The 134,416-nt window shown below is 59.8% G+C and overlaps 7 protein-coding genes across 18 annotated transcripts; 4 read left to right on the forward strand and 3 right to left on the reverse strand.

The window, feature by feature from the left end:
- Positions 1 to 6,711: 6,711 nt before the first annotated feature.
- Positions 6,712 to 7,781, reverse strand: LOC123933916 (hemoglobin subunit zeta). The gene is made up of 3 exons (XM_045993658.1): positions 7,668 to 7,781; positions 6,976 to 7,180; positions 6,712 to 6,840 (listed from the first exon to the last, which is right to left on the reverse strand). Exons 1-3 carry the CDS (start codon positions 7,760 to 7,762, stop codon positions 6,712 to 6,714), a joined length of 429 nt encoding a protein of 142 aa, XP_045849614.1. The 5' UTR covers positions 7,763 to 7,781.
- Positions 7,782 to 15,793: 8,012 nt separating this feature from the next.
- Positions 15,794 to 52,513, forward strand: NPRL3 (NPR3 like, GATOR1 complex subunit). Of its 4 annotated transcripts, none has more exons than XM_045994048.1 (13): positions 15,794 to 15,993; positions 21,187 to 21,256; positions 29,281 to 29,410; positions 30,633 to 30,707; positions 35,147 to 35,300; positions 37,041 to 37,122; positions 43,679 to 43,816; positions 44,527 to 44,683; positions 47,525 to 47,631; positions 48,036 to 48,165; positions 49,713 to 49,902; positions 50,577 to 50,769; positions 51,590 to 52,513. In XM_045994048.1, the coding sequence occupies exons 3-13, from the start codon at positions 29,327 to 29,329 to the stop codon at positions 51,753 to 51,755; spliced, it is 1,476 nt and encodes a 491-aa protein (XP_045850004.1). In that variant the 5' UTR covers positions 15,794 to 15,993; positions 21,187 to 21,256; positions 29,281 to 29,326; the 3' UTR covers positions 51,756 to 52,513. The 4 variants fall into 4 exon arrangements, 3 of the variants coding, with proteins under 3 accessions (XP_045850004.1, XP_045850002.1, XP_045850003.1); XR_006816738.1 differs by lacking the exon at positions 15,794 to 15,993 and adding an exon at positions 16,281 to 16,449 and having other exon boundaries at positions 50,605 to 50,769; positions 51,590 to 51,724; XM_045994046.1 differs by lacking the exon at positions 15,794 to 15,993 and adding an exon at positions 16,281 to 16,449.
- MPG (N-methylpurine DNA glycosylase) lies at positions 52,433 to 58,333 on the reverse strand. The gene is made up of 4 exons (XM_045994049.1): positions 58,246 to 58,333; positions 56,399 to 56,629; positions 55,417 to 55,621; positions 52,433 to 52,883 (listed from the first exon to the last, which is right to left on the reverse strand). Exons 1-4 carry the CDS (start codon positions 58,267 to 58,269, stop codon positions 52,471 to 52,473), a joined length of 873 nt encoding a protein of 290 aa, XP_045850005.1. The 5' UTR covers positions 58,270 to 58,333; the 3' UTR covers positions 52,433 to 52,470.
- Positions 58,334 to 59,110: 777 nt separating this feature from the next.
- RHBDF1 (rhomboid 5 homolog 1) lies at positions 59,111 to 77,061 on the forward strand. Of its 6 annotated transcripts, none has more exons than XM_045992612.1 (18): positions 59,111 to 60,215; positions 70,218 to 70,360; positions 70,430 to 70,560; positions 71,441 to 71,654; positions 72,071 to 72,280; positions 72,356 to 72,478; positions 72,550 to 72,707; positions 73,169 to 73,426; positions 73,548 to 73,659; positions 73,776 to 73,850; positions 73,939 to 74,100; positions 74,789 to 74,889; positions 75,020 to 75,083; positions 75,457 to 75,551; positions 75,682 to 75,757; positions 75,831 to 75,964; positions 76,063 to 76,216; positions 76,428 to 77,061. In XM_045992612.1, the coding sequence occupies exons 1-18, from the start codon at positions 60,197 to 60,199 to the stop codon at positions 76,845 to 76,847; spliced, it is 2,649 nt and encodes an 882-aa protein (XP_045848568.1). In that variant the 5' UTR covers positions 59,111 to 60,196; the 3' UTR covers positions 76,848 to 77,061. The 6 variants fall into 6 exon arrangements, with proteins under 6 accessions (XP_045848568.1, XP_045848569.1, XP_045848565.1 ...); XM_045992613.1 differs by having other exon boundaries at positions 75,831 to 75,931; XM_045992609.1 differs by having other exon boundaries at positions 70,218 to 70,560.
- A 635-nt stretch (positions 77,062 to 77,696) lies between these two features.
- Positions 77,697 to 80,314, reverse strand: SNRNP25 (small nuclear ribonucleoprotein U11/U12 subunit 25). Of its 2 annotated transcripts, none has more exons than XM_045992617.1 (5): positions 80,125 to 80,314; positions 79,206 to 79,296; positions 78,873 to 78,978; positions 78,325 to 78,399; positions 77,697 to 77,887 (listed from the first exon to the last, which is right to left on the reverse strand). In XM_045992617.1, exons 1-5 carry the CDS (start codon positions 80,164 to 80,166, stop codon positions 77,830 to 77,832), a joined length of 372 nt encoding a protein of 123 aa, XP_045848573.1. In that variant the 5' UTR covers positions 80,167 to 80,314; the 3' UTR covers positions 77,697 to 77,829. The 2 variants fall into 2 exon arrangements, with proteins under 2 accessions (XP_045848573.1, XP_045848572.1); XM_045992616.1 differs by having other exon boundaries at positions 78,909 to 78,978; positions 80,125 to 80,306.
- A 128-nt stretch (positions 80,315 to 80,442) lies between these two features.
- Positions 80,443 to 84,110, forward strand: POLR3K (RNA polymerase III subunit K). Its single transcript, XM_045992615.1, has 3 exons — positions 80,443 to 80,663; positions 82,368 to 82,455; positions 83,558 to 84,110. Exons 1-3 carry the CDS (start codon positions 80,553 to 80,555, stop codon positions 83,683 to 83,685), a joined length of 327 nt encoding a protein of 108 aa, XP_045848571.1. The 5' UTR covers positions 80,443 to 80,552; the 3' UTR covers positions 83,686 to 84,110.
- A 4,969-nt stretch (positions 84,111 to 89,079) lies between these two features.
- On the forward strand, positions 89,080 to 101,002 carry IL9R (interleukin 9 receptor). Of its 3 annotated transcripts, none has more exons than XM_045994301.1 (9): positions 89,080 to 89,195; positions 92,607 to 92,720; positions 93,009 to 93,120; positions 93,217 to 93,395; positions 93,883 to 94,028; positions 94,320 to 94,527; positions 95,003 to 95,111; positions 96,242 to 96,326; positions 97,496 to 101,002. In XM_045994301.1, the coding sequence occupies exons 1-9, from the start codon at positions 89,168 to 89,170 to the stop codon at positions 97,991 to 97,993; spliced, it is 1,479 nt and encodes a 492-aa protein (XP_045850257.1). In that variant the 5' UTR covers positions 89,080 to 89,167; the 3' UTR covers positions 97,994 to 101,002. The 3 variants fall into 3 exon arrangements, with proteins under 3 accessions (XP_045850257.1, XP_045850258.1, XP_045850259.1); XM_045994302.1 differs by having other exon boundaries at positions 94,323 to 94,527; XM_045994303.1 differs by lacking the exon at positions 89,080 to 89,195 and adding an exon at positions 89,450 to 92,344.
- The last annotated feature ends 33,414 nt before the right edge of the window (positions 101,003 to 134,416 follow it).

A 134,416-nucleotide genomic window follows, 5' to 3' on the forward strand; every position in this document is an offset into this window, starting at 1 on the left:
ACAGAAACCCTGCTGGCCAGAGCCTCTGTCCTAGAGCAGAAGCCCTACAGTACAGAGTGAGCGCGCAGGCAAGCGCAGCAGCGAGGACCCTGCCTGCTGCCCCACAGCCCGCGTCCTCCTGTGACGGAGAAAACCCAAACCCCAGGTGGGCACGGAGGAACCGCCGGGGAACCCGGCATCCCTGTCCTGGAGAGAGGGCTTTCAGGTAAGGAGTTCAAGCTACGGGGTCATAGGGCTATTCCCACGTCTCGGCAGCATCCCATTGAGGGCAGAGCCCCGCTTCTTCGGGCCCTGATCGCTAGACACCAGGACCAGCTCTCCAGCTCAGAGGCCCACCATGTCCCGTGCTGGGTGGTCCCCTTCCAGCCAAGGAGCTGCCGAAACCAGCTTTGGTGACAGGAGTGTCCCCGCGGTCTCCATCTGGACGGCATTGACGTTAGGAATGAAGAGACGGGAACGTGGTAGGCGATGTCGAGAGGTTGCAGTTTTATTTATTTTTTATTATTTTTTAAAGATTTTATGTATTTATTAGAGAGAGGCAGAGAGCACGGAGGGAGAGGGAGAAGCCGGCTCCCCGCTGAGCAGGGAGCCCGACGGGGTGCTCGTCCCAGGACTCTGGGACCATGACCTGAGCCGAAGGCAGACGCCCACCCCACGGAGGCCCCCCCAGACACCGCGAGGGTTTGCAGTTTTATTTTATTTTAAATTATTTATTTACTTGACATACAGAGATCACAAGTAGGCAGAGAGGCAGGCAGAGAGAGAGGAGGAAGCAGGCTCTGCGCTGAGCAGAGAGCCTGATGCGGGGCTCGATCCCAGAACCCTGGGATCATGACCCGAGCCAAAGGCAGAGGCTTAAACCCACTGAGCCACCCAGGTGCCCCGGGTTTGCAGTTTGAGATGGAGTAGCCGGGGAAGACATCACCGGGAAGGCAAACTTAAGCATTATTGAGCAGCTGGAGAGTAAGCCAGGAGACCTGGGGGGGCTGGGCCTGCCTTGCTGGAGAGAAGCAAGCCGGGGCAGGGCGCCTGGGGCAGAGGGAGGGAGGGTCTTCCCGCCGGCACCGCACACATCCCTCCGTGGTCCCCTGTCCTGCACCGCCTGCGTCCCGCGGTGGGGAACATTTGCTTTGTCGGTCTCCATAGGGATCTGCCAGGACGCGCCTCACTTTTCTTCTGAACCTCATGGCCGTGTGCGGCAGGCATCCCGCAGCCCCGTCCCGTCCGCCTCAGCGGGCGTCTCCCAGGATGCGATGTCCTTGCAGAAACGGCCGCACGCTTACTGCGGGGTGCCGTGAACCCACATTCTTCTGTGCCAGATTTCCTCAGTCGCCCCCGGATTTGTCCAAACTGAGATCGGAGCGGTTCACTCCTGGCGGTCCGCTGTCCCTTCATTCTCTTATCCCGAAAGCGCTCTGCCTGTCACCCCAGCTTTTCTCCAAATCAGTGAATTTTTGAACAGCCCAGGCAAGGTGTCATGTAGGACACGGTCTATTTTGGGTTGGTCTGCTGGTTTGCCTGAAGTGGGTTTTTTTTTTTTTTTTTTTAAGTTGGGTCCTTTATCCGTATATTTCCAGTACAACTAGGAGTCAGAGCTAAAGGCCCGAAGTCAGGGCTTCTGGGTGGCTTGGTTGGTTGAGCGTCTGATTTTGGCTCAGGTCATGATCCTGGAGCCCCAGGACTGAGTCCCCTACAGGCTCCCTGCTCAGCAGGGGGTCTGCTTCTCCCTCTGACCCTCCCCCCTCTCCGGCTCTCTGTCTCTCAAATAAATAAATGAAATCTTTAGAAAAATAAAGTCTCGAAGTCAAGTTAAAATTTATTGGCCGTAAAAAGGCAACCCACAGAATGGGAGGGAATATTTGCAAACTACATGTATGATATGTATGATAAGGAACTTGTATCCAGAATACAGAAATGACGGTTGCAGCTCAACGACACAGACAACCCAAGTTACGGACGAAGGACATGAAGAGACCTTTCTCTAACAAAGACATCCAAAGAGTGCATGAGGAGATGCTCTGTCTCAGTACTCGTTAGGGAAATAAACATCGAAACCACAGTGATGTACCCTTTCACACCCGGTGGGATAGATAAATTAAAAAAAGCAAAATAGCAAGGTTTGTTGGGGAAGGGGAGAAGCCGACCCCCTCACGCCCTGCGGCTGGGACTGTGAAAGGGCCAGCCAGTCTGTAAACAGCCTGGTGCTTCCTCGACCGGTTAGACACGGTCAGCAGGAGCCCCAAGCCAAGGGAGGACGTCCGTCCACACAAAGCTTGTGCGAGATTGTTCATGGCTTCCCCGGGTCACACGGCCGAAACGTGGAGACACCCTCGCCGTCCGTCAGCAGACAGGCAGAGAATCTGGACGGTTCTCCAGCCACGAGGGAGATGCTGATCCCGCTGCAGCAGAGATCGATGTAGGCACGTGACACGGAGCGAAGGAAGCCGCACACGAAAGCCGAGTACGCAGGACTCCCTCTCGATGTGATACCAAGAACATAAAAATTCGCCGGGACAGAACGCAGAGTGGCTCCGGGGGCTGAGGGACTCGGAGCTTCGGTCTGGGGTGATGCCAAGTTCTGGAATGGACAGAAGCGACTGCAGGGCAGCACCGCGAACGGACCAAAGGCCACCCCGTTTCTCACTTTCAGATAGCTGAGGTGGTAAATGTGGCTTCTGTGTGTTTTATCACAAGAAAACGAGAGCCGACTGGCCAGCGTCCTCGTGGACGCTGAGGGCCTGCCTGGCTCCAGGAGGCATGCGACACCAGATCGCCCAGTGTTGGTGACGCCAGGCATGATCACTCGGTTGGGGGTCCCACCAGGTGTCTCCACAGTAGGGGTACATCTGACCCCTTTGCACTTAGCTAGTAATTTTGGAGCGACGGTTTTGGCACCGTGGAAATAGCCTATTCCTTCCATGGCTTGAGCAACCGTTATCTCATCGAGGACCGGAGGCTTGTGATTCCTTCTGGGTCGAAGCGCGGGTGTTCCTTTGCACAGGAGCTCCCCTCATCAGCGGACAACGAAGGACAGTTGCTCTGAAAGGTAGGATTTATGCCCCGTTATTTTCCTTACCCGCTTTTACAGTCAGCTGTCAGTGGGGGCAGATCCCTACTCTACCGGTGACCAATCTGCGTCTCTCTCTCTCTTTTGATCATGCTGTGTGATCGTGGATTTTTCATCTATCCAGTGCTTTCAGCAGTTAGAGTTGGTTTGTGATGCTCAGACCGTCCCGACGTGGCTGGCGGGAGCCCTTCTTCCACGCCCTGGCGCTCTGGGAGTATTTTCTTGCTTCCTGGAACCACAGTCTATTCCACACTTACAATTACCTTCTCTGTCCTGGCCCTGGAACCAGGTGTTTCTTCAAGGAAGTCTGGAGCTCCTTTCTGTGAGGGATGGTGTTTACAGCCAGGATCTGGGTGCCACGTGACTTGTGACTGCTGGGTGTCCTTTCTTCTAGGATCTCAGTCGTGGGCAGAACTATGAACTACAGGGGTGCCTGGGTGGCTCAGTCATTGGGCATCTGCCTTCGGTTCAGGTCATGATCCCGGGGTCCTGGGATCAAGCCCCACATTGGGCTTCCTTCTCAGCAGGAGCCTGCTTCTCCCTCTCCCACTCCCCCTGCTTGTGTTCCCTCTCTCGCTGTGTCTCTGTCAAATAAATAAGATAAAAATCTAAAAAAAAAATACTTAAAAAAGAACTATGAAATATGTATGTAAAACATGAGTTTACAATATGTCCAATTCAGACTTTATGTAGTTTTTCGTAAAGAAAGTTTAAAGCATATAAAAAACATTTTAACCTTAAAAAGAAGATGTATTTAGTTATTTTAGTAGGGGAGGGAAGAGGAGACAAGCAGATTCCTGCTGAGCGGGAAGCCGGACATGGGGCTTGACCCCTGGACCCTGAGATCATGACCGGAGCCAAAACCAAGCATCAGATGTTTAACTGACTGACCCACCCAGGGGCCCCTAACCCTTCTTCAAAGTAAACTTGTGGGACTGGAACTCCTGAGATGAAGAGTTTCATGCCCTACAGACTGAGCCGACCAGGCACCCCAATCATAAAAAAATGTTTTAAAACAAAAAAAAGTCATTGTTTTTATATTTGCATCTGTTTTCACCTAGGCTGAAAATAGCGGTTCCCCGTGGCATCGTACTTTCCCTTATTTGCTTTTATCCTACAAAATCATGATGTGGTTCCCAGATTGTGATGTCAGCCACTGGCGTCAGCTTGGCACACGCTGACTCAGCTGGGTCCTGGCAACATACAGGACCCTGAGCAAGTAACTCACTGTTTGACATCAGCCAGAGCCAGGTTTCTCACTGGCGTGGGAGGGAGGCACGGACAGGGACAGGGAGGAGACCAGAAGAATCCGTGTGGTCTTGGACTGTAACTAGAGATGCTGGTGTGAGGTTAGGGCTTCTAACACGCTTGGACCGATTTAGGAAAGACGTTCATGTGTGCATGTGTGTATATAAATGTCAACGTGTCGCGTAATCCCTCCCACTGAGGGGGACCGGAAGCAGGGACACCCCAGGAGCAGGGAGCCCATCCAGCCCCCACACCCTGCTTTCCGAATTTCACTCTCCGGTGGGAAGAAACAGAACTGCGTGGGCTATGGCCGGTGTCAGGCTGCTGCAGGGAAAGGGAAAGCACAAGGTGATTCTGGAACAGCTTAGGGCGGAAGTAAGGAGCGTACCCAAAGGATGGCCAGAGCACATCGCAGGACGCGTGAGTCAGTTTGTCCGAATCTGGGACACTTTGGGGATCAAACTAAGTAATGATTCGTTGTAGACCATAAGCCCCTGGATAAAATGGGAATTAATGAGTTAATGTGATATATATTCAGAAAGATAATGGGAAGTGAAAGCTTCTCCTTGCAGGAGAATGCCTTCTGACAACTGCAGAGGGAACGACGGAGAACCACCGTCGTAGCAACAGCTCAGCAGTGGATGCTGGGAGCGGCGCACGGAATTGTAAAGTAACCGGGTATTTTCATAGTCTCAACGCATCCCTTTGTAAAAATTTGGGGGTGCCTGGGTGGCTCAGTGGGTTAAGCCTCTGCCTTCAGCTCAGGTCATGATCTCAGGGTCCTGGGATCGAGCCCCGCATCAGGCTCTCTGCTCGCTGGGGAGCCTGCTTCCTCCTCTCTCTCTCTGCCTGCCTCTCTGCCTACTTGTGATCTCTGTCTGTCAAATAAATAAATAAAATCTTTTTAAAAATTTGTTATCCATGAGAAAACATAAAATACGAATTTGCTTTGTCGTGGAGAAACTTGGCAGGCCCTGTTTCAACAAGGTGATCGAGGGGAACATCACCAGTAAAGGACAAATCAGTGTTATGGGCATAGGGGATGCCTCGAGGGGGACACGGCTTTGCTTCTGCAGGGTTCTTGCCAGAAATGAATCACCAAAGTCTCGTCATGACGAAAGTGACCGGCAAGTGCTCTTCAAAATCACGGTCGGGCAAGGAAAGACTGAAGAGTGGACCAAAGGAGAGTACGGTAATGTTTTGTTCTCTTTTAATTTTTACTGAAATTCCAGTTCGTTAACAGCAAGGTTTGATTGCAGACGGGGAAAGGACGTTGCTGGAACGGACACGTGTGGATGAGGTCTCTGGGTTAGTGGGTTCGGATCAGTGTTAGTCTCCTAATTTGGGTGGTTACTCTCTGGCTCTGCCGTCCGGTGCTCTTGCTGACCTGAGGAAACTCACCAAGTGTTTAGGGATATTAAGGGTATTAAAGGGGAACCATGTCTGTATCATACTTGCAACCGGCTCAGAAAGAAAGAGTGAAGCCAGCCGTGGTGAATGCTAACGATTAGGGAGTCTTGGTGAAGCGTATCTGAGAGTGTTTGTCTGCTGTCGTTTTATTTTACAGACTCATTGAGCTATAATTCACATGCCGTACAGTTCACCCACTTAAGGTGGACAGTTCAGTGGTTCTTACGTTTATGGAATTGTGCAGTTATCACTGCAATCAATTTTAGAATATTTTCATCCCCCCCAAATAAACCCTGTGCTCACTAGCAGTCACCCTTATTTCTCCATCTTTGTCTTTTTTTTTTTTTAAGGTTTTATTTATTTGACAGAGACAGAGAGACAGACAGTAGGGGGAGAGGGAGAAGCAGATGCCCCGCTGAGCAGAGAGCCCGATGCAGGGCTCGATCCCAGGACCCTGAGATCACGACCTGAGCTGAAAGCAGAGGCTTAACCCACTGAGCCCCCCAGGCGCCCCCAATTTTTAATTTTTATTCTGCCTGTTGTACTAGAGCCGGACAAACACTGGGGCGGCTGAGGTACCAACAAATGTCCTGCAGCGGAAAGGGAAGGGAACCGGGCACCGGACACACTCATTTCGCCCTTCCCGCCACGACCAGCGTCCACCAGGGAGTGGCAGGAACGCCAGAGTCAGAAGCACAGAGCGCGGGGCCCGCCGCGGCCAGTCAACCCCGAGACCCTCGCGCCTGCTCCGCCCTGCGCCCTGCGCTCTGAGAGGCCCGGGTGGGCGCGCAGGATTCCCGCCCCCGGCCTGGTGACCCCGTGCGGCCCCGACGTGCCCGCCACCACCACCCCCCGCCGCCCCGACCCGACCCGAGTGACTACAGAGGCGAGGCGGACGTGCGTTCGTTTATTGGCCTGTCGTGGGACGCTGGGGCTCGGGAAGGGCCGGCGCCGCGGAGGCGCCCCAGTCGGTCGGGCGGCTGCGCTCAGCGGTACTTCTCGGTCAGGACGCACGACACGATGGACAGGAACTTGTCCCAGGCGGTGTGGGCGTCGGCCGTGAAGTCGGCGGGGAAGTGCGAGGCCACGGTGACCAGCAGACAGTGCGACAGGAGCTGAGCGGCGGGAGCGGCCCCGTGAGCCGCCGGCGCGGGTGGGGGTGCTGGGGGGGACGGAGCCCCCGCAGCCCTCCCCGCGGCTCCCCGCGCCCCTCGCCCCCCCCCCCCCGGGGACCCCAGCCCCGAGCCCACCTTGAAGTTGACCGGGTCCACGCGCAGAATGTAGGCGTGCAGCTCGCTCAGCTTGGCCAGGGCGCCCCCGATGTTGTCGATGCTCTTGACCGCCTCGCCCAGGGCGGCCACCACCTTGGCGCCGTGCATGCGCAGGTGCGCGGAGCCGGGGTGCAGGTCGAAGTGCGGGAAGTAGGTCTTGGTCTGGGGGAAGCTGGCGAAGAGCCTGCGGGCGGGGACAGCCCCACCTGGTGAGGCCCGCGCGCGCGTCCTCCTCGGGCGCAAAACTTCCCCGGGTTGAAAGGCCAGCGGCCACCGTAAGTCATACTTGAAGGCAGCGTTTCAAGACATGAACATCAACGCAAACCATCACGGTGAACACGATGTTGTAATTTTACACAAGGACGGGATCCCCATGGCCGATTCCCCTTACCCCAGGCTCAGACAGGGCACGGTGGAATCCCACCCTCGCGGGCCCCTCGCTGGGCGACCCGTTCATTCCTTCACTGATTCCTTCCAGCGATGTCTGTGGAGACCCGGGCGCTGGGCCCAGCGCAAAAGACAGTCACAGCCACGCGCCCTCTCCGTCCCCTCCTCTTCCTGCTCCCCGAGTGTCCCCCGCCTCCCTGGTCCCTCCGTGCTGGGCCCTGTGCTCCCTAACCCCACGCTGTGCCGTGCCTGGCTCCGTGCCAGCCCACGGGGCACCCACTCACCTCTCCAGGGCCTGGGTGCCAATGGCATCGGCCTGGGTGGAGATCTTGTCCCACATGGACAGGATGACGGTCCTCTCGGCCTTGGTCAGAGACATGGTCGTAGCGGAGCTGGGCGTGCTCAGGACTAGCCTCTGTGGGGCTCACCCCCCGGGATCCCTTTATACACAGGGAGGCAGGGTGGGGGCCGGGCTGTGGCCGTTGGTCTGGAGAGGGGACAGGGCTGTGGGGGTGGGGTCTCTTATCAGACCCAGCGGGGGTGGGTGGTCAGGGCCTGGTGGGCTGGCGGGGTGAGGGGCTCTCGCTGCGCCTAACCACACCTAGCCAGGGCCTTGGAAGGGGTGTTGGCCACAACCTGACCAGCGTCCTGGAGACATAGGGGCCCCACTAGCCCAGAGTCTCGGCTTGTGTTTGTAGCCCAGCTCTGACCACCCCCCTTTGTTCCAGAATCACAGGATGGGGGAAGCCGGGATCAGCTCAGCACACACCACATGGGCTGGGACATGCGGTTTCTGGTGGCGAGAAACCTGAGCCGCCCTGGTGTCTGTGGCAGCGGCGACCTGCTCCCATACGCAGTGTAGAAGGGCCCGCTGGCAGAGTGAGGTCAAAGGCTTGGAACTGCATACTTCATTTTATTTTATTTATTTATTTTTTAAGATTTTATTTATTTATTGGACAGACAGAGATCACAAGTAGGCAGAGAGGCAGGCAGAGAGAGAGAGAGGAGAAAGCAGGCTCCCTGCTGAGCAGAGAGCCCAATGCGGAACTCGATCCCAGGACCCCGAGATCATGACCTGAGCCGAAGGCAGAGGCTTTAATCCACTGAGCCACCCAGGTGCCCGCATACTTTATTTTAAAAAAGATTTTATGTATTTTAGAGAGAGAGGGTGCACATATGTGAACAGGGTTGGCGGAGGGAGGGCGGAGGGAGGGGGCAAGCAGAGGGACAAGCAGAGGGACGAGCAGACTGCACGCTGAGTGTGGAGCCCGTCTCGGGGCTCCATCCCACAGCCCTGAGATCAGGACCTGAGCCGAAATCAAGAGTCAGTCGCCCAGCGCCGGAGCCCTGTAGAGGAGTAAAGGAGCGAAGGTGTGCGGTGCCTGCCATGCGGAGCACGTGGGATGTCCCACCTCCCACCTGACTCCACAGTTCTACAACAGTTCCGGTCACTCTAGTCCCTTCGCCTTTCCATGGGGATTTCAGAGGCAGCCCGAGAGCGATGCGCACAAAGTCCCGCTGGACCGTTTGAGCCTCCGAAGCCAGCGTTTCCTCTGCGGGGCATTTTGATCAGGTTTGATCGCTGAACTCTTCTGAGAGATGGTTTGGCTTAGACAAGCCTCTGAAACGTCAGCCAGTGTCCGACACCTGGCGTTGTGGTGCTCCTTTCCTCTGTGCCTGAGATGGGAGCTGGTGAGGTCGTGGGGCGGGGGAGCCCGGCGGACGCCTCCTCTCAGCTCGGCAGACAAGGTCACCACCTCTGTCCCTGCAGGCCGTACCCGAGTGGGTCCCGGAGGTGGAGGCGCCCTTCCCAGAAGCCCCTTCCGGCACTGCCTGGGTCCTTCTCCGTCCTGCTGTCTTGCTTACGTCTCACAGCTGCCTCCTCTCCCTGTGAGATGGGCTCCCTCTGCTAGGGGTGTGCCCCCCTCCCCCGGCTTTATGACTGTTGCCTGACAGTCCCAGGATGTCTGTGCGGCTGGGCCCTGTGGGTTCACTCCAGGTGGAATGAGCCCGGCCCTCCTTGGCCTACTCTTGCTGTCACTGGGTTCAGGAGGAAACTCTAGGACCACCTCAGGCCTGTGGGCCTTCAGGGAGGGTGGTGGCTGTGCCCACGGCTTCTGCTTCTAGAAGGGACACAGGCAGGGAGAGGCAAGGAGAGAGACAGAGATAAGCAGACAGACTGGCCCAGAAAACAGAGTGAGTGAGTGAGATAGACAGAGGGTCAGAGGGAAGGGCGGGCAGAGGCAGGGAGTCTGGAGGCCCAGAGAAGCCTCAGGGAGGGATGTGCCTGGGGGAATCCCTCCTGCCATGGCAATTGGGGAACCGGTGGCCAGAACACACCGCAGGGCTGCCCTGTCTCCTAACAGCAGGTAACGACCGGATTCTGGGATCCTGCTCCCAGGAAACTGCCTCCCAGAGGGGGATGGTCCTCACCTCCCTCAGGCCTCCAGGGCGTCCTCCTCTCCAGGCAGAAACTCCACCTCATCCTTGACCTCCACAAGGAGATGGAGGCCCTGGAGGCCTCTTTGTTCCAGAAACGTCCAATCCCCACAAACCATTGTGGGCAAACATCCCATTATTATTTTTTATTTTTAATTTTTTACTTCTTTTCCTTGTGAAATGCAGTACAGGTCACCAAATAAAATAAAGATTTTATTTATTTATTTGAGAGAGAGAGCAAATGAGAGAGCAAGCAGGAGCCTGGGCACGTGGGGCGGGGGAGGGGCAGAGGGAGGGAGGGAAACGGGCTCCCTCTGAGCAGGGAGCCCAAAGCCAGACTCGATCCCAGGACCCTGGGACCATGGCCGGAGCCAAAGGCAGACGCTCAGCTGACTGAGCCACCCAGGCGCCCTTGCCTCCACTCTCTTAATGCTCTTTTTGGCTGAACAGAAGTTTGTCATTTAATGTCAAATTCAATTATTTTAAATATTTATTTAAATATTCAAACATTTATTTAAATAAATGTAATATTTATACAATTTTATTTAAATATTTATTTAAACAATTTTAAAATGTTGGGGCACCTGGGGTGGCTCGGTCGTTAAGCATCTGCCTTCAGTTCAGGTCATGATCCCAGGGTCCTGGGATCAAGCCCCTCATTGGGCTCCCTGCTTGGTGGGGAGCCTGGTTCCCTTCCTCTCTCTCTGCCTGCGTGTGATCTCTCTCTGTGTCAAATAAATAAGTAAAATCTTTTAAAAAACAAATAAATAAAAATTAAAAAACATTAAAAGGTTGCACCTTCTGTTTATGAATGCTGAATGTCCGTCAGTGGATGAGTGACTGAACCAATCATGGTGTTTCCGTTCAGCGAGACCGTGTTCGGCTGCACGTGCCCTGGCGCCCGGCAGGGCGGCCCGAACCTCGAGAGCATTGCACCACGGGACGGCAGTCAGATGCCAAAGACCACAGTCTGAGTCCGTTTGTGTGGCGCGTGCAGAGGGAAAGCAGACGAGTGGGCGCCGGGGGCTGGGGTGCGGGGAGCGATTGCGTGAAGGTCCTGAGTTTCCTTTGCGGACGACGGAAGTAACTCTGGAACTAGACAGTGAGGACTCTTGCACACCCCCGTGAATATACAAAATTATACAAAATGCCGCTGAATTGTTCACTTTCGAATGATTAACTCTGCATTATGTGAATTTTACCTCAATTTTTTTTTTAAAGATTTTATCTGTGTATTTGACGCAGAGAGAGGCACAGGGAGAGAGGGAACACAAGCAGGGGGAGTGGGAGAGGGAGAAGCAGGTTTCCCGCGAGCAGGGAGCCTGATGTGGGCTCGATCTCAGGACCCCGGGATCATGACCTGACCCGAAGGCAGACGCTTAACGACTGAGCCCCCCGGGTGCCCCTTTGCCTTAATTTTCTGAAAAGTGAAATAAGTGCTGAATCCCGAGGTGACATGGAACCCTTCCCTGTTAGCTCTCTAAGAACGTCAGTGTCTGGTCTTTCGAGTGGGACAACAGTCCACCTGGGGCTGGCGGTGTGTGTGAGGGGAGGCGAGCCGTGCGGGGTCTAGTGACATCTGTCACGGGTACAGCACCCGACCGTCTCCGAGCTGGGTGTCTGGTCCTCGCAGCTCTCCGTGGGAGACGTTTTCCCCATTGTTATGTGCTTTAAGATGAGGAAATCAAGGGGTGCCTGGGTGGCTCAGTGGGTTAAAGCCTCAGCCTTCGGGTCAGGTCATGAGCTCAGGGTCCTGGGATCCAGCCCCGCATCGGGCTCTCTGCTCGGCAGTGAGCCTGCTTCCCCTTCTCTCTCTCTGCCTGCCTCTGCCTACTTGTGATCTCTGTCTGTCAAATAAATAAATAAAATCTTAAAAAAAAAAAAAAAAAGAAAAAAAAAGATGAGGAAATTGAGGCTCCGGAGGGTTAGGAAGTGTTCACGGTTTCGGTGAAGGAAGGAAGCAGGTGAGGAGACCTGGGTTTGGTGTGGTGTAGATTGCTGGCTCTTTGGGGGCTCAGGCAAGTCTCTTCTGTCTCTGGGCCCGGGCTTCCCGTGACACAAGGAGCCTGAGCCCAGGCCGTGCTGCGGGACCCTGAGACCTGCTGAACTTGGCTGAACTCCAAGCCCCAGGCTCACGCAGAGCTCGTATCGCTGAGCTCAGAGGGACCCTGGAGACTCAGCAGAAGGCCGTGAGGGGTCCACAGACCCTCCCCCGAGAGCAGCTCCTGGGTGGCCCCGGCCAGGCTAGTTAGTCTTGGAAAGCGCAGTTCCACATTAGCAACCTCTCTGTTCCAACAGCCCCCACCTCACTGCTAGGAGCGGTAACCTATCGCCGTAGGACCTCAGGACAGGGCAGTGTGGGTTCAAGAGGACTGCGGTACTGTGGTGAGTGGGTGATTCCTTCTGGGCAGCAACACTGCAGCTGAGGCGGCGGAGAGGTCAGGGTGGACCCAAGATAGGGAAGGTGAGCCCCGCCTGGCCCTCTGCCAGGCAGTGGCCGCTCTCCTGGGCCCAGAACGAGTGGCACGACTGATAAGGCCTGACTACGTGGCCTCGGGGACCCGGGCTGGGCGGAAGGGTCAGGAATTTTGGTTTCCGAGAATCCGGTTACCTTCATAAAAGTAGGTTACTAAACAGAGTGATTTAAATAAAAAATGAGGATGTAGAGGTATGGGGTGTTAGCAGGGAAACAAGACCGTGAGCGAAGGCCGGCCCTGGGCACCTCGTTGCCTGGGAGCCTGGGAGGGCTTTGAGCTAGGGCCGCAGCTAGAGGCCACCCGCTCCCAATCCTGGAATCCCAAAAGAGGGCCACTACCCTCCGGTCCCTCCAGCCGCCGGCGCCAGACTGGACTGGCCGGGGAGCGACCGTGAGCTCTGACTTCGGTAACAGCCCACTGATGCAGACTGGCGGGGCGGTGTGGGATTCAGACCGCTGCTCTCTCCGGTCCAGCCCTGGAGAGCCCCGGCCCTAAGCCCCGCTAAGGCAGCCTGGGAGGGGACGCATCCGGGATCTCCGTGGCCCGAGTCCTGGTGGTTTACCTGCCACGGATTCCAGTGTTGTTACAGTGATATTAACCATATAGCCAGAAAAAGAAACAACAGATGCTCTTGTGAAGGTTGCTAGCAGGAAGCGGACCCCGAGGAGAATGGTGGGTGCGGCTTCCTGAGAGTGCCTGGGAGAAGAACGAGGCACCAAGAGGTCCGCTGCAAGAGACAGGGAACCGGGGACGACAGGAGAAAAGACTGTTGCCCCGAACCACCCCTAGTTCCCGTAGTTATTAGATACAGACAGTAATCAGCAAAGGAGCCTAAGAAGGCTGCACATTAATCATACACCTTGTAGATAAACAAGGAATAGGGGAGATACACTGATTATAAGTCTTACAGATGAGCTAGAAGAAAAGCAGGACATGTCTGGTCAAGCAGAATGAAGTTCATAGTTGAGCAGCACAAAGGGCTCATCTAATTAGCCACAGGTGCTCTCCGGGGAAGGCGAGATACCGGGAAAACCAAGCAGGCGGTGTCCCGCCCTGAGCCAGCCGGGCATCCCCAGCTGCTGGGCTCCGAGGACGCACATCGTCCTCTCCCCCAGAGGCCTGTTGCCAGTACATGTCTTTCTTAACCCCATATCTAAACGTGCTTGACGGCTAGTACAATTCCTTGCAGGTTATATTTTAAGTAAGACACTATTCTGAGAGTCAGTTACAGTGGGTTCCTCCAAGTCTGGGCCTTCTCCCAGCCAGGGACAGCCCCTGGATTTCAGACGTCCTCCCCAAGGTCTGGGGTCATGAGACTGCTCAGTGGGGTAGCAGCCTGGGCGGAGAAATTGGAGGAAGGAGACCTGTGCCAGGGTCCTGGGCCTCACATGTGGGTACACGCAGGTTCGCAGTGCCCCTTCGACAGACCCCCTGAATCACAGCTGGCGGTTCCCCCAGACAGAGGTTTCCCCTTCCCCATTGTCCCAGCTCCCTCCAGCTCACCTCCGGCTGCTGTGCCCTTATTTCCTTCTAGGCACACTCCTAGTGACTGTAGGAGAACTCAGAAACCTTTTGATTACACATAAAACCAAAAGACAGGAGACCAGGAAAAAGGCTCGTGGAATCTGTAATGGAGGGTGAGTATTCCTCCAAAAGAAGACACCCAGATCGCCAAAGAGGGACGAACAGCTCACAGGGAAGGCAAGAAGGTGCTTCTCAGACGCCGGCAAATAGTCTAGCGATGCCGTTCTCTACCGCGGTAATAATCAGAGACATGCAACGTAAAATAAGACACGTGTTTCTTTTTGGAAATTTTGGAAAAAATAAAATCCGTGCTATGCACCCCACACTGGGCTATTTGTTTGTTGGCGATGTCCGAGTCATTCCCAGTGTGTGCCCACGCATAGGCCTGCCAGGCATCGGGTTTGGTGCAAGCTGAGCTCACCAGCAAGTCAAGGGGTGAGGAACTTGAGAAGGATTTCACTACGGTCACTTCCTGGGGAAGCCAGGAACGGGGTCTCTGGGTGCTTTCGTTGATTTCTTAGGGAAAGCTGTGATGAGGTATAATGCACATGACGTATGCTTCACTCATTCGAAGGGGGCAGTGGGGTTGTTTGCACGTGTGGCTACTCTGAACCATGTTGCTGTGAACAGACGAGTTCTTGCGTGACCTCGGGTTGACCTTTCTCCTGGGTTGACATCTAGTGGTGGCATGGTTGTGTCATATGGGAACAGCCGGTCCGGCCTTTCTCAGCAGCTGCCTGTTTCCCACAGGGGCTGCACCATGTCCTGTTCTCGCCAACAGGGTGTCCAGATTCCAGTTCCACATGCTCGCCAGCACTGCTTGTCTTTCTGACTGTAGCTGTCCCAGTGGGCGTGGAGTGGGGTCTGCTTTTGGTTCTGATGTGCATTTCCCCCGCGAGGAATGATGTGGAGCATCTTTTCATGAGTTCAGGGGCCATTTGGCTAGATTCTCTGGAGAAATGGCCTTTCACATTCTTTGCCCACTTTTCTCTCTACATATGCACCTGGGTGCCTTCGACTCCTGGGATCAAGCCCTGCATTGGGCTCCCTGCTTCTGGGGCTCCCACTCCCCCTGCTTGTGCTCCCTCTCTCGCTGTGTCTCTGACAACTAAATAAAATATGGAAAAAGAAAAAGTAAAGTGTACACACACAGGATCTCCACACTCGAGGTGAGACTCAGACGCGCACACAGGATCTCCACACTTGAGGTGTGGCTGGGAATCACGACCCGACTGCGCGAGGACGTGCACGAGCCAGGGCCTCCTTGTCCTAGCGCTCGTGTCGGGGTTGAGCTCTAGGTTTGCTTTTTAACACGTGCTGGATATGGCTCCCTGCACGGTCCGCAGGTGTTTCCCCCCTCCCGCGGGCGCATGTGCTCTCCGCCTCCCTGGGTGGCGCCCTCCAGCCCCAGGCTCTGATCTGGGGGTCCCCTGACTTCCTTCTCGTCTGAGAAACCCTCGCCTAGTCCAAGCACAGGAGGGTGTACGCCTGTGTGTTCTTGTAGGAATTTTGTAGTGTTGGCCCTGGCATTTAGGTCTATGCTTCATCTGTGCTCCACTTAAGAGTTTCTGTTTTACTTTCTTTTTTTTTTAAGATTTTATTTATTTATTTGACAGATCACAAGTAAGCAAAGAGTAAGGCGGGGGTGGGGGGGAAGCAGGCTCCAGGCTGAGCAGAGAGCCCGATGCGGGGCTCCATCCCAGGACCCTGAGATCATGACCTGAGCCGAAGGCAGAGGCTTAACCCACGGAGCCACCCAGGGGCCGCGTCTCTTACTTTCTTACTGCGGTGAAGTCTGGGCTTTCTGCTCTGCGCGAAGGAGACCGGCCCAGCCCTGCAGGTGTGCGGGTCCCTCCGCTTGCAGCCCCGCGCATGCGCCCAGTTTCCGGGAGCCCGCCCCGCCCCCGCGCGCGCGCACAGACCGCCTGCGCCTGCGCCTGCGCCGAGGCCCCTCCCGCGCGCAGGCGCGTTCTGCGCCGGCGCTTGGCCCTGCCGCCGACGTCCTGCGGAGTCGGCGGGGCTGCGTGGGGGTTCGTGGGTTTGCAAGGTCGGGGGTCGCGTCCGCCCGGCTCCTGGCGCCGCGGTCCCACGGCCTCGGGCGCGTCCTCGTCAGCCCCGCCCTGGGCGCGCCGTCCCCCGAGCCTCCCGCCCTCCGGCCCGTCCTCCTCAGGTTGTGACCCTGCCGGCCCGGGCGCGTCCTCCCCCCCGCCCCGTCCCCCTCCCGGTCCCCAGCGTCCCCGCCTCCAGCGTCCGTCCCCCCGTCTGCCCCCGTCCCCCAGCGTCCCCGTCCCCCCCCCGTCACTGACCCTCCCCCACCCCGGTTCCCCGCCGTCCCGTCCCTTCGCCGTCCCCCCCGTCCCCCCCCCCGTCCCCCCGTCACTGACCCTCCCCCACCCCGGTTCCCCTTACCGCCCCCCCCACTCCCCCCCGTCCCCCAGCGTCCCGGTCGCTCCCCCCCCCGGCCCCGCCCCCAGCGCCCCCCCCCCGGGTCCCCGGGTCCCCGGCACCATGGGCGACAACACCAGCCCCATCAGCGTGATTCTGGTGAGCTCGGGCAGCAGGGGCAATAAGCTGCTGTTCAGGTACCCCTTCCAGAGGAGCCAGGAGCACCCGGCGTCCCAGACAAGTAAGTGAGCGCCGGGAGCTGCCCGCCCGCGCTCAGACGCACGTCCCGTCCGTGACTTGGTGTCCCCGAGGATGGAGGCGCCGCCTGCCGCGTCCCGAGCGGTCGGGGAGGACCCGGAGTCAGAGAAAATCCGCTCGGAATTCCGCCCTGCCTCCAGCCTCGCAAGGACGCGCTTGGCCCTGCGTGAACGACCCAAGCGCAGGCTCAGGGCAGGTGCTCTTCGAGCCCCTCCCGGCAGGTCTCCTTCGCCCCGCCGGGGTGACCGCATGCCCCTCTGGGCCGCGCCGCTCCCGCACAGCCGTGTGTCCCAGCGGTTCCCCCACTTACTGCATCGCCCTGCAGGCGCCCCTTTCCGTGGAGCCCCCTTCCCTGGAACCCTCGCTCCCGGAGCGCCCCCAAGAACATACCCTCTCCCTGGGGATGGAAGCTTAGGGTACATACAATGTTTCACTGTCCCGAATGTACTCACGGATACTTTGTTTCAACGACACTTTTACACTGTCAGCATGGTACCGAGTCTTAGAGTGCACAGGGGTATAGATGACAGGAGGGTCCTTGCTGCGTGGAACCCCAGCCCCTGGGCTCCCCATCTGTGGGCAGCTGCTGTTGCCATGTCCCTGTGCCTTTTCCCAGAACCTTCCGTGGTAGTACACCATGTGCACACCTTTTCTTTCCTTTTTGAAATTACGTGCTTTTTAAGATTTTTAAAAAAAATTTCTTTGACAGACAGATCACAAATAGGCAGAGAGGCAGGCAGAGAGAGGGGGGGACGCAGGCTTCCCGCCCAGCAGAGAGCTGGATGCGGAGCTCCATCCCAGGACTCTGGGATCACCACTTGAGCCGAAGGCAGAGGCTTTAACCCACTGAGCCACCCAGGCGCCCCTATGTGCTTTTTAAAAGGTTTTATTTTAGTAGTTGCTACACCCCGTGTGGGGCTTGAACTCAGGACCCTGAGGTCCAGAGTCCCATGCTCTTCTGACTGAGCCAGGGGCACCCAGGTGGCTTCTTTTCCAAGCAGAAGCGAGCGCACTACATACTCGGTTTTGCCCTGTTGTTTCCGTATTCACTTTACATCTTGGGTGTAGATTTGGAATATGACCAGAGTCGTGGGATGAACGCACTCTGTGGATGGGCATTTCAGTTGCTTCCAAACTTGGGCTAATACAGACAGTGCGAGCGTCTTCTCTGTATACAGGATCATTTCTCAGAATGTAGGATCCGCTCCCTGAAGTGGGGAGGTTGGATCTAGAAGATAATGAACATTTATTTTTAGCAAGTCAGATTTCTGTATCTTTGTTAATGAGATGGGTGAAAAGTGGTATCTGAAAGTGGTTTTCTGGGTTTTGTGTTTTATTTTTCTATATTTTGAAGATTTGATTTTATTTTATTCATGAGAGACAGAGTGACAGGCAGAGGTAGAGGGAGAAACAGGCTCCCTGCTCAGGAAGCCTGATGTGAGACTCGATCCAGGATGCTGGGATCATGACTGGAGCCGAAGGCAGACACTTGACGGACAGCCACGCAGGCTCCGCAAGGGTTTTGTGTTTTAGAGAGCATGGGTGAGCACGTGCGCATGCATCGGGGGTACGGGGAGGGGGGGCGAGAGAGAATCCCAAGCAGGCTTCGTGCTCAGCGCAGAGCCCAACGCGGGGCTCGATCTCACGACCCTGAGACCATGACCCGGCTAAGATCAAGAGTTGGATGTTTAACGGATTGAGCCCCCCAGGTGTCCTGATAGTGGTTTTGAGGTGCGTTTGTCTTATGATTGAGAGTGTGCCTGTTTCCCTCCTTTCAAAGCCATTTGGGTTTCCTTTTTAGCGTACAGCTTACTCTTCACCCTTCCCTAATTTCATTTTGGGTTGAGTTTTCCCTGTAGATCTGAAAGTGCTCTTCATACATTTAGGGTAAAAATGGGCCTTTGTTACAAAGCCGTATGTTCTTAGTTTGCCTCTGTGTAGTTCTGGCTGCAGAGTTCTGATTTTATGGAGGCAAGTTTTCATTCTGTCTTTTGTGGTTTCTGAGTTTTGTTCAATATAGAAAGGCCTTCTGCTCTCCAAGATTATTAACAAAAACAAACGAGTTTTCCTTTCTCATATTTATTAACTTTTTAAAAAAATATTTTATTTATTAATTGTCAGAGAGAGAGTGAGAAGCGAGCACAGGCAGACAGAGAGGCAGGCAGAGACAGAGAGAAGCAGGTTCCCCGCCGAGCAAGGAGCCCGATGTGAGACTCGATCCCAGGACGCTGGGATCATGACCTGAGCTGAAGGCAGCCACTCAACCGACTGAGCCACCCAGGCGTCCCAGCTTTTTTTTTTTTTTAAGTGTTTCTCTTGGTGTAAGTGGAGGCTCCTGGTAGGAGTGGGTGTCTTCTGCACACTTTGCCAAGAGTTTGCGTGTGTCCGGGAGTGCTGTGGAGCAGGTGCAGCGATGGGTGAGGGTGGTTGAGAGACTCTGGGGTCCCACGGCTGCAGACCCGTTGGTTCAGGAGCCGCCGTAATTTTCTCTTCCCTCCCTGGTTGGTTCCGCTGCTGTTATCACATAGTGAATTCCATGTTTCTTTGAATTTATTTTTGACCTTTCTTATTTCTCCCCATGAGGTGCTTTCTACATGGATGAACTGTTGTGACTTTATGCCATCACACTTTCAGATGGGACTGGTCACTTACCACGACGTCTCTATTTATTTCAGCATTATCCAGGCTGTTTGTGCTCCTGTTCACTTGGAATGTCACTAGTACTGAAGTATTGGGTCCTACTCCCAAACTGCTGATGGCGTTGTGGGGGTCAGGTTAAATGGGTGGGTTAACGGGGAAGAAACGGTGTCTTCGCTGCTACCGGGGCATGTTCGTTTGCATCTATCTCCCTTGCTAGTATCGCTGGTTTCCTCACGGACCTCTTGCCTGGGGTGAGCTTCCCACATTCATCCCAATGTCTTTAAGCTCTGGTGCTCTGGTAAGGTATGTGAAGGATATGGCACAGGGACATTTAAAAATTCTTTCTTTTGGGGCGCTTGGGTGACTCAGTGGGTTTAAGCCTCTGCCTTCGGCTCAGGTCATGATCCCAGGGTTCTGGGATCGAGCCCCGCATGGGGCGCTCTGCTCAGCAGGGAGCCTGCTTCCTCCTCTCTCTCTGCCTGCCTCTCTGCCTACTTGTGATCACTGTCAAATAAATAAATAAAATCTTCAAAAAAAAAAAAATTCTTTCTTTTGCCCATGCATTTTCCCACCCAGCTGTCATCATGCACAGAGAGGGTCCGTGTGTGTGGTTTTTTTTTTAAACTAAATATAGTAGCAAAAACATTTGCTGTTATTGTAACTTTTTGGAAAGTACAACTTTAAAAAAAATATTTATTTATTTATTTGCTGGGATGCCTGGGTGGCTCAGTTGGTTAAGCCTTTGCCTTCTGCTTTGGTCATGATCCTGGGGTCCCAGGATCAAGGCCCGCGGCTGTGGTGCTCCCTGCTCAGTGGAGATCCTGCTTCCCCCTCTCCCGCTGCCCCTCCCCCTGCTTGTGCGCTTTTTCTCGCTCACTTTTTTTTTTTTTAAGATTTTATTTATTTGACAGAGATAACAAGTAGGCAGAGAGGCATGTGAGGGGGGCAGGGAGCAGGCTCCCTGCTGAGCAGAGAGCCCTATGCGGAGTGGCCCTCACTCACTCTTTCTCTCAAGTAAATAAATAAAGTCTTTAAAAAGATTATTTGGGGGCGCCTGGGTAGATCAGTGGGTTAAGCCTCTGCCTTCAACTTGGGTCGTGATCTCGGTATTCTGGGATCGAGTCCCACATCGGGCTCTCTGCTCGGCGGGGAGCCTGCTTTCCCATCTCTCTGCCTGCCTGCTTACTTGTGATCTCTCTTTCAAATAAATAAATAAAATCTTTAAAAAAAAAATAAAAAGATTATTTGCGTGAGAGAGAGAGAGAGAGAGAAGGGGGAGGGGCAGAGGGAGAGACTCCAAGTGGACTCCCTGCTTGAGCACAGAGCAGTCTCAAGACAGCGAGATCATGACCTGACCTGGAACCAGGAGTCGGTTGCTTCATTGACTGAGCCACCCAGGCACCCTGGAAACTATAACTTTTTTGAAAAAGTATTTGTTATGGAGGGGCTCCTGGGTGGCTCAGTGGGTCAAAGCCTCTGCCCAGGATCCCAGGGTCCTGGGATCGAGCCCTGCATCGGGCTCTCTGTTCAGCAGGGAACCTGCGTCCCCCTCTCTCTCTGCCTGCCTCTCTGCCTACTTATGATCTCTGTCACGTAAATAAATAAAATCTTTAAAAAAAATTGGTATGGAGAAAAATATATAACATAAAATTTGCCACTTTAGCCATTTTTTCAGTGACCTGAGTTACATTCACCATAATTACTTGGCTGTGTGATGCGGCTGTCCCCTCTGTAGGGCCAGAATTTTCATCACCCCAAACTGAAATCTGTAACCATTAAGCAATAACCCCATTTCCCCTGTTCTCAGCCTCTGTAACCTCTAGTCTGCTTTGTGTGTCTGAGCTTGCCCACTGAGGTGTTTCCTGTAAGGGTCGTGTTTGTCCTTTTCTGGTTTCCTCCACCCGGCACGGTGTTTTCAAGTTCCCCACGTTGCCGCCTGTGTCAGAGCTCCATTCCTCCTCCGGCCGACAGTGTGCGTCTGCCGCGCTGTAGAAGCCCCGTCTCTTCTCACGCACCCCCTATCCCGGGGTCGGTGAGGGGCCGTGTTCTCAGCCGCTCTCCCCTTTGTGCCCTCGCTCAGGTAGGCCTCGCAGCAGATACGCCGTCAACAGCACCGGAGACCAGGCTGACGACCAGGACGGCGATTCCAGGTGAGCGCTGGGCCGCAGGCGTGATGGGGCGAGTCCTGCCCCAGGCCCGGGAGGGCCCCCGCTCCCGCTGACCCAGTGTTTTCTGCCTGCAGAAGCCTGGTGCCCTTTTCCCTGTTTGGTGGGTGTTTGAGGTTGTGCAGAGCTGGGGATTGGTTGCTTGGGTCTGACCTGCACCCAGCGTGGCCCCATGTTCCAGCCGGGGAGCCGGCTGGTTGGCAAGGCTGGAGAGCACGTCCGTCTTCTGGGAGAGGAGCAGGGAGGAAGCAAACCCGACTCCTAGGCGAGTGCCCAGAGCTCACGGGGAGGTGCCCGGGTGCCACAGGCCTGTGCGGCGGGGATGGGGGCGGAGAGCCGGGCCTCGTGACCCTTGTTCTCTTAGGGCACCGGTGAGAGGCAGGTCTGGTTCCTTCCTGTGTGTGCTCCCGCCGCTTTTTCAGGATGAGTTGTTGGGGTGGCAGCCGCCAGGCGTGACTAGGCCTACTGTGTGTTTGTTTTAAAGCCCAGGGAACCGCAACACAGGCCCAGCTGACGGAGGGCGGATGGTAAACCGGCTGCCCTGGGCGCCTGTCAACGCAGCTGGGACCTGAGTAAGGTGAAGGACTCAGCCTGCGCTGTCCCGTGGCGGGAGAGCTGAGGCCCCCGCCGGGTCTCTGCCGTGGGGTGAGCCCGTGCGGTCTCCCTGCGTCCTCTCGAGCAGGCTCCGGACCTGCCGTGGTGTCATGCAGTTCCGCAGTCCACCTTTACCCTTCCTCGTGAGGGTCGTGGGGCCTCGGGCGCGACCAATGACCGTCTCTGAGGGCAGCCAGCTTTGAAGGAGAGACCAGCGGGGCGGGGAGGGCGTGTGGGGAGCTGTCGCACGTGCGTGGCTGGTTCCGCTCGATGGAGACGCTGTGGTCCCTTGTCCTGAGTCGGCCACTTGGAACAGGCTCTTAGAAGAGTTTTGCCCCTGCCCACGGGGCGGCTGCACCTCGTCCTCCACGTGGGGCGCAGATGGCCTTAGAGCAGGGCTGGCCACCTGCCCGCGTGCTCTAGCTGCGCAGATGGGCGGCCCAGGCTGCGGAAGGTGCAGAAAGTGCTCTGGGGTTCCTGGGAGGCCAGCAGCACCTGACTCCTGCAGGTGACTCACAGGCTTATCGAGCAGACTAAGAGGAGGTTTTTAGGGAATTATTTCAGTATTTAGCATAAAGAAGAGGGGGAACCTTGGGAAGGGAGCGAGACATCCCGGGTCTCTCTGGGTATCACAGGTCATGCTGTTCGCTGAAAGAGCTGGTTCTCCATACTATCTCTTTCGCTGAATTGAAGAATTCCCTTCTTTGGGAGTGGAGCACAGTACAGCCCCTGTGTATGCCGCTCCCAGCCACCCCATTGTCAGAGATACAGGTTAGCGCCTCTGAGCGCCCAGCTTTACTTTGTCACGTCGGCCTGCCGAGCCTCTGGTGCAGGGGGCAGCCGTGTGATGGCTCAGACGCCTTCCTGGAGTAGTTCAGGGTTCTCCTCGATGGCTTCTCCAAGGGCCTTTTCTTCTGTTCCTGCTTGTTTTGCCAGATGGAAGCCACGTTAACGGGCCACTCGTGCAGCTTCTGAGTGTGGGGACGGAGGTGCGCTGCCCGGGAGAAGGGAGGGCGCGGGGCTGCGCTGCCCGCTGTTCAAGTCACCGTGGAAACAGAAATGAAATTAGGTGAAGTCCGTTCCTCCTGGCACCAGCCGCACTTCAGGTGCTCGGGGGCGGGGCGCAGGTGACGACTGGCTGCTGTCCCAAGTGTCTCAGACCTGTGTGTCTCCACCGCTGCGGGAGGTTCTGTGTTACATCCCGGGCTGGAAGTTCAGATGTCAAGTTGTAGCGCTCCTGTTGGATGAGTGCTGGGCACCAGGGGGCTCGTGCTCCTTTCTTTCCTTCCTTTTATTTTTAAAGATTTTATTTGTTTCAGAGAGAGTGAGCGGGACACAGAGCATGAGCAGGGGGAGTGGGGGAGGGAGAAGCAAGCTCCCCGCGGAGCCGGGAGCCTGACTCAGGGCTTGGTCCCAGGACCCTGAGATCATGACCTGAGCCAAAGGCAGACGCTTCCCTGACTGAGCCCCCCAGGTGCCCCTGAGGAGGTCATGCTCACGCATCTACCCACCAGCAGGGGTACAGACCGTCAGGAGAGGTCCTGGAGAAGGCCTGGCGTCCGTCACAAAGGCTGTCGTTGGCGCCGTCCCGCCCATCGTGGACTGTTCTGGGCACTCTCACAGAGAAGCCGGTAGCTTGAAGGAGAGTCGACTTCATTTCAAAACACTCAGACATCGTTTTACTTTAGATAGAATCCAGACGACCTCAGCGGTTTCTGTCCACACCTTTAAATTCTCGGTTAGTGTTGTGGGGCGCTGGAATCGGGCCCTACTGCCCTCCTAAGGCCTGGCCACCTTTCTGTAAGCTGTGGGTCCAGCTTTTGGGCACATTCACGCCCTCAGCTAGCCCGGAACCTCGGCCAGGTGTGCCAGAGTGCCAACAGGCACACAGCCCGTCCTCGCCGCCAGGCCTCTCTTGACAGCTTCGCTTCTGCTAGCGTGCGTGTGCACGTGGTTAGAAAGGTAGCCCTTGGGGCGCTTGGGGGTCAGTCGGTGAAGCCTCTGCCTTCGGCTCGGGCTGGGGTCCTGGGATCAAGCTCTACATTGAGCTCCCTGCTCAGCGGGGAGTCTGCTTCTCCCTCTCCCGCTCTCCCTGCTTGTGTTCCCTGCCCCCTGTTAAGTAAATAAATAATCTTGAAAGGAAGGAAGGTTCCCTTATTTCCTAGGGCTGAGGTTGGTGCAGAGAATGTGGGTAAGCAGTGTTGTTCCTGGGCTTGGGGATCCCCGCCCCTTTTCTGGCCCAGCCAGTAAGTCTGCACACTGGGGCCTGCCTGCCCGCCGTGTGCTGGGACATGTACAGGCCCGGGTTCTGGGTGGGACTCTCATTTTGAACCTACAGCATATGGTCTTGGGCATGTTCCTTCTACCATGAACCTCCGTTTCGCTGTCTTGAGATGCCTGAGGGTGGCAAGGCCCCTCTGCCTCCCCCTCCCAGGTCTGGGGATCATGGGAACACGTGTGTCTTGGTGAGAGTGCTTGCTGGCGGCCCTGGCTCCCTTAGAGGGCAGACGCAAGTTCATGACACGTGCCGGGGGCGTTTGACGTGTCCCCGCCACAGCCAGGCATGGGAAAGAGCCCCGCTGGCTCTTGGAAGCCCCACACACGCTTCCCTTTGGGCAGTGAGGGATTTCGCCGGGCCTGTTTGGTTGTGGAAGGCAGAAGTTGTAGGCGCTGCGCTGGTGCTCCTAGGGACTCTGACTTTCTGGGTGATCTTGGGAAGGGCCGCACAATATCTTGCCCCTTCGTACTGTGGACACGCGTGAGCTGACGTTTGGGAGCTGTTGGAGATGGGGCTCTTGGCTGTGTGTGTCTCTCACGTGGGTCTGTGGCGTGTGTTTCTTGGCGAGAGCTGTGCAGAGCCGCAGGCCCAGCGGGGCAGCCCGGCGGTCCCGGCACGGGGTCGTGGTAGGCTCTCATCCCTCCGGGGCTGCCTCCGCTCTGGGGCCTGGCCTACTCTCTGTCCCATGGACACTGGGAAAGCAGCACGTCCTAGAACACAGTCCTCTGCGGAGTGGCGTAGTCTCTAGAAGACCGAGGTCGTGTGGTGCACGGGTGTCACAGGCCACGTCCAGATTGGCCGCAGCCTCCTCGCTGCCGACGGGCCTGTGCTGAGCAGGGGCTCAGCGAGTGTGGATGGGCAGGCAGCGCCGTGTCGCGGTTCGTGGCGTTCACCGGTTCTCTCGGGCTTTTCCGTACGGGGGTCTCCGGGGGTCCGACTGAGACGGTTGTCAGAAAGAGGAAAGTGCTTGCTCCTGGGCGTGCGCTGAAACGCGTGGCGCGGGGCTCTGACCCGGGCTTCCGGCCTTGCTCTCGCGCCTGAGCACTGGCCGTCCACTGTGCCCAGCTCTGCTTCCGTGTGGGAGTCGGACTCTCGTGAGAAGACGGTGGTAAGTCTTCGGCTGGGCGAGCGTCCGTCTTCTTTCCTGTCCGGTAAGTCGCGTAGCCTTGCCCTCGGCAGGGAATCTCGTGGCGGCACTTCTGCTAGACTTTTAACACTTTTAAGAAAACAGCCGCGTGACTGATGGTTCATGAATTTTAAAATCAGTGTGTTTGTTTGGTCTTGATGGTCCTGTTCCCATTCCAGCGAGCCATGTCCTCCAACCGATGAGCGACTGGTTGCAGGGTAAGACCGATGCTTCACCACCTTTCTGTCTTGATTCCTGCTGCCTTCTCTTCTCGTAATTGTGCTTAAATCCTGATTGCCCTCAGTGTTGAAGAATGACTAACGAGGCACACAGGCTCTGGCTCGGACCTCACTGCCCGGTCCCCACGAGTGCCCAGGCTCCCCGCGGCCCTGCCCTTTCTCCACCCGGAGTTACTCAGCTACCCCCACTCCCTGGGAGGCCAGGGCAAGGCTGGCTGCTGCCAGGGAGACTTTGGGACCAGGCGTGCATTCAGACCTCCCCTCCTACAGGCTGGCACCAGTGGCCTCAGGAAGGTGGTAGGGAGGCAAGAACAGGGCTCCCTGTCTCCCAAGTCAGCACCCCCCTAGAGAGACCCTTGGTCATTGCCTCTGGCTTGCATTTCTATCTTTTCTTTCTTTCTTTTTTTTTTTTTTTTAAGATTTTATTTATTTATTTGACAGACAGAGATCACAAGTAGGGAGAGACGCAGGCAGAGAGAGGGAGGAAGCAGGCTTCCCGCCGAGCAGAGAGCCCGATGCGGGGCTCGATCCCAGGACCCTGAGATCATGACCTGAGCCGAAGGCAGAGGCTTTAACCCACTGAGCCACCCAAGAGCCCTCTGGCTTGCATTTCCTCTCCCAAGAGCCAGGTGTTAATGAGACGCTTGGACTTGGAGGCTGCTGTGTGGGGCCTTTGCCTTTGGAGGCAGAAATGTTCCTGTGGAGCTCGTGTGGCCCTTCTCCGGCAGGGCGCGGAGAGCGCGGGACCCTCGGTGCCCCTGATGCCGGAGGCACCTGCAGCCCCCGTGAGCCCCTCCCGGAGAAACAGGGCAGCAGAGTGGGCTCCCTTCCATTGCTGCCTCTTCCTCTGTTTTCTGGCCAGGCTGTAGGAAAAGCCCGTTCCTGAGTGTCCCAGCAGGAATGGGAGGGCTTGCCTGTTTCCGGCGGGGCTGGTTCGTCTCAAGTGCTTTTATTTCTTCTTTAGATCTTGACGTTCTTCCAGGGACATTAGTTTTGTAACGGCGGTTTTACTGTGTTGCAACACACTTACCAGGGCTTTCATCTTCACAGCTTTGCGGGAAAAGGATTTTTTGGAAACAGATATTCTCACGCGTTTTGTTTGACTTTGCTGTTCATATCAGTTACGTCCCCTTCCCCCAAGTCTCATGATGGGACTCTGTGGCGCTGTGCGTTAGGTCAGCAGACACAGTACGTGAAGTGTTGGCCGCTCAGGTATTAATTTTTTTTCTTTTATCGTAAGTGTGTAATATTAGGGACCGTGAGTGGATTTCTGTGTGGGTCAGACTGGCTTATACGGGCAGAGCAGCCACACGCCACCCAGGCCACCCCAGAGAACCACTTAGGGGCGTGTGGCTTTTAACTTCGGCAGCACATGGCTCTCAAGTTGGCCCCCTCTGTTGGGTCCTTTCTGGACCCAGAGGAGGGAGTGTTTTTTTTTGTTTGTTTTTTTTAAGATTTATTTGACAGATAGAGATCACAAGTAGGCAGAGAGGCAGGCAGAGAGAGAGAGGAGGAAGCAGGCTCCCTGCCAAGCAGAGAGCCCGATGCGGGGCTCGATCCCAGGACCCTGGGATCATGACCTGAGCTGAAGGCAGAGGCTTTAATCCACTGAGCCACCCAGGCGCGGAGGGAGTGTTTTTTATTTGACTCTTGGAAGGGTACCTCTTGGACCTAGATATTTATAAGCGTGAACAGGGCCACCTCTGTCTGCCTCTGACTCTCAGGGCGCATTTCACAGCCAGGTTCGGGTTCCGGGACCGGTGGCTAAAGGCCAGGGCTGGGGCCCCTCTGTGGCTCTCCGCGACGGAGCAGAGGTTGCTAGTGGAGATTTTTGGATATCACAAGAGAAGGTGAACCTCTGGGATGGTAGGAAGTTGTTTTTCTGTCCGTCATCTCTGTGTCCCTCGTATCGCTGGGTGGCAGAGTGCAGGGCAGTGTTTGTCGAGATAGGGGTGGAATGTTGGCAGAAGTGCTTAGTAGGGCTTTATCAGCGGGAGCCCTCCCTCAGCGTCACTGTGTCCCTCCCGTGGGAGGTGCGGGGCAGGGTGGGCCATTTAGTGTTTGAAGAAAGCACATCGTGCCTCCTGAGACCCTGCAAGCTTCCATCTCTGGCTTATCCACTGCAGAGAATGGTGTTCCTGGGAAGGAGTGACCCACACTGGGCAGCCAAGGGCTGCAGCCGTGCGTCCCGAGTTCCCCAGAATGTCTGACAGCACTGGTCTCGGAAGGCCCAACTGCATTCCTGACTGTACAGGAGCCAGGGCAGCCCGTTTTGACCCAAACCCTTGCATCTGGTTTGTTTTGGGGACCACAGAGTGATCAGAGGCTCCTAGAGGACCACGCTGGCCCTGGGGATAGGCTGGAGGCCGGCATGACCAGCCCCCTGTGGCCGTGCTAGCTCGCCTGCTGCCTAGGGGAGAGGCTTGGAGAGAGCCCATCGCTGCCTGTCTTGCCTTTGTCCGTGTGCTGGTTGACCTCAGCTCTCGTTCCGGGCGGGTTCCAGGGCACGTCTCTGGCGTGAGACGCTGAGCCCTGCCGAGGGCGAGGAACCCAGAGCAGCGGCCCCTTCTGGCCCACGTAACGTCAGGGTCCTTTGCTGCCTCGGTTGGCCGGAAGCCGCAGTCTGCGGTGGACCTTCCCTCCGGGGTGGTGGGGGTCCGTGGCCGCCCTCCCTGCAGAGCGAGCTCCTTGAGAGGAGAAGCTCTGGAGGGGCCCTGATTCCCTGTGGCTCCTCCGTGAAGGCCTGGGACGCACCCTGCCTGTCTGTCCTCATCGGCCTCCTCAGGACTACCGGGGCCTCCTTGCCCAGGGGCAGAGCATGGCTGTGGAGGGACGGGAACCGCCCGTCCCCACACAGTGGGCCCTTCTGGCCTGATGTTAGATGTGCCTTCCCAGGTGGAGGAATGAGCATAGGACTCGTGTCCCTTCTGGCTCCTGACCAGACACAGGCCTCTGTGTTGCTGGAGTGGAGGCCCTGCAGCCTGGGCTCTGAGATGAGGGTCTGCGCTGCACCCCCGGCCTCTCCTCCCCATGGTGACGCTCGCGTATCTGGGTCCCCTGGGCAGGAAGGAACAGGGTTGCCCGTGGGGAGACAGGTGTAGGGGTGCGTCTCGACGGGGGTGAGCTCGACAGTGGTACCGAGGCCGCAGCCAGACGTCCCGTCCCACCACAGCCTTCCTCCTTCCCACAGCTGCAGGCCGGCGCGTCCCCACCTTCGCGTCCTGTCACCGGCTCCGCAGACTTGTGCTTCTTCAAGGTTCCTCCCCTAGTGAGAGCTGGGAGGTTGAGTGCTCAGTGTAGGGACGCCCGGGCAGCCTTGCCGTGAGGAAGGTCAGCGAGTGATGTCCTTTACACACGGGGGTGCAGGGTGCAGCCCGGCCAGCCTGGGCCAGTCAGGTCAGCTGTCCCCGCGCGCCTGTGCCCCGGGGCGAGCGGCTCCCGGGGAAGTGCCTGCCGCAGCTGCTGGCCTCCCTCGAGAAGCAAGCTGCAGTGCGCCCTCTCTCCCCAGTTCCGTGGAGCATGCCACGAAATGACAGCATGTGCCTTCGTCTCTGCTTCTCGTGCCTTTTACCTCGTAATCCTGGGGTTTGTGTCCCCGGTCGCGGGGCCGCTTCCGAAGGGCGACTGACGGCAGCTTCCGGTGGGCAGTGGGGGTAGAGCGCTGCCCGCACGGAGTGCCGTGTCCCGAGACCCTTCCCCTCGGAGGGCAGGGGGGCCTGGTGCCGTGGCACGTTGGGTCCTGATTTCCACTCTGCCCTTGTGTTATTTTAAGGTTTTCGGATGTCATTCTGGCAACGATTTTGGCAACCAAGTCTGAAATGTGTGGCCAGAAGTTTGAGCTGAAGATTGATAACGTGCGGTTTGTTGGGCACCCGACTCTGCTGCAGCACGCGCTGGGGCAGGTACGGCCCCCCTGGGCGGTGGGTTCTCCCTGGGCGGTGGGTTCTCCCTGGGCGGGCACGGCCCGTCCTGGCTCCGGGGCCCTCAGGGAGCTGTGGCTCACGCTGGTGAAGGCAGCCATCGTATCACGCCGTGCCCCTGACCCCGTGCGTGTGTGCGTGTTCCGTGCTGTGGATCCCCGTAGGCCGTGGTTTTTGCTCTTCGCGTCCTGGGTTCTCCTGGCTGCCACCTTCCCCTTTATACCTAGGACGTCCGTCTCTGAAGTGGCGCAAGTTTTTTCTCGTTTGTTAAATGACATCGTAGCAAACAGGATGATTAATTCAGTTCTCACGGTTGCGCTAGACTTCTGGGATGGGTGAAACGTGCGGTCCTGAGGGGTTTTAGCAAGACCGCGGGCACTGTTACCACGGGAATCCAACACCGGAACCTGCGAGGCGGGTGCTTGCACGCAGGCAGAGTCAGGCTTTGATAAGGTGGGGGTAGATTGAGCTCATTTCTAGGGTCCCGAAGCTGCGTCCGCAAGTCTTTCCGTGAGTTTGCCTGTGGAAGGAGCTTCTGAGGGGGTTGGATGTTCCCGGACGGCAGTCCCTGGCTGGGTGCACCGGGTCCCACTGGTGACACCTTCCTCTCTACCAGGTCCCTGTAGACAGGCCTCAGTCCCCGCTGCGGACCCGCGGGTGGCAGAGGGGAGATGGGACATCAGACCAGGGTGGTGACGGTCCTGGTGGGTTGGCCCCGGGAGATGTGGCCAGCACCCGCCCCACCCCCAGACACACTCCTGTGCCCCCCGCTGGCAACATGCTTGACCTACCATGGCCGGATGCCAGGCAGCGCGGTCCCGGCTGGCTCTGACGTTCTCCTGTCTCTCCATTGTCGCGTGGTTGCCCAGCCTGGCAGAGACAGGGGACAGTGGAGACATCAGTGGGGGAGGGAGGGTCTGGGCAGAGAGTATCCCATGTGCTCCGGCCTCTCCCCCTCAAGCTCCCTTCCATTGCCTGCAGTAATCTCGTCCCTTGGGGCCGCCGTTGTCTCAGCCGCGTTTCCGTTGGCCCATGCTGCCCGTGCTTGCCCATGCGGAGGCGGTGGCCACGTCTGAGACCCTAGGGCTGTTTTTTTCTGGGTCGGCTACGCTCTGGAGCCTTTTCCTATGCCTGGAGAATAGCTCTGCACAGGGCTTCTTGGGACGTGGTGGCCCTCACTCATCAGATTGTATTTCTTTTCCAGGTTTCAAAAACAGACCCGTCTCCGAAGAGGGAAGCCCCCACGATGATTCTTTTTAACGTGGTGTTTGCACTGAGGGTGAGCACTGGCAGCTCGAGGGCGGGGAGCAGGGCCGGGGCCGGGGACCGGAGCAGCCGTTCGTTCATCTCCGTGCTGGCGTCATTGGCTCGGAGCTCGGACTGCGGGGCTGGCCCAGCTGCTGCCGGGCCCCTCCTGGGGTCCTGCGGGAGTTCACCCTTCCTGTGTTTTCTCAGTAAAATGCACATAACGTTTACCGTCTTGACCATTTTACAGTGTGCGGTATGGGGGCATCCAGGACAGGTTCTTTGCCCCAACAGGAGGCCCCGGCCCCTTACTCCTCATTTTCCCTCCCCTCCCGGCCCCTGGAAACCACCGGGTGCCTTCTGTCTGCGGGCTTTCCTGTTTGCATTTGTGTAGAGACCGGATCCTGCACCGTGTGGCCCTCGGCGTGTGTCTGCGTCCGCGTAGCTCGTGCATGTGGTAATGTGCCCTTCCTTCTCGTGGCGGCAGCGTGTTCCGTGTGCGTGGCGCTCCTCTGCCGATGCGCAGATGCGCTGTCTCTGCCGCCGCCGTTGGGAACGACGTGTGAGCGTCACTGCGCCAGTGCTGTGACGGACATTTCTGTCCGGGTGTTGGCGTGGACGCCCGGTTTTCTCTCCCTTGGGCACACGCACCCCGGAGTGGCATCGCGGTGGCGTGTTGAGGACGGGCGGGACGGTGGCCCTCCGTCTGCCTCCCCCGCACCGGCACTCGTGGTTCTCCGTGTCGTGTGTAATCCGTAAGCCTCGGAGTTTCTCGGGGCACTTCCCAGACTGCGAGGTCGGGTTAGAGGAAGTTTCTCTTCAGAGAAGCTGTCGGGATCTGAGGGACCCACGTGAACATGAAAAGTGCCCCGGGGAAGCTTCGCTGAGTTCTGAACGGACTGGGAGTTGCCCAGAAGTCTGTCTGGTGGCCGTTCTGTGACGGGATCCCTCTGAGCTACCCCCTGCCGGTTCGTACGAGAGCAGCCCGTGTTCTCTCTGGCGGGCACGCGGGACCCGCGCGCTGGCTTCACAGGAGCGTCCCACACCACGTGACGGGTCTTGGGGAACGGAGCAGCGTGCGTTCTGCCAGCCCTCAGGGTGGCCAGAATGACACGCAGCGGAGGGGACACCTGTAAAATGGGGAATCGTTCCACGTCTCGAGATGCTTTTCTCTGGAGAGAAAACCACCTTCGCTGTGAGCGACTCGAAACCACAGGGACGCCAGGGCAGAGCCCCTCGGAGTGGGGCTCGGTCTTCAAAAGTGGCCTGTCCTGCTGTGTTGAGACAGAGCGGTGGGTTAGCAGGGCTGTCCCGGGCCTGCCACTCCACGTGGAGACCTTTACTTTGCCGCTTTGGCCCTTGTACAGTGTCGGTAATGTTAGGTGTGACTGACAGGATCACGTCCTGCACGCGTCCACCCAGAGAACTCCAGTAGGGAAGAAACAAAACCCCCAAATCATGGTGCCTGCTGTCGGCCTGTGGGCCCCGACAGTCCCTGCGGGTGGGCAGTGAGAAGCAGCCACGGGCCGCCCTGCAGGCAGGCCCTGGTCTCCGGGGGACAGTGTGGGGGAGCAGACTGGGTGCCACCCCCGGACACTGCATCCGGAAAACACGCAGATTCTGGAGCTGCGAGCAGACTTAGGACAACGGCGAGGCCGGAAACGGTGCGGGCATCCAGTCGTCGGGCCGATGAGGCGAACGGGAGTTAGCACCCTGTTGCGGCCCGCGGCTGGCAGGGGTGAGGCGTGCGGGCCCGGCGGGAGCCTGCAGGAGGACGGGTGGATCGCTGCGCCCGGACGCAAGGCAGTACAGGACCTCACACAGCGGAGGCCGTGACCTTGAAGAGCGGGAGGAATTTTAAGTGATGTAAAGCAGTGGTGTTTTTAAGGTAGAAACTTATTTTCTCCTTTTTAATAGTCACAAAAACATACGTATACACTTTTCCACTTTGAAGAGTTTTTTTTTTAAGATTTTATTTATTTTGGGCGCCTGGGCGGCTCAGTGGGTGAAGCGTCTGCCTTCGGCTCAGGTCATGATCTCAGGGTCCTGAGATCGAGTCCCACGTCAGGCTCTCTGCTCAGCAGGAAGCCTGATTCCCTCTCTCTCTGCCTGCCTCTCTATTTGTGATCTCGCTCTGTCAAATAAAAAAACAAAATCTTTAAAAAAAAAAGATTTTATTTATTTATTTGACAGACAGAGATCACAAGTAGGCAGAGAGGCAGGCAGAGAGAGGAGGAAGCAGGTTCCCCGCTGAGCAGAGAGCCCGATGCGGGGCTCGATCCCAGGACCCTGAGATCATGACCTGAGCCGAAGGCAGCGGCTTTAACCCACTGAGCCACCCAGACGCCCCGCTACTCTGAAGAGTGTTAAACAAACTGCCCCCTAGTGACAATAGTCTGACAACCCTCGTATGCCCGTCTCTGATGTCCCCCGGCCGTCACCGGCCCGCCCTGGCTTCTCCACTGCCCTGTTGCTTAGGTGTTTCGGGCAAGCCCTGCGGCTCATGTCCGTTGCGTTCTCCGTCCTGCGGGTGGCTTCTCCATGAGCTGTGAACACCGGTGTGAGTCCGTGGTACCTTTTCACCCTGATAAAGTTCGCAGTGATTTGGTTTCGGCCGCTGGTGTGTCGGCTAGGATGAAAACCTCGCCCTCACGAGTGTGTGGGCTGTGTCTGTGGGTTCTGCCGGTCGAGGACCCTCCTCCCCCTCTGGCCCGTTGGTGATCCGTGCTGGGGTCCGTCTCATCGTGCTTGCTGTGTGTGTTGCCTGCAAATAGGACGTCTGCTCTGAAGGCCTCGTTGTTTCGGGCACTTTCTGGGAGCGAGAAAGTCTCACAGGCGATACCTAAATTTCCTGCTGTTTCACATCCCCTGTGGGGCAAGTGCGGAGTTTCTGGTTTCCCCCCAGGGCCGGCACGGCCTCGGTGGTCCCTCTGTCCCTGTGGCCAGAGCGAGCCTTGGGCTGTGCAGGCACCTGTGTCTGTGGTGTCTGGCCTGTGAAGCCAAGCAGGGCACCCCAGGGCACCCCATCAGGGCAGGCACCGGGCCTCGCCTAGGTGAGCTCCCCGCTGCCTGCCTGGGAATGTGGACCTCGTGGGCTCGGGCATCTGACTTAAAACACCGTGGTGGCCCGCCGGTGGGACCTGGAGCGTAGGGTCAGGCTCTCCCGTGTGACTTGGTGGCTCAGGAGGCGAATAGTCAGGTGCATGAGATCGTCCCTCCCCTGTTTGCTGCTGGGACCGTCTGCACAGACGCCTCTGCAAGTGTGTTTTGTCGTAAAGCCACGGCACGTGCTTTCAGACCGAGGCCCTGTAGTTCCAGCGTCTCGGGGGCATTGCTGGGGGCCATGCTTGACGTGGAGGGGCAGGGCTGCTGCCGGGCGCTGGGCTCGGCGTGAGGGCAGTGTTTCGTCCTGTCCGCTGCACGGGTGCGGGTTCTGTCTGAGCGTGCCATCTGCTGGGAGTTCAGAAAATCTCTCCAAGTCCAGGGGGTGAAGGTGTTTACCTCGTCTGGTGCAGGGTTTGGTCCAAAGGGCTGGCGGTGGACACCTCGCTGGGGGGGCCCTGCCTGCCAGATAGACAGGAGGGAGGCACCCCTGGGTTTAATCAGCCGCACCAGCGTCCCTCTCCCTTCTGCACCTCCGCCCCCGGGATGACTCAGCAGCGCTCCGGCCTCCAGAACCACTGAGTCACGGCTGGCCGGCTATCTGCTCCATGGGGCCTCTGCAGAGACCGTCCAGCTGCCTGCCCCACCCTGGCCTGGGCGGGTGTGGCCGCCTGGCCTCACTGCCCGTCTGATAGGTTCTGGAGCTGGCGCCGGGTGCCAGGGGAGCCTGTGGGGAGAGGGTCAGCCATGGTTTTGCTGGGAAGAGCCTCCTCCCCTGAGGACAGTGCGTCCAGCAGACGGTGGGCCTGGAGCCTCTGTGTCCCGAGCTCCGCGTCCCTGTTGTAGTGGGTCCGTGTGGTTGAGTTCTCAGGAGGCTGGTCCTGCCCACCAGTGGTCGCTGCACATGGGTGACCCCAAGCACTCTAGGGTTTGTGCCCTGCAGGGGCTCTGTCGGGCTAACTGCTGGGGGCGGTGCCGCTGTTGAGCGTCTCTGGCGGGGGCCTGGGGTCCCACGGCGGGCGGTGGTGGGATCTGTGCCTTCTGCTGCCCCGGCCCCCGGCGGCTGCCCTGGTCCCTCCTGCATGGCCCCGCTGTGGTGCCCTGCTGCGCCTCTGCTGGCAGCATGTGCTGGGGGCCCCACGGAGCCGTCTCCATGCTGCCCCGCGGGCAGCCGTTCCCCAGCCAGGACGCCGCTCACGGCGGTGTTGCTGTGACAGACCCCAGAGGGGACACAGGCCCGGGCGACAGCCGTGGTCCCCGGAGAGGGCCTTGTGGCCAAGGAGTCGCGCGGTTCCTTCACGCCCTGCGGCCGCTGCGCCCGTATGCCCCTGAGTGCGCGTGCGGCCTCCGAGCGCCCGCCCTCCCCCGCAGGCCAACGCGGACCCGTCGGTCATCAGCTGCCTGCACACGCTGTCCCGGCGCATCGCCACGGTGCTGCAGCACGAGGAGCGCCGCTGCCGGTACCTCACGCGGGAGGCCAAGCTGATCCTGGCGCTGCAGGACGAGGTGTCCGCCGTGGCCGACGGTGAGTGCCGCGGGGGGTCCGCACGCGGGCCCCGGGGGCTCCTGGGACCGTCTGCAGGTCATCCCTGGACGCTCGGGAGGACGCCCCACGGGACACGGCTGCACAGCAGCCCCGAACTGACCCCGGAAGTGGATTTCCCGGCCTGAGCCGCACCCCGCAGCGCCTGGCGGCCGGTGCACACGCCGGGGACTTGCTCAGGGGCCAGTGAGAACGCGGGGCTGGTGAGGCGGGCGCTTTCCAGTTCTCGGCTTCCCGCAAGCGGAGGGAGGACCTGACAGAGTCAGCAGCTGACCAGTCACTGGCTGCGTGGACCTGGGCGTCCCTAAACACCTGTAAGCGCCGGACGCCCCGCCACCCCCACACCCCCATCTCAGCTCGGGGCTCTGCAGCCGAAGGAGGCCGGACGCAGGTCCGAGGGTGAGCCCAGTCTGGCCGCGGCCGGACGTCAGAGTAGCGGTCGGTCGGCGGACTTGAGCTGGCCCACTTGGGTGCAGTTCAGTGAGAACTTGCTTCTTCCCTTGACTGTCAGAGTTTGCAAGTGTGTTTTGGTCAGTTGTGTATTGATTAATAACACAAGTTTTGTCTAAAAAAATTCTCTTTAGGGCGCCTGGGTGGCTCAGCGGGTTAAGCCGCTGCCTTCGGCTCAGGTCATGATCTCAGGGTCCTGAGGTCGAGCCCCACATCGGGCTCTCTGCTCAGCAGGGAGCCTGCTTCCCTCTCTCTCTCTGCCTGCCTCTCTGCCTACTTGTGATCTCTCTCTGTCAAATAAAAAAAAAAAAAAAAACTTAAAAAAAATTCTCTTTAGAATCTGTGACTTTATCACAGAAGAATTTTTTTTTAAGATTTCATTTATTTGAGAGAGAGCGAGCACAAGCAGGGGGAGCAGCAGAGGCAGAGGCAGGCTTCCGGCTGAGCAGGGAGCCCAGTGCGGGGCTCCATCCCAGGACCCCGCGGAAGGCAGATGCTTACCAAGTGAGCCATCCAGGCGCCCCTAATGAAAGACTTTGGATCCTGAAAATAATTTGCACTGTGTGAGCGAGTGGGATGAGGCCTGGAAGCACCGGCTCAGCAAGTGGAGGGCGTCTCGGGGTCTGTGCTCTGGGGCCGCCGGTGAACTCGCCACAGGGCCAGGGCCCCAGTGCTGACATCTGACACGTGACCCGTCTGAAGGCTGTTGAACGAATCAGCCAAAGTCTCGTCTTCATTCAAATGGGTGCACAGATTTTACAAGATACAGTGTGGTGTTCCCTGATGTTTGGTTCAAATGACTTGAAATTGGGGCGCCTGGGTGGCTCAGTGGGTTAAGCCTCTACCTTCGGCTCAGGTCATGATCTCGGGCTCCTGCTCAGCGGGGAGCCTGCTTCCCCTCTCGCTCTGCTTGTGTTCTGTCTCTCGGTCACTCTGCCAAATAAGTACATAAAACTACAAAAATAAATCAAGAAGAAAACCGAGTTCAAATTTACTTTCAGTTAAACTTTAAGATTTATTTATCTGAGAGAGAGCACGTGAGTGTGGGGTGAGGGAGAGCGAGAGTCCTGAGCAGACACCCCCGCGCTGTGTGTGGCTCGATCTCATGGCTCCGAGATTGTGATCGGAGCCAAGACCACGAGTCGGACTTTGCACCCACCGAGCCACCCAGGCGCCCCAGTTAACCTCGTTCTTATGGGTATTTTCCGCTCTAGCCTTCGCGTGTTTCCCGGCTGCGGCGGCTCTAAACGCTCTGTGCTCTGATCCTTGCAGCGAGTGACGGTCCTCAGTCCCCGTTTCATCACATCCTGCCCAAGTGCAAGCTGGCCAGGGACCTCAAGGAGGCTTATGACAGGTGAGGCGGGGGTGGGCCGGGGCACCTGCCGGGGCCCTTGTTGCCTGGTCTCCTGCTATGCCACTGTGAGGGGCGGGCGTGGACTGGGAGTGCCGGCCCCCGGCCCCCCTGCGGGACGAAGTCACCGCTCAGGGTGCCAGGTTCCGGGTCTGCCTCCTGAGGTGGGTGTCACGTCATCACTTCGCTGAGGAGGAGGCTGAGGCTCCGAGGGCACCCCGGACCCCGTGGGGCTGGGTGCTGCCTGCGGGAAGGCGCGGGTGCTGCCTGCGGGAAGGCTGGGTGCTGCCTGCGGGAAGGCGCGGGTGCTGCCTGCGGGAAGGCGCGGGTGCTGCCTGCGGGAAGGCTGGGTGCTGCCTGCGGGAAGGCGCGGGTGCTGCCTGCGGGAAGGCGCGGGTGCTGCCTGCGGGAAGGCGCGGGTGCTGCGGACACAGCAGAGCCCCATGGTCCTTCCGCAGTGCTGGTGTTGGCAGCCAAGAGCTTCTGTTGACAGCGCGTCCGCTGGTCCCCGACCCTGGGTCTCAGAGCGGCTGGGTGGTGGGGGGCGCGGGCGGGGGCGCGGGGGATGGTCCCTGCACGCCGTGCCTGCCGCCCGCCCCAGGACTCTTGGTTCCCGAGGGGTCACCGCCCAGACAGCGGTGCAGGCGATTCTGGGCCCCGTCCTTGCACACCGCCCCGGGCCTGCCCCTGGCCTTCTCGGGCCTTCATCCCGTCGGTGGGCCGCATGCTCTCCCTGGAGGTGGGCTGGGCCCAGGAAGGGTGGCTTGTTGTAGACCCTTTTCTGCGTTATTCGTTTCCCTGATCTCACCCACCGTACGTGCTCGTTATCGAAATCCAGGAAATCTAGAAAAGCGTTGAGGAAACAAAGCCCATCTCTAGTCCATGTCCAGGGATCATGGTTAGGAGCATTTGGGAAATTTCCGTTCTTTCCATTCCGTTTTAACGGAAGCGTTTGAAAGGTCATGTGTCCCTCAGATCTGAAAATCAGAGTGTTGCGTTTCTTCCCGCTGTACCTGCACCAGGCTCCATCCGGCCCCGGCGGCAGGTGCGTCTCAGCCCCGGGTCACGTGCCAGCCGCCCAGGCGGGCTTGAGGCCACGCAGGCGAGCACTGGCCACCTCTGCCCCTTCACGCTGTGCGCACGCACCGTGCCTGCCCTCTCCGCTCAGCGGTGTGGCCTCGACCCCGCTGTACTGGTACGTAAGGACTTCTGTTGCTGCCGCCTGGTCAGCCAGCCCCTCTCCTGGGCCCTCAGTTGCCGCAGCCGCTGAGCCTCTGGGGCCGTGAGGCCCGCACCCGCCGCGCACGTGAGGTTGTGGGAGCGCTCCTGAGCCTGCCCTATGACGCGGTGCACGTGCCTGCAGGACCTGCGCCACGGCCCACGCCCCGCTGGCAGCACAGGAGACACCCCTTCTTTGGCTGTGCTGGCCCAGGGTCTCGGTGAGCGTGTGTCCACAGCCGTGTCCGGCCGCCGCCCTGCGCCCCCCTCTCCTGTCCAGGGCCTCCTCACCCCGTCCGCCGCTCTGTAGGAGGAAAGGTGCCTTTGCCCCAGACGCAGAGCTGTCCTCCGCGACGGGAGCTGTGGCCCCTGTTCCTTCGTCCTGACCTCGGCGGCGGGGGGTCGGCACAGGCCCTGCCGTCCCGTGGTCCCCCACCCGTTTCTCCCACGGCATCGCTCATGGCCACGTTGACGTCTGGTGCCCTCCGGTCTTGGGTTGGCTTTCTGGGCACCGTCCGGTGCCCGGCCTCCCTCCGCGAAGCTGGGACGAGAAGCGGTGCTCAGCCTGCCCTGGAGGTAAACGCCAGACCGGAGCCAGGCTTGCTGCGCCGAAGGAGGGAGTGGAGCGCGACTCCTTGGGTTTGAGCTGCGGCTTGGAGGCTGTGGGGCCCGGGGCGCTTGGCCTGCCTGCAGCCTGGACTCAGGCAGCCCCGCCCCCCAGCAGGCACGGGGTTGAAGGCGGCCAGGGATCCGTGTTTCAGGGAGGAAACAGCGCCTAGGTCACTGCTGCGCCCCCGGCTGCTTCTTGCAGCCCAGACGTCCTGGTGTGAGCGTTCAGGATCCCGTTTCCTCCGGGTGAAGCCCCCGCCCGCCCTTTCCTGTTCCTAGACCCCACCCTGCCCCGTGGTGGGTCCTGGGGCCTGGGGCCCAGCTCCATAAGCCGGCAGCAGCGCCCCTCCGGCGGGAGGCCCGGGGACAGCGGGGTCCCCCCTCACCCTGTCCCAGCCTGCTGGTGGCCGTGGCTCTGTGACGGCCCAGGAGCAGCCCTGGCCTGGGGCCTTCCCTGTGCCTTGAGGTCCGGCCTGGCCCGCGGCTGCAGGGGGCTTAGCTTGGAGCTAAGAGAGGGCGACGTGCGTTCACGGAGTGCCCTGGTGGCGCAGAGCCGTCTTCTCCCCGGGCAGCGTTCCAGCAGGGCGGGGAGGGTTTTGTCCGAGCAGAGGTGAGAGCCCGGGGCTGCTGCGAGGTGTGGGGGTCGGAGATCCAGGTGAGACGTCAAAGGAGCTGTTCTGGGTCAGCTTTTTAAAAAAAATGTCATTTGTTAATTTGTCAGCACAAGCAGGGGGAGCAGCCGAGGCAGAGGGAGAAGCAGGGAGCCTGACCCCGGACCCGACCCCAGCGGACACGTCGGCACCTGAGCCCGCCCAGCCTCCCGGGATGTGCTGCTTCACAAAACCCACGGCTGTGGCGTGGCCGACTGGCCTGGAGGCCTCGTGGCCCGGGACCCGAGTGTCTGTGTGGAGGGGCCGGCAGCATGACTCCCTTGGGAGCCTGCCCTGACTGTTGTGGCACTGTGTCCCCCGTGGGGCTCGGTGGCCTCAGTGACTGCCCCACGCATCTGTGTGACCGTCAGGTTGTGTCTCCCGTGAAGTCGGGATGTCCCTGCACTTCCTGTAACAGACCTTGAGGCTGGCCTGTGGGGACGCACGGCTGGTGGCCCACTGGTGGTCGAGGGGATGCGAGCGCGGCCGTCACAGTATCGCGGGCCTCGGGCTTGACTGGGGGCGGACTGGTTTTCAGAGGCGCGGGGCCTGTGGTAGGGCCTGGAGGCTCGGAGCTCGGGGGCAGCCCAGGGCCGGTCCGGGCAGGTGGCCTTGGGAACTCGTGCTGGTTCATCGCTGCCTCCCACTGCCGCCTGCTCCGAGCTGAGATGCACTGGGGACACCTCTGCCAATGTCCTGGGAGGCCAGTCCCTTCCACAACGCGCACTTCTGTAAACCTTTGTGTGACATTTCAACGTGGGCCCTCCGGAGCCCCCTCGCACCTCTTGAACGACATCCCCGCCGCGTCAGTAGGAAGGCCGTGTGTGGGGCCAGAGTGTCGGCGGCGCTGGGTGGCAGGGAGAAGGGCGGCCAGGAGACCAGAGAAGGAGGTCTCGGCTCTTAGCTCAAGGGCTGGGAGCTGAAGCTGTTTCTCCGAGGGGAGGAGAGGGTAACAGAGAAAGGGCCGCAGGCCACCGGCCGTCTGGCCGGAGAGATAAGGGCGCATCTTCAAGGCCAGGTGTCGCCTCCTGCGCAGTCATCGCCTGGAGACCCGAGCGTTATCTCCGGTGGCAGCTGGGGCTGGGCGACCCTGTGCGGCCCAGAGCCGCGTGGCAGGCGGGATAAGCCTCCCGCGGGGGCAGCACTCTTCGTACAGTGTCTCCAGACCAAACATGACCGCCCTGTAGACAGAAGCACCGAGCGGAGCCGTGTAGGCGCCAGACCCCTGCTCTGCACCTGCTGCGGCGTGGGGAACTAGCCCGTAACGCCGCAGGGACGTTGTTCGGTGACAGGCGGCGACGGCACTCAGGGGCTGAGCGCGGAGTAACGTGGGCAACAGACAGCAGCTGCGCGTCAGACACACACGAGACGCAGCCTCCCAGGTTTTCGGAGGGGCGCCCTCTGTCCTGCCGTCAGGGAAACGGCTGCACTTCCCAACAGAGACAGCTGTTTCCCCTGCTCTTGGCCGACCTCAGTGCGGCTCCAGCTCACCTCTCGGGGCAGGGGCACGCCAGGGCTTCCCAGGAGCCCGTGTGGGTGGGCGTATTCTGCCGGATCCGCACATGGAGTCCCGGTGCACGGGGGGGTGGGGGGGAGCAGTGCCTTCGGGTGTGGAGCAAACTGCACGTGGGAATCAGGGAGCCCCATGCGCGCGTCTCCCCGCTCAGGGAGAGGACCCCGTGCCCGTGCCGTGCGTGCGGTGGCGTCGCCGAGCTCCTGGGGCAGCGGAGCAGCTGCGTGGCAACAGCAGGAGAGTCGGGGCTACTCCGGTTCCCCGCTGTGGCCGCCGCGCTTTTGAGCCGTGGCCTACGGACGGCCGCTCTGAAGCAGGCCTGTCTTTTCAGTCCGCCGGCCCTTCTGTCCCGGTGTCTGGCGGAACGGAGGCACCTGCCCACATTAGCCCAGGCGCGCTCTCCCTGCGGCCCTGCTTTCTCTCTCTTTGTTTCGTCGGTGGATGCCGAGAACCTCATCCGCCAGGCGGCTCTCTCGTGCCGTGGCCTTGGACCTCGTGAGCCGCCGATTCTCAGGTTCGGCGGCAGCTGTCCTCCTGCAGACGCCCTTGCCCAGAGCTTGCTGGGGCTCCGGGGGCCGCCATCTCCTACGGACTCGTTGGCTCTCCGCTCATCTGGGCATTGGTGAAGGACCCAGGTCTCTCCCGAGAGTGTGACGCTCATCAGAGCCACTCGTGGCGGTCACCCTGAGGGACTGTGGTGTCCGCGGTGACCAAAGCTTTGCCTTCCGGCCTCAGTCCCCCCCTGCGGCCCCCACCCTCGTGGCCGTGGGTGCTCTGACCCTCCCTCCAGGGACGGCGCGTGGTGCAGACGTCCGGGGAGTGCGGCGTGGGTTCCCTTCTGCCTCCGGGCGGGGCCGGGGGAGGGTGTCTGGGAGTCGCGGGCAGCGGGCAGATTATGGTTCGGCAGGGATCCTGAGGGTCGTCGTCGTCGTCGTCGTCGTCGTCGTCGTCGAGGTCACGGATGTGTGTTTGGCTCCGCCCACGGTTTGTCCTCACGAGAAAACGGCTGATTCTGCCGGCTCTTTGGGTGGACCCTGGAGAAGCCTGTGGTAGTTGTTCTGCCGCTTGAGGCTTCAGGGCTGCGATGGTAGGAACAGCCCCGGGTGTGGACCGTGAGCGAGGGCTGAGACGGGGGCTTCCTGAGCCCCGGGCCGCCCCACACTTGGCCGGATGTGGGCGTCTTGGCCTCTCGGCTGCTTGGGAATTGCCGAGTGGGGTTGGAATGTGATGGGAAGAAGTGGTCTGGGCCCGGCCAGACCTGACAGTGGGCACCCATCCCCCTCTCGTCCACCTGCCGGGGCTTTGGTGAGGACCAGTGATGGGCACTTTGCCCACGTAGCCCCTTCTCCTCCGTGTCGGATCCCAAGTGCTGTTGGCACTTGGCTCAGGAGCCACGTACCGGGCTTGGAGTGCGGTCAGGCTGGCTTCTCACTGGAGAGTTTCAGAAGCACCTGCTGAAAATGACTCCTATGTGTGTGGTTCTCGGGGGCAGGGCATATGGGGCCACATGCCCACTGGGGGGCTGCCAGGAACCCGTTCCTTGCGTAGGGGCTTCCCGAGGGAGTGTCCCCCCAGAGTGGCAGCGTGTGCCTTCCTGTTCCCAAAACGGTCCTCAGTGCCCCCCGGTACGGGATGCTTGACCGACTGTCGGGGGAGTTAGCACTAAGACCAGAGCTGGTGACCGGGTTCCGGCCGGGGAAACAGCACCCTCTAGCAGACACGTAGGTGCCTCCAGACACGCGGCTGGTTCCGGTGCATCCAGACGGCCTGGGGCGGGAGACGAGTTCGGGGAAAGAGTGGGCAGATCATGTGGGACTCCCGGCATTTGGGGCCTTGGCTGGGACTGCCGAGGGCAGTTTGAGGGTCTGAGTAGGGAGGTGGACGGGGGGGCTGGTACTGAGAAGGTCTGGACCTTGTACCTCCCTGTAGGTAGAGCAGACGGGATTTGCAGATGGTCAAGGTGGGATGTGGGAGAAACAAGGCTTCAGGGGCAGGGGGCTTTATGGGACCCGAATGGTGTTTGGCCCCGAAAGAACCAGATTGCCGTCAGCAGGGAGGTGGGGAGCGAGAGGTTTGCAGCTGAGGCTGGTTTGCTGAGGGACAGCTGGCGCGCCACCGGCCTCTGTAGGGAGCTGGGTGCCTTGCGCTCCTTCCCGGCAGGACGTACTGGGGCTTGGCACCCTCCCGCCTTTCCCCTGCTGCCCACCTGCCCTTTCCAGAGACTGGCTCTGCCTCCTGGCTGCCCAGCTGTGACGGGGCCTTCCTGGGCTGTGCAGGGGCCTATGCTGAGGTGGCCCCTGAGCCTGGGACTGACAAAGAAGAGGCTTCCCTGAGCCCTGGTGCTGCGGTTGGACTGCAGATTCCGGGGCTCCCCAGAGACGTCTGTGTGTGTGTTCTCGTGAACACCCTGCGGGCTGGGAGGCGCTCTCTGGCCCGGGGCTTCGTGTGCGGTTTGCTCGGGCTGCAGGAGCTGGGGGCTGGGAAGCGGCCCTCTCCGGCGGGGCTGGTGGGCTGGCGAGTGAGCATATGGGTTCGTGGGGCACTGGCGTTGACGGGCCGCTCTCCGCAGCCTGTGTACGTCGGGCGTGGTGCGGCTGCATGTCAACAGCTGGCTGGAGGTGAGCTTCTGCCTGCCCCACAAGATCCAGTACGCGGCCTCCAGCCTCATCCCCCCCGAGGCCATCGAGCGGAGCCTCAAAGCCATCCGGTGAGTGCCGGCCCTGCCCTCTGCCTGCGGGCCCTTCCCCCGAGACGAGCCGCTGCCTCAGGCTCCCGGGATGCTGTCTTCGGGAGTCCTCCTTCTGCCACAGCCCAGCCGTGTTTTCTGCAAGGAAAGAGCTGAGCTGTTTTCACAACCCCCGCCCCCCACCCAACTAACGTCTCTTGCTTCCTTAGATATTTTTATGACTAAACAAAGAAATCGGGGGGCATCACAGAAGATTCGGAGATTCGCTCTCGGTCTTGCCCGGCCTGTGCTCTAAGTGTGTGTCCTTCCTCCGGGACCCACTTGCTGAGTACATTATGGGGTTCTGTTCAGAGCTGCTGTGGGGTTTTGCTTTTCCATATTTGGGACTCTTTGCTTGGAAAAGATTCATGTATTTTTTCAGAGAACACATGTTTGCTGGGCAGTCCCAGGAGGGGAGATGGAGTTGGGTCGCCGAGCCTCCCTCCGCTTCGTTCCCGTTGTTTTTTCTGAGGGTTGTAGTGATCCCTGTGGGTTTTAAAGGCCCCTGGACACACCACTGCCCTTCTGTCTAACCGTTCCGGTGGCCTCTTCTCTCGGGTCCGGTGTCTGTGGGGCCCGGGTACGTGCCTGGTCAGGGGGCCTGTAGCTGGCGTGCCCCGCTGACCTCGGGTCCGGCGTCTGTGGGGCCCGGGTACGTGCCCGGTCAGCTGACCTCGGACTCTGCTCTGCAGCCCGTACCACGCTCTGCTGCTGCTCAGTGACGAGAAGTCCCTGCTGGGCGAGCTCCCCCTCGACTGCTCCCCGGCCCTGGTGCGCGTGATCAAGACCACGTCCGCCGTGAAGAACCTGCAGCAGCTGGCCCAGGACGCAGACCTGGCCTTGCTGCAGGTAACTCCCTGCGGGCCTGGGGACACACTCTCCATGGGGGAGAATGGTGGGGGAGGGGGGCACCTCAGAGCAGGTGGTCCTCGGTGGAGGTGGGAGGTCAGGGCATCAGACTGCCTGTGTGCCATTCCCCAGGACCTCTGTCTAGTGAGGGGCCCCGCGTGGCCTGCCGTGGGGGAATGGGTCATTCCAAGCGCTGGAATCGGAGTCAGGCCTGGCTCAGGGCTGGTTTTGTGAACTGGCTGTGGGGCTGACGTTGTGCTCTGTGCCGGCACGCGGCCCTCAGGTGCTGGCGGCTGGCCGGGCGTCGCTGAGTGAGAAACCGGCCGCAGGTGTGCAGTTTGCCGGTGTGGGAGGTGAGGGCCCACCTGGGTGCAGAAGCGGGACCTAACCTGGGGGCCTTGACCAGCCCCTTGTGTGTGCGGGGAGGCCTGTGTTGGGTGTGGGGTCCTGCGCTTGCTGAGCCGGTGCCCGTGCCTGCGGTTTTCTCTTTTCGCGGTTCTGAGACTCGTTTGTTTTCCAGGGAGAGCGCACGGGAGCGCGTGAGCTGGGGAGGGCGGGGGCAGGGAGTCCCAAGCAGACGTCTGGAGCCTGGGTGGGGGCCGGGAGTGCGGAGAAGCCCAGGAGGAAGCTGAAGGTCCCAGGGCGGTTGTGCCTTCCCCAGTGACCTGACCGCTGAGGGCAGGACCGGGGTCTGGGCCCATGGGCACCATGTGGCCACCAGGGGGCAGCAGGACCTGGCCGGGGAGCGCGGCTCTCTGAGGCCGTGTGAGGAAGAGGAGCCCAGGGGTGAGACCGGCCTGCCTGGGTGCCCCCTGACACCGCCCAGGAGGCAGACCTTTGGCCTTTGGCCGTTAGCGCAGCGGGGTGGGGGCCCGTGTTTCCCGAAGCAGCATTTTCTGGTCCTGCCGTCCAGGGCGAGTCCTTCCCTGTGGGCTCCCCATGCGCTTTGTCCGTCCCCTGTGAGACTGGCTACGGGTTCTGCCCTCGTGCACCGCCACCCGGACTCCTGGACTGGGGGGACCCGCTGTCCTTCGCAGCTCCCATGAAACGGGCCTGATGTGCGGGCGGCTCCGTCCTCACTGAGAGCTAGTGTCTGACGCGTCCGGGCTTCACTTTCGGAGCTTTCCGGCTTCTGGTCTCTTCGGACACAGACTCAGTGTGGTGATGCCCCTTCACTTCCCTGCCCAGCCTCGCCGTGGGGAGACCCTTTCCCGGCCATCACCCTCCGCACCGAACACTGTTCGAAGCAGGCCCTCCCGCTGGCTGCTGGTCGGCCTGGCCGGCCTCTGCAGTCACCCCCGGGGCCCGAGGTCGGCAGAGCCGCCCGAGACCCGTTGGAGCCCCAGGCACGACGGCCCCACGAGGGAGAAAGTGTCAGCTTCAGTGTGCCTGTCCTCAGATGACTTACCGTGACCTGAGCTCTCGGGGCGCCCGGCCAGCTCGGTCGATGGAGCACGTGACCTGATCTTGGGGTCGTGAGTCTGAGCTCCGCAGTAGGTGTACGGATTACCTAAGGAAAAATAAAGTCTTAAGTAAGTCATGTTCCATCATCGGCAAAGTCAATATTTTGGGCTTTTCTTGTTTCACTGTTCTACTTCTTTTGTTCAACTGTAATTAACATACAGAGTTGTCTTAGTTTCAGGGCTGCAGTGTGGTCAGTCTGGGCTCCCCACGATAGGCACAGTCTTGCGTCCCTTCACCTGTCTTCACCAGGGTCTGGCACAGACCTGTCGTGATAAGGTCTGTGATAACCTTATCTGTCGTGATAAGGTGAATGTGTTCTTAGAAAGATTCAAACATCAGGGGTGCCTGGGTGGCTCAGTGGGTTAAAGCCTCTGCTTTCGGCTCAGGTCATGATCCCAGGGTCCTGGGATCGAGCCCCACATCGGGCTCTCTGCTCAGCACGGAGCCTGCTTCCTCCTCTCTTTGCCTGCCTCTCTGCCTACTTGTGATCTTTGTCAAATAAATAAATAAAATCTTTCAAAAAAAAAAAAAAGATTTGAACATCGTGCAGATTAGAGGCATGGAGAGTCCTGCCGTCCTGTGTCACAGAGGTCACTGCTGGAGACTCCTCCGGACCTTCTGCATGTGTCCCTTCTTCACACGTGATCTCTGGATCACAGAACCGGGATCGCACTGTCCATGCCTTGTGATTGGCTCCCCACAGACCTTCACATCCTATTCCCACGTCCTGCCGCTGCACCTGCACAGGGCACTTTGCAGATGGTGAAGGGTTTTGAGGTGGGCTGTGACCCTGGGTTGTCCCCGCAGGGCCCTTGTGAGAGATGGCCAGGGTGTATGACCACGGAGGCAGGGAGTGGAGGGAGGTGGTCACATGCCAAGGAAGGCTGCGTGAGAGGGGGTAGGGCAGCTTCTCCCCCAGAGTCTCCGGGGAGCGTGGCCCTGCTGAGAGCTGGACTCCAGCCTGTGGCACAGGTTCAGACCTCTGGTCTCCGGAACGGTGCTCTGGCTGCGGGGAGTGGTGGGAGGCAGACACCGCAGGGGCGGGCGGGGGCAGATGGAGGAAAGTGGCGTTTCCTCGTTTTGGAGCTGGTGTCGGTGGGACTGGGGGTGAGAGAGAAGAGCAGCAGTGACAGCTGAGGTTCCGGTCGCGTGGGCTCTGGAGTCCTGTTTGCCGAGGTGAGGTGCCGGGGCCCTGAGCAGTGTCCCAGCCTCAGTGCCAGCCTGGGGAGGGTCCTACGGGACAGCGTCCGTGGGAAGTGAGCGTCGCGGACCACACCAGGGACCCGCGCTAGTGAGGGTGGTTGTGTGTGCTGTGCCAGACGCCCAGGTGGGCGTCGGAGAGTCGGGCACTGACCTCCCATCTCCCGCTGTCGGCAGGTTTTCCAGCTCGCCGCCCACCTGGTGTACTGGGGCAAGGCCATCGTCATTTACCCGCTGTGTGAGAACAACGTCTACATGCTTTCTCCCAACGCCAGCGTGTGTCTGTGAGTACCTGCGGCTGCCGGAGCCCAGCACCGGGCTCCCTGCTCAGCCGGGCCCTCGCTTGGGCGTGTCCACGTTCTGACTGTGGCCTGCCCCGGGCCTGTGCTCTTCCGGCATTCAAAGCCCCCATGCAGGTTCTGTGCTCCCCCACGCCTGCTGGCCGGTGGGTGCTGGATGGGGTGCCTGGTGGGGGTCGGGAGCCTTGATCTTGACGCGGGGGCTCGGAGGGGCTTTGGCCTCTGCCCATGGCTCCTGCTGCCCCTGGAGGGAAAGCACCTGGGTTTGTCCTCATGGCTCCCACCCGGGCACCTGCTGTCCACCCTGGGCTCACGGCGAGGGTGCGGCTGTCCAGAAGCGATGGAGAGGCCTGCTGAGCTAATGGACACGTTGCCTCACCTCTCCCCAGGTACTCCCCACTGGCCGAACAGTTTTCCCGTCAGTTTCCGGCTCACGACCTGCCCTCGGTCCTTGCTAAGTTCTCCTTGCCCGTCTCCTTGTCGGAATTCAGGAACCCCCTCGCGCCCCCTGTGCAGGAGGTAAGTTGCAGGAGTCCGGGGGTCTGGGAGCCGCCAGCCCAGCGTCGGCTCCTCGTCCCAGGGCCCTCAGTGCTGCTGCACCCCTAGCCTGGGTTTTGGGGAGGAGGGGGCTTGGCTGTGTAGGTGGTACCCGTCGTGCCAGGGTGACCAGGAGCTGGCTCCCCAGCCAGGCTGGCTGCAGACCGTGGCGCCGTCCCAAGTCCCACCCCCGACCCCGGTGGAGGCCGCCCTGGCTGCCGAGAGCTGAGTGGTTAGAGCCGAGTTAAGAGGCCCAGGACAGGAGAGTGGTGACCTCTGCTGAGGGTGCCAAGTCCGCTTGTTTTCACTGCGCTTGGGCCCTGCTTCCTGCTGTCTCCCCCTCCATGGTCCAGGGGGCCACAGGGTATGTGCGTCTAAGTCCCGGGCTCCCTGGTCCCCAGAATCTCCTCATCCAGGAAGATCTGGAGAGGACAGGCCCGGGACAGGCCCCGTGGGACCACAGGGGTTGCTGGGTGTGGCATGGGCTCGTCTAGGAAGGTACAAAGTGTATGGAATGAGCGGTGGGTTCTGGGTCAGGTGCAGGGTTAGGGTCCAAGAATGAGCCTCTGCCCTCCTCCCCTGAGCGGAAGGCCTGGGGCTCTGTGGCTCGGGGCAGGGGCGCGTGTTTGGAGATGGGGCTGGGTGCTGTCGAGGGTTTGTTGTCGAGAGGAAAGCATTTTTTTAAGTTAAGTGTGAGGTCTGTGAGGCAAACCCAGTTTCAAAGGGAACCTTTTCCTTCTCAAGTTGTGAGCGAGGAGGAGATCCTGGTTCTCGAACGGAGTCCGACGGCCTCTTTCATGGGGCCCTCGGTTTCCAGGAACCGTGCCAGGCTGTGCCAGCTGGGTAAAAGCCGCCCTCTGCATCTGTGCCCCACGTCCCCCAGCAGAGCCTTCCTCACGGTCCGGGCGGCGGGTGGATTTCCCAGGCCGAGCCTCGGGGTCGCCGTGTGCTTGGTCAGGGGCTCGGACGGAGCTGGGTTTGGTTCTGCGCCGTCCCCGGGAGAGGTGTCTGCTTGTCAGGCCTCTTGCATCGGGGCCTAGAGTGTGTACTTGGTTTGACCAGGTCATAACGTGCCCCTGGCACCTGGTGCCTCCCTGTTCCGCGCCTGGTCCGTCGTCCCTTCCCAGGAGGGGACGTCCGAAGCTGAGCAGGCAGATATGTGACCTTCCGGCTCACCTGTGCTCAAGCCGGGCCTGCACAGGGCTCCTCGCTGGCCGCGGTCAGGGCCGGGCCCCGGCGGGAAGGGTGGCCTCCCTGTGCCGGGGCCACACCGCTCATTGGGGCTCCGAGGCCTCGGTGCCGTCAGAGCAGCTGCCTGCCCTGTCTTCCCGAGCAGTGTCCGGGCCCCACGGGCCCGGCTCCGTGTGGTGGGGGTCTGAGCGACGGGGCCGTGGGGTCGGCCCTGCTGCTCCGCTCTGGGCGCCGGTCTCGGCTGGTCGCCGGCAGGTCCTTTCCTGGGGGGTCGGGCCCCTCGAGCTCAGGGACGCGTCACTTCTGGCGTGACCCTGGGCCACCCGTGGCCCCCACAGGCGCAGCTGGTGCAGATGGTGGTGTGGATGCTGCAGCGCCGGCTCCTGGTGCAGCTGCACACCTACGTGTGCCTCATGGCCTCGCCCGGCGAGGAGGAGCCCCACGCGCGGGAGGACGAGGTCCCCTTCACCGCCAGGGTCGGCGGCCGCAGCCTCAGCACGCCCAACGCGCTCAGCTTTGGCTCCCCAAGTAGGACCCCTGCCCCGGGCGTCTGGGGGGCGGGTGGGGTGGTCGGGGGGTGCCCGGGCGCGGTGGCGGGTCCCGACGTGGGCACCGCTGGGCGTGAGCGACTGCCTTCCCGCGGCCCCACGTGCGCACACACCTGCCCTCCGTGGGGGCCGCTGCTGCCCCCGCTGAGCCGCCGCCCCCGCTGAGCCGCTCTCCTTCGAGGGAGGCAGGAGACCCCGCTGCCTCGCCTCCCTGCTGCTCTGTGCCCCTGAGCCCCTGAGCAGGGCCCTGTTCAAGTCCGGAGCAGCCTGGGGTCTGAGCCCATTTCCCACCGGCCCTGGGAGGGCAGTGGGGCTCGCTGGGCAGGGCCTGTGAGGGGACACGGACTCTCACGTCACTTCTTGGCAGAGCCGTTGTGGCCGCCGCACGGCCCAAAGGACGCGGTCCATCGCCAAGCCCCAGGTGCCCCGGGCTCCCCCAGGCTCGGGGGACACGAAGGGCTGGAAGGTTCCCTAGACTGAGGCCTGACCTTACCTTCAGGTTCAGTGCGAGGACCAGCCTTGCCTAGGGCGCCCCCTTGTCCCTCTTGGGTGGCGGGGGGTGAGCAGGCAGATCCCGGTGGACACGGGCACGGAGGGTACGCCAGGGCATGTTTGGGGGGGACGGGCTGCCCCCTGACCCGTGCCCACCCACAGCCAGCAGTGACGACATGACCCTCACCAGCCCCAGCATGGATAACTCCAGTGCGGAGCTTCTGCCCAGCGGGGACTCTCCCCTGAACAAGAGGATGACAGAGAACCTGCTGGCCAGCCTGTCCGAGCACGAGCGGGCGGCCATCCTCAGTGTGCCTGCGGCCCAGAACCCCGAGGACCTCCGCATGTTTGCCAGGTGGGGGCAGGGTCACCCCAGGGCTGGGCTGGTTCTGGGGTCAGAACAGAAGGCGGGTGGGGGCTTGGCCGGCACGATGTGGCTTCCGTCCTGTGATGACTCCCGGCAGCTGCTGGTGGTGGTGGTGTCTTGAGCATGAGGTGTCCCCAGCTGGTGCCTGTGTGTGCCAGCCATGGGGGGCGCCGTCTGTCGCTGGACACCAGGCCTGGGGCCTCTACCTGTGGGGTCTCTCCGAGAGTTCCTGGTGCTTCCCGTTACTTCTTCGGAAGCTGCAGCAGGTTCCTACCCTCTCGAGGCCGGTGGGGATCTTCTGCACCGGGAAGGCTCTTAGCCCGGGCTGGGGTTGGTGGTGTCCAGGACCCCACATCATGGGTGACAGACTGTCCAACCTGGCTTTGACTTGGGGGGCTCTGCGGGTGTCGGGTTTCCGGGGGGGGTGAGGCTGTCCGGGGAAGCCCTCAGTCAGGAGCCGCAGGCCAGGCAGCTGGGCCCAGGCCTCTGCGCCAGCCCGGCCACATACAGCCCTAGAGCAGTGACCCCGTCTGGGCCCGTAGCCACACGGGAGCCGCTGCCACAGCAGCATGACAAGGAGAAGCTCTTGGCAGGCCTGTCCCCCTGCACTTCCCCCCATCAGGGTGCCGAGGGCGGACGCGGCTTTCACGCTCCGGTGGCTCCAGGCCATGAACAGGGCCCGCGAGGGCAGCAGGCCCGGAGCCCTCACCCGCCGCTCTGTCCCTGCCGGGTCTGCTCGGGTCTGCGGGCGCTCAGTGTGGACCCCTCCGTGGCCGCCTGGCCTCACACCGCCCACGGCTCGCCCCAGGCTCCTGCACTACTTCCGTGGCCGCCACCACCTGGAGGAGATCATGTACAACGAGAACACGCGGCGCTCCCAGCTGCTCATGCTGCTGGACAAGTTCCGCAGCGTGCTGGTCGTGACCACCCACGAGGACCCCGTCATCGCCGTCTTCCAGGCGCTGCTCCCGTGAGGCCGGGCCCGGACGGCGGCAAGGAGGCAGGCTGCTGCCGTGGGTGCCGGGCTGTCCCCCCCGCCCCCGCCGGGCTGAGCCCTCTGAGGCCTGAATGGAGTCTGGCCGCAGCCTTCCCTGTTCTTGTCCCCGTCTGGTCCTTAAACCGCCTCGGTGTCTGAGCTGAGGAGACGAGGCTCCCAGCTGGAGGGGGTGTCCAGGACTCGGGCCTGCCGGCATCCCCCAGTCCAGCCGCAGGCTTCTCTCTGACCCTCCTCCCAGCCCTGCCCTCGCCAGCTGGTCCCTCCGCTGCTGCCTCCCCCACGGCCACCCTGGGCGTTACAGAGAACCGTGTCTGACTCGAGAGTGGAGGAGAGCCTGGCCCGTGCTGTGTGCCCTCTGCTGCCCCCGTGAGTCCTGGGCCTTTCCCAGCCAGGCCCCCTGCAGCGGCCCTTGTGTTCACCAGCAGCCTCGTGACCAAGCTGTCACCCCCCCCCCCCCCCACCCGGGACTCCTGCTGCACAAGGGCCCGGGTCGATGCCGGTCTTCGGGGTGAGTCTGCCCTGGTGCCCTCCAGCCTCCCTCGCACAGGCCCAGCCTGCAGCCGTGGGGCCTCCAGAGTCCGGTCTTGGCGGGGGAACCGGCCACAAGCACGTGGTGACCCTGAGGGGGCTCTGGCCGAGACGCAGGCAATAATGTTTTCTAGACATAAAGTGTTTATTGGGTTTTTACAGAATTAAAAAGCCTCGTGGGAGCAGACGCTCCCTGAGGGCCCGCTCTGTGTGTTCTGCTCAGCTGCTCTGTCCACCACGCTGACCCAGGGGCTGCCCCGGACATAGAAGCGCAGGGGCTTCTGGGCCCACTCTCCTGCCTGGCCGATGCCCACGCGGGCTGCCGCCACCACGGCGGGCTCACTGGTGTCCGGGGCGCCGCGCTCCATCCACACAGCTGTGTCGGCTGCCAGGTCCCGCTGGTCGAAGCTCTTGTCGATGGCCAGGGCCTGGCACAGCTTGGAGGGGCCGCTGCACAGCTCGCGGTCCTTGAGGGCTCGGCCTGCGCTGCTCTTGCGGAGGGCGCTTCGAAGCTGCCGCATGGTCTCCAGGCCCCCCAGGGGCTCCAGCGCTCGCAGCAGGACACACGCCCCGTCCCCTGGGGGACAGACAGACAGCCTAGAAAGCCAAGCCTCCCCAGGCTGTTGCCCTCCCTACCCCGGGGTGCACATGGTGCTGTGGATGTGAGGCCACACCTTCCTGAGCACCACACGCCTGCGGCCTCCGCCCCCGCAGACCGGGTCCTGCAGGTGCAGGGGGCACCAGGCGGGGTGCGCCCGGGAAGCCCAAATGTCTGACCACCAGCTAGGGCCAGCCCGGTGGCTGCTGGTAGCCGGCCTCCTCCTGGCTGGGTCTGGTTTGGGGACTGGCAGCGCCCGTGAGGTCGGCAGAGGAAAGCCCAGGAGCCGGTCGTCTGTGGGCACAGCCAGCCCCCCGTCTGCCGTATCCACTAGGTGTCTGTTGGGCAGGCTGCAAGGTCGCTGCCTCAGAGCAGTCACCCGAGTGCTCGTGGTCCTGAGCGAGCCCTGCCCGGGGACCCGGGAAGACACCATGTGGGAGGAGACGCCAGTACACAGCCCCTCTCCTCCCCTGGGGCACCTCTGCGTGTCAGTCCACCAACCCGACGAGTCACGCTCCACCGACCGCGGCACCCCAGTCCGAGCTACTTTTCGGGACCAGCAGATGGACAGCCTGGGCCTAGGGGCTCACTCGAGAGTGAGAGTGAGCGTCTCCCCAAATCCCCTGCATGGCTGGGGACAGCATGACTGGACCCTGGCCAGGACCGGGATCGTCCAGCAGTGCTGCTCGGACTGGGCCAACCCCCACCACCAGGGGTCGCAGGGGCTCAGGCGGCCAACCGGTTCCCACTCCTGGACCTTGGCCACAAGGGCCTCTGGGAGGGATCCCCACTGGCATCCGGGAGCCCCGAGTGGACGCAGCAGCCAGGCCCTCTCAAGTAGCCAGCAGCTGGCAAGTGCTGGGCTGTGGGACCAGATGCCCCTTTAACAGCCAATCCTCGAAGGGCCTCAGGAAATACTCAGGTCACACAAAACCTCGACGTTCCTGTGCCTCTGGCTCTGGGCTCGTCCCAGCCCACCTGCGTCAGGGCTCCCCGTGGGTGCCTCACTGCACATGGGGTGAAGGGGCAGCCTCTCCCAACATCCCCACACCCCAACCCTGGAGTGCACCCAAGTCCCTCATCTCGACGAAAACACGACACCCTAACCTCTTCCTGCTGGGTCTCCCCGTCCTCACCCGTTAGTCCTGTCCACACGGCCTGCCCTCCTGGTGTCTGCCGCCTTCACCCTGTGGGCAGGCAGGCCATGACCATGTCCTTGGCCTCCCCTCTCCCTCCCAGCCCTTGGCCTTGACCGTCCGCGCACCCATGTGGTTTCCTGCTCCCCCCCACCTGGGCGGTCACCTGTCCACAAAGTGGCGTGCCCCCTCCAACGTATGCCCTGTCCGCTGTACCTCCCCCCCCCCCCAAAGTCCTAGCCTCCTCCCCTTCCTTGTTGACCACGGCCCTGGGCCTCACTAGACCCAGTGAGTCCCTTGTCTGAGCTCAGGCCCTCTACACGCGCGGGGATGGTTCTATTAACAAGGAAAGGCCAAGGTAAATGCTCCAGAATGACAAGAGGGTGCTCTGGGATGGCCCTGCCACCCTCTGACATCCAGTCACTCAGCTTCACTCAACACCTGCTCTGTGCCGGGCACAGGACCGATCCTGACACGGGACGTGTCCAGCTGTCCGCCTGGTGCCATCGCAACTCCCAGGTCAGCGGAATCATTGGGGAAACGGGTGTGGTACACAGCATGCCACACCCCAAGCTTCTTACTGGTCTCCTCAAGCACTCGCTCTTCTTGGGATGGGCCCTGGCAAGATTCGACAGATACACAGAGGCTGGGACTGGCCAGGCAGACCCCGCTCCTGGTCAGCAGTGCCTCTGGCAGGACGATGCTGGGGGCTCTCCCTTCTGAGCACAGGCCTTCGGCTCACAGTGGGACACAGGCCGTCCCACAGCAGGTGTCAGGTTGAGTGGGTTCTCCCGGGAGCCCCAGACCAGCACCGCTCTACTCGGCATTGCTGACATCGGGGCCGTTCTGTGTCTCGTGAGCCACTCGGCAGCAAGCCTGGCCTCCACCCACCAGACACCGGTAGCACGTGTCCAGCTGGGATGACCACACCTCTATGGACGTTGCCTAATGCTGGCTCCCCAGGTGGCACAACCATCCCCCGTTGAGGACGACCGGTTCAGGCCCCACAACTGACCACCTGATGAGGCTCTGGCTTGAGCTCAAGTCAACTCGGGCTGACCACACTCTTGTTTTCCCACAACTCACCCTCCCAGGTCGGCCCTGGTCACAGGAGATCTCAGCATCGAGGTCTGTGACCATCGGTGTCCTTGTGGAGCCTGTCAGCTCTGTGTTCAGGTCAGCCCATGACCTCTGTCCACGCGAGGCCCAGGCACCTACCACCACCCGGACAGTGTAGCCAGAGCTCCCCACGCCCGGCCTAGCTTAGCAGGGATACCCGTCCCAGCCTGTCCTCCTGGATCTCCCAGCTGCCAGCTCAGGGGGCAGTGCCCGAGGCCTCCTGTGGCCCCAAGCGCTGGCACCCCGGCACCGCTCACCTCGGCTGGAGACGTTCATGCAGAAGTACATGCCGTAGACGACGTACACGTACAGAGTGCCCGGCTCCATGAACATGCCACGGTTGCGCGGCGTCTGCCGGCCGCCCCTGGAGTGCGCGGCTTCATCCTCTGGCCCCACGTACGCCTCCGTCTCCACGATGCGGCCGCGGAGCTCTGTGCCGTCATCAAGTCGCCGAACCAGCACCTGTGGGCCGTGTGTCTGCTCAGAGCCCGGAGGGGCAGGGGGCACCCTCCACTGTGACAGCCCGCAGCCTGGGCCGCACCTCCCCAGTTCGGGGTGCACCGGGGCACCCAGGCCCAGCCAGGCCCTGCCTGTCCCCCTCACCCGCCCCGGGAACACAGGCCCTGCTACGTGTCCTGTTCATGGGGGACAGCTGCCTCGGGCTCTGGCCAGGGCCAGGCTGGGGAAACCAGCACTACTGAGTCTGCACACTTCAAGTCTTCCCGGTGGGGTCCTCCGTCTCCCTGCTTCCTCCTCCCCCTGCCCCCCTGGACTTAAATGCTTAGCCTGGGGTAAGGCAGCACGGAGGGCACAGGGCCCCGGTGTCGTCCTCACACAGCTGCCCAGGACGCCCAGAGCCCGTGCGGCCCCTCCCACCTGGACTGACCACAAAGGACCACGCTACCTGGCTCCCGCCCCCCTGGCTCTGAAGGGCCCTTCTGAGCGGTGGGAGCAGCTGCCTGCAGGGGCCCCGGCTCCACAAGGAGCGGGTGAGAGCAGGCCGTCTGCCAGGGCGATGAGCTGGCTGCAGCTGGCTCAGGCGGTACCCTGGGGCAGGGGTGAGGCCCGGAGCAGCCCGAAGGGCCAGCTGAGGACAGGGCAGGGGCGGGTGCTCCCGGGTCAGCCGAGCACCTAGGAGAGCAGCTCCTGCCACAGGGGAGCCAGGGAGGACCCGTGGAGTGCCGCGTGTGCCCGAGAACGGAGTCTTCCCCCGCCTGATCCCCGGCCACAGGACAGTACCTGTCCCAGAAACGCCCGTGCCAGGGCGACAGCGGGTTGGTCGAAAAACTCCGATCCCAGCCGTGCAGAGTGGCTTTTTGGGCTTGAGAAGTAGACGCTGCGTTGGGGGCCCAGGGAGGCAGGCCGTGCCCAGCAGGGCTTCGTAGGGGAGGGCGTCGGGGCTGCGTCCAGGTCACTCCCGGGCTCTCCTGCCTTCAGCAGTCGCTTTTTCTGCCCGATTCTGCGGGAGAGCTGTAACGGGAGCGACCCATCTCCTCAAGGGGGGCGGGTGGTGACGTCGGACGCCGGACTCGGAGGCGAAGGACTGTATCGACGGCCCGCCCCCTCCAGCCGCGGAGGCCACCCCTCGCGGGTTGTCCCAGGTGCAAAGGGAGGGCTGTGCCTGGCCCGTGCAGCCCCACGCTGGGCCCCGGGAGGCCTGGGGAAACACCCGCGCAGCTCGACAGGCTGTGGGTGCAGTGACCGAGCAGCCACTCCGATCCATGCCCCGCCCGCGTGCAGACGCTGCGCAGGCCGACGGCAAAGGGGTACATGGCCTGAGGAGGGGACAGTGGGCACCCGAACCTAGGTCGGAGGGCTGCTGTCCTGATTCCCACCCGTGACACGGAGCCCAAACCTCCAATCTTGTTTCTGGAACCTAGCCCTTTGCACCAACCCTAACCGGGAATTAACTATTCCCTTCCATATCTACCCACTTAAGTACTCTCTGCACCCAATACGGGGCTCAAGTGCACGACCCCAGCATCCAGAGTCACATGCTCTTCCGACCGGGCCGGCCACGACCTTGATGGGGCCAAGGAATGCTCACAGCTGGTTGTGTCCTCACACTCCCTCCCACCCGGCTGCCGGGGTGGGGGGAAAGGAGAGGACCAGGAGGTCTTCTTTGCTCCAAGCGGTGAGTCCCCAGCTGTCCTCTCTCAGGACCCAGGTGTCGCCACAAGGAGCAGTGGCGCGAAGGCGAGGTCTCCCAGGGGACAAGACCTAACCTCCCACGGGCCACCGCACAGCCCGGGAAGCCTGGCGGGACGCTGTTCGGGGGACGACCAGCAGGTGAGCCCCGGGAACGCCTCGGCAGCGCCCACGCCTCCTCGGCGCGCGACGACCCGGTGTTTCTAACGCTGGGACTGACCGGTCTGGAAGGAGCCGCCGGTCCACTCCGAGGGGACTGCCGTGACCGTCTTCGCAGCCCAGCCCACCTGCCACACCCGCCGTGCCGCTGCCTCGCGGCCCTCGGGTCACTCTGGGTCGGGCGAAACTGCCCCGCACTGAGGCCCAGAAAGGCCTGTTTCCCTACCAGAGACCTAGAATGTGACCGTGACCCGCGCCGCACCCCGCGAGCCCGGCCGGAGCCCGCGCGGGGCCTCCTGCACCGCGGGCTCCGGTTAGGAATGCGGGTCGCAGAGGCCGGGGCGCCACGGCGGCTGCCCGCGTCCTGAGCCGAGGGAAGGGGGCCCAATCCGCGGCCCGGGTCGTGCCCCCGTGGAGGGCTGGTCCAGCGGACCCGAGAGTCCATCCCCACCGGCCAACAAGGGCTTGCGGCGTCCAGGGCGGCCTTTCTCCGGCCGCCACGGACACTGCGGCCACCGCGGTCCCTTCTGCGGCCGCCTGGCCGCCGGGCGGGACACGACTGAGCCGGACCCCGGGGCGCCGCTCGCGACCAGGACACCGGGGCCGGGTCCACCGGCAGCCGCGGGTCGGGCCGCGCCTTTCCCCACAGCGGAGGAGCAGCCGAGCCGGGGCCGCCCCGCCGGGGGCCCGCGCGCGTGACCGGCTCCCCCGGGGGGCACTCCCGGCCCCGGGGCGGGTCCTCGGCCGAGCGAGCCGCGCGCACCCGGGCGCACACTCACCTGCGCCGCGCCGCGCCCCGGCATCCCGCCCCCCCGCCCCCCCGAACGCGACCCGGAAGTGCCGCGGGCGCCTGCGCGGAGGACGACGGAAGCCGGCGGGGCGGGGCGGGGCGGGCGGCGGCGCAGACCCGCCCCCGGAGGAGGGGCCGGGCGGGGGGTGGTCCTCGGGTCCCGGACAAAGGCCCGGGGGCCGCTGGGACGCCGGCGGCGGGAGAAGGTCCCGCACCGGTGCCCCCCCGTGCCCTGCGTCCCGCCGCCCCGCGCGCGGTCCCCGCACGGCCGCCAGCCGGGGGCAGACCCCCAAGAGCGCTGGTCCTCGAGGGGCCCCGGCTGGGGGCTGGGGGTCCGCGGTCGCTTGGGTGGGGTGACCGGGGGCGCGTGGCGGACGCGGCGGCCGAGCCCCGGCCCTCGGGAGACCCCTTCGTGGACTGCGGCTCCGGGAGGCCCTTGGGAGGCGAGGGCCTGGGGGCGGGCCGGGAAGCGGATGCCAGGCCCCTCCGGAAGCCCCTGCCCCCCGCCCGGGTCACCGTCACCCGCCGGGCCGGGGGTCGTGTCTGCGGCGCGCCCCGCCCTCCAGCCGCGCCGCGGTGCCCGCGGGACCGTGGCCAGCCTCGTCGCGAGGCCGGAGCCCTGCCCCCGGGAACGCCGGCTGGCCTCCCCGTCTGATGCTGCCCACCCTGTCTGTAATCTCTCCAGTCGGACAGGAGTCCCCAAGGGCGGTGGCGGGGAGGGCAGTGCCTGGTTCAGAGGAAGGAAGGGCCGTGGGTGGGGGTGGGGGGTCCAGGCCCAGGGCCGTGGGCTGGGTTGGGAGGGGCGCGCTGCTGGCTCCGTGGCTGAGAGAGCAGACCTGGAGGGTGAAGGCAGGTCCTAACACCCAGCAGAGTCCCCCGCCCGCGTCCTGGGAGCTCCGGGGTCCCCTGCAGGGCCCTTCCCCTGCGGCAGGCACAGCCCCACCCTCCTGGATCACCCACCCCTGTCCTGGGGAGACCCCTGAGCAGCAGGGCCTGCAGTTGGACTTCTGGGACCCTGGCCCTGGGGTGGGTACCCATGGGGCCTCAGAGCCATTGGACACAGGATGATGTCAGGAAGTGCCCCGAGAAGGGGGCCCCAGATGAGCCCGGAGCCAGTCCAGCGGGGAAGATTCCGGTCTCCCACTGTGCTCCTCTGAACAGCGCAGGCTCTGAACAGTCCAGCCTGGGCCCGGGCCCAGCCCCCGTGCTGGCCCCCTCCCCTTGGGGCTCCCAGCAGGACTTCCTGGGGAGGGAAGGGCCGAAGCCTTCCAGCTGCCTGTTGGAAGCCGCCCAGCTGTTTGTGGCATTGGGTGCCGCTTCCGGGGGTGGGCCCTGTGTCATAAATCCACGCTTGTACAGCCTGGCTGTGACTCCCACCCGTCCTTTCCTCCTTGCCCCCTGCAGCCATTCTGCCCAAACAATGACGCCTGCTTCCTGCCTTCCTTTGTGCCCCTTCCCTCCTTCCTTTCGTTTCCCCTCTTCCTTTCTCCCCGCGGCGGCGGGAAACTGAGTCCTCCGCTGGGCCTCCTCTCGCTGAGGGCTGGGGCTGTGTGGGTGTCTGTTGTACTAAGTTTTGTTCCGATTTCACAGACGGGTGCTGAGTCCTTGTAGAAATCGCAGGGAGTCGACTCGTTCCCGGAGGGTGCCTTATCGCCACCTTGAGAACGAGGAACGAGTGGCTGGGAGCACAGACCCGGCCCCTAGGAGGGACGCAGAGTCCAGATGTCCCAGCCAGAGTGCGGGGGCTTGCGAAACCGCTGCAGGGTGGGCCCTACTCTGCCCCGCCCCCGTTTCCTGGCTCGTGGTCTGAGGCTTCACCCCGGCTGCAAGTGGTGGGCCGAGCTTTCCCGCTGTGGCTGTGGCCGGCTGGGCAGGAGGGGCCTAGGGCCTCCTGTGTCCTCAGTGTGCAGTACCGCTGGGCCGGAGAGGTGTGTTGGAGGATGTCCGTGCGAGACGGAGGTGAGGACACCCTTCCTGCTTTGAAAGGGAGCAGTGCCGGGGCGGGCTGCCCTGGGCCCTGCTGTGCCAGGGCCACCAGTGACCGAAGCCTTGAGAGTCCACAGTTCGGCACCAGCGCTGTCCCAGGGCACCGGCACACTGGCTCCGCGTCCTCTTCTCTAACATGGGGACGCTGACACGGTGAAAGGGAGAGTTGGGTCTGAGCCCAGGGGCTGCATGTCCAGAGGCGGAGGGCCCTGCGGCAGGGGCTCCGTGGGGGTCAGAGCCTCGATGGGCGGAGAGGGCGACCAAAGGAGGTGTGTGGGGGTGGCCCCCTCCCTTTCTGGGCTGTGCAGCCTGTGCTGCTGAGCCTTGGGCCCAGGTACTTAGGGGACCGCTTGCTGTGCATGGAGACACGGGGAGGGGCCGCTGCCTCGGAAATAGTCGGTGACTTCAGACCCCTGGCTGGCCTGGCCCGCGTTCGTCTCCTCCCCAAATAGCCAGGGGCTGGTGCTGGGCCCACCCCATTGCCCAAAGCCCAGGATGGCCTGCTGAGAGCCAAGGCTTCCCAGATAGCTGATGGCCACTCGCCTCAGGTCCTACGGTGAAGTCCACCGCCACGGGGGTGGCCCAGATAGCCACGCACCCCTCGCTGTCCACAGGCTAGTGGCTGCAGCGGATTTCCATTTCTCCAGGGCTGGGAGGAAGAGGAAGGAGAGGCACGGGGAGCTAGCTTTCCGTGCAGGGGCTCCGCCAGGGCAGAGGGCGGTGGGGCCGACTCGAGGGAGGGCGTACGTGTATGAATACATGTGTCCGTGTGGACCAGGCCAGGCCTGAGCACTCGCGGGTCGAGGCCCCTGCCTGCACTGTCCTTTGATTCTGAGGTCCTCGTTCAGGATGCTGGGGTGGGCTGAGAACCTGGGGCTTCCTGGCTTTGCCTGCCAGGGCATTCCGAGCTGTGCCTTAGGAGGAACAGCCAGGAGGGGCAGGGGTTTGTCACAGAGGCTGCTGGGAATCCCACTTCAAGTCAGGGACCAAGAGGACCCTTGGGAGGTGACTTGACTGCACACAGGGGAGGCTGTTTTCTTGTCATTGAAGGCACAGACCACCCTTCCTGGGGAGGGAGGCTGCCTTCTGCTAAGGCGTCTCTTGTCGACTGAAGGCGATTCCTTGGAGGGGGGTTTCGGCGGGAAGCCAGCCAGGGCTGATGCTCCTGGCAGCAGGGAGTGAGTCTCTGGGTCATGGAGCGGGTCTGGGTGGCACCCTGCAGCGGCCACTGCCGGAGGGGACCTGCCAGCACCAAGTGCCCAGGGCCTTGGATGTGAGCCCAGGCCCTGGACTCCAGAGATGCCACCACCGCCAGGCTCTGTCTGGGCATCCCGGTGGGTGGGGCCTGCCCCTCCCCGGCAGGGGTCGAGAAGCCTGAGAATGCCTGGTATGGAGAGACGGTCCTGTCTGGCCAAGAGCCTGGCATGGGAGGAGTGGCACGTGTAGGCTGCAGGAACCGTGGGCATCGGGGCCGGGCGGCCTCCGTCTCGCCTGGTGTCCCCAGTCCACCCGCAGTCGCCCTCCCCACGCCCCAGTGAGGAGTCCTCCCGGAGCTCCTCCAAAGCTTTTCTTGTCTCCCCCTAAGAACTGTGTTGATGTGCCCGTGTTCGTAGAGGACCCAGTAGGGGCAGCACTGCTTTGGTCCCTGGTGTGAGTGACGATATGAACAGGGTGCCTGTCCCTTGCCCAGGCTCCAGGCTCAGTCAGGGCGTTGGTGGCCACCTCAAGCCATCAGTGTTGTTTTCTGTGGGTCCAGAGCCCAGTCTTGTGCACAGCCAGGCCCGGCATGACTTGTGGACGGGGGCTGCAGCTCTGCTCAGAGAAGGCCGTGCCACCTGGTCCCAGAGCAGCAAGGGGCATGTTTGCAGGTACTGCGAGGCTTGAGGTGCTAGGCCCCATGGGCCCCAAGGTGCTCTGGGAACCAGTGGAAGTCACCTTAGGGGACCTGTGGTCCCAGTTCTGTTTTCTGCGGGGCCGTAAGCGAGGCCACCGTGAGGAAGTCTGGGTGGTCAGCCCCACACACTCTGGCCATGTCAAGAGAGAGGGATGCTGGGAAGTTCCACCAGGACCTCAGCCTCAAACAGATGGGTCACTTGTGGTCAACTCCAAGAGTGCAGGGGTGAGCCTGTGGTGGGGGCGGGGTGGTGGGGGGCTCTGAAAGAGGGAACCATCCAGAGTGGACGGAGGTCCTGCTCCCTTCAGAGAAGGGGGCTGTAGAAGAGAGAAGGCTGTAGGCCCAGCCTGGCCTGGGAGCACCTACTAGGGGGCACGGGGGTCTGGGGAGGGGCCCAGTGCCCCGATCCTGCCTTTGCTGTGAGTGTTGGTGTGCACCAGAGTGTAAGTGGGAGTGTACGGTGGTGGTTGTGTGTAACTGGATGGAAGGGCTATGAAGTCGTGTGTGTGCGGATATGCGAGTCCGTGTGAGGGTTTAGAGCCTGGGGGCCGTGTGTGTGAGTGTGGGTGTGTGTGAGAGTGCACGTTCCCATGGGGCTGGCTGAGTGTAGGGGATGTGATTTACTGGGGCCTTTGGAGGAGGTCGGCAGTTCGGTTTGCAGGAGATGCGGGGACACTGTCCCGCACCGCCCCATCCCCCTTTCTGAAGCACAGGTCAGGGCAGAATGAGGTCTGGCCTCACCCTGAGGTCCGGGAGAGGCCGAGGAGCCAGGGACTCCCGCGGGACCACGAGGTCCTCTCTCCGTGGCCAAGGCGCCCGAGAACCCCCCGCCGCAGCTATCCCCGCGGGCGGACCAAGCGGAGAGCAGAGCCCAGCGGCCTTCCCGGAGGAGGTGACTCGGGCCGGGCGGGCCGCGCGCATTCCTGAGCCCTGAGTCAGCGCGGCCGCCCCCTCCGGCCGGGCCCGCCCCCGGCGCGCACGCCCCTCGCTCCATGGCATTCCCGGGCGGGCGGGTCGGACGGGCGCGCGGGCGGGGACTCGGCGCGGGCGCCCTCGCGGCCGGCGGCGGCAGCCCCTCCCCGGAGCCCTCAGGTCCCCCGAGGACCCCCGCGACCCGGGGCCGGCGGCGGCGGTGAGTGAGCGCGCGCGGGAGCGGGGCGCAGGGCTCCGCCGGGCGGGTTCCGGGCCGCGTCCGCTGCGCGCGGGGCCTGTGCTCCGCCCGCCGCGGCCCCGGGGCGCGGGCAGCGGCCGGAGTCGGGCCGGGTGCGGGGTCCAGGCCTGGGTCCGGGCCCGGGGTCGGCGGGTCCCGGCGCGGGGCGTCCGGACTTTCCTCCCCGGACTGTCCCGAGACACCCGCGGAGGCGGCCCGGCCCGGGATTCCTCCCCGGCGCGCCGCAAAAATAGCCCAGGGCCGGATTAGCACGTCCGCGCGGCCTGACCCGGCCGGACAGCTCGGCTCCAGCCGCCGCCCAACAGCTGAGGGTCCCGCGAGCGGCAGGGCTCGCGGCCCGGGGCGGTCCCCGGGCCCCTCGGCGCTGCGCCCTCCCCCCGGACGTGCTCCGCCGCGGCCGCGGCCGGTGGGTGGTGCTCCGAGCCGAAGCTCGGGCTCGGGGGTGGGACTCCTCGGGCCGTCGCTGTCGCAGCCGTCGTCTCCGGGGTGGGGTCCTGTCACCAGCAGCGGCCGGAGCGCGGGAGCTAGGGGCGGGGGCGGCCCTCCGTCCCGCTCCGCGGCCTCAGTCTCCCCACTCTGGAAGTCCCGGAACTGCAGGGACCTGGGAGCGGCTCCCCAGGACACCCCCCTGCCTTGTGCTTAGTGGCCGGAGGAGCGGAGGTGGGGGGCGTGGGGGCGTGCCTGGAAACAGGCCTTCCATTGGCGGGCCGCCGGACCCAGGTGCTCCGGCGCCGGGGGAGGGCCTGGCAGGCCTGCCGGGGGCCTGTTCCTGGTTGGATGGGGCCTGGTTAGGGGGTCTCGCAGCCCGGCCTGCCCCTGGCCCCGCTGGTTCCTGACGGGGGGGTGTTCTGTGCAGCTTGGGCTGTGTGTCCCTGTGTCTGTCTGGGTGGGCGGGGCCTGGATCTGGAGGCCCTAGCCTTGGACTGGGAACCCCCCCCCCCCCACCTTGGGACTTCCTGAAGAAGAAGATTCGAGGATGAAACTGGCTTTTCAGGTTTGGCCCAGCTAGATGCTGGGTTCTCCCCACCGCCCTGAAGCCAGCCCCAGCCCCCTAGAGCCCCCAGAAGTCAGGAGGAAGGAGAGGAACCCAGCAGCTGTCTGGGGTCCACAAGGTTCCCCTGGGGAGCCCCCTGGGCTGCACCCCCTGCCACCCGGGGGCCGTTCTGGGCCAGCTGGGCTCTTTTCCATGAGAAACAGGCAGAGGTAGTAGGTGGGCACAGGAGTCCGTGGCCCCACGTGGAAGGTTCTGGGCCCCAGGCCCCGTCCCAAGCCTTCCAAGCAGCCGATCAGTGTCCCATGGCATGGACAGGCTGGAGGATGGCGGGGACTGCATCCCTCGTGCCAGTTAGCGTCGGAGCCCAGTGGCTGTCCTTGGGAACTCCCGTTCTCAGGGGGCCTTGGCCCAGAGGCGCTCACTCAGGTGTCCTCTGCCTTTCAGTGCCTCCCTCAGGGTCTTGTGGCTCTGGGCACACCCTGTTGCTCTTTCCCAGGTTGTGAGGTGCTCCCCTTCTGGCTCCAGGCCCCGACTCGGTGTCTGTGACAGGATCCACTTTCTGCCTGAGGATCGTGTTCCCTGGCTTCTGCCCTTTTTCTGGGTTGGGTGGATTGGTGTGTTGGAGGGTGACCCTCCTCCCTGAACTGAGAGGCTCTGGGTCGGGATAGGGTGGAGTTGGGGGCCCGGATGGGATGCCCCCACTCCTGGGGGGCCGTGGCCAGCGCCAGCTAGGCGGACACACAGGTCCCTCGGACCCCAGCTCCTGGGCAGACACTGTCCGATGCTTCAATCCCCCTTGGAGTCACCAGGTGGTGACTGGCCTCCCAGGGCCTCTGTGTTCTTATCCGGACGGTCTCAGAGGACCCTTCCCAGGCGCTGGGTTAGGTCAGCAGGCTCTGCCGGAGCCAGGTTTCAGGACAGTGTGCCAGGCTGCTGATGACAGGCCGTTTCCGCTCTTACAACAGACTCCAGGACTTGGCTTCCGTCCCCTCCCGGGACCTCTCCAGTGCTCTCCAGGAGCTGGCCGGTCCTGGGAGGAGTTCGCCAAGCCCGAGGGTGTCAGGTCCGTGGGGGAACTTCTGGGGGCGCTGACCTGGGGCCCGGCTGCTCACCTGCCCTTGACCCAGGCAAACTGGTCCCTGTGCAGCTTGAGGGAGGTTCCCCTAACCCGGAGCCCCGGCGAGGCCGCAGGCTGTTGCAGCCAGAATCGGCCATAGCTAGACTCCACCCTCGCGCCCTTGCTGACGGACGCAGGGACGGCCCCATAGCCTCTCTGAGCCTTGGGGCTCCCCAGCCTGGGTGCACTTGCTCTGCCAGGTACTGTCACAGCCAGTGGGGTCAGGGGCTTTGGTTCTGGCTGTCGGGGACCCCCTCATTTGGGCGGTACCCCTCCCCGGGACTTGTGTGACCATCCCTAGGGAGGTCCCTGAGTGTAATTATCTCCAGGAATTCCTGTGCCTTCGGGGGACTGCCTGAGCCGGGAGCCTCCGGTTCTGTTACTGGCCTTCTGCATACCTGTTTGGGGTGATGTCTGCCCCGTGATGGGTGACGGGGAAAGGCGAGATTGATGGGTCCCCTTGGGGATGGGCAGAGGGGCACTGTGGGGCCGTCAGCGAGGTCTTGGGCTTGTCCTGCTGCTGCCAGACCTCGTTACCTTCACAGACAAGTGGTGAAGTCTGGGAGGGTTGAGGAGGTCTGAGACCAACCAACCATTACCGGTTTTAGCGTTTATGCCATTTATACGTAAGACAGAGAGGCAGAGAGGGGCAGGTGACGTGCTTTGCTGTACGGTAGCAGGGGGTGGGGAAGGCCTGTGTTCTGGGGTGCCACACTGAGCGATCCCCGCTTGCAGGGGATTTTCTGGGGTTGGGCATCAGTTCAGTGGGGAGAAACCGAAGTGTGAGGGTCAGAGGTCAGAGGTCAGGGCTGGAGGATTCGGCCCCTCCTGGGATCTCACTCAGGTGAGGCGGTACGGGTCTGGGGGGGTGTCCTGGGGTGCGGCCCGTTGCTCCAGCTGACCTTGGCAGTGGGTGGTCCCCGGGCCAGGGCGGGGCCAGGGTGTGGCAGGTCTTGTCCTGGGGCTGGGCGGGTCCGGCTGCCCACCCGGCCTCTGGCTGCCCACCAGTTTCATGGTGGCTCTGCCCGGGCCGCATCTGCACCCCCCACCCCACCCAGTGTCCTCCTGCTTCTTGGTCACGGCCTCCCAAACTGGGCATCTCTGCAGGTGCCCATCTCCACGATCCTCCCATGGCTTCTGCTCCCATCCGACATGCTCTTGGGCTGACGCACTCCCCCGCTTGCCCTCCCCCTTGGCTGCCCTCAGGGAGTTCCCGGGAGCCGGCAGGCAGGGACCAGCCTGGTTGCTGGGTCCAGCTATGTGCCAGATGCTGCTGTGGTCCCTCATTTTCAGAGGAAGAAATGGAGGCTGACGGAGGGTTTCATGTGGTGGAGACCAGCGGGTGTGCCCAGTGTCGCAGGCCAGGCTCTCCCCTGGCTTCTCCCCCCAACCCCCTCTCATCCCCAGGGCAGGAACGGGCTTCAGTAGGACCTGCCCCTGTTCCCCACCCAGCCCTCTGCCCTGAGGCTGTCCCTTGAAAGCGGCCCTCGTGGTCCTCTGACCCGGTGGGGCCCCTCGTCCCCCAGCCTGGTCTCGGGCCCTCACCCGTCGGGAGACCCACGCTTGTCCTGGCTGCCCGGAATGCCTGGGTGTCACGTCTGCCCGTTTCGTGCCTCTGGCTGGGCGCAGGCCTCACTCATCGTATTTACTAAGCCGCCGTGCGCACTTCCTACTTGACGTCTCCACGCCCAGCGCAGGGTCTCCCGGTGGGGCTGGGCAGCCTTGACTGTCGCCAGCCTGACTCAGATGCTGTGTGACCCCGGCCATCAGGCCCTTCCAGGGCTGTGGTTTCTTCCTGCCCTGAGGGGGGTCAGCGGAGCAGAGATGCTGTTGGGATCCCCCCGGGAGGGGTTGGCTGGGAACAAGAGCCCGCTGTGTGCCTGGGGGAGGCCTGGACACTGGGCCACTGTGTCCTCTGGGTGGGCACTCTTTGTCCTCTGGGTCTGCGTCCCCCCCCCCCCCGCTGGGGCCCATTCTGGGGCACCCCCCCCGTGAATCCCACCCACTTGAGGCCCAGATGGGGAGCCGTGCACAGAGGGGTGGGGCAGACCAGGAACCCGCAGCACGGGGGGCCCTGTGGGTTACAGAGCACCCCCTCCCACTGCCCCTAGAGCAGGAAGGACTTGGAGGTGAGGGGCATGGGAGACGTGGGCAGACGGGCACAGGGGTCGGGTGCCTCCCTCGGGAGCTCAATGGCCCTTGTGTTTCTGGGGCCGCCCGGAGGCCCAGGCTGGCGGGGTGGGCAGTGCCCCTGTGTACCTCACCACCCTTTCCCCACTGCTTGGCTTGTGCTGTCCCTGCCCCGGCCTCGTCCTGGGGTCCACTCCTCCTCCCAGACCCAACTGAAGGGTCTTTTTCGGGAACTCCTCACTCCAGATCCTGAGGACGGGCCCCGTGTTTCCCAAGCAGCGGCTCGGAACGGGCTTGCCTTGGGCATGGGGGGCCCAGCAGGAGCCGCGCAGCCTACATGTGGACGGTGCCCTGGGCTGTGCCCGGGAATCCGGGGCTGGGAGCATCTGCCAGGGATGGGGTCTGTCTTTTTTTTTTTTTTTTTAAAGATTTTATTTGTTTATTTGACAGAGAGAGATCACAAGTAGGCAGAGAGGCAGGCAGAGAGAGTGAGAGGGAAGCAGGCTCCCTGCCGAGCAGAGAGCCCGATGCGGGACTCGATCCCAGGAACCTGAGATCATGACCTGAGCCGAAGGCAGCAGCTTAACCCACTGAGCCACCCAGGCGCCCCTGGGGTCTGTCTTCTGACCCAGGCTCTGTGCAGGGGAGAGGCATGACGAGAGCCCCGAGCCGGAGGTGGGGGCTGGCTGTGGGGAGAGGCGGCAGGGGCAGCGGAACTGGGAGGGCCTGGATATGTGCGGAGCTGGGAGCCGTCAGCTGGCGGGGTTCCTTGGACTCCTAAGTCGGGAACCAGCCCATACCCCCGGGAGGTGCTGGGAATGTCTGGAGGCTCCTGGGGAGGCCAGACCCCTGGAGCCTGGCCAGGGCCTCCTGGCGGCCGGTCTGGGGCCAGGAGGAGCTGAGTGCTGGCCGGAGGGGCAGTTCTTGGCGACCCGTGCCCGCCCGGTCCGTGTTGGGGTTCCGTGTTGGGGTTCCGTGTTGGGGAGAGCTGCGAGTGGCTCTGAGCGGACCCTGGCTTCCCTGTTCTGTGTGAGCGCAGCGGGGGCTGTGGCCCCCCCGGCCTGTGTCTGGGAATGCGCCCCCCAGCGTGCGCCTCCACGGCCTGGACCTCGGGGATGGCAGCCCTGTTCTCTGAGACTCGGCTGGCCTGTTTGTAAAGCGGGAGTGGGTTTTCCGTACCTCTCCTCAGGCCAGCTAGGGAGGCTGTTTCTAGAGGCTTTCATGGGTCGGGTCCCAAACCCGATTTTTTTTTTTTTTTTTGAGATTTTATTTATGTGAGAGACAGCGGGAGCCGGGCGGTGGCCATGGGGGGGGGTAGGGGAGGGGCGGAGGGACCCGCGGCCTCCCTGCTGAGTGCAGCCGCCTCCACCGGGCTCCCTCCCAGGACCCGGAGATCCTGACCTGAGCGCGAGTCGCGGGCGCCTCCCCCAACCCGAGTGTCCGAGTCGGCCTGTCTCCCAGGCTCTTGGCTGTGGCAGGGGAGTTTTGGGGTCTCCCCCACTCCCCTGCCCTCTGCGCCCCACACTGTGCTTTGGATCCTCTTTCCAGACACCCTGCCGTCCTGGGTTGGGAGAGCTGCCCGGACGGGACCTCCTGTAAGGGGAGGGGACATGGCCCTGTGGTCATTGCCCCTCCCTCCCATGCACAGAGTCAGACCCTGGGCTTTCCACCCGGCTGGGTGCTCGGAGGTGCCGGGCGTGGCTGGGGCCGTCGCTGGGTGCGTTGCGCCCCCTGGTGGTCCCAGCGGTCACCCGCCCAGGTGGCTCGCGGAAGGTCCCCTGCAGGCAGGAGCTCCCAGACCTGGGGAAGCCCTGTGGCCCCTCCTGGGTGAGCTGGAGGGATCACGCCCCCTGTGGCGGGTGCACGAGGTCTCCTGTCCTTGCAGCAGATGGCACGGTGGCTATAGGGGAGGTCTGGGTCCGACAGGGATGAGATGCAGATAGGTGGGACCTGCAGCCTGCCTCTGCCCTGGCTGTTTCCCGTGGGACCGTGGAGGGGGGCAGCTCTGGCCTCGCCCGCCAGCCTCGTTCCCTCATCACCACCTCCCGTCTTTGCTGGATGTCACCCTTTCAGGAGACCGTCTATGGCCCGGGAACCCTAACGTGCTGTTTTTCCCATCATGTGTCTCACGTTTTAACATGGCGTGTTGACCGACTTATAGGTTATTGTTGTTTTTTTTTAAGATTTTATTCATTCACTTGAGGGAGAGCGAGTGTGTGCATGTGTGGGGCAGAGCAGAGGGAGAGGGAGAAGCAGGCTCCGGGCTGGGCATACGACCCCGAAGTCACTACCCCAGCAGGAAGCCAGAGTCGGAGGGTGCCTAACCCACAGAGCCACCCAGGCGCCCCGTGCTTACTTAGGGGTTATGTTTGGACGGTGCACAATAGGAAGGCTGGGATTTTGTCCCTTCTTGTTTCCTTGTCTCTCCATCCGTGTGTCCCTAAGGTCCCGGGAGTGGCTCTTAGTGGACGCTCAAATATTTGTCACGAATATCTCTCGACAATGAACGGATTTGTGTCGTCTGAGGACCTCGTTCGTGCCCCACGATGTCTCTTGGGATGACTGAAGGGGGCGCGGAGCTCAGAGAAGGGCTCCAGGACCGTCCCCGGGCGCAGCAAACCCTGGGAGGTCTGTGGGCGCCGTTCCTGAATGCCCCCCGCCCCCCCCAGGCCCGCCGTGCCCCTCCGGCGCCATGAGTGAGGCCCGCAGGGACAGCACCAGCAGCCTGCAGCGCAAGAAGCCACCCTGGCTGAGGCTGGACATCCCGGCGGTGGCGCCCCCGGCGGCGGCGGAGGAGCCTGGCTTCTTCCAGGTAGGCCCCGGCCGGCAGGGGCTGGGGGGGTGCCCTGTCCAGCCTCCTCACTGCGACCCCGCCACCCAGCCCCTGAGACGCCAGGCTTTCCTGCGGAGCGTGAGTATGCCCGCCGAGACCGCCCGTGTCCCCTCGCCCCACCGTGAGCCGCGGCGGCCCGTCCTGCAGCGCCAGACTTCCATCACGCAGACCATCCGCAGGTAGTCCCCTGGTGCGGTGGCCACGACGGGAGGGGGTGCTGGGGGGCCGGGGCTCGGCACATGCGTCCCCTGTGGGCACGGGGTCTGGGAACAGAGGCAGGTTCCTCCTGTCTTGGCTTTCTCCTTGATCTCGTTCCCCAGGTCGCCCTGTCCTTCTCTGTAGCTCTGGGGACCAGCTGCTCTCCCTAGCACTCGCTTTCTCCTTCTCTGTCTCTTCTGTCCCAATGCTCTGGTCCCCGGATAGCCGACAGGTGCGCTTCGGGCGTGTCCACACTCTGCCCCTCTTGGGTCCCCCCGCTGCCCGCAGGGCTCTCCCACAGTGCCAGTCTCTTTCTCGGTCCCTGCTCAGGTACCTGGGGCCGGGCGTGAGTGTGTGGACATCAGGTGGCGTGTGCATGGCTTGCGATCTCTCGGGGCTGCCGGCGCTGTTGGTGTTCCCTGGGGTTCCTCAGCGGCCGGCGCTGGCAGTGGTTTTCCTTGCATGGCCTGGAGGGACAGACGGCTTGCCTGGGCTTGCAGTGCCCACTGCCTGAGTTCTCGGGCGTCTGAGGTCACGCTGCTGCCCGGGGCCAAGCTCCCTGGCTCCAGGCTGAGCTCTGCGTGCCGCCTGTGGACTCGGTGCCTGTCCCTGAACGTCCCTCTCCGTGACGGGTTGAGGATCTGTGTCGCATACTCGTGGGGCGAGGCCTGCTGTCCGCGGTTCTGGCGGGAGCCTGGAGCTGGCTGATTATTCAGGAGGTGGCCGGGGCCGGAACCCATTGCCCTCTCAGTGAGGCCCAGCCCACCTGGACCGCCCCAGCGGGGTGGGAGGCCGGCGTCGGGGCTGGCGTGGGCGCGGAGGGCCCCCGAGGCCCCCCATGCTGAGAGCCTCCCGTGGCAGGGGCACCGCGGACTGGTTCGGGGTGAGCAAGGACAGCGACAGCACCCACAAGTGGCAGCGAAAGAGCATCCGCCACTGCAGCCAGCGCTACGGAAAGCTGAAGCCCCAGGTCATGCGGGAGCTCGACCTGCCCAGCCAGGACAACGTGTCTCTGGCCAGCACGGAGACGCCCCCTCCGCTGTATGTGGGCCCATGTCAGCTGGGCATGCAGAAGGTACGCCCTCCACTGCCGCCTCCTGGCAGCCTCTTGCGCGGCTCCTGGGGCTGGGGCTGGGGCCCACCGCGACCGAGGGCGTCTCCCGGAGCTCCTGGTGGGGGAGGGTGCTCAGATGGTGCCAGCAGGGCACCTCGATACCCTCTGGGAACTGGAAACCAGGCTAGGGGACGAGGTCCTGGGATCGTGCCCTGGGGCCTGTCTCTGGGCCTGAGACCATCTTGGGAGGAACAGCAGGGCACAGGCACTCTAGGTGAGCACGGGGACCCTCCTGGGTTCCTGCGCAGCCGTCCAGGGACCCGTGGACCCACTGGGAGGGGCGGCAGCTGTGTTCTCCACGGCGGGGTCTGGGGTGGGAAGGAGCCCCCGTAGCGATGACCCTGGCCTTGACTCTTACGTCTCCTTCCATCTGCCAGATCATAGACCCCCTGGCCCGGGGCCGGGCCTTCCGCGTGGCGGATGACACGGCCGACGGCCTGAGTACTCCGCACACACCTGTCACGCCGGGTGCCGCTTCCCTCTGCTCCTTCTCCAGCTCCCGCTCGGGCTTCAGCCGGCTCCCGCGGAGACGCAAGCGTGAATCCGTGGCCAAGATGAGCTTCCGGGCAGCCGCGGCCCTGGTGAAGGTGGGTGCGGGGGCCGGGACGTGGAGCGGGGGATACGGGCAGCTGCACGCCGCATGCTCCCCTCCTTGCTGGCAGGGCCGCTCGCTTAGGGATGGCACGTTACGCCGGGTGCAGCGCCGAAGCTTTACTCCTGCCAGTTTCCTGGAGGAGGACACGGCGGACTTCCCCGACGAGCTGGACACGTCCTTCTTTGCCCGGGTAAGAGCACACGGACATCCCCGCAACCCCGCCGCCTGCGCATCCTGCCCTGATGGCCCATGTTTGCTCAGGAAGGAGTCCTCCACGAGGAGCTGTCCACGTATCCAGATGAGGTGTTCGAGTCCCCTTCGGAGGCCGCACTCAAGGACTGGGAGAAGGCCACGGAGCAGGCCGGCCTCACGGGTGGGGCGCTGGACCGCAGTGAGCTCGAGCGCAGTCACCTGATGCTGTGAGTGCTGTGGGGCTGGGGGCGGTCAGGAGCTGCCTGGCCCTGGGACACGCCTGCCGGGGAGGCCTGAGGCAAGGAGTCCTCTCGTGGGCTGTGGCTGTGGGACCCAGGGCGGGGCACTCTCTAGGGCTCGGCTGCCCACCTGCCTGATGGCAGTGGCCCTGGAGTCCCTGGGCTGGACAGAACCCAGCCGGGAGGAGGCGGGTGTTGTACTTAAGGCTTGTAGATGGTCCGAGGAGCCTTAGGTAGGTTGGTAGGTCAGGTCATAGGTCGAGTTCCACCTCTCCATCTCCGGAGGGGCTCCGAAGCTTTCAGGGGTAAGGAGGACGCTGGATGACCGCACCGCGCAGTCCCTGCTAGATGGGAGCGAGAGGCGGGGGGAAGGTCATCCTGGCCCTGCCGGAGGGATCACCGCAGGCCGGGCATCTAGGGCGGGAGGTGACGGCGCCCCTTTCCCCCAGGCCCCTGGAACGAGGCTGGCGGAAGCAGAAGGAGGGGGGCGCGGCGGCCCCGCAGCCGAAGGTGCGGCTGCGGCAGGAGGTGGTGAGCGCGGCGGGCCAGCGTCGGGGCCAGCGCATCGCCATGCCGGTGCGCAAGTTCTTCGCCCGGGAGAAGCGGCCGTACGGGCTGGGCATGGTGGGCCGGCTCACCAACCGCACCTACCGCAAGCGCATCGACAGCTACGTCAAACGGCAGATCGAGGACATGGACGACCACAGGTGCGCGGGGGTGCGGGCGCGCGGGCGCAGGGGTGGGTGGGGTGGGGCGCAGCTCCAAGCAGGCGAAGCCCGGGGTCGGGGGCGCGCCCGCATCCCGCTGACGCCCCGCCCCGCCGCGCAGGCCGTTCTTCACCTACTGGCTCACCTTCGTGCATTCGCTCGTCACCATCCTGGCGGTGTGCATCTACGGCATCGCGCCCGTGGGCTTCTCGCAGCACGAGACGGTGGACTCGGTGAGCGCGGCGCCCTTCCCAGCCCGGACCGGCGCCTGCAGTCGGCCCGCACTCCCTCTGCCGCCGTCCGGGAGGAGCGTGCCCGGGCGGCCCCTGTGAGCTCTGCCCTCCTCCAGGTGCTGCGGAACCGCGGGGTCTATGAGAACGTCAAGTACGTGCAGCAGGAGAACTTCTGGATCGGGCCCAGCTCGGTGAGGGCAGGGCCTCGTGGGCGTCGGAGGGTGGGGACCCTGGGCGGGCCTGGCCGGGGCCACCGCTGCCCATCTCGCTCGCCCGCAGGAGGCGCTCATTCACCTGGGCGCCAAGTTCTCGCCCTGCATGCGCCAGGACCCGCAGGTGCACAGTTTCATCCGCGCGGCGCGGGAGCGCGAGAAGCACTCCGCCTGCTGCGTGCGCAACGACCGGTCGGGCTGCGTGCAGACGTCGGAGGAGGAGTGCTCGGTGGGTGCGCCCGCCCCGGTTCGTGGTTGCTCCGTTGCTCCGGGGCTTCCCAGCGAGGGCCCTCCGCTCCCCTGCGCGCCCTGCCTCCCGCTTGCGCGTGGCAGGCAGCAGCTGCGGCCGGTCTGTGCGGGGCGCGCTCCCTGTGCGCGTGCGGGGCCTGTCCTTGCGCACGCGTCTCACGTTGACACAAGTGGCGCTGCCTCTTTCCGTTAAGCAATGAAAAGAGACCCCCCCCCCAAAGATTCAAGTTTAAAAAAAAATATTAAAAAAAAGATTTATTTAGAGAGAGGGAGAGCACAAGCTGGTGAGGGCAACACAGCGCGGGGGCGAGCAGACTCCCTGCTGAGCGCAGACCTGGCCACGGGCTCGAGCTCACTCCCCGGAGCTGCATGAAGAGTCGGGGGTACCACCGCGCCCCCGAGCCAGGTGATCGCCTCGGACGCGGAGGTGCTAGTTTGCACCAGTTCCTCATTTGGGTCGTTTCCATTTTGAAGCTCTTAGGGATTCTGCTGTTGAGCTCCTTTCAACAGTGCCCCACGTGCCTGCACGTTTCTGGAGCGTAATTTCAGTGACACGGGCTGTGGGCTACCGCGAGAGTCTCAGTGGCTTTGGTTTTGATTCCTGTCTCCTGTTGGCCACACCAGTCGAGGGGCGGGCTCTGACGGGGGTTGACCGTGTCCTCCCACAGTCCACGCTGGCAGTGTGGGTGAAGTGGCCCTTCCACCCCAGTGCCCCAGACTTTGCCGGCCACAAGAGGCAGTTTGGCTCTGTCTGCCACCAGGACCCCAGGTCAGTCTTGCCGCGTCTTTGTCCAAGTGCTGTGGGGTGTGGGGGGAGAGGGCACAGCCCCCCTCGTTGCGGAGTTGGACAGGTGTGGGTGCCAAGGCGATAGAGTCTGAGTACATTCTGGTTCATGCAGGGTGTGTGATGAGCCTTCCTCAGAGGACCCCCACGAGTGGCCGGATGACATCACCAAGTGGCCGGTGAGCTGGATAAGGGCTGTTGGGAGTCACCCGTCAGGTGGGAGAGGAGTCCACACCTCATCCCTCAGCGAGGCAGAGACCCTGTCCGGGGACCACCCTGTGTTCAGATCCTGTGCCCCTGGGCTTTGCCCGGGCTGTTTGCCTACCAGCACCTGCTTCTCCAAGCAGGTAGCCAGAACGAGGACCAGGGGGACACTTGGGAGGCAGGTGACCTTGTTCCGACCTGACGGATGGCTTGTCTGAGTCTCAGGGCATGGTGGGAGGCCGGCTTCCTACCCTAGGACCTGTGTATCCTTGCCCCAGTCCCCAAGCACGGTGTGGGGCCCAGGGTTGGGGGAGGCCCTAACCCAGCTCACCCGCATTTGTGACCCAGATCTGCACCAAAAACAGTGCCGGGAACCACACCAACCACCCGCACATGGACTGTGTCCTCACAGGCCGGCCGTGCTGCATCGGCACCAAGGGCAGGTAGGTGCGCTCGTGTGCGTGGCTGATCCAGGGGTGGGAGGTTGCCCTGGGGCCCCTCCCCCTCCCCAGGTTCTGAAACGGCCCCAGCTGCCCCCCTCCAAGTCTTCTGAGCCCCGGCCTGACCTCGCAGGTGTGAGATCACCTCCCGGGAGTACTGTGACTTCATGAGGGGCTACTTCCACGAGGAGGCCACACTGTGCTCGCAGGTAGGCCTCTAGGGCCAAGTGTCCCTCCCCTGTCGCCCCGCCACAGTGGGTGCTGACGGGCCACTCTGCACAGGTGCACTGCATGGATGACGTGTGTGGGCTCCTGCCCTTCCTCAACCCTGAGGTGCCCGACCAGTTCTACCGCCTGTGGCTCTCCCTCTTCTTGCACGCTGGGCAAGTGATACCATGTGGGCTGAGCTGTGCCAGGTGGGGTGGGTGCCCCCAGGGACCCTAGGCGCGGCCGGCCAGACAGTGGAGGGGTGGCTTCCCCGCTGAGACCCTGCCACACCCCGCCCTCCCTGCAGGATCCTGCACTGCCTGGTGTCCGTCTGCTTCCAGATGACCGTCCTGCGGGACCTGGAGAAGCTGGCCGGCTGGCACCGCATAGCCATCATCTATCTGCTGAGCGGGGTCACTGGTAACCTGGCCAGCGCCATTTTCCTGCCGTACCGGGCAGAGGTAAGGGTGCCCGCAGCGTGGGGACCCATCCCAAACTGGCTCCATGTCCAGCACGGAGCGTGGGTCCCCGGACAGTCCAGCCTGGGAGCGTCTCCTTTTGGCTCCTCAGTGTTGACGTGGACCCCGGGAGGCAGGACGGGGAGATGGGGCTCTGGGTCCGGGGCGGGTCTGCCGGGCCTCGCCGGCTCACGGACACCCGCGCTGTCACCAGGTGGGCCCGGCCGGCTCCCAGTTTGGCGTCCTGGCCTGCCTGTTCGTGGAGCTCTTCCAGAGCTGGCAGGTCCTGGCGCGGCCCTGGCGAGCCTTCTTTAAGCTGTCGGCGGTGGTCCTCTTCCTGTTCACCTTCGGGCTGCTGCCCTGGATCGACAACTTCGCGCACATCTCGGGCTTCATCAGCGGCCTCTTCCTGTCCTTCGCCTTCCTGCCCTACATCAGCTTCGGCAGGTTCGACCTGTACCGCAAGCGCTGTCAGATCGTCGTCTTCCAGGCGGTCTTCCTGGGCCTCCTGGCCGGCCTGGTGGTGCTGTTCTACTTCGACCCCGTGCGCTGCGAGTGGTGCGAGTTCCTCACCTGCATCCCCTTCACCGACAAGTTCTGCGAGAAGTACGAGCTGGATGCGCAGCTCCACTGAGGGGCCTCCCGGGCCCGACCCTGGCCTGGGCGCCCCGCGAGCGGCCGGCCGGTCCCCTGCACTGACCTCTTGTGCCTTGCTCACCGCGATGGACTTCTCGTCCTTCAGGGCATTTACTACACTAGTCCCCACGATTACCTTCTAACGAGTTTCTTGACGACCACCTCATGTGGCCAATAAATGCACCGGGAGCGTTTTAGCTGCCACTAACTTAGCCCTGCTGCCTCCTCTCTGGTCTCTGGCTAGGGCTGTGGAGGGGGGGTCCTTCAGGCCTCTTTCCCCCCGTCCCCTCCCGCTTATGGCTCTGCAGAGCGGGGAACAAAGGGTCAGACACACCTCCCAGGGAAGTCCCTCCGCCAGGTGGCTGCCTGGACCCTGTTGCCGTCTTTAGGGTGACTGGCAGCTGACAATGAGAAGAACGCATGGTTGCGGTATTGTGCCCCCCACCCCCACCCCCACCCCCACCCCCACCCCGAGAAGTACCTGACCCCAGCCCTCCCTCTCCAGCCAGAGGCTGCCTCCCTTTCCAGGAGCCACGGGGTGAAGGGTGCTGCTCCAGGCGAACCCTGGGAGCTGAGGCCGGAGACCTCATCCATATACTGTTGGATGCAAGGCCCCTGTTGCCCCGTAAGCGCACAAAGCCAGCCATCAACTGTACGTCCCCTTGCTGTAGAAATCGCGGTAGAATCACTGGTCTTGTGGCCGGGGCATGGTGTGGCCGCAGGGCTCAGAGCAAGCGACTGAGACCTCAAGGCTCCCCCGCACCATTTTCTGCCCTTGCCCCCCCTCTGTGAATGGGCAGCAGCACGGCCTGCTGCTCCTAGACTGTGACTTTCTTACTTTTCACACTGAGGAGCAAGTAGATTTATTTCGTATGCAGGGCCAGGCCCACGTGCCACGCGACTCGGCTGTTCGGGCCCAGGGCTCGGCTGTGTTCCAGATGGTACCAGCCACCCGCACAGAGCTGTCCATGTCCGGACGTTCATTTTTGCCTCAGCTTTTTGATGAAGGACACCTCGTCTCGGTTCCGGATACCGTAACTGGAAGGGAAAGAGGACGACAGTGTGTGATCGGCAGAAGCTGTGTCTGACTCCTCACCTGAGATCTGTGAGGGACCAAGAAGGAACGGGCAGGAGGAGCGCTGTGTCCAGGGAGGGGAGGAAGTGGCAGTGACCATCCTCTGGCCTGCACACACACTGCCTCCCTCTGGCTCTGGGAGGCCCTTCACTGCCACTGGTGAGCGCTGGTCCCACTGCCCCATGGCTCCCATTCCGGGGGGGAGAGCCCCCAGGAACCCCCTTGCAGGAGGCTCTCAGTGCAGCCAAGCACTCTCCAGGTCTCGCGAATTCCCCAGGAACTGATTTAATCACGACTCCTCGTTCCTGGGAAGAGGCCCCAGCCCTCTGGTGGGGCTTGGGGAGCTGGCGGGCGAGAGACCAGATGCCTGCCTGCAGCTCAGAGTGTGGCCCACACTTACTCTCGGAGCTTCTTCCTGTCGTCTGTGAGCTTCTCTCCCGCGGAGGTCAGGTAGTAGGTCCTCCACACGTAGGACCTGCAAGGTTCAGGGGTTCAGGCACACCGCGGGCAGGGTGATGGGGCAGCTGGGACACGGGGGCTGCGGGTGAGACGGGCTCAAGACGCTCGGCTCGGGGGGACCCAGGGCAGGTGGCCTCGTCTTGGCTCCTGTACCATGCACGCGCCGGGCCCGAGGGGGCTCTGAGGCATTGCTCCAGGGGCTGTGGTGGGCCCGGCCTTACTCACGAAACAGGCTGCAGTACCAAGACCCAGACCACAGAACCTCCGGCCCAGAAGGCCTGGGAGAGCACCCAAGGGACCATGGGCTGGGCCGCTGAGAGCTGCCCCACCTCCAACCCGGGAGACCGCTTGCACTGGAAATGCCCCGAGGCGCTCCTGTTTAGGAATCCCGGCGGCTGCCCAGGTGCCTTGCTACAGATGCCGGAGCAGCCAACGCCTGAAGGCTCACCAAGCCCTCACGGCACCAGAGCTTCCCGCAGCCCCACTTACCAGCTAATGTGCTGGATGCCCCCCTCACGCTCTTGCCTGAGCTGCACGTATCTCTGAATGGCCTTCTTCAGGTCCAGGACGGTAGCGTTCTGGACCACGACCACAGCTGCAACACGGGAGAACAGGCACGGTGGGAATCCTCGGACGGCAGGAAAGGAACCCAGCAGCTCTGTTCAGACTGCTCTGGGCGGAGACTCAGGTCCAGGTGGGGTGGGCTTGTGCCTGGCCCAATACCCCTGCACGTGGCCCTGAGCCTCCCCGAGCGGCCGTGGCAGCACCCGCCTGTGGGAAAGCTGGGGCTGCACGGTCCCAAGGGACAAGACGAGCACTCACGCATGACTTCTCCGTCCATCTTGCACACGCGGACTGTCATTGCTTGGCCGTATTCGAGGGCTATTTGGGAATTGACTTCTTCCAAAGTAACCTACAGGAACACCAAGGGGGGGAGCCCGGCTTGTCGAACAACCACCAGAGAAAACAAGCTGAGAGTGTCCAAAAAGGACAAGAAACAGTTTCTTGTGTCTGTGTCTCACGGTTCCACCCACATTTTGTACTTAATGTCCAAAGCGGATGACAGCTCAGGAAGAGAACAGAGAGCAGGGAGGGCCAGGATCAGATCTGGGTTCTGGGCCGGGCAGGAGCACGGACACTGGGAGTCCAGGGCCCAGGACAACGCGGAGTTGAGGCAAGTGTGCAGAATTCACCAGGCCACCCCCATCGAAAAAGCAGTCACGATAAATACGCCAATACAGCCTTAAAAAACCGACACGTTGGACGCGCCTTGGGCTCAGGTCATGACCCCGGAGTACCAGGATCGAGTCCCGCGTGCGGCTCCCAGCTCCAGGGGGAGTCTGCTTCTCTCCCTGACCTTCTCCCCTCCCAAGCTCTCTCTCAAATACACAAGTAAAATCTTTAAAAGAAAAATAAAACCCGACAAGTTCAGTCTACGACTCCAGGAGGGGCCGTGCGGTCCCGGTCCCGTCTCCCCATCACGGGTGCGTCCCGTTGGCCACCGACGGCCTCTGCCTTCCGACCCGGCGTGTTAGAGGGTCCTGCGCGGACGCGCGCTTCCGTGCGCCCCTCTCCATGCCGCGCGCTTCCGTGCGCCCCTCTCCATGCCGGCGCCCCCGCCGCCCAGGCCCGGCCCCCGCGAAGACCTCCGCTTGGGCCCAGAGGCGCCTCCTCGGGGGCTGCGGGCCGCGGGTCGCCGTCGGGGCCGCCCGAGAGGGCCCGACCCCGGCCCCCGGCGCACCTGGATCGGCAGGTCGCAGAGCAGCGGGTCCTGCACGACCATGGCGAGACCCTCCTGGAACACGTCTACCGCCTCGGAGTGCGGCAGCGCCTCCTCCTCGTCCTCCTCGTCCTCGGGCACCTCGGGCCGCGCGGCCGCCTCCGCCCCCGCCCCGGCCGGCTCCAGAGCGACTCGCGCGCTCCACCCGCACCGCCGCGGCGCGCCCGGGTTCCGGCCGAGACTACCGCGAGGGGGCGGGGATGCCGCGGGGACCAATGGGGAGCTCGAGGGGGGCCAGCCGCCGGGCGTGCCGGGGCGCGACGTCGGCCCATCCATTGGCCGGCCGGGGGGGCGGGGCGGCTGTCCAGACCAATGGGCGCTCGAGAAGGGCCCGGCGCCGGCGGCGGGCGCGGGGGCTGCCGGGAGCCTGCGGGGCGCCGGGGGCCGCCATGCTGCTCTTCTGCCCGGGCTGCGGGAACGGGCTGATCGTGGAGGAGGGGCAGCGCTGCCACCGTTTCGCCTGCAACACCTGCCCCTACGTGCACAACATCACCCGCAAGGTGCGGCCCGGCGTCCGCCTTCGCCCGTCCTCGCGCTCGCGGTCGCCTCCCGCGGCTGCGGGTCCTGCCGCGCGTCCCAGCGCGTGCGCCCGCGATCCGGCCGCCAAGGCTCCGTGCCGCCCGCGGGTCCCCGGCCGTCTCTCCCGCGCTGCGCTCCTGACCGCGCCCCGGGGCTCCCCCTGGGGCTCCCTGCCCCTGCCTCCCCCCCGCCCGGGCTCGCGGCCCCCACGCGCGCTCCCGCCCCCCCCCCCCCGGCTCGCGGCCCCCACGCGCGCGCCCGGCCCCACCCCGAAACCTCCCCCCTTCCCAGCGCGGACCCACGACGGCGCGCGCCCATGCCCGGCCTCATGCTCGCGCGGTGCCCAGACACCAGGCGTCCCGCGAGGCGCCCCGGTCGCGCACGCAGCTGCGGCCGGGCCTTCGCTTTCCGCTCGGTCTGCTTTTCCGGGGGCGCCGTGCCGTCGGGGGTCCTGTTTGAAACGGCGGCTCCGTCTGAAACGTCTCGGCTTCCCGCGGTCCTGTGGGTCCCCACCTTCTTCCCGAGCCCTGCGGCCCCAGGCGGGGCAAGGCGGGGGTTTCCCGCTTCGGTGCGGCTCAGGGTCTAGGCCGAACCTCGACGTAGCGCGCGGGGCGGGAAGGACGCCGGCGGCGGGAACCTGTCGGCTGTGTGCGCGGGGCCGCGGTCGCCGGCTGCGGGGGGAGCGGCCGCCCAGGGAGCCCTGCCGCCCCGGGGGCACTTGGGACCCTGGGGAGCCGGCCAGGTGCGGTCGCTGGGCAGGCCCTGGGGCTGCGGTGCGGGGAGGGGACGGTCCCACCCGCCGGCTTTCCTTGCCGTTCGGGGCGTCGTCCCCCGCTTGGAGGTGCGGTCACGGCCACAAAGTCCTCAGACGCCGGTCCGAGCAGCCACACAGGGCTCCCTCTGGGGCGGGGCAGCGCAGCCGGGTTCCCACGGAGCTGTCGTCTGACTCTATCAGGGACGCGTGCTTCAGAGCGAGGGACAGGACTGCGGAGGGAGGGCAGGTGCCTTAATGCGGTCAAGCGGGCCTGCCCCGTCCTGAGCGCAGGCTCATGGGGGGCAGACGCGGGTAGGGGCGGAGTGGGATGTTCCTGCCAGTCATCGCCAGTGCAGAGAGGGGGCCAAGGGGTACCGTCTTTCCTGCTCCTAACCCGTGCCCGCCCCTGGGGGTCACGGGATCCTGCTCCTGGCGGGCCCTGGCGGTCAGTAGTAGCCTGAGAACAGGACCGCTGCTGCTGTTCCAGCGGCTTCCGCAGCCACTCCTTACAATGCATTGTCTTTCTTTGTTCCTCTTTCAAAAAGGTTTTATTTGAGGCAGAGAGAGAGAGGGCAAGTGTGGGTGTGGGGAGGGGGGCAGAGGGAGGGAGAAGCAGGCTCCCCACCGAGCAGGGAGCCCAGCGCCTGTATCCCAGGACCCTGGGATCGTGACCTGAGCCCCCAGGGGCCCCCCCACATTTTCTAAGACCAGCTCCACACTGCTGAATCGTCCTCTTTGGGGCAGCTCCGGACCTGGACTCTTTAAATGCCAGTGCTGAGCTCTGCGCTGTGAGAGGAGAAACGGGACCGCGTTAGTGTCCCTCCGGTCTCTGTTGAAGGAAGCAGGTTTGGAGACCTTTGGGGACAGGAATGGTTTGGGGGCCCAGGTCTGTCCTCCATTGTGTGGAGCCTGAGGACCCACTGTTCGTTAGGTGACAAATCGGAAGTACCCGAAGCTGAAAGAGGTGGACGACGTGCTCGGTGGGGCAGCGGCCTGGGAAAACGTGGACTCCACCGCAGGTGAGGCGCGGGGCTGCCGTCCTGGGTCCGGGTCCGGGATGGGCTCCGAGGACGGGGGAGCTTCTGAAGAGAAAGTTTCCTGAGCACGTGTTAGACCAACAGTATTGGCCCCACCCCCACCCAGAGTTGGATGGGCCTGGGCCGGGGTCTCAGAGTGACCTCCCAATGCTTTTGGACCTTGGTGGCCTCCCCGGGCCTTTTTGGGGCTGTTCCGTGTGCGCTGGGTGTGAGAGACAGCGGTGGGCACCCCGTGTGCTCCAAGGACTGGCCACAGTGGGAGCGGCGGGGACAGGAGTAAGGGAAGTCAGAGCCCGAGGAAGCACATAGGGTCCCTCGTTCCAGTGTGGGTTTTTACACGGTAATGCCAGGGAGCGTTCAGCTGTTTATCCCGGTCTCGTTCATATGTGGAGGGGGGAGACATGACCAGCGAGGGAAAGGGGGGAGCCCCAGGCAGTCCTGGACGGGGTGGACCGAGAGCTCCTGGTCCCCATCGTCTTTTCCCTGTAGAAGAGCATCCACACCTGATGCAGGAACATCGGCATCGGCAGAATTTGCTAAAAAAAAAAAGATGACTCACGTACCTAATGTTTGAAATGGTGTTTGAGGGTGTGACTGAGAGTTGGGTCAGTTTCTCAGGGTGAAGTCACTTTGCCTCGAGGCACTTGGCAGAGGTGCAGTGTGGAGGGCAAGATCGCCCTGAGAACAGCCCGAGGGCTGCTGCTGGGATGGGTCCCTGCCCTGGAGGGGACGTGGGTTCACCACGGGGGGGCGGGGGCTCCTCTGGCAGGCGTGAGGGCCCACGCGATGGAAAGGCTGTTGGAAGCATTGCAGGAGTGGACCCGTGATGCCCAGGTGGCCGCGGGTCTTCCCAGTCACGGGTCTCGGTTCCCTCGCCGCGGGAGCACAGTGGGGCTGGTGCCGCTAGCAGTAGCCGGAAGTCATGGCACAAGGGTACCCAGGCGAGGGGTGCCAGGTGGCCGGGCCGGGGCAGGGTCTTGCTGCCTTTCCATGACACCTCCTTCTAGCAGGTATGTGTGGCCATGGGCGGTTTGGTTTTGTTTTTGTTTGAGTAACGTGGGTCACTCGTTCTTCCCGTTTGCAGAGCCGTGTCCTAAGTGCGAGCATCCGCGGGCCTACTTCATGCAGCTTCAGACCCGCTCTGCCGACGAGCCCATGACCACCTTCTACAAGTGCTGCCGTGCTCAGTGTGGGCACCGCTGGAGGGACTAGGGCCCGGCCGGCCCGGCCGCGTCACTGTCGCCGACCTCGCTCCCCAGGGTGTGCCCCCCCCAGCAGCGCAGACTTTGTTGGGAGGCGTCTTTTCGGGGGTGGTGGGAAACTGATCCTTCAAGGGGAGTGGCCGGGGGGCCCGCAGATGTGGCCCGCCCGGCGGTCTGCGGATGAGCGCACCGTGTCCGGGGGTCGCGTGTGCGGAGTCAGGTGTCCGCAGGGAAGCGTGCCCTTCCGGCGTGCACATGTCGGGGGGACAGACGTCCTCTCGCCATCACCCCCTCAGACGGGTGCCCTCTCGGCACAGTTGCGAAGTAGAATTGTGTTGGTAGTCCGTCCCTGTCCCTGAGTATTTAACTGTTAACTTATTTGGTCACCGTCTCTTGTGAACATTTAATTAAAATGGAAAGCCTAATGCTGCCTTTTCAGTGTTTCTTTTTTTTTTATTTGTTTATGTACAGCATAACAGTGTTCATTGTTTTGGCATCACACCCAGTGCTCCATGCAGTACGTGCCCTCCTTATTACCCACCACCTGGTTCCTCAACCTCCCACCCCACCCCTTCAAAACCCTCTGGTTGTTTTTCAGAGTCCATAGTCTCTCATGGTTCATCTCCCCTTCCAGTTTCCCTCAACTCCCTTCTCCTCTCCATCTCCCCATGTCCTCCATGTTCTTTGTTATGCTCCACAAATAAGTGAGACCATATGATACTTGACTCTCTCTGCTTGACTATTTCACGCAGCATAATTTCTTCCAGTCCCGTCCACGTTGCTACAAAAGTTGGGTATTCATCCTTTCTGATGGAGGCGTAATACTCCATCGTGTATATGGACCACATCTTCCTTATCCATTCGTTCGTTGAAGGACATCTTGGTTCTTTCCACAGTTTGGCGACCGTAGCCATTGCTGCAATAAACATTGGGGTACAGATGGCCCTTCTTTTCTCAGTGTTTCATTTTTTTTTGCCAAGAAGTGTGTTTTATTTTCATTAATCATAACCTAATTTGCTCTACGAGCCCAGGGCACACTGGAGGGTTGGGCAGTCTGCCTGGGGGTCCCTCAGAGACCCGCAGGACGGTGGCGTCGCCCTGGGTGCCCGGTCCACAGTGCGGCCTGTCACCCGTGGGCACCGGCAGGTGGTTCTTGCTCCACGGCGCGGCCGGGCGGAGGTCTCGCAGATGACGAGGTCTCGCAGATGACAAGGTCTCGCAGATGATGAGGGCGGGGAGTCCCCTGGGTGCTTAGGATGGTCACTGCTTCTCCCGCCCGGGGGCCTCTGCCCGGCCGGGTGTTCCCCAGCGTCTCCGTTTTCTCCGGCTTGGCCTTCTCGAAGTGTCCAGCCTCTGCCATTTCCTGAAGGTGATCTGTGGGGTTGTGCTCTGAGCCCGGCCTCATCCTCGCGTTCTCATTGCTGCCGCAAGAGACGGTGCTTCCAGCGCTTCGAGACGTCCACCTCCCTCCTGCCACCCTTCGGGCTCTCCCGGTCAAGACTCACTGATGACCTGGGTTCCAGGTCATCATTTCTGTTCGGGTTTCCTAGGATTGCAGTAAACTGCTGAGATAGGAGGCATTTCTGCTTTTTCCTTCATCTTTTTTCCTGCAAAAGAAAAGGGACGTCCCAGCCTGGAGGGAGACCGGGTGGCATTTTGCCACTGGGCTGGTTTCTTGCTCAGGACCTCGGACTTCATCATGTTCCCAAATTTCTTCCCGGTGAAGCCTCGCTTAGGAAGTTGCGGGATGTGAATTCATACCCCTGATACGGATACGTATCTTTTCCAGAAATGGTGAATCCTGAAGTCTGACCAGTGGTGGGTTCTTGAACCCATGACCCGGAGGTCATGGCCTGAGCTGAAAATCAAGAGTTGGCTGCTTAACCGACTGAGCCACCCGGTGCCCCAATCTGATGGCTTTCTTTTTGCCGTGACAGGCGGCCCAGGTCATGAGCCCTGGTCCGTAGCGGGTCATTCCCCGAACAAAAATCCGCGTGTTCCGGTTATGCTGATGAAACGTTAGGATGCGGGCGTTGCCTTCGGTAGCTTCTGTTTGTCGCCTCAGTTGTTGTACCAGCGGTTTCCGCGGAGCTCCTGCAGGTGCTCGCCGGCCGGTCGGTGGTGAAGGCCTGCGCGTCTGCTGCGTCTCCGGGAGACAGCCGCGAGCTGAGCCTCTGCCTGCATTCCCCCGTGTGCGGTGGCGATGGCGATCGCCCGGGCAGGGGTTTGCAAGCTTCCGTTTTAGTCAGTCTTTTCGACTTTGTGGGTCAAGAGTCAAAATCTAGGAAGACAAACTTCGACACAAAACCCGACACGTAGCCGTAGTCCTCGAGTGCAGCGTTTGTGTGGGGGTCTCCGGGTGAGAGGAAGGATATCGGTTCACTTAACTGGGCTTCAGAGTTAGCAGTTCTTGTCGTGCAGACGGATGGCAAACAGGCGTCTATCAGCGCGGGGTAAGTGCAGGAGCACACGGGGTCGGCTGTTGGCGCTGCCAGCAGGTCGGAGTCAGCACCGGCGAGCGCGGCGGGTGGTTTCCGCAGAGCTTGCTGCGACGCCAGTCCACGCTCTACCCAATGAGTTTTCTCGGTTTTGAGGACAGTCTTGCCTCCGGTAGGGGGTTCTCTGCGGGGCACCGACTCTCCGGAGACGCCCTTGGGCCGTAGCAGTCACGTCTGCGGAGTCGTCGGGGTTCGAGGGAGATCACTCTGAGTTGTTCAGCTCATTTTCAGTTTTCTTCCTGCTGCTCCCAGTGCCGGTAGCTGTTAGAACCGTTCTCCGCAGGCCAGGGGTTCTCAGTCTCACCTCTCGGGACACACTTCTTTGGCTGCTGCGAATTCACACCAGTCACCCTCCGCACGGCTTTCCTGGCTTGCGTAATGCACGAGCCGCTCGGAAATTTAATTTGGTTGCTTCATTTTTGTATTTAATTTTTTTGGAGAAATTTGGTGCCACGTTGAGAATAGTGCCGGAGACCAGGTGGGCCCCGATAGCGTTGACCTGCTGGGTGTCCTTGTGCCGGGAGCTGTCCTTGCCCGCCAATTCAGGGTCCACTTTCCAGCTTCGTCGTGATGGGTGTGCGCTGGGAAGAGGTTGAGGGAAGGAAACACGTGCATATGTTTGTATGACTGCTTCACGCTCAGGACTGACAGCCGTAGCGGTTTTCTAGGGCTCTCCCCGGCTCCCATCCTCCGGGAAGGGCTCAGCACTGACTTTCACGGGTGTCCTCTCTTACGTCTTGTTCTTGTTTTCTGCATTGTTACAATACTGTTTTTCTCTTACGTATTTTCCTTTTGGTTCTTTTCTGTAGTGCATATCTCTCCCCGCGTAGTTCCTCTTCCTTCCTTGGGAGCATATTTTCCTTCACATCTTGGAGCATAAACCTGTGCTCATTCCGACAAGTTGGTCCTGGGAGTCCATCGACCTGGGTCACCCGGTTCTGTGTCTTCCGAAGTCCCACACTCTCGGGTTTATCTCGGAAACTGAACGATGTAGACCATGGGTACTGATTCTGTCAGGTTTCTCCAGAGGTGGTTTCCTACTGCTCCCTACAGCAGCTGTAAACGCGGTGTCTGATGTAGGCAGCAGCTGTCTTTAACCCTTCGCTTGCTGCCCGGAGTGCTCGTACGCGCGGTTCACGGGGAGCCAGAGATTTTGTTGTTCGTGTTGGGGGCAGAGTTTCGATGTAGCATTTGGTGCTCTCCTCCCCTCCAGGGTTTCCTGCCTTTCCCGCCCGTGTGGTCTCCCCTGGAGGGGTCATGGCGTGGGTGGTGTGGTCTGGTGGACTTGAGGTGGTGAATTCTAGGTTTAGCAAGGTGGGAGGGACCCTGTCAGAGAGAAGAAAGCTCTCTGTAGACGGGTCCTAGAGAAGCTCCGGTCATCATGAAGGTGTGTGCTTCTAACAGCTAAGGTGGGCGTCACGCTGACTGAAACTTAAATATTAGGCAGCTGCACGGTGGTCGTCTGGGCGGCTCAGTCTGACTCCGCTCAGGTCACAACCTCAGGATCGCGCGACTGAGCTCCGCAACCGGTGTGAGCCTTCTCCCTCTCCCTCTGCCCCTCCCCACCTCAAAAACCAACAGATGCGTGATCTATGTTTGTGTCCAGTCCTCAGGTGTTCACGGGCTTAGACTTCTGGTTTCATCTCTCTGTGGGTCCTGGTTGTTCGCAGAGCTCAGAGCTGCAGCTCTGGGTCCTCCAGACCTAACCCGAGATGTTTTGAGGCAGAGACACACATGCACACTGAAATGTGCCCTTATTTGGTACCCCGAAGAACACACAGCCAGTAAGTAAATGAAAAGAAGCCTATCTTCACTAATAATCAGCGCAGTGTAAATGAAAGCAACGTTGAAATGTGTTTGCTGAGGAGATAGGCAAAGATTAAAAAGACCGATACTGTATCCTGTTGGGGACAGGCACCCCCCGACTCCGGTGGGAGTAGATGTTGGTCCGTTTTTGTAGGGCCACGTGGTAGGATCAGTATTTTAAAATGCTGAACCTTATTTTTTTTTAGTTTTTATTTAAAAAATTAATTTAGATTTAATTTGTCAGAGAGGGAGAGGAAGCGTGTAAGCAGGGGCAGAGAGAGGGGGAAGCAGGCTCCCCACTGAGCAGAGAGCCTGATCCCAGGACACCGGGATCATGACCTGAGCCCCCCAGGTGCCCCATTCAAATGCTGAACTTCAGACCCTGCATTTCCACCCGTAGAGGTGCTCACTCTGGGGGTTAAGGGTCCCTGCCCAGAATTGCTCACTTACCTTTGTTTAAAATTGTGACTGTGGAAATGAATGTAATGTTGCACGTCCTTCCTCAGAAAGTAAAGAGAGCACACACGGCAGCAATCCCGATGTCTCCCGGCGGGATTATTGAACCGTGGCGTGTGCCGCTGTTAAAGGCATGAACTGGGCTTTTGTGCGCCGACCTAGGAGAGTGTCGAAAATACAGGAGCCAGGAGTCCGCCCAGCTCGGCGCAGCCTGAGGCCAGGAAAGACATACACCTGTTTGGGCTTCCCCCTCGTGTGGAAGGACCTGGGCCTAACTTCTCACAGGGGCGTCCTCTGGGGTGAGAGAGCGGGGACTCATTTTTTATTTTCTCCGTGTCGTTTGCTCTCCTTGACGTGGGAGTGCATCACTTTCCTGTTTCATAGCCTCTCCAGGAGTGTTTTTGGGAGGGTTGCAGTGGACACAGCCCCTCGCTGGACGGGTCCCCACAGCCCATGTTTAGCTACCTTCTGTGTCACGGGGAATGAAGGGTCACCCCACGTCCCAGTCCCTGGGCTTGGGGTTAGCGGCGTTGGTTGCCTCCCAGCCTCACTTGGGGCAGCCGCTCTGCTCTGCGCCGTGGTTTCAGATGTGGGCGGCCTGTGTGAGCCCGCCGTGGGAGGCTCACGTCACTGCTCACTGCACTTGTATCCTGATCAGGCTGAGAGGCTTTGCTGCAAGCACAGGAACGGTCACCTCCAGGTCTGGAGGGGTGGGGGCCCCTCTGACTTGCCATGGGACCCAGCAGGTGCATCTGGGAAGGTGAGTCTGGCCGTCGAGGCAGCCGTTCTGGGGCCAGATGGTCTGAGCTGGGGTGACCTGGACTGGATATGAGGTCCAGGTCCTGGGGCCGGCAAAACCCCTTCAAGCCCCCACGACCTTGGGGGGCCTTTGGGCAGAAGAGGAGCCAGAGTCTGGGATGCCCCCGTTGGAGCTGTGGGCGGGCAGCCGGTGAGAGTGGGGTCCTAGGAGGGTTGGCTCGGCCAGGCGGAGGAAGGGGAGGTGAGGGTTTCTGCTCCGGTCCGTCCCGGTGGCCTCTTCCAGGGGCCCAGAACTCACACCGTCTAGAGGCACGGTCCACCTCCGCACGGGGTTCAGGATGCGTTTCTCTTCCTGTTGGGGCCAGGCGCAGGGGACCTCACGCCAGTCACACAGGTCTCACCCTAGGAGAGCCTGGTGTGAGGAGGCGGCAGAGCCGTGGGCTTGGCTGACCTCGCCGCTGGGGGCTGGGGGGGTTCTGGGCAGAGGAGGGCCATGAGCGGGTGCGGGAAGAGCAGGTACGACATTTAACCCCCTTTCGCCCCCGGGCCCCCCGGATCTGTGTCAACATCCTTATTCCAGACCCTTCCCCAGCCCTACCTGCTCCCCTGCTCCCTTCCTAAGCCGACGGGCCTGGCTTGGGGGCGTCTGGTCTGGCCAGAGAGACATTGGGGGGCTCAGCAGGGCTTCACGAAGGATGTGTCTGTCCCCCCGCGGTGCGTCTGGGACCGGCTCGTGGGTCTCCGCGCCTGCAGCCTGGTGTTTCCAGGGCCCCGGACGTGCCCTTTCCAGGTGCAGCCCCTCCTGCTCAGCCCTCTCAGCCAGCGCGGGAAGCTGCTCGGGGCCCGCTCTCCCTCTCCCCGGCCTCCCCTGCACCCCGTCCGCGCCCACCCTGGCGGCCTTCCTGCCTCTGCGCCTCCGGCCTGCGGCCCTCCGTCAGCATCACTGTAGGAGGCTCGGTGTTCAGGCCCTTTTCGCCGACAGCACTGGCAGTTTCCACCCGTGCTAGACGGGCCCCTGTGCGCGTGTGGGGCCCGGAGGCACCGGGGGGATCCCTGTCTCCATCTCCAGCCCACGTGTACCCCAGTCCCCACGTCCTCCTGTGTCTGCTTCTTGGGAGCCCGGGGCTGTGTTTCTCCTGCCTTCCCCAGCAGAGAGAAGCAAGTGCTCGGTAAGTGTCCGTTAAAATAGCAGCCTCCTTCCTCTGGAGGGAGCTGGATGGCTCTCCATCTGTTGAAAGCACAGTGTCTGTGTAGCCGGGGGCAGTACGTGGACGCAGGAGTTGGCGTGAAGCCCGCTTGGAGGGTGTGCTACAAAGGCACCTTGTTCTGGCGGGGCCTCCCCAGCCTCAGTGGGTCCTTGGGGGCTGAGGCCCACGGCGGGGAGGGGCTGTGTCTCTCCGGTAGACTTGCTCCGGGTCTGGCCCTGTCTGTGGGTTCTGGTGCAGGGTCCTGCTGCAAGGCAGCCCATGGCTTCGTGGTGGGCCAGGAAACCATGGCAGGAAAGCTGTGAGGCCCTAGCGGTCAGACCTCTTGGCCAGACCTTGACCCCGAGGTCATGGAGGAGCTGGGTCCTGAGAAGGAACCAGAGTGCTCCGGGGCTGAAGGCGTGTCCACAGACCTGGGGCGGTAGCGTCAGTCACACTCCCCGGCGGGATTGTCCCGAGGGGGAGACCCTGGTTCACCCCCAGCCCTGCCAGCCGTCCTGCGAGGTGGTGTCGTGGTGTCCGAGCGGTGATGAGGTCCCCCTGCTGTCCTCCCAGTGCCCGTTCCAGACCAGGGAGAGTGTGGATGGGTGTTTCCACACTGGCCGGCCTAGTGCCCGTTGTCGAGGATGCGGGTGGCCCGAGGAAGGACAGGCCAGCAGTGCCCAGGGCGAGGAGGGTGCTCCCAGGCGGTGTGACTACAGGTCGGACCTGTGCTGGGAACAGAGGTACCAGATGCCGGTGTTGGGCACGTTGCTGCTGACCCTGGCCTGGACAGCCACAGCTCGGGGAGGGGCGGCCCCGCCCAGCTCACGGTGTAGACCCAGAAGCATCCTGTGCGGAGAGTTCAAGGAGAAACGGCCCCGTGTCCGTCTCTGCTGCTCCCGCAGAGGGGGTCCTGGCCCTGGTAGCTCTCGTCCCTGCCCTGGGGCCAGCTGAGCTTGGAGCCACCCCGCACCATGCTCTGGAATCATCCGCTCCGAGGTCGGTCCGGGGCAGGAGCGGCCCAGTTCTGCGTGCACGGAGGAGTCCTTCCACCAGGGCCCGGCTCCGCTCCCGGCTGGGACGCGGCTGCTGTTCCTCAGGCCCCCAGACCTTGGGGCTCACTGTGATTCTGTCATCCCACACCCTGCCGGGGGCTCTGGTCAGGCCCCTCCCTCATCTCCAGCCCGGCATGCACCGGAGGGGGCGCGAGGTGTTGGGCAGAAGTTGCCTCCCGTGCTGGGGGATGGGGTGCCGGGGGATGGGGTGCCGTCCTCCGAGCAGGGATCATATTGGACTCTGTCCTGTGTGTACATGGAGAGGCTGCTGGTGTGTTGGAGGGGTGCGTGCGGGCTCCCCAGGGGCTTGCGTGCTGTGGTCTGTGAGCACGATGCTGCTTTTTGGCCTCCTTATCACCCATCAGGCTTGCGTAACCAGGCTCGCCCTGCTTCCTGCTCCGGAACTATCCGTCTATCAGGGCACCATCTGGAGCTACGAGTGGGGTGATCGGATGTCAACGGCTGCCCTGCACCCAGGCACTTCCTAACACCCAGCCCCCTTATCTCCGTGAACCTCCGGGCCCCCCGGGGCCCTGCTCCCCTTCCCAGGGCGGGTAGCTCCATACAGGGGTGCAGCTGACCGGCTCAGGGAGGGCCCTCTGTTGCACGGACACCCCGCCCACCACCATCCTCCACCAGTCCCCAGCGGGTCTTTATTTAAGGACGCAGCAGGGAGAGAGGGTGTGTGGATGTCCACGGCGTGACCCTGGGTGAGGCATTGCTTGTCAGTAAGTGGGGACGGTCGCTCTACCTCGCGGGGCTGCCGTGGGAACACAAGCTGAGATGTGCGCTGCACGGTGGGCACAAGGTTGCCGTGACCCGATCTCCCCTGCGTGACGGGACCCGGGACCGTGCTGGCTGAGGACGTCCGTCCCAGAGAGGAGGCTTCTAGGCAGACTCAGACACTGGTGGGTTCAGAGTCCGGAACCCAGCAGGAGACCTGGGTCTGCGGGTGCCGTGCGGGACACTGCAGCCATTCGGATCTTCCCGAGCTTCTGTTTCTTAGGAGAACAGTTTAGCCTCTGGTGCCCAGTGGTGGGACGTGGTGAGGCAGAGGCGGTGACCCACTTGGAGCTCTCCACAGGGAGCGTGCCCCACGGGGAGCGGCCCTCCTGGGGAGACCTCCTGGGGACGGTCCCACGGGGGTGCTCTCAGCCCAGTCCCTTGCAGGACGGACCTCGGAGGCCGAGGCGCTGACGCGAGAGTGGAGCGCCTGGCTGCTGATTTGCGCCTGCATGGCCGCCTGGGTCGGCGCGGCCGTCTCCGTCCAAGGGGAAGGAGAAGGTGAGCACGGGGCACTCGTGTCTGTGGGGGGAGCTGGCAGAGAGCTTGGGGGCCGGGCAGTTGTCTGTCTCACTCCACAGGGAAGGGTTTGGCTGGACGTGCTGGGCGCGACCTCCCGGGGCTTCATGCCCACCCACGCCCCGTGGGTCAGGGCCCTTCACCTCCCAGCCCTGCCCTCGATGCCTCCTCCTGGGACCACTCTTGGGGTCGGCCCTGTCAGAGTGTCCGCTGCAGGTTCTGACCCTGCCCTGAAGCACGCTGTGGGCTACAAACCACGCCTGTCCCCAGGGCTCGGGGCCGGGTCTGTCATCTGTCTGAACAACAACATCCTGAGGGTCCACTGCCGCTGGTCGGCCCCGGAGCTGGACTGGGGCCCCCGTGCCTGGCTGCTCTTCACCAGGTGAGGCCGCAGGGCCCTGAGGGCGGGGTCCCCACGGTTGTGGCACAGGGCCAGGCTGGTGTGGGGGCCCTTGGTGTCGACACACACCCTTTCCAGCAACCACGCGCCGGGCGGCCGGCACAGATGTGTCTTCCGGGCCGGGGAGTGCATCCTGGTGCTGCCCCCCGAGGAGGTGCTCGTGCCTTCCGACAACTTCACCATCACGCTGCACCGCAGCGTCTCTGGGCAGGAGCAGGTCAGCCTGGTGGACCCACAGTACCTGCCTCGGAGACATGGTGAGGCCGGGTCTGGGCGCCTTGACGGGGAGCGTCCTGGCTTCGGGGGGCCTGGGGGCAGGGTCGCTTGGCCCCCAACCTCCATGGCCCCGTGGAACACCCAGGGCTTGGAGACGGGAGGAGAGGGCCCCCGGCACCCTGGTTTGGGAGGAGGGTGAAGATACCGGCTTCAGGCTGGGGCCAGGGCACAACTGCAGTCAGCTGAGCCGCAGCGGGAAGGGACGCAGTCAGACAGTGGGACGGCGGCGGCTGGCCAGACCGGGAGTCACGGCGTCTGGCTGCAGGGCCTGGAGGACTCACTCATCTTGTCCCGCCCGGGGCCTCCCTGGGCCACGTCACCAGCGAGGAGACAGACCTGCCTCCCAGGGAGGCCCCCCCAGTCTGGGAGGGCCGTGACCATGCCCCCGCCCCCGCCCCTCAGCCTGTTTCAGAGCCCCGGCCGGGGGCACGCCGGCAGACACCCTCACGCAGCCCCACTCTGTTTCAGTGAAGTTGGACCCTCCCTCTGACTTACAGAGCAATGTCTCCTCTCACTATTGTGTCCTGACCTGGAGGGTCAGCCCTGCTCTGGAGCCCCTGACCGCCATCCTCAGCTACGAGCTGGCCTTCAAGAAGCAGGAGGAGGCCTGGGAGGTAACGCTGGGCTCACCGATCCGGAGCCTTCTCTCTCCTGGGAGCCTGGCGGGGCCACCCCTCCCCCACAGGAGGGTGTCCGTGTGGACGAGGCGGGGGGCGGGGGCGCTCCGAGCCCGGAGCGTGGCTGTGCACACGTGTGTGTGAGTGTGCACAGGGTACGCGCCCGTGTGTGCATGGGGGTGGATGAGCGTCAGTGTGCCCGTGAGCCTGTGCCCGCGTGCGGGCGTGTCTCGGGGGCCACCGGCCCTGTCCCCGCTCCGCGCCTGCTGACGGTCCTCTACCCCACAGCAGGCCCGGCTCAGGGACCGCATCGTCGGGGTGACCCGGCTCTCCCTGGACGCCGTGGAGCTGGAGCCCGGGTCCCGCTACGAGGCCCGGCTGCGGGTCCGCATGGCCGCCCCGGAGCCGGAGGTGGAGGAAGAGCTGCGCTACGAGGGCCTGTGGAGCGAGTGGAGCCAGTCCGCGCGCTTCCCCTCGCCCCAGAGCCCCGCCCGAGGTGCGGCTCTCCCTCCCGCCCTCTCACCCTCCTGGAGCCCCGCTGGAGGCGGTCCTGCCCCCGCTGGCTGCCTTCCCGCCTTCCCACCTTCTCCGGGATTTTGAAGGAGGGACACACCTGCCCCGGCCAGGCTTCTTGGAACCTGTCCTTACTGTGTCACGGGAGAGACTGTGGCCCCGGGGGGCACGCCGGCCTCTGCTTCTGTCTCCGGAGCCAGTCGTGGTCTCACCTCTCTAGGGAGGGCTGGGCTGACCCTGGTGACCTGCTGGGGAGGGTGCCTGACCCTGATGACCTCGCAGAGGAGGAGGTGGGGGCCCTGCGGTGGCTCATTCGGGAGCAGGCGTGACACAGCCCCTGGGCCTGGGAGGAAATTCCCACGCGGCCCTGGGCTCTCCTACCCGTGCTTTGCCACGTGGGTTTGGAGGAACACCTGGTGCCAAGGAGGCTCACCACCCCGGGCCCTTCCTGCCCACAGGCCCCCTGTCCTCCTCTCGGGGGCAGCCCGGCAGCAGCACCCTCGTTGCCGTGCCCGTCTTTCTGCTGCTGACCAGCCTGACCTACCTTGTGTTCAAGCTTTCGCCCAGGTGGGTAGCCCAGGTTTGCGTGCGTGCGCGTGTGGCCGCGTGGGGCGCATCTCGGGCCAGAGCCGCCCTCCCTCCCACCATCCGCCCTCCCCCCTCTGGTCCTGGACGGGCTAAGTCTCGGCCCTGGGCCTCGGAGAGTTCTCCACTTGTCAAGTGCGTTGGGGGTCGTAGGGCCCCGAAGACGCTCAGGGGGACCCAAGTTCACTGGGACCGCTCTCTGTGGTCTGCAGACTTGTACACGCCTTCTCTGAAAAGATCGTTTTGGGGCCCTGGTGTGCTCAGGACTGCAGTGCACGCCACAGAGAGCCCAACAGACGTGGGGCTGGCCTGAAGTAAACCATCCCCCATGTCAGGGTGAGGGAGGGGCCAGAGGAGATGACCGGCTGCGGACTCACCGCAGAAAGGACAAGAGCGGGGTAGGGGGGGCCTGCCGGTCGGTGTGGACGCCAGACTTGGCCTGGAGCAGAGGAGAGGCCTTCTAGCACGTGGCACAGTGTTTGTATCGTGAGGATAGGTTTTGGGGGGTCCGACGGGTGGGGAGGACCCGCCAGGAGGCCAGGGGTGGCTACGGAGGGTGACCATGTGCTGGAGCCTGCGGGAGAGAGGAAGGGAGCCGAGGGAATGCAATTGCAGGCCTAAGAAGGGAAGCGGAGGGCTCAGAGGACCGGTGAACCCCGAGGTGGGGGCCTGGGGGGGCCACATCCTCCCCGGGGAAGCTGGTGAGGCCGGTTTGGACCTGCTGTGTTGGAGTCGTGGGCCATATCCTTGTGGGATGGCCCGTGGCTCCGTATCGCTCAGGGAGTCAGGTGGGGCAGGGATCTGCCTCCTGTCGGCTCCAGCTGTGGGATGAGGACGCGAGGGGCACCCTGTAGCCCTGAGCCGAGCGCCACGACTCACCCTGTAAAGGACGTGTGTCTTGGTGGGTGTCCGTTCTACAGGGTCATTGGTCCGGGAGGCCGCAGGGGCGGGTGTCGGGTTTTGCCCGGAGAGCAGGTTTGGACCCAACGAGAGGCAGGAGGTGGGGTGGGAAGGGTGTGGGGCTCCCCTGGGTCCCGAGCTTCCTGGAGCCGGGCCTCGGGGACCCCTCGCTGGTCAGGCAGAGGCCTCCAGCTGTCCTGGCCTGGCCTCAGGGTGAAGAGGAGCCTCTCCTGGAACGTGCCCTCTCCAGTGGCCTTCTTCCAGGCCCTCTACAGTGTGCACAACGGGGACTTCCAGGTACGCGTGGCCCGTGGGGGGAGGGGCGGGGCTGGGGTCCCCCACGGCTGGCGAGGATGTGGGCTCCGGTGAGAGCTGCGGCCGGGATGGGGCCTTTGGGGTGCTCTGAGCTGTTCTCGGTGTGTGCGGTGGGTCTAAATTTACACACGCTGCCTCAGACCCATCCAGTTGGCCTCGTTCTCTCGCGGGGGTTTCTTTCTCGTTTGGGGAGGTGGCCCTTGTGAGACACATGGTCACGTCACGGGGAGACTGTGGCCGCCGCGCCTCATCCCGGCATCTCCGAAGGCGTCTGTGGGGAGGGTCTGCTGCTCGCGCCAGCCTTGGGGTCCTCGGGGGTCCGAGGCTACTGCTGTGCCGGCCGCTGAGGAGGGCCTGGCCCCTCCGGGTTCCCGTGGGCAGCGCTGCCGCACTCCCCCTCTCCCCCTTTGTGGGCCCCGGTGAGCCCCGCCTGGTGGGTCTTTACACCTGACGCCTCCCCTTCCCGCTGGCCAGGGGGCTCCTGCCCGGGGCGGGAGGGGGGAAGCTCCTGTGGGTGGTCTTCGGTTCCCCACTGTGGCGGGGGACGGGACGGGACGCTTCCTGGGGTCCTTCCCCGCGGCCCTGCCGCTGCTGGGCTTCCCTCCGCCTCCCACTTGTGTCTCTCAGAAGGGAGCCGGGGGTCGAGGTCGTTATACCTCAGAGCTTACAGCTGAGCGTTTTCCCCGGGGGAGCCGCCTCCTCCCAGGCAGCGGCCGTCACAGTCGAGAGCCCTGAGGTGACCGTCCTGGAATGTGTCATCTCGGCCACACGCACCCGGCCCTCCTCTAGACCCGTGTCACCCGCCCGGTGATTAGACCCCCAGGGGCTCTGTGTTGCCGTGACTCGGGATCGGGGCGGCTGCAGAAGGTCGGGTGTGTGTGGTCCGCCTGGTGCGGGTCCTGGTCCCACCGAGGAAATACTTTCCTTTGGGGGGGGCCTCCCGCGACCGCACGGGGGGTCCAGGTCCGCCGTCAGCCCAGAAGTGGTGTCCCCGCGGCATCTCCTGGTGTGTGTGTGAGTGTGTGGGTGAGTGTGGATGTGAGGGTGTGAGTGAGCGGGCGGAGCTTCTGGGAGGAGAGGGGAGCTGCTTCCGGGGCGAGTCCCGAGCTGCTGCCTGTGCCCGCCCCCCCACCCCATGCTCTCTGTCCTAGACCTGGACAGGGGCCCACAGAACTGGTGTGCTGCCGAGCCAGGACAGTGGCCGTTCCCCACGAGGAGCCTCAGAGTCCGGCGTCCATGAGGACATCGCGTGGCTGACCTATGACCCGGTGGACCCCTGGCAGTCAGTGGTCCTGGAGGAGGAGCCTGAGGGCCCCGGGGCCGGCCTCCTGGCGGCTGCTCTGCTGGCCGGGCCTGTGGTCCAGGGAGGCCAGCCGCCCGCCTACCTGCCGCAGGAGGACTGGGCCCCCACGTGTCCGCTCCGGCCAGCCCCCCTACCGGCAGAGGGCGGCAGCAGCGACTACTGGACCCTGGGCTGCTCCGGGGGGTGCCACCCCCTGACCTTCCCAGGAAACACGAGCTTGGGGCCCAGCCCGGCTTTGGCCGGGGGCCCTTCCTGTGACCAGCAGAGCCTGGACGCCGGGCCAGGAAGTGGTGCTGTGGGAGCCGGTCACAGCGAGCGGCGAGACCCCGCTGCACGGGTCATGTGAGGACCCCAGGGCCTTTGCTTCGCCCCGCCCTTCACAGTCTCCCGGTTTCACCTAGAACGCTGAGTTGGCCAATGGCACAAAGTCCGTTTTGTGGAAAACGGATGAAAGTTTCTCTGAGAACGGAGCCCTGTGCAGACGTCCTGGCCTGGTGGGGGCAGGCCGGCCGGCGACCCCTCCCCCCAGCCTCCCTCCCCTGCCCACCACCTCCCTCCCTGCTCTGGGGCTCAGTCCCGGCTCCCCAGAGAAGGGCGGTGTTGACCCTGAACCCCTTAGAGGGCCGGCTTGCTCCCAGCAGGCTCAGCTGAGGTGGTGCCTTCCCGAGCTCCGTCTCCTGCCGCGACTCCAAGAACCGGCCGCCTGCAGGGAGAGGGGCCCCGAGGTGGGCAGGGGGACGGGGTCTGTCTACACGGGGGCTTTCTGGGGTGGGGGCCGCTGATGTTTGAAAAGGAGGAGCAGACGAGCCGGTCCCTCTCCGTGGGGCTCTGGTGGCCCCTGGGCTCTGCGCAGAGACAAGCACTTGTGGCCCCCGGGTCCCCAGGGTGACAGCCCCCTCTGCCTCAGACAGGCATCCCCCTCCTCCGCGCCGTGGAGCCCCTGGGGTTTTGTGGGGAGCCTCAGCTGAGCCAGAGCATGGTCAGCAGGGGTGAGGCAGGGCCCAGAATGTATTTGCAGCTGTAGAGAGCGGGAGGGGTGTGCACAGACGGGACCTGCAGCATCTTCAGTTCTAACCAAGGATGAAAAAAAACCCAGTGTGAATTCACGTCCTGGAACCCACCCCTGGCGGGCCCTGGGCTGGGGGCTTAGAGCAGCCTCTGTGAGCAGCGTGGCTCCTGTGGCTTCCTGGGGAACCTAGGCCACCAGCGTGTGACAAGTGACCCCCACAGCTGGGATGCCTCTTCCATGTGGCCAGAGACATCGCTTCTGTGGGTCCCACGTTTTCTCTTCTCGGTGCCCGGAGCCGGAGCACCCCTCGGAGGCTGTGGGACGGTGGGTGAGCTGTGCCGGCCCCTCCTGCCGCGGGGCTCCCCGTCCCTCCTCGTTGTGCTGCTGTGAGTTCCCCTGCCGGTTGCTGCACCCCTGCATGCCCAGGAAATGCTCGCTTCCCCTGCTGCAAGGAGACGGCCCGGGGAGGCCGCGTGCTGGGGTCCCCCGTTTGAAGACGGAGGATGAGGAAGTGGTTGAGCCCTGGGCCCTGAGGGGGTCGGAAAGCAGGGGCCTGGGAACAGATCCCGGAGCGGGTGTGCGTTTCCAAGCCTTGGGGGCAGGGCAGGGCTGGAGTGCACGGTCCCAGAATGCGGCGGCTGGACTGTGGAGGGCCTGGGAGGCCGGACTGAGAGCTGTGAGGCAAGGGGACCTCCCTGGCGAGGGGGTACGTCCAGCAGTCTCTCTCTTTGTTTTTTTTTTTGTTTGTTTGTTTGTTTTTAAAGATTTTTTAATTTTTAAGTAATCTCTACACCCAATGTGGGGCTTGAACCCACAACGCCCAGATCAAGAGTGCAGTGTGCCGCCGGCCGAGCCAGCCCCTCTGTGTTTTCCAGTGTGAGAAATCCTTGTAGCTTAACCCCAACTTTTACAGGGCGTCATGCCGTGGTATTCGCGCATGATACCGCCCGACTGTCCTCACTCCCGGAGGAAAGCCCTTTCCCGCTGAGCAGCCGTCACCCCACGGGGCCCTCTGCGTGCCGGTCCTCCGCAGCCGCTCCCTCCTCCTGTCTCACCTGGGCCCCCCGTGTCAGCGGCCTCCGGCTCGGCCTCCCCCACCGCGCGGTGTTCCCCAGGCTCACCCATGTGCGGTGCGGGCGGCTGCCTTACCGGGCCGGCCGTGCCTCCCTTGCGTGGACGGACCACGTTCACTGTTCGCCCCTCTGCAGGACATGTGGGCTGTTCCCACGTTTCCCTGCTGTGAGCGGCGCTGCTGTGAACGCTGACGTCAGCGTTTTTGTTTCACGGGCATGTTCCTACGCGTGGAACTGCCAGGTCGTATGGCGACTCGGTGTTTAGAATTTTTGAGCAGCTGCCAAACCGTTCTCCACAGAGACGTGAGCGCCTCCCGTCAGTAACGTCCGCCTTCTCCACACCCTCACCAACTGCCATTACTGTCCTTTCTTAAATGTGGTTTGTTTTGTCAGTTTCCTTATTTAAGGAATCTCTACACCCAATGCGGGGCTCGAACTCACAACCCCGAGGTCAAGAGTCCCGTGCCCAGGGTGCCCAGTCCGTTGAGTGCCCGACTCTTGGTTTTGGCTCAGGTCATGATCTGGGGGTTGCGCGGTGGAGCCCGGCGTCAGACTCTGCACTTGTTGTGGGCTGCGTGGAATTCTCTCTCCCTCTGCCCCACCAGCTGGTCTCTCTTTCCCTCTAAAAATAAGTCAATGCATTCTTAAAAAAAAAAAGAAGAGTCACATCCTCTTCTGAGTGAGCCAGCCAGGGGCTCCTCGATCGCCATTCTGACCGGCATAAAGGGTGCCTCAGCGGGATTTTGACTTGCGTCTCCCGGATGGCTGGTGATGGTGAACGTCTTTCACGGGCTACTGTGTGTCCTCTTCGGAGAGAAGCTGTTCAAGTCCTTTGCCTATTTCTTAGTTGGTTTGCTTGTCCTGGTGTTGTTGAGTCATCAAAGCTCTTTGTATATTCTGGATACTGAAGTCATAGCAGGTCTTCCATGCCCAAATATTTTGTTAAATCCTGCATGTTATTTGGTGTCTTACATGTGGGGCACTGCCTAATCCAACCCAGCAAACACATGAAAAGATGCTTAACGTCCTTAGACATCAGGGCAATGAACTTGGAAACCACAGTGAGGTGCCAGTTCACACCCACGAAAGCGGCTGTTATCTAAGAAAACCGGAAGCGACTTTTGACAAGGAAGAAACTGGAACTCTCGTGCTCTGAGACGAGAGACGATAGCGGTGACAGGTACACGGCCATGTGAACGCTCACTTGAAAACGGTGAAGATGGTAAATTTTATGTTGTGTGTATTTTACCAGAGTTTTAAAAATAAAAACTAATGAAAGAAAAATTTAATGTCACGTATATGTTATCACACCCTTAAAAAAAAGTCTCCCTACAAACTGCTCCTGAAATAGCAACATGATGGAGGAGACCCTTGTCCCCTAGAGCTGGAAGGACTTCTCCCAGGGACACCGCTGCTTCGGACACCTAGCGGGGCTCCCCCAGTGGACGCCAGCGGTCGCCCGGGGCCCGTGGGCACCTCCTTTCAGCGCCTCTGGGTCAGACCCCGCCAGCGACTCCCAGTCACCGCTGTTTGCCGTCTCTGTGATGTTTCCTTCCCCTGTCACGCACATGGGATGGTACGGTCAGTCAGCTCGTCTCCCGTCCCTCGGTGACGTGCGCACACGACTCACCCGTGTCTTGGTGGGCTCGATGGATCAGTGCTCCCCGTGGGTGTCCTGCCGCACGCACGGACGCATCTCGCTTGGTTTTCCACTCACCTGCCGGACACGCTGGTCCGCTGCACAGTATCTGGCCGTTGGGGAGAGTGGGCTGGGCTTGGCTGGGGTGTGTTTTCAGAGCAGTTGTCTAAATACCCAGGGGTGTGCTCGCTGGCTTACACGGTGAGCTCCCACGTGGTCGGGAGTGAATAGCTCCAGGACCGTCACTTTGGCGGGGGTATGACGCGCTGCGGCAGCGGTGAGCACCAGACCCGCTGACATCGCCGTTTCCGTTTCCCTGGAGACCGCCAGGCTTCAGATGCGCGGCGCAGCTCACTGTCTCCATTCGCTTTTCCCTCGTGACACGCGGTGCGCGGCTTTGTTCTCTATGCTTGTTGGTCATCCGTGCCTCTGGTTCGCCGAGGGCTGTGTTCGGATCTTCACTCCTCTTTAATGGGGTTGTCGGTCCTCTTTTTCGCTTTCGGAGTTTGCTTGGATATTTTGCACAGGAGTCCTTTTTCCGATGTGTTTTCCCGACGTTTTCTCCCCATCTGTAGCTTCTCTTCGGGTTCTCCTAAGTGCATTTTTCACAAGTAGATTACATTGTGCCTGAGGGAACGCCAGTGGTTGTTTTCTTTCAGGGACTGGCTTTGGTGTTTAAAACTCATGGGGCGCCTGGGTGGCTCAGTGGGTTAAGCCTCTGCCTTTGGCTCAGGTCATGATCTCAGGGTCTTGGGATCGAGCCCCACATCGGGTTCTCTGCTCGGCAGGGAGCCTGCTTCCTCCTCTCTCTCTGCCTACTTGTGACCTCTGTCTGTCGAATAAATAAACAAAATCTTTAAAAAAAGCCTCATCACCAAGCCCAAGGTCATGTATGTTATTTCTTTATCTTACGTTATTTTTTCTTTTATTTTGAGGTGGGCTCTGCGCCCAGCATGGAGCCCAGTGAGGGGCTTGAACTCACAACCCTGAGATCAAGAGTTGGATGCTTAAAAGACTGAGCTGCCCAAGCGCACCTCCCGGGTTGTGTAGATCTAGAATTCTCACAGCTTTGCACTAAAAAATTCATGTGTGTGACCATTTTGAGTCAATTTCTGTCTAAGTTGTAAAGTCTGCATTCGCGTCCCCTCCCCGGCCCCGTGTGTTTTCTCTTTGTTCTGTCACCATCTGTGGGGCAGACTTCCCTTTCGTCGTGGACGTGCCTTGTCCCTGAGACACGGGAAGTGACTGTGGGCACGTCTCTGTTTCTGTCTGTGCCGCACGCGACCACATTCTCTTCATTGCCGCACCTTCATGCTGTCTTTGCTCTTTCTTTAAAGGGTTTACTTATTTAATTTTGTGTGAGAGAGCGAGGGAGCAGGCATGAGCGGGGGTGGGGAGGGGCCGAGGAGGGAACAGAGAGCCCGATGCGGGGCTCGATCCCAGGACCCTGGGGACACCTCCCGAGCTGAAGGCAGAGGCTTAACCGACGGAGCGACTCCGCTAGCCTGTGCTGAGTCTCTGGGTCCACAGACGAGGCTCGGAGTCTCAGTCAGCTGGCCAGTCACTATCTTGGATGGGAACTTGGGATCCCGCTGAATCTGTAGCTCAAGGTAGAAAGAACTGCGATCTTGACAATATTGACTTCATCTGTGTTTCTCATAACGGAAGTATTTTCATTTGTCGCACAGCGAGTTGGCATTAAGCGGGTACCTTGGATATCGGCCCTTCAACACTGAAACCAGCGTCCCTCAGAGACGGGAAACACAGGCAGCACCTACGGAGACCACGTTTCCGGGTCAGGCCGCGTGCGTTCGGGCCGGCCGGAAGGAGGGAGCCCGGGCCAGACTTCCTCGGCCGCTCCGAGTGCTGGTGACCCACTCTGCCCTCTCCGAGACGCCACGGCCACAGGCACATTTATTTATACGTCGCTTGATTTCTCTCATCTGCATTTTAATGTTCTGTGAATACGTTTATCTATACTGTTAGATTTATACTCAAGGACCTTAATTTTCCGCAGTTTTTTCCGTTTCACGTCCCGATTTGCTGTGTGTGTCGTCGCTGATCCCCTGAGCCCGTCTCGGCTGCTGTCCGACTGTCACAGACCAGGTAGCTCACAGCTGTGGGGGGCGCAGGTCTGTCTGGGGCGGGGCTCTTGCCTTATCCTCCCCTGGAGGCTTAACCCACTGAGCCACCCATGCACCCCACTTCCTCATTTTCTGATACTTCAGGATTATCCTGGGTCCTGCAGCCACTGTCCCAACCCCTAGGGCCAGCCATCTCTTCCAAGGGCCCTTTTTTTAGAGTGGCGTGAAAGACTCATGTGCCGCGGGAACTCACTCTGTTCAGACGGCGGTGCGTGCGTTCTAGCCACGTCTACACCCCTGATTTTAAGGATTCCGTGAAAGTCGAATGGAGGAAACCTTACCTAAAGTGGGGCGGGGACTCTCCCATTGCTGCCACCAGAGCGGCCACAACCAGGGCAAAGAACCTGGTCTAAGCGATGCCCTTTTTTGAGGCAAAAAAGTGGTTTTGTTAACGCACAGCTCTTTCCTGGGCAGAAGGAGCTGCCCGGGGTTGTGAGGAGTGACTGATCACAGACTTTTGAGGTGGGCTGTTAGGGTACTGCCAGTCTCTAAGGAATTTGGAAGAAGGTGGACCTCAAGGGGTCCTTTGCTACTGTCTGGTAAAACCTGAATTCAGGAGACCCCGAGATGTATGTCAGTGGGCCATGTGTTTAGCGGATAGTTGGTAACGTACATCTTGGGGGGTGGCGAGACAGCGCAAGTTTCTAAAGGGATTTTTATATGTGGGAGAAGACACAGGATCCTGGTGGCCGGGCTAATGTCAAGCCAAGGTTGCCTTTTGTCCTTAACAAAGTATCTGTATTGGGGCAGCTGAGTTCCTGGAGGAAGACCACGGGGCTTGTCTTAAGTCTGTATCGATGGGCTGTGACGAGGGGACAGAAGGCAGGCTGAGGACAAGACACAAGCTGCCACCCTGCACCCCCCCACTCCTGGGTGCAGCATGGTGACATTCTTCCAGGAATCTCACAACTATCTTCATGTCAGTACCTTGCTAGATCAAGTCAAAAAATGGGCCGAAGGCATGAGCAGACGCTTCTGCAAAGAAGACCTACAAACGGCCAACAGACACACGAAAAAGTGCTCCACATCATTAGTCATCGGGAGATTAAAATCAAAACCACACTGAGATACCACCTCGCACCAGTTAGAATGACAACAATTGACGAGGCAGGAAACAACAGATGCTGGCGAGGATGCGGAGAAAGGGGAACCCTCTTCCACTGCTGGTGGGAACACAAGCTGCCGCAGCCACTCTGGAAAACAGCATGGGGCTTCCTCAAAAAGTTAAAGACAGAGCATCCCTACAACCCAGCTATTGCCTTTCTGGGTATTTACCCCAAAGATGCAGACGTAGTGAAAAGGAGGAGCACCAGCACCCCAATGTTCATGGCAGCCCTGGCCACAATCGCCAAACTGTGGAAAGAGCTGAGATGCCCTTCCACAGACGAAAGGATAAGGAAGATGCAGTCCGTATGCACAACGGAATGTTACCCAACCATCAGGAAGGATGAAAACCCATTTGCATCGACATGGCTGGACTGGAGGGAATTATGCTAAGTGAAATAAGTCAAACATAGAAAGATAATTATCATATCGTTTCATTCATATGTGGAACAGCACGGAGGACATTAGAAGAAGGAAGGGAAAATCGAAGGCGGGAGGAATTGGAGGGGGAGACGAACCATGAGAGACTATGGACTCCGGGAAACAGACTGGGGGTTTCAGAGGGGAGTGGGTAGGGGGACGGGTGAGCACGTATTACAACGAGCACTGGGCGTTATAAGCAAACAACGAATCATGGAGCACTACATCTAAAAACTAACGCAGTACTGTGTGGTGACTCACAACATAAAAAGAGGAAAAAAAAACTTGGTAGAGGGAAAACAACCTTAACTTGACAATGGCTTGACCTCTGATGTCTTGTAGGTATCTTGTAGGTCAGTCCCCTTCAGCATTCGAATGAAACCTCCTTCTTCTTACTTCCTCCAACGCCCACTCATTAATCACTACTCCTCAAGACCCTGGTGCAGCTCTTCCTGCCCACGGCCCTGTCCCCAGACTTTAACAAAGCGCCATTTTGCATCAGAGAGTCTCAAGAGTTCTTTCTTGGTGGTCGGCTCCGGACCTCACCCCGCCGAACCTCTCCTGTGTTCCAGAACCTCAGTAGGCTGCAAAAGAAATCCAGCTTTTTCTGTATTTGTTTTGCCTTTGTTCTCTGTATTAAGATGAGGACCTTTTGCCCTACAGTCTACAGCCAGTTCCTCCCCAACACGTTTCTTTCTTTGTTTTTTAAACTTTTATTTGTCTCAGAGAGAGAGCGCGAGCGCCCACATGAGCTGGAGGGAGGGGAGAGCGTCTGAAGCAGAGTCTCCACTGAGCGCAGAGCCCAGTCGGGGCTGCATCCCAGAGCGAGATCATGAGCCGAGCGGATACCAAGTCAGCACTTACCTGACTGCGCCCCCGCCCCCCCCCCCCCCCCGCCCCGTACATTTCTAATACAGTTAGATTATTTGTCACATGTTGTATTCCATCTCGTGACGATCACGCGTTCCAGGAAACTTTATCTGAGTAGACGACTGACTCTTCGGGTTGACAAATGCAAAGATGTTATGTTTTCTTTTGGATAATCTGATAGTTGTGCTTTTAAGAACGAAGACTTGGGTATCCGTCATTATTCTATGTGAAATTTCTTTTTTTCTTTTTTTAAGATTTTATGTATTTGAGAGAGAGATTGAGAGAGCACGAGTGGGGCGAGGTGCAGACAGCCCGCTGAGCAGGGAGCCTGACGGGGTGGGGGCCGGGGTGAGGGTCCGGTGAGGGAGGGGCACAGCTCAGCCTCAGGGCTTGGGGGTCATGACCTGAGCCGAAGGCAGAAGAGCCACCAACGTGCCCTTCCATGTGAAACTTTTAACCTCAACCCCATAATCTGTTTATCATTTCTTTAGTTTTGCTTTTCTGCATGTCATCTAAATGGGTTCCTGCTGCATGTAGCCTCTTCAGACTGACTTTTTTTCCACAGCAAAATACACGTAACGTTCATGCATGTCTTTCCATGGGCTCACTGTTCGTTCTTTCCTGTTATTTGATGGCTCTGCATTACATGTGCAGGTGAGCAAAAGTAATTTTCCCTCTCCACTAGGTTCTTGGCTGAGACCCCCAAATAAAAGGAGGAAAAAAAAACCCACACAAGTTTAAGACCACGGATACCTAGGAAAATGGAGTCACTCTCCCGAATGGCTCAAAGCCATCACGGTCAGTATCTGCCGCCGAAGACAGAGAAAAGCTGTCAGATGGTGGGAAGGTCCGTTAAGGGACATCACTAAGCCAAGCACAGTGAATGGGGCTATGGTCGTCAAGCAGATTTGAGTCTGCCCTTCTCTTTTGATAAGAGTTTCTTTCGCCTTAGTCGTTCTGTTCTTGGCAGAGACAGCCTTACAAATGGAGCCTTCTTTTAGAAGCATAAAAAAAAAAAAGAAGTGTAAATTTCACTCACCAAACAGTTGCTTCTGCCCGGTGTCAGAGGTTCTCCCTGTCTGCTGTTGCTCAAAATTAATCAGCCCAGGTAACCCTCCTGGAGTGGTACATTCTGCCTGCTTCACAGGGAGGCAGCCGTCTACCGACCCATCCATCGATCGAAGGATGTTCTGATTTTTTCAAGTGTTTAAACCATTATGAATACAGCTGCCGTGCATAACTGTCCACTAGTTTTTGTTTGGAAATGGTTTTTTCAAGGCAGTTGTCCAAACACTGGAAGCGCTCTAGTTGGATCCTAAAATGGGACCTGTTCAGCCTTGGGAGAAACTGCCCCACCGCCTTCCAAAGTGCGGGGCCCTGGGTCCCCCGCCCTCCGCCAATGCGGAGGACCGCAGCATTTCTAATCGGAGCACAGTGCTATCTCACTGTTGTTTAAATTCGTAACTTCCTAGCGATAGAGGACAGACAGTCTGCGGCTTGTCTTTGAGTTCCTGAGCAAGGTCTTTCATGGGGGCGCTTAAGTTTTCAATGTTCACAGTATCAATTTTTTTTCTTTTTTTGGATTGGCTTTTGGTGTTGTGGGTTAGAACTCAGCACCAAGCCCAAGGTCACGTAGGTTCCTTTTATCTTTTCTTTTGGATGATCTGATAGTTGCGCTTTTAAATTTATGTACAATTTTGGTGAATTTCAGTGTTGTGAAGTTTTGGTCTGCATTTCATTTTATCCTCTACGCGTTCCAAGTAATTGTTCGTTATTCGGAGAAGCCAGGATATCGTACTGCGTTTCAGTTCGAAAGTTCCAAAATCTGTTGGATTCAGCTGGCCCCAGGGGAGGGGACAGGTGCTTCCACTGAGCTGAGAGCATGGGGTCTTGCACGGCCTCCCATGGCCTCAGGGGGCTTCCTCTCTGCCTGTGGGAGACCAGGGGAGACGTGGGACCTCCTTCACAGCGACAGGAGCACAGCTTCCTCGGGACAGGAGGACGTGCGGCAGTGTCCACACGGACAGGAACCCGGCGTCCTCCCCACCCGCCTGGAGGTTTCTAGAGAAGGTGGGGTGGGGTCCGCGCCGACAGGAGTCCGGCCCCTCAGGCCCGTCGGGAGCAGGTGAGCGGGAAGGCCGAGGGCGCGGGGCTCCCAGGGCCCCGCGGGGAAGGGCGCGCAGTGTAGATGGTGCGGCCTCCGCGGGTTTGTGCGCGGCGCGGGGGTCGCGCGGGGCTGCGGGTCCCCCTGTCCCGGCTCGGGTGCGCCCAGGTCGCGGCTGTGTCCGTGCGCGGCGGGCTCGGCGGACGCGGCTCCTGCGGCTCCGCGGACGGTCCGGGCCCCCTCGGGCTCTCGCTGCCCCCGCCGCCCGCTCGGCCCCGCGCGTCCTTCCCGCGTCCGTCGGCGGCGGCGCGCGGGGTCGGAGGACCGGCCTGTCCCGGCGCTGCGGGTCCCGCACAAGGCGGTGAATCCGGGAGGGCTGCCGGGAGGGCGCGTCCGCGGGGAAAGGCTGAGCCGGGGGGGACGCGGGTTCCCTCCGCGGGGCTGCGGGGGCGGCGACCTCCCGCGGCTTCCCGGGCGAAACGGGCGTGTCGCCGCCGCGGGATCTGTCGCGCTGAGCCGCCCCCGTCCCGCCGCCCCGGCCCCCCGGCCGCTGTCCCGAGGCCCGACCCGCTTCCTCCTGGCGCGACCGGCTGCGGGGGCCGCGGGGACCTGGACCCCGAGTCCCGCCGCGTCCGCCGCGCCCGAGACCCGGCCCGACCCCGGCCTCCCGCGAGTGTCCGGCGGCCGCGGCTCCCGCGAGGGCGAGTGGCCCGTCCACGGGGACCCGGACCCGGCGGGCTCGGCCTCCCTCCCGGGTGCGACGGCGTCTCTGCGCCTGCGACCTGGTGCCGCGGGGGGTCGGGAAGCGCCCTGTCCTCTGCGGTGACCTCGGATCCACGGACCGTGTCACAGAGACGCGTCGTCCCCGCACGCAGACCCCGCGGTCGCTCCCGAACCACGTGGGCCGTCGCAGGGGCTGCCTCGGGCGTTTGACCACGAACAGCGATGCTGCCCCGCGGAACCCCCACGGAACCCCGGGTGAGGAAACCCTGGCGGCGCCCGCAGGGGCCCCCAGACCGCAGGCCACGTGAGCCGCCCCGACCGCGTCTTCTCGGTCCCGTCGGGTTTTCTGCTCCCGGAGCCGCTGCCGGACTCCCCTGTGCGCCCGACCCGACGGGTTTGAGGGCGCAGCGGGCTCTGGTCTGACCGCAGGGTCACGTCCCTGGGGCCGTTTCGGGTCCGTGCGCGTGGCGACATGCGTCCTCCGTCGTGTTTTCACGGCGACCAAACGTGACAACACGGACCGCTTCGGACGCGGCGGGTGGCAGGTCCGCAGCCTCGGCCGAGGTCACGCGCCGCACGTCATTGTCCAGAACGTTCTCCTCCTGCCCGAGGGGGACCGTGTGCACGAGACACCGACTCCCCGTCCCCTCCCTCGGCCGCAGCCGCATCCGACTGTGTCCCAGACGCCTCCTCTGAGGGGGTCCCGTGTCCGTCCCTGCAGACGCCTCCTCCGAGGGGGTCCCGTGTCCGTCCCTCCAGACGCCTCCTCCGAGGGGGTCCCCGTGTCCGTCCCTCCAGACGCCTCCTCCGAGGGGGTCCCCGTGTCCGTCCCTCCAGACGCCTCCTCCGAGGGGGTCCCGGTGTCCGTCCCTCCAGACGCCTCCTCCGAGGGGGTCCCCGTGTCCGTCCCTCCAGACGCCTCCTCCGAGGGGGTCCCGGTGTCCGTCCCTCCAGACGCCTCCTCCGAGGGGGTCCCCGTGTCCGTCCCTCCAGACGCCTCCTCCGAGGGGGTCCCGGTGTCCGTCCCTCCAGACGCCTCCTCCGAGGGGGTCTCGGTGTCCGTCCTCCCACCGCGGGCTGATGTCGCTCAGCGACCGGCTTCCAGGTTCAGTCCGTGTCCTAATCTGGGTCGGAGCGTCCGTGTTTAAGGCTGGATCGCGCTCGGTTGTGCAGATGCCAACTTCTGTTCCCGCTGGTCTGTCAGCGCGCACTCGAGCTTCGTCCACCTCCCGGCTGGTGTGAAATGCTGTTCTGAGTAAGGGCACGTGCGTGTCTGCTCGAGGCTTTGTTTTCAGCTCTTTCGGGTCTGGATGCTGAAGTGGAATTCCGCGTTAAATTTTTTGACACATCATCTTGTTTCCACACATGCATCACTTTTTTTCCATCTTAAAAAGCTATTTTTATTCATATTCTAGTCAACCTGTTAATGAATCCATTATGTGCTAAAACGTCTATGCATTTTATTTTATTTATATTATTTTTATTTACTTATTTATATTTAAAATAACTTTTTATTTTTTATTAACATATCATGTATTTTTAGCCCCAGGGGTACAGGTCCGTGAATCTCCAGGTTTACACACTCACAGCACCGTAGCACATATCCATCCCAATGTCCATAACCCACACCCCTCTCCCTCCCTCTGCCCCCCAGCAACCCTCAGTTTGTTTTGTGAGATTAAGAGTCTCTTATGGTTTGTCTCCCTCCTGATCCCATCTTGTTTCATTTATTCTTTTCCTACCCCTCAAACCTCCCATGTTGCCTCTCAACTTCCTCATATCAGGGAGATCATATGATAGTTGTCTTTCTCCGATTGACTTATTTCACTCAGCATAATACCCTCTAGTTCCATCCACGTCGTCGCAAATGGCAAGATTTCATTTCTATTGATGGCTGCATAGTATTCCATTGTGTATATGAACCACATTTTCTTTATCCATTCATCTGTTGATGGACATCTAGTTTCTTTCCATAGTTTGGCTATTGTGGACATTGCTGCTATAAACATTCGGGTGCACGTGCCCCTTCGGATCACTACGTTGGTATCTTTAGGGTAAATACCCAGTAGTGCGATTGCTGGGTCATAGGGTAGCTCTATTTTCTTTTTGAGGAACCTCCATGCTGTTTTCCAGAGTGGCTGCACCAGCTTGCATTCCCACCAACAGTGTAGGAGGGTTCCCCTTTCTCTGCATCCTCACCAATGTCTGTCATTTCCAGACTTGTTAATTTTAGCCATTCTGACTGGTGTGCAGTGGCATCTCACTGGTTTTCATTTGTATTTCCCTGATGCCGAGTGACGTGGAGCACTTTTTCATGTGTCTGTTGGCCATCTGGATATCTTCTTTGCAGAAATGTCTGCTCATGTCCTCTGCCCCTTTCTTGATTGGATTATTTGTTCTTTGGGTGTTGAGTTTAATAAGTTCTTTATAGATTTTGGATACTAGCCCTTTATCTGATATGTCGTTTGCAAACATCTTCTCTCATTCTGTCAGTTGTCTTTTGGTTTTGTTAACTGTTTCCTTTGCTCTGCAAAAGCTTTTGATCTTGATGAAGTCCCAATAGTTCATTTTTGCCCTTGCTTCCCTTGCCTTTGGCGATGTTTCTAGGAAAATGTTGCTACGGCTGAGGTCAAAGAGGTTGCTGCCTGTGTTCTCCTCAAGGATTTTGATGGAATCCTTTCTCTCATTGAGGTCCTTCATCCATTTTGAGTCTATTTTCATGTGTGGTGTAAGGAAATGGTCCAGTTTCATTCTTCTGCATGTGGCTGTCCAATTTTCCCAGCACCATTTGTTGAAGAGACTCTCTTTTTTCCACTGGACATTCTTTCCTGCTTTGTTGAAGATGAGTTGACCATAGAGCTGAGGGTCTATTTCTGGGCTCTCTATTCTGTTCCACTGATCTATGTGTCTGTTTTTGTGCCAGTACCATGCTGTCTTGATGATGACAGCTTTGTAATAGAGCTTGAATTATCTGGAATTACGATGCCTCCAACTTTGGTTTTCTTTTTCAACGTTCCTCTGGCTACTCAAGGTCTTTTCTGATCCCCTATAAATTTTAGGATTACTTGTTCCATTTCTTTGAAAAAAATGGATGGAATTTTGATAGGGATTGCATTAAATGTGTAGATTGGTTTAGGCAGCATAGACATTTTCACAATATTTGTTCTTCCAATCCATGAGCGTGGAACGTTTTTCCATTTCTTTATGTGTCTTCCTCAATTTCTTTCATGAGTACCTTATAGTTTTCCGAATACAGACTCTTTGCCTCTTTGGTTAGGTTTATTTCTAAGTATCTTATGGTTTTGGGTGCAATTGTAAATGGGTTCGACTCCTTAATTTCTCTTTCTTCTGTCTTGTTGGTGTATAGAAATGCCACTGACTTCTGTGCATTGATTTTTTATCCTGACACTTTACTGACTTCCTCTACATGTTCCAGCAGATTTGGGGGGGAGTCTTTTGGGTTTTCCACATAAAGTATCATATCATCTGTAGAGAGTGATAGTTTGACTTCTTCTTTGTTGATTTGGATGCCTTTAATTTCTTTTTGTTGTCTGATTGTTGAGGCTAGGATTTCTTGTGCTATATTGAACAGCAGTGGTAATAATGGACATCCCTACCATGTTCCTGACCTTAGCAGAAAAGCTCTCAGTTTTTCTACATTGAGAATGATATTCACGGTGGTTTTTTCATAGATGACTTTGATGATATTAAGGTATGTACCCTCTATCCCTACATTTTGAAGAGTTTTTTTTAAAAAAAGATTTTATTTATTTATTTGACAGACAGAGATCACAAGTAGGCAGAGAGGCAGGCGGGGGCGGGGAGCAGGCTCCCCGTTGAACAGGGATCCTGATGCAGGGCTTGATCCCAGGACCCTGAGATCAAGACCTGAGCCAAAGGCAGAGGCTTTAACCCACTGAGTCACCCAGTTGCCCCACATTTTGAAGAGTTTTGATCAAGAAAGGATGCTGTACTTTGTCATATGCTTTTTCAGCATCTATTGAGAGTATCACGTGGTTCTTGTTCTTTCTTTTATTAATGTGTTGTATCACATTGATTGATTTGCAGATATTGAACCAACCTTGCAGCCCTGTAATAAATCCCACTTGGTCGTGGTGAATAATTCTTTTAAAGTACTGTTGGATCCTATTGGCTATTATTTTGGTGAGAATTTTTGCATCTGTGTTCATCAGGGATATTGGTCTTTAATTCTCCTTTTTGATGGGATCTTTGCCTGGTTTTGGAACCAAGGTAATGCTCAAACTCATAAAATGAATTTGGAAGTTTTCCTTCCATTTCTATTTTTGGAACAGTTTCAGGAGAAGAGGAATTAATTCTTCTTTAAATGTTTGGTAGAATTCTCCTGGGAAGCCATCTGGCCCTGGGCTCCTTACTGGTTATAAGTCTGTTAAGATTTTGTTTCTTCCTGGTTCAGTTGTAGTTTATATGTCTCTAGGAATGCATCCATTTCTTCTAGATTGTCAGATTTGCTGGCATACAGTTGCTCATAATATGTTCTTGTAATTGTATTTCTTTGGTGTTGGTTGTGATCTCTCCTCTTTCATCCATGATTTTATTTATTTGGGTCCTTTATCTTTTCTTTTTGATTAGTCTGGCCAGGGGTTTATCAATCTTATTAATTCTTTCAAAGAACCACCTCCTAGTTTTGTTGATTTGTTCTATTGTTTTTTTTTTTGTTTGTTTGTTTCTGTTTCATTGATTTCTGCTTTGATCTTTATTATTTCTCTTCTCCTGCTGGGTTTAGGCTTTATTTGCTGTTCTTTTCTCCATCTCCTTTAGGCATAGGGTTAGGTTGTATATTTGAGACCTTTCTTGTTTCTTGAGAAAGGCTTGTATTGCTATGCATTTTCCTCTCAGGACCGCCTTTGCTGTGTCCCACAGATTTTGAACCATTGTGTTTTCATTATCATTTGTTTCCATCAACTTTTTTCAATTCTCCTTTAATTTCCTGGTTGACCCATTCATTCTTTAGAGGGATGCTCTTTAGTCTCCATGGATTTGAATTCTTTCCAACTTTCCTCTTGTGGTTGAGTTCTAGCTTCAGAGCATTGTGGTCTGACAATATGCAGTGAATGATCCCAAACTTTTGATACTGGTTGAGACCTGATTTGTGACCAAGGATGTGATCTATTCTGGAAAATGTTCCATGTGTACTAGAGAAGAATGTGTATTCTGTTGCTTTGGGATGAAATGTTCTGAATATATCTGTGATGTCCATCTGGTCCAGTGTGTCATTTAAGACCTTTATTTCCTTGTTCCTCTGTATCTTGCATGATCTATCCATTTCAGTGAGGGGGGTGTTAAAGTCCCCTACTATTATTGTATTATTGTCAATGTGTTTCTTTGAATTTGTTGTTAATTGGTTTATATAGTTGGATGCTCCCATGTTAGGGGCATAGATATTTAAAATTGTTAGCTCTTCTTGTTGGACAGACCCTTTGAGTATGATATAGTGTCCTTCCTCATCTCTTATGATAGTCTTTGGCTTAGAATCTAATTTATCTGATATAAAGATTGCCACCCCAGCTATCTTTTGATGATTTGGACAGATAATACGTGATGTCCCTGAGTTCTCAGGATATCTGTAATGGGTTGTCACAAGATTTCTACACAATTCTCATTAGAATTGCCCAAGATATCAGGAGATTTTGACTGAAATCTCTGGAGCTCTGGCATAAGTTTTCATCTCATATTTGGAATGTGTTCTCATGGTATTTGGGTAAAAATCTCATGAGTACTGCTTGAGTTTTCGCGAGAATTGGACTGAAATCTCATACCTCCTGTTGTGGGAACTGACACTGCCCCTCCGTCCAGAGTCACGCACTGCAACTCACCACTGCCTACAGTGGTGACAAGCTGCATAGCTTCGTAATTACTGGTCCCACACTGCGTCTTAACACTGCCTCTAGTGACCATAAGAAGCCTGCAAAGTCTTCTGGAGTCCCTCGCACTACAGCTGACTTCTGCCCCCAGTGGTGGGAAACGACACTGCCCCTCTTTCCAGCGTCTCAAACTGCAGCTCCCCACTGCGTCCAGTGGTGTGAAAGGGCATTGCAGTGTTTTCCAACATCTTGACCTGGAACTCATCACTGTGTCCAGTGGAGGCAAGATGCAGTGTCCCGTCTCCTTGATCCTCTCTTAGTGTAGCTCACCATTGTCTCCAGTGGTAGGAAACAGACCACCCGTCCTTGCAGCGTCCTAAGCCCCAGCTCACCAGTGCCTCCAGTGGTGGGATACTTCCCTGTCCATCCCTCCAGTGTCTCTCATGGCAATTCAGCACTGCCTCCAGTGGCGACAAGCTGCACAGCCACGCCATTCATAGTCTCATACTGCATCTCCACACTGCTTCTCCAGGCCATCAGAAGCACTGCAAATCCTTCTGGCATCCCTTGCGCTGCAGCTGACCACTAACTCCAGGGGCACGAACTGACATTTCCATTTCTTCCAGGGTCTCGCGGTGTGGCTCACCACTGACTCCAGTGCCTGGAAGCTGCACTGGCACGTCCCCCAGCAGCTCTGCCAATGCAGCTCAGCACATCCTCCAGTGACAGACTTCTGCACTGCCACAGCATCACCGCTCTCATCACTCATCTTTCCACCAACGGACGCAGTGCTGAACTCCAGTGCAACGGATGCTGAAAGATGACTCCGTTCAGCTTGAGGCCAAGGGAAGCACTGCTGAGCTGTGTGGGCAAGGCGTTGGAAGACATGCCACAGGAGCTGCCCTACCACGGATGCAAGGACAGACACAGAGCAAGGTATGGGAAGGTGAGGCAGGGCGGATTACCTCTGCCGGAGGCAGCGCTGAGTTGCAGCCTGAGGGATGGTTGACAATGGGCCAGTGTGCCTTGAGACTTGTGGAGGCAGTTGTGGGCTGCATGGTGAGAGGATGGAAGGCCCTGCAGTGCAGGTTCACGCCGATGGAGGCAGTGGCGAGCTGTGGAGCCAGAATCCTGGAAGGCATGGCAGTGCTGCTGGCCACCACTGGAGGCAGCAGCGAGCTGCCACGGAAAACACCGCAGAGGAGGAGTCAGTGCAGCCTGCTGGCTCTGAGGGCAGTGGTGAGGTGCTGGGTGATTTGGGCAGAACGCCTGTGAGAATTGGCCAGTGTCGGGCAGCTCTGCGGAACGCCCTGTTCCCCGTGTCCAAGGGCCCTTTGGGGCATGTCGCTCGGGGCATGTCGCGGCACCTGGAACACAAGCCGAGAGGAGGTCGCCCACCCCAGGGTCCTGGCACAGGGAAGCTTTCCCGGAGCAGAGTTGAGGGAGGGGTTGTGGCCGGGCGTCTGCCTCCGACTTTTCGGGGCGCTGGGGTGCCCAAGGATGGGGCTGGCCTCTGTGGCGCCAGAAAGGCTTCTCCTGCTCCCAGGGTTTTCCGCAGTCTGAAAGGCACCGTTTCCGCCTGGGCAGCCTGTGGACTCGTGGGGTTGGCCTAAATGTCCCAATCTGGAAGGACATCGTCAGTGTCCTTTAGACCTGGGGAGCGTTTCTCGGAGCTGCATGAGGCGTCTGTGGAAGGCTCAGCAGTGCCCGTTCATGCCACTGGAGGGCGCGGTGAGCTGTGGTGCCCTAGAGCGCGGGAGGGTGCAATGCTGCTTGCCACCACTGGGGGCAGCGGCGAGCTTCTGTGGCCAACACACCTGCCGAGGAGCCTGTGCAGCCTGCTGGCTCAGACAGCCGTGGACAGGTGCTGGGCGAGGGACCCGGAAACGAGAGGCACTGCACTCGTTTTTCCAGGACAGAGTGGTGAGCTGAAGACTTTCCCCAGGCTCAACAGTGCTGGTAAGAATGGCTGGAGCCGGGCCCCCACTCAGTGGGCACTGTGCCCCGTTTCCCCAGGTTGGATGGGAATGTGCTCTCAGGATGGTTCAGGAGGGTCCTCCCGGTGCGGGTCTGGAGCCGGGGGACCCAAATTCAACCCATGATGCCTTCGGAACTGAGGAGTTGAGTGTCTGTTTGGAAGAGTCTGTTTTGCTTCTCCAAAAAGGACAAGGCGGGTTGCCTGGGTGGCTCAGTTGGTTAAACGACTGCCTTCAGCTCAGGTCATGATCCCAGAGTCCTGGGGTTGAGTCCCACATTGCGCTCCCTGCTCCTTGGAGAGTCTGCTTCTCCCTCTGACTTTCTCCCCTCTCATGCTCTCTCTCACTGTCTCTCTCTCAAATCAATAAAATCTTTTAAAAAAAAAGGACAAGGGCATTGCTGGGCTTGAGAAGGAAGTAAATGACCACTTAAGAAACAAGCGGGTGCCTCTCCTTCTCCCAGGATCGGAGCAGGTGTGTAGGCTTTAGGTGGGAGGTGCCTACTTAACAGCACCTGACAACCCTTCTTCGCTCTGGCTCCAGGAGACCTGCAGTTTGGAAATCAGCGTCTGACTCCGTCATGCAGCTTTTCCCAGGACAACAGCATTCAGAGAAAACAGCAGGGCTGTGGGGCACAGTGGCACATCCACGCCAGCATGGGAGGTAAAACGTCTCTTTCACCCCAACATCCTGGGTTTTCTCTCATCTCCACTGGAGCCAAAAAGTTACACAAACGTAGCTGTCAGCCATTGAGAGTGGGTGCTAGGGTTCCTGAGTTTCCTTGCAGGGAGCACCTGGCAGGGATCTCATTTTCTCACTTCCGTCTAGCTCACTGAGATATTTGGAACATCTCTTTCGTAGGCAATCCCTTGGATTTGAAAAGGAAGATGAGATGGACTCGGTATGTGTTTGGGACCTAGGATGCATTCCGTCCTCGAACAGTGTTGATTCCATAGGTCCTCGGCTGTGGTGGAATGGCCGGCCAGCATCTAGAGTGAGGTGGTTCTTTGTGGTCAGATAGAGGCCTGGAGGATGGATTCTCCTTTGTCCAAGGGGATGGATCCTCATGGATTTGCCTTTTTTATTCAAAGAGTTGCGATGAGGGCAGAGGGAACATTCAAAAGGATTCTAAGGAGCCTTGGACAATTGAAAAGGGAAGCTTGACTTTCTAGTGTCCCTCAGTGGACCATCTAGAGATTTGGACATGTCATTCGTTCTCTGTAGTTTCATGGGTGGTGAAGTCAGAAGGCGAGTCTTTGGGAATTCCCCTGGATAGAGGCATTCTGATGGCTTCCCAGGGCATGGCGTCAGGAACCCTGGGGGGAACTTCTGGGGCTGCTTGCCAGACACTGTCTGAGTCATGTTATCCCCCAGGTTTTCTGTTTCCTCCTCAGGAAATTGCTGGCAGGGAATGTTCTTCTTCCATTGGAACCCTCCTGCACTGTCTGTGGGCATGTGGGTTGTTGCAGCCACTCTGGAAAAGAGCATCATGTTTCCTCTGAAAGCTAAGAACTGAACAACCCTAGGATGCAGCAGTTGCCCTCCGAGGAATTTCCCTAAAGGGCACAAAAAGGCACATTCAATGGGGTACAAGCACCATGATATGGACAGCAGCGTTATCAACCATAGCGTAAAGATGGAGGGAGTCCCAATGTCCATTCACTGATGAGTGATATGTATAAGTATATATATATATATATATATTATATATATATATTTATTTACATATGTAGATGTATATATATATCTACATATGTATATATATTTACATATGTAGATGTAGATATATATCTACATATGTAGATGTGTATATATATATCTTCATATGTAGATATATATGTATAAGTATATATAGATATAGGTATATAGATATATATAGATATCTAATCTCCCACATATTCTTAATGGAATAGGAGCAAGATTCAGAAATATTGAACTCTTACCATTTGCAAGGATGTGGATGGATCTACAGTGGATTTAGTTAAGCAAAATCAGTAAGAAAAGACCAATAGCCTATAATTTGACTTCTATGGAATTTCAGAAAGAAAACATGAATGTAGTGAGGGGAGAAAGATAGGTCAATGAGGAAAGAGACTCCAACTCAGAGCAGCAACTGAGCGTGGCTGAGAGTAGGGTTGTGGAGGGGAAGGGTTCAATGGGGATGGCTATTAGGGAGCGTACTCGTTGTGATAAGCTCTGGGTGTTCTGTGCAGGTGAGGAATCATGAAATCCTACCCCTGAAGCAAAGGAAATAACACTGCATGGAAACAAAACGGAACTGAAAGCAAGGAAGGAAAGAAGAAGGCCATTTTCTACTTCATGAAGAGTGAGGTAAAAATGGAGTGACTCTCGCTCTCCTGTTCTGTCAGTGATCATTTTCAAACACATTGTGGTAGGATATACTGTTTTCTTTTTCCATAAGGAGCCCTCAGATAGCTGCCAGGAAAGATTCAGATGTCAGAGTATGTCCGTGCTCCATGGATATGTTCCTTCCTGTTTACCCAGGTTCAAAGGTAAGTGGAGAGAAATAGGGCAGAAGAGGAAAGGAGGTGTGAAGCAGTCAGGATGTAGCCTTCCCCCTTTCTCAAGAAAGCCTTAGGCCAATGTAAATTGAGAGAATGGAAAGGGGATCCCAGAGCTTTGTGGCAGGCAGGGGAGTTCCAGGTCTGCCTAGATCTGACGGGATCCCTGAGGACAGCTGAGCAAGGAGCGTGGCAGGCCCAAACTGCTGGTCTGGAGGTGGGTTTGCTGAGGAGCTCAGTTGAGGTTGGGGTCAGGTGGCACATCAGGCTCCGGGGGGCTGCAGAATGTGGGGGGTGCTCATGGGGACAGGCAGATTTCTCCGGCTCTGATGGCTCCACGCAGCTCCAAATGGACTTTTTTCCTGCTGGGTGGCAGGAGGACTCCTACAGTGTGACTCCAGGGTTCCCAAGCCAGAGGCCTTGCGGGACAGGCCCCTTTAGAAGGAAGCCTGAAAACTCAACTTAGGGTTAAGGTTATGGCCTTGGGAAATGGCAGCTCCGATCTGCCAGTGCTGATGCGGGCACCCCTCAGGGTTGAGTTGAGGAAATGCATCCTGAAATGCAGGAGAATTGGGGTTTCTGGCCAGGGCAACCACTGATGGTGGGTGGTTTAGAATGGTGAGCAGGTTTCTTCCTCTCCAAAATCAGTATCGATTTGGGCAGAACACTCGTGAGAATTGGCCAGCGTTAGGTGGCCATCCAGACTGCACTGTCCCCTGTGGCCTAGAGAGCTTTCTGGCTTGGTGCATGTCTCGGCTATCCAGAAAACGTGCCGAGACGATGCTGCCCATCTGGGGCCCCAGCGCAGGGGAGCTATCCCAGGGCAGAGTTGAGGGCGGGGTTATGGTCAGCATCTGCCTCCGACTTTTCGGGCCACTGTGGCACCAAAGTTTGGGGATGGCCTCAGTGGGGGCACGAAAGTTCCTCTTGATCTGAGGCGTTTCTGTGGCTCCGAAAGGCACCGTTTCCGCCTGGGTGGCAAGTGGGCTCGTGGCGTATTATCAGGGTTCCCCATTTGGAGGGCTCAAGGGACAGGACCCTGGAAAAGAAAGACTGAAAAAGCAGGCGAGGGTTAGGGCCCGGGCCTAGGGGCAGGGCAGGCCCCATCTGCCAGTGCCAGGGAGGGGACCCCCAGCAGCTGCATAGCAGGGGGTGTTGGTCTCGCCTGCGTCTGACTCTTGGAGGGTTTTCTGGCGAGTTTCAAGCTGGGACTTGGGATTCCGTGCCAGGTCCAGGATCCGTCCCTGCAGACATGGGGCACATGAAGCAAGTTAGGGTTAGGATTAGGGTTAGGGTTTATGGTTATGGTTAGGAGTTAGAGTTAGGGTTAGATGGTTTTGGTTAGAGGGTTAGGGTTAGGGTTATCGTTTCGGTTAGGGTGAGGTTTTCCCTGTCCTCGCCTGCACAGAGCACATTCTCTTCCAGTAACCAGAGTGATCTTTTTGTAACATAACCTCTGGGCCTCTCTGTGGTTTGCTCCCCTCCTGCCCCCCAACCTCCAGCATCACCTTTCCCAATGGAACCCTTCCTTCTGTGGGCACCCAGGAGTCTGGTTACCCACAGGTGCCTCAGGCTTGGATCCAATCTTTGCATATGCTGTGCCCTCCTCAGGAGCACTCTGCTCTCCTCCTGCTTCACGTCTGGCTTGTTTTCCCATGCCTGAGCCTCAGTTTGCCTCCGATGACCTGACTCATGCCTGCTGGGTGTGTGTGTGCTTTTCCCCCACTTAAATGTAGGGCTGCATGGGTGTCCAACCTCTAGGCCTTAGAGTCCCCTTTGTAAGATGGGGTGCTGATGGCCCCCATCTCTGGGAGCAGATGGTAGGGACCACATGAGTGGACTCACTCAGGACAGGGTGGGAGATTTGCTGTTCCTTAAAACAGCCCAGAGCCTGCACCCTTGAAGAAGGTGTACATGTTTACAGCCCCCAGCTCTGGGGTCCTGATGCCAGCCTCTGGCAGTGAACCTCTTCACACCTTGTCCCCTGTCCCTATAGCTACATGGTCTTCCTGGACCTGTTCCTGCAGATAGTGGAGAAGCCCGTCATGGTGGGACATAAGGTCGCCTGCTACTCCACGGACCAACTGGCTGCTGGGCCCCTGGGCCCCCCCCCCGAGAGGGCTGGGAGGGTGGTGGTCCTCGAGGTCTGTGGTTCTCTGCACTGGCAGGATGTGTCCATGCAGGACATGGTGATGGTCAGCTGCTTCTGAGAGCAGCACTTCCTCTGTGAGTTGGATGGCTTGGTGTGCAGGCATAGACCTGAAGTTCTGTGACCACATGGGTGTGGAGATCCTCTCCCCTCTCTTTGGCACCCTATACCCCAGTGTCTACTGGGCAGCCTGCAAGGACTTCAGCTACAAGTGCCAGCCGTAGTCCCAGGCCCATATTCCCAGTGATCAGGGCAGCATTTACTTCGTGGGAGTCTTTTTTGGGGGTATTGGTGGTAGAGGTTCACTGACTGACCTTGGACTGTCACCATGCAATGGGGATCGACCTGGCCAATGGGATGGAGGCCATGTGTTATGACAAGAGCCACCTGAGCAGGTACCTGCTGGACCACAGGCTCACCAAGAAGACCCGTGGGATCTGCAGTGGCTGGGCTGTCCCCTGGTGGACCTGTGGTACCCATAGCTGCTGGGCTGTCCCTCGGAGGACCTGTGGGACCTGTGGCTGCTGTGCTGTCCCCTGGCAGACCTGTGGGATCTGTGATGCTGGGCTGTCCCTGGAGGATCTGAGGGATCCACAGCTGCTGGGTTACCCACCACCTCCTCCCCCATCACGAAGAAGCTGAGATACATATCTGTGCCCAAGAATCACCAGGACACCGGGAACACGCGAGCGGCTGCCCCCATGTCCATCAGGGGATGCTGCCAGGGGAGCCGTCAGAGCAGGTTCTTCCTTATGTGCCCTTGAGGGAGACTGTGAGGCCCAGATGTGCAGGGCCCCCAACCACACCTGCATGCAGGAGGCCTGCGGGGGGACACAAGTTCCTCGCTTTGTGGTCACTACATTTTGATAACTTCTGGGTCATTGGCAGCTGTGAACGGCTCCAGTTTTATGTCAGATGTTTTTCTGTGTCAATGCTGAGCATCCTCTTTAAAAAGAACAGTCGAGAGAAAAGGTTTCCTTCCTGATTCTGAACAGACACTTCTTGATGGGGCTGAGAGTGGCCCTGCAGTCGCCCTGGAGCCAGAATGGTCCCTTACTGGGTCTTTCCCCCAGTCCCATGGGTTTCAGGGTCAAGGGTGTGCCGAGCCACCTGTCAGACCCCCAGTCCCCTGGCTGCCAGAGGCCTTGGCTGTGGCCGCTAGCTCAGCCTCCAGGAGAATGGAATCCCCTGGGCTATATGTGGTTCCTGCCTTGGTTTTAAATGGCTATTTCTGTGCTGGTGTTTGTAAAATGGGGGCACCGGCTCCGTCTGGATGCAGGTCCTGTTGGGATTCCTCCGTGCCCACCGGTGGGTTTGCCCTTGTGCCCTCATCTGCCTGCGCTGTGTCTTAGCAAGCATCCACTGAGTGCCTGCTGTGAGCTGTCACCGACAAGGGGCAGAGCCTGAGAGTGAGAACTAAGATACAGGATCCCTGCTCCAGGGCCCTCCTGGGACTCACGATGGCCCTGACCTCCTGCCTCACTTCTTTCCTAGTGTGGTGTATCAGACATGTAACTGACACTGTGAAGCACATTTCAGGGTCAATTCAGTGGCAATGAGTACATTCGCTCTTCTGGACCTGCCACCACCATCCACTGCCACAACTCTGTCCTCACTGCCAACTGAACTCTGCTCACCCTAACTCTAACCCTCCACTTCCCCTGCCCAGTCCTGGTACCCACGAGCTCCTTCCACCTCTATGACTCAGTTCTCCGTCCCTCACAAGTAGGGTCCTTCAGTATCAGTCGTTGGGGGACTGACTTATTTCATGTAGCACAATGGCCTCAAGGTCTGTCCCCATGAGCCTGGAGCTGACCCACTTTTTCCCCAAAGGAGTGACTCAGACCTTTCCTGTCTACGCCAAGCCTCCTCAGTCCCCCTCTGCCCCTCATCTTCCTTCTCAGTCTGAAGATGATCCCAACCACTCTGCAGCTTTGAAGACCTGTTCAGTCCAGATGCCAGGAACATCCCCCGGGGGTCTCGGGCCTCACTTACCCCATCTGCCCATGTCAGGCGCCTGGACCCCCACCAGCTGGCCACCGCTCCTCCCACAGGTGTCCCCATCTCAGGGGAGGGAAACACCAAGTCCAGGCCTTTGGAGTCCTCTGTGACTTCTTGCTTCCACCAACTCTCCCAGTAGTGAGGTGGCTGCCTTCAGATGCTCCTCGGTTACTCCTGGGCCTCTGGGGTCTTCCTGGAACCCTGACCTGGCTGTTCTCGATAGCTCGTCCAGCGGTACCCTCACTTTCTGGGAGGGGGATTTGCTGGAATCCGCAGTGTGTCCTGTTCCCCACCTTTTTGAAGGCACATTGTCTGGGCTGTCTGAGGACCCAAGACTGGGTCTGTGACCTGGAGGGATTCCAAGCAGAGCTGGTGGGATGGGAGGGCGGCAGGGCACAGAGGCATGTTTCAGAAAGCTTCCCATGGTCCCAGGCATCCTACCGCTTTTGAATCAAAGCCCTGAGATCTTTAAAATGCCAGCAGTGTTGCAGAGTGGGCCAGAAAAGCACATGTCTCGGTGCGCCCAACACCACCTGAACTATTGGCCCTTTCTTGTCACTTGAGCTGAGTACAAAGGCTTGGGAGTGGGAGCTTGAGGGCAGGGCCTGAGTCAGCCTGTTTGGGGCACAAAGGCCGTCCAGACAAGCTTGTGCCGAGCCTGAGGAGGGGGTCTGTGTGGAGACCCCAGCTGCAGACACTGCTGTCTCCTGATGCCCCCTCAGCCCACCCCAGTGCACCTGCTGCTGGGAGAGCTCCTGCCCCCTCCTCTCTGTGGAGGGCTCTTTCCTGTACCAGCGGTGCCTCCTCCCCTGTCAGTCACTGCCGGCCTGCAGCCTGGGAGGGCAGATACCAGATGACCTCCAGCCCGGGGGCAGAGCCACTGAGGGTGGGGTGTGGTCTTCCAGTTGGCTGGAGCGCCAGGCCCCCACCATTCTCACTCTCCTGTGGGCTCAGTGTACTACGTCCTCCCTTGGGCTCCCTAGGCCCAAGTCGTCCTCTGCTTGGGGACCATTCTTGGCCCAGACTCCACATGCTGGGATTGGGAGCAGATCATCTGGACCTCCTGGACTCGTGCTTCCGTGCCCATGACGAGGGCATAGGCCGGCCTCACAGATTCGTCAGAGGAGACCCAGTGCAGAAAGGTGCAGGCCACTACATGGGAGATGCCCAGTGACTGCAGAGGGAGCACACAGGCCTTGCACAAAGCACTGGGTTCAAGAGACACAGCACAGGTTCTGGGCACCAGGCCACAGGGCATGGGGAGTCCTGGAGGGGGAGGCCCTGGCAGGGGGTGCGGGTCCATGGAAGTGTCCCAGAAGAGGCAGGAGACAAGGAAGGCAACAGGACTGAGCTTCCCCAATGAGGTCGATGGAAGAGTCAGAGGATCACAGAGACCTTTGGGTAAACTCAGAGGCCCTAGAGATGTTGGCTGAATTGTTGTCATTTGGTCAGAAAAGTTGTGTCACAAGCCCCCAGTCAACATTGAATGATTTACTTTGTTGCTTCTAGGAATCAGTGTGTATGGGAAGGAACCTCCAGAACACACGAAGGAACAGAAAGAGAAAGCAGCATAGGGTTGTGAGGGGCCAGGCTGGGGGAGCAATGGGCAGTGAGGGTTTGGGCTCAGGGTCTCCTTTGGGGACGGAGCTCTCCTGCAGCGACGTTCTGGGGTGTGGTGGCGCAGCATTGGGAATGTCCTTCATGCTCATGACGTGTTCAAGGGAAAAGAACTTTTATTTAAAATAAATAATACACAGCATAGAGGAGATGGAAGGCGACTAGGACGGTGACTCCATACAGGAGAGGAAGAACACAGGGGGAGGGGAGGAAACATTCTGGGTGAAAGTCAGGGTCAGGGGATGAAACGGAGGGTAATTGTACAGGGAACTTTCCCCATAGAGTTGTGGGCTCTGGATGTGGCTCTGGGAACCCTACAGGAGCAGGTGTAGGGGCAGGGGTTGGGATCGGGGCGGGGACAGGGTCAGCAGTAGTGGCCAGTGCAGGATCCAGAGCAGGGGCTGGGTCAGAGACAGGAACAGGAGCACAGGCAAGGGCAGGGAAAGGAGCAGGAGCAAGGGCTAGGGGCTGGGTCTGAGGTGGGAACAGGGGCGTAGGCAGGGACAGGGGAAGGGGCAGTGGTCCTGGCAGGGGAAGGGAAGGGGGCAGTTGAAGGGGAAGAAGCAGGGGCAGGGTTTGGGTCTGGGGCAGGAACGGGCTCCTGCTCCTGCCCAGGACTGTGTCCCCAGCCACAACCTGTGGCTCTCAGGGCCTCCCCAGTACCCCTATCTGCACACTGGGGGTGTTCTGGCTTCTACTTCTAGGGGTGCCATCAGGGGTGGGACCTCTCCATATATTCCATACCCACTCTCACAGAAGGCTGGTGCACACACTTGGCAATGCAAGGGTGAGCTAGGTGCTGGGCGGGCATGGAACATAGCCCAGAGGGGCGCGGACCTGCTCTGGGATCCAGGCAAATCCACCCTCCTCCTGCCTGGGTCCCATCACCGGTGGGAAGGTTGCAGTGAACGGATTCTGACCTTGGTGTCACAGACTTCCAGGGGCTTCCTTTAGGTTTCAGTCCAAGGGCCTCATCTGTGCCCATGTGCCAGGCAGTCTCCACAGTGGTTCCCGGGCTTTCCCGAATCCTGGTCACACATCCCTGTGGAGTCCCTCCCCACCAGGGTGGATGGCCTGTGTGACTGTGAGAATGGCACAAAATGTTTAGATGTAATTTCCAAGCTGATTGAGAAAAGTCTGTGACTTCTCCTGGTTCTCTTTCTCCAGTGTTCAGTGTCTGTCTCTGTCTCTGTTTTCATGTGTCTCACAGGAGCAGGATCTGTGGGCTCCAGAGGTGATTTGAGAAAGCTCAGAAGCCTCCTTTGTCCCTGTTTCCCTCTCCTGTGCTGGTGCTTGGTTCCTTCCTAAGGCCTTCTCACCCTGACAAGCACACTGACTCTGGAACCTCTTCCAAATGAGGACCCCGAGGCTGCAACAAGGAGGGTCCTGGCCTTGATCCCCAGACCAGTGGTTCTAGCGCTCTGCCACATTCTGCAAGCCCACTTCCTCAGCCCCCCAAGCCCTAGGCTGTCTTATGCTCAGAAGGACCTCGAGGGAGCACAAAGCATGTTCCCAAGACTGGGAGCACAGTGGATTAGGGCTGGAGATTCAAGGCCAACAGGCTCTTCGACAAGCCTGTGGGAGCCTAGGGACACCCTGTCTCTATGGCCCCATTGATAGAAGAGTAAGGGGAGGCCTTTTGTGTTGTATCCCTGTCCACACTGAGGGGTATCTCTTCCTACTTCCAGTAGTCTAGGGTGGTGATGGACACCAGGCCCAGGCCCTGTCCTCACCCAGTGCCCTGGCAAACCCCTGGGCCCCTTGCAGACCCCTTGACCATCAGCCTGTCCTGTCTCCGCTCCCCATGCTATGGATCTCGGTCCTTGCCAGGAGACCTGACGCACCTGACCCCATGGCCCAGCTGTCTCCAACCTCTTCCTTCTTTCCCCCTTGTCACCCACCTTGTTCTCAGGGTGTACTCCCCTTCCGACCCCTAGCTTGGCAGTCAGAGTGGTGTGTGTGTGTGTGTGTGTGTGTGTGTGTGTGTGAGCATGTATGCCTCTACCTGTCTGGGGATGCCCGAGGTCACGTCCCCACATGGGACGGGGTGGGTAGCTCTCCCCAAGGATCTGAGAGGCTCTCACCCTCAAAGAAAACCTCATGGGAGGGTTGGGGCTTGCCTAGGACTGGAGGGAAGCTCTGCTCCTTGGACTCTGTACCCGTCTTTTGTCCTGGGCCTGTCCCTGCCTCTCTTGACCCCAGGTTGCCAACTGTCCCTGAGGGTTGGACATGGAAATGCTTGAACTTGGCCGTTCCTCCAGGGGTAGGTGGAGGTGGAGGAAAGGTGCCCCAGGCACACAGACCTCCATTCCAAGAGGCCCAGGTGTGCCCAGGAGACCTGCACACAGCACCTGTACCATGACCCAGCCTTGCGGTGGCTGTGTACGCGACCCATAGCTCCATACCTGACTGGTCCCCCATGTTCTCTCACCACTGCTCACAGAGCACTCTCAAGTGCTCTGTGGCCTCAAAGTCTGCTGAGCACCTGAACCATGCCTACCCTGGGAAGCAAGGCTCAGGGTGCAAGGCCAGGTGGGTTGGACATCTGGGGATGCAAAGGTCACTGAATACCCCTCACCCAGCTGGTCTGGAATTCAGATTCCCTTCCAGGGTCCAGCTAAATGTGTGGTTGAGCCAGAGGACTTGGAGACATCAATGGAGGCCGATTCAAGGCAGGGAGAAGATCAGTCCGCCCCTTCCACTTCTCCTCTCCTCCTTCTGCTTTGTCTTCCTGGTTGTACCCTGGGACAGAGGTCTAGCCTGTCCCTGGATTCAACCTTGGCTAGAGTCAGAGGGGTGGGAAGGAGGACAGGGAGGAGGGGGCCACCACCAGGGTGCCCAAATGTGAGGGTGTTATTACCATAATGAGGCACCCTGTGGACACTCATGGATTTCAGCCTTTTTAGATATAAGCAGTGGTCCCAGGACTCGGCCCCTGCCCCCTCCTTCACCCTCCATGAGGGCCAGCATTTCCCCCAGCCCAGTCCTTGTCTGCAGCCAGTCCTCCCTCCAGCCCTAGGAAATTCAGCTGCTCCAGGAGGCATCAAGCTCATTACAAGTTGGAGCCAAGCCAGCCCTATGGGGCCTGGTTTCAGGTCCTGGAGCCCCACAGTGAAGAGAGGTGATATGGGGCAGGATCAGGGAGAGGGCAGAATGGACTCTCCCTGGGGGCCATGGCTCCCTGGTCTGCACAGACCCTGTTGTGTGCTGGTCCCTAGGGTACCCATACTGCAGCTCCCAGGCAGGCTCCGGGAGGGAGACCAGAATGTGGCTTGTGCTAGCTCAGACTGTCACTCTGTCTTGTAGCTACAGCCTGTACCGCCAGCTGGGTTCCCTCTCCTAGTTGGTCAGCGACACCCTCAGAGCCAAGAAGAATAGCCCATCATCCAGCTCAGGGGCCAGTGTGTGGCTGGGCAGGCAGGAGAGGGCTCGCTCTGGGCTCAGGGAGTCCCTGGCTGGGCTAATGGTGGTTCGGGAGGGCTGGCCTTCCAGCCCCTCTGCTGACCAGCCCTGTGACTGGAGCCGTTTGCCTCCCCTCTCTGGGCCTCACTCTCCGCCTCTGTGCAATGTGGTGATACTGAATGATCACTCCTGTGGCAGGAACATATGGGATGCTGGCGATTGACTTATGGTAGGCACAGAGCCTGGATTGCAGAGTGCTGTGGGGGATGGTGCACAGTGTTGCCAGTGAGCACCCCTCTTCCCAAAGCCATTCAGCTCTTCCACACAGCTGCCAGGCCCCTGGGAGACCACACTCCTGACACCAGGTGTCTCTGTGTGGCTCTACTTCAGCAGTGGGACAGGGTGGGAACCCTGGGACATGGGATCAGCTCCTCACTCTGAGGGCAGGAGAGCAAGGACCGCCAAGGCCATGTAAGAGGGGAGGTGGCTGCCCCCACACAGTACATTTGAAATTCTGTTTCTGTGAGAACCTGAGAACTGGGGTTTGGTTCTTTCACTTGCTGGGAGGACAAGACACATACGCTCTCCATGACTCCTCCTCGAATTAAGAGCTCGTGCAGGGTCCTGGGCGTCCTGGACTTGGGAAGGGGGAGGGGCCAGTCCTCTCTTTGGCTCCTGAAGGAGACCTGTCCTCTCAAAGACAGGATTGTTTCTAGTCATGATCCTGGGCCAGGATGGGAGACAGCCCCTTACGGTTCCTGACTCTGGGGCTGAGGGGGCCTTTCTCAGGTGCAGCACTGCCCACTGAAAGAGGGGGCTTCAGAAAGAACTTATGCCTGGACCAGGTTCTGCCCCAGGCTGCCTTCTCCAGCTCTGGAGAAAGAGGGACATCCTCTGTTTCTCTGGGCATGGGGTCCTCAGACCCATGAGCAGGCACTGGAAGGTTTCTAGTCTGACTCTGGAAGTGCACCAGTGGGTCAATCACGATCCACACATGAAGTGTGTTAGGAAGTGTCAAAGGTGATCCTGTGCCAATGGCCTGTGGCCGGCAGGTCTGGCAGCTTCAGTGCCCTCCAGTGGGCCCCCTTTCCCTGGATGGGAATCCCCCTGGAGTCTCTGTCTTCAGCGCTCTCTTCCTGCTGGTTTCAGGACCAAGGGAGAGACTGTGGTGTGGCTTAGAAGGCTCCACCTTGGCCTCCCTCCTTTTGCACACATCACTACATCACTGCTACCCAAGAAGCAGGGGCTGCTCTTCCCATACTGCCCCACACAAGGCTGGTTAATGGCACTCACTCCCTCCATGCCCAGCTGCTCTGGCTCTGTCACATCCACAGCGGGCACAGCTGCCTAACTAGGCCAGGAGTCCCACCAGAGCTCTCCTTTACCGGGATCAAGGTTCATATTCTTAGCCCAAGAAGGAAGCCCCATCTGTCTTCTGCTAGAGAAGGTGAATTCTTGGGCCAGGTGGACCTCAGGTGCCTGAGGACAGGGGGTCTCCTTCATTTCCCCTGGAGAGAAGGGTGATGGAGACCCCTCTCTGGGAGAACGGGGAGCAGCATCCATCCTAGGCCACAGGTGCGCCCATCACCTAGCAGTGCTTGTACTCGGACTCACCCCTGGAAACTCTGGCTCCGTTTTTCATAGATGTATTTTCAACAGAGTTCCACACAGCAGTGGAGGAAATAGCAGCGGATGAAACAACGCCAATGTCTATGGAGGTGGAGGGTGGCTCAGTTAAGCCACTGAGTTTTGATTTTGGCTCCCGATGTGATCTCATGGTGTGGGATCGAGCCAAGTGTGGGTTCATGATTCTCTCTTTCCCCTCCTGCCTCTCCCACCACTCTCATGCCACACACTCTCTAAAATAAGTGAGTAAAATATAAAAATGGAATCATACAGAATGTACTTTTAAAAAATTGTAAAGCATTGAACATTGATTTTTCCATTTTAAGCATTTTCAGTATAAAGTCCAGTAGTGTTAAGTGTATTTACACTGCTGTGAAACAGATCTTGAGAACATTTCATCTTACAATCTGAACTTCTGTTCCTGTTATTATCTGTTTTGCATATAGAAAGCATATTTATTTATTTATTATGTTCAGTTAGCCACATATAGTACCACATTTGTTTTCGATGTAGTGTTCAATGATTCATTAGTTGTGTATAACACCCAGTGCTCATCACAACACATGCCCTTCTTAATACCCATCACCCTGTTACCCCATTTCCCTTCCCTTCTGTAACCCTCAGTTTGGTTCCCAGAGTCCAGAGTCTCTTGTGGCTTGTTTCCCTCTCTGATCTCTTCCCATTCAATTTTCCTTCCCTTCCCCTATGGTCCTCCATGTTATTCCTTGCATTCCTCATATGAGTAAAACCGTATGATAAGGGGCGCCTGGGTGGCTCGGTGGGTTAAAGCCTCTTCCTTCAGCTTGGGTCGTGATCCCAGGGTCTTGGGATCAAACCCTGCTTTGGGCTCTGTGCTCCGTGGGGAGCCTGCTTCCCCCTCTCTCTCTGCCTGCCTCTCTGCCTACTTGTGATCTCTGTCTGTTAAAAAAATAAAATCTTAAAAAAAGAAAATCATATGATAATTGTCTTTCTCTTGTTGACTTATTTCACTCAGCATAATCACGTTCAATTCTACCCATGTTGATGCAAATGGCGGGTATTCATCCTTTCTGATGGCTGGGTGATATTCCATTGTATATATGGACCATATCTTCTTTATCCATTCATCTATTGAAGGACATCTAGACTCCTTCCACAGTTTGGCTACTGTGGACATTGCTGCTATGAACATCGGGGTGCACATGTCCCTTCTTTTCATTACATCTGTATCTTTCAGGTAAATACCCAGTAGTGCAATTGGTCAATTGTAGGGTAACTCTATTTTTAATGTCTTGAGGTACCTCCATACTGTTTTCCAAAGTGGCTGTACCAGCTTGCACTCCCACCAGGAGTGTAAGAGGGTTCCCTTTTCTCCACATCCTTGCCAACATTTGTTGTTTCCTGTCTTGTTAATTTTTGCCATTCTAACTGGTGTAAGGTGGCATCTCAGTGTGGTTTTGATTTGAATTTCCTTGATGGCTAGTGCTGTGGAACACTTTTCCATATGTCTTTTGGCCATTCATATGTCTTCTTTGGAGAAGTGTCTGTTCATGTCTTCTGTCCATTTCTTGACTTGATTATTTGTTTTTTTGGGGGGGTGTTGAGTTTGATAAGTTCTTTATAGATCTTGGATACCATCCCTTTATCTGTAATGCCATTTGCAAGTATCTTCTCCTATTCCATGGGTTGTCTCTTAGTTGTGTTGACTCTTTCCTTTGTTGTGCAGAAGCTTTTCATCTTGATGAAGTCCCAAAAGTTTATTTCTGTTTTTGATTCCCTTGACTTTAGAGACATGTCTTTCTTTTTAAGATTTTTATTTATTAGACAGAGAAAGACAGAAGGAGAGAGGGAACACAAGCAGGGGAAGTGGGGAAGGGAGAAGCAGGCCTCCCGCTGAGCAGGGAATCTGATGTGGGGCTTGATCAAGGACCCCAGGATCATGACCTGAGCTGAAGGCAGATGTTTAATGACTGAGCCACTCAGGTGCCCCTAGAGACGTGTCTTGAAAGAAGTTGCTGTGGCCAAGGTCAAAGAGGTTTCTGCCTATGTTCTCCTCTAGGATTTTGATGGATTCCTGTCTCACATTGTGGTCTTTCATCCATTTTGAGTTTATCTTTGTGTATGGTGTGAAAGAATGATCCAGTTTCAGTCTTCTGCATATGGATGTCCAATTTTCCCAGCACCATTTATTAAATAGACTTCTTTTTCCACTAGATATTCATTCCTGATTTGCCAAAGATTTGTTGCCCATAGATTTGAGGATCCATTTTTGGGTTCTCTATTCTGTCCCATTGATTTATGTGTCTGTTTTTGTGCCAATGCCATGCTGTCTTGATGCTCACAGCTTTGTAATATAGCTTCAAGTCGGGCATCATGATGTGATGATCCCAGGTTTGGGTTTCTTTTTCAACCTTTCCCTTGTTATGCGGGGTCTTTTCTGGTTCCTGTTTGTTCTAGCTCATTGAAAAATGCCAATGGTATTTCGATAGGGATGACATTGAACTTGTAGATTGCCCTGAGCAGCATAGATATTTTGACAATGTTTATTCTTCCAACCCATGAGCATGGAATATTTTTCCATCTCTTTGTGCCTTCCTCGATTCCTTTCATAAGTGATCTGTAGTTTCTAGAGTGTATAGCCTTTACCTCTTCGGTTAGGTATGTTCCTAGGTATCTTATGGTTTTTGGTGCTGTTGTAAATGGAATTGATTCCCTAATTTCTCTTTCTACAGTTACATTTTTAGTGTATAGAAAAGCAACTGATTTCTGTGCATGGATTTTGTATGCTGTCACATGACTGAACTGCTGTATGAGTTCTAGTAATATGGGGGTGGAGTCTTCTGGGTTTTCTACATATAGTATCATGTCATCTGTGAAGAGAGAGAGTTTGACTTCTTTATCAATTTGAATGTTTTCTATTTCTTGTTGTTTTCTTATTGCTGATGCTAGGACTTCTAGTACTATGTTGAAAAATAGTGGCGAGAATGGGCATCCTTGTTGTGTTCCTGAGCTTAAGGGAAAAGCTCTCAGCTTTTCCCCATTGAGAATGACATTCACCATGGGCTTTTCATAGGTGGTTTTTATGAAATTGAGGAATGTTCCTCTATTCCTACACTCTGAAGAGTTTTAATCAGGAAATGATGCTGTACTTTGTCAAATGATTTTTGTACATCAATTGAGAGGATCACATGGTTCTTGTCTTTCATTTTTTATTAATGTGCTCAATCATGTGATTGATTTGCAAATGTTGAACCAGTCTTGCTTGCATTTCAGGAATAAATCCCATCTGGCCGTGATAGATAATCCTATTAATGTACTATGGGATCCTTTTGGCTAGGATCTTGTTGAGTATTTTGGCATCCATTTTCATCAGGGATATTGGTCTGTTCTCCTTTTTTTAAAAAAATATTTTATTTATTTGACAGAGAGAAATCACAACTAGGCAGAGAGGCAGGCAGAGAGAGAGGAGGAAGCAGGCTCCCTGCGGAGCAGAGAGCCCAATGTGGGGCTCGATCCCAGGACCCTGGGATCATGACCTGATCCAAAGGCAGAGGCCTTAACCCACTGAGCCACCCAGGCGCCCCTGTTCTCCTTTTTGATGGGATCTTTGTCTAGTTTTGGGATCAAGGTAATGCTGGCCTCACAGAATGAGTTTGGGAGTTTTCCTTCTGTTTCTATTTTTTTTTTTGAAACAGCTTCAGAAGAATAGGTATTATTTCTTCTGTAAATGTTCAGTAGAATTCCTGTGGGAATCCTTTTGGCCCAGGGCGATTGTTTTTGGGGAGGCTTTTGCTTACTGCTTCAATTTTGTCAGTGATTTTTGGTCTCTACAGATTGTCTACTTCTTCTGTTTCAACTTGGTATTTTATTAGTTTCCAGGAAGGCATCCATTTCTTCTAGGTTGCTTAATTGGTTGGTATATAATTGCTGATAATAATTTCTAATAATTGTTTCTATTTTCTTGGTGTTAGTTGTGATCTCTTCCCTTTCATTCATGATTTTATTAATTTGGGCCCTTTCTCTCTTCTTTTGGATAAGTCTGGCCAGAGGTTTATCAATCTCATGAATTGTTTCAAAGAACCAGCTTCTAGTTTCTTTGATCTGCTCTACTGTTTTTCTGGTTTCTATTTCATTGATTTGTGCTCTAATCTTTATTATGCCTCTTCTCCTGCTTGGTTTAGGTTTTATTTGCTGTTCTTTCTCCAGTCCTTAGGTGTGAGGTTAACTTGTGCATTTGGGATTTTTCTGCCTTTTTGAGTGAGGCTTGGAAGGCTACATATTTCCCCCTTAGGACCACCTTTTCAGTATCCCATAGGTTTTGAATTGACGTGTTCTCATTCTCACTGGTTTCCATGAATTGTTTAAGTTCTTCTTTAATTTCCTGGTTGACCCAAACACTCTCAGCAGGATGGTCTCTATCTTCCAAGTGTTTGAATTTCTTTCAAGGTTTTTCTTGTGATTAAGTTCCAGTTTCAAAGCCTTGTGGTCTGAAAATATGCAGGGAATAATCTCGATCTTTCAGTATTGATTGAGACCTGATTTGCGATGTAGTATGTGGTCTACTCTGG

Source organism: Meles meles, chromosome 21 (assembly GCF_922984935.1).
Source record: "Meles meles chromosome 21, mMelMel3.1 paternal haplotype, whole genome shotgun sequence".
Taxonomy (NCBI): domain Eukaryota; kingdom Metazoa; phylum Chordata; class Mammalia; order Carnivora; family Mustelidae; genus Meles; species Meles meles.

Excerpts from the sequence above, each read along its gene's own strand:
- MPG (XM_045994049.1), bottom strand. The coding sequence starts at position 58,269 with ATGCCGGGGCGCGGCGCGGCGCAG. Across the intron at positions 56,630-58,245 it reads CGGGGCGCGGCGCGGCGCAG|CTCTCCCGCAGAATCGGGCA; the intron begins GTGAGTGTGCGC and ends CTCCCGTTACAG. Across the intron at positions 52,884-55,416 it reads CATGAACGTCTCCAGCCGAG|GGGACGGGGCGTGTGTCCTG; the intron begins GTGAGCGGTGCC and ends TCTGTCCCCCAG.
- NPRL3 (XM_045994046.1), top strand. The coding sequence starts at position 16,332 with ATGGGCGACAACACCAGCCCCATCAGCGTGATTCTGGTGAGCTCGGGC. Across the intron at positions 35,301-37,040 it reads GGTGTCCGCCGTGGCCGACG|CGAGTGACGGTCCTCAGTCC; the intron begins GTGAGTGCCGCG and ends TGATCCTTGCAG. Across the intron at positions 50,770-51,589 it reads GACCTCCGCATGTTTGCCAG|GCTCCTGCACTACTTCCGTG; the intron begins GTGGGGGCAGGG and ends GGCTCGCCCCAG.
- LOC123933916 (XM_045993658.1), bottom strand. The coding sequence starts at position 7,762 with ATGTCTCTGACCAAGGCCGAGAGGACCGTCATCCTGTCCATGTGGGAC. Across the intron at positions 7,181-7,667 it reads GGCACCCAGGCCCTGGAGAG|GCTCTTCGCCAGCTTCCCCC; the intron begins GTGAGTGGGTGC and ends CCCCGCCCGCAG. Across the intron at positions 6,841-6,975 it reads TGGACCCGGTCAACTTCAAG|CTCCTGTCGCACTGTCTGCT; the intron begins GTGGGCTCGGGG and ends CCCGCCGCTCAG.
- IL9R (XM_045994301.1), top strand. The coding sequence starts at position 89,168 with ATGGGACCCAGCAGGTGCATCTGGGAAG. Across the intron at positions 94,029-94,319 it reads AGCAGGAGGAGGCCTGGGAG|CAGGCCCGGCTCAGGGACCG; the intron begins GTAACGCTGGGC and ends TCTACCCCACAG. Across the intron at positions 95,112-96,241 it reads GTGTTCAAGCTTTCGCCCAG|GGTGAAGAGGAGCCTCTCCT; the intron begins GTGGGTAGCCCA and ends GCCTGGCCTCAG.
- SNRNP25 (XM_045992617.1), bottom strand. The coding sequence starts at position 80,166 with ATGGTCGTGCAGGACCCGCTGCTCTGCGACCTGCCGATCCAG. Across the intron at positions 79,297-80,124 it reads TCTGCGACCTGCCGATCCAG|GTTACTTTGGAAGAAGTCAA; the intron begins GTGCGCCGGGGG and ends GTGTTCCTGTAG. Across the intron at positions 77,888-78,324 it reads GACAGGAAGAAGCTCCGAGA|TTACGGTATCCGGAACCGAG; the intron begins GTAAGTGTGGGC and ends TTTCCCTTCCAG.
- POLR3K (XM_045992615.1), top strand. The coding sequence starts at position 80,553 with ATGCTGCTCTTCTGCCCGGGCTGCGGGAACGGGCTGATCGTGGAGGAG. Across the intron at positions 80,664-82,367 it reads TGCACAACATCACCCGCAAG|GTGACAAATCGGAAGTACCC; the intron begins GTGCGGCCCGGC and ends ACTGTTCGTTAG. Across the intron at positions 82,456-83,557 it reads AAACGTGGACTCCACCGCAG|AGCCGTGTCCTAAGTGCGAG; the intron begins GTGAGGCGCGGG and ends TCCCGTTTGCAG.
- RHBDF1 (XM_045992609.1), top strand. Across the intron at positions 74,890-75,019 it reads GTCTGCCACCAGGACCCCAG|GGTGTGTGATGAGCCTTCCT; the intron begins GTCAGTCTTGCC and ends TGGTTCATGCAG. Across the intron at positions 75,552-75,681 it reads TGCATCGGCACCAAGGGCAG|GTGTGAGATCACCTCCCGGG; the intron begins GTAGGTGCGCTC and ends CTGACCTCGCAG.